Source organism: Candoia aspera, chromosome 3 (assembly GCF_035149785.1).
Source record: "Candoia aspera isolate rCanAsp1 chromosome 3, rCanAsp1.hap2, whole genome shotgun sequence".
In the NCBI taxonomy this organism is placed as follows: domain Eukaryota; kingdom Metazoa; phylum Chordata; class Lepidosauria; order Squamata; family Boidae; genus Candoia; species Candoia aspera.
Window position 1 is genome coordinate 79,441,872 of NC_086155.1, and position 130,063 is coordinate 79,571,934.

The following is a 130,063-nucleotide window of genomic DNA, read 5'->3' on the forward strand; positions in this document are numbered from 1 at the left end:
TATTTCTTGGTGCATCATGACTAAAATTGGCCTGGATTTCTTAATCCACCATGTCCAAATCCAGAAAGTGTGGTTACTAGGACAGGAACAAACTCTGAAGTAGAATTAAAATCATGATTCAAAGAATCCAAATACTTGTTTGCGCTAATTCAGAAGAGGTATATAAAGGTCAAGAGTGTGAAAGGTTTATACGAACTAGAGAAACCAGAATAGGAATACTAAAAAGTATAATCCTTAGGAGACAGAAAAATTCTATAACTCCAGAAATAAAGGACTGGATTTTAGAGATGTGTGATCTAGCATTTTTTGAGAAAATGATATATTCTGTCAATCAGAAAATGCCACGTTCTCTCTCCCTTTGGGAAAAAAAATGGACAGGTTTCATAAACATGTATAAAATAAGGTGAACTTGGAATATATCTGTATTTACGGTTTTTTTGTTTTTTCTATGTTTTCATTTGTTCTTTTTTTTCCTTTTTTCTTCATGTGTGGTAAGTTGTTCAGTATTTGTTCATTTTTATTTTATATATGCTTGTATGAAACATTTGAAGGAAAAAGTTAGTCAGGAGGCCAACATCCCAAGATGTTTGCTTCCCTCAGAGTCTAGTCTTAAGGGTAATTATATCCTGTATGTTGCCGAAAAACCTTACCTTTTGCCTCTAATTAGGCTTCCGTGACTTCCCCCTTTTGACTTTCTAGTCCTTTGCAACTGTTGGAAGCCAAGAAGGACCATTTGTCTTCTTGCTCCATTTAAAAATACAGGAGGAAATCAAGCCACAAAGCCCAGAAAAAAACAGCCCCCAAACCAGACCTACCCACCCACCCACCGCCATTAAAAGAAATACGTGAGGAGCAGCTACTGTTTCCACTCAGGGTGCAAGAGCTGTTTTTGTGCGAGACTGGACATTTCTTGCGTTGCTTGGTGGGTGCTGAGTGGGGCAGGCCCAGACTTGAAATGATTATATTCTTCCTGTGTGCCTTAATCACTTTGCTTCCTATTTCCTCCTTATTTGTTATGTTCTTTATGGTTCTTTTAAGCATGAGTTACAGGCAACGATGGTACAGGTAGCCCTTGTTTAGCAGCCACAACTGGGACTGGCAACTTGGTCGTTAAACGAAGCGGTTGCTAGGTGAAACTACGACTGTGCTTATGATCTTACTTCAGCTTTCCTTTGCTTTACAGACCTGTGAAGGTCATAAATGGATTAGTCACAAAGTTACTTTTTCATCACTGTGGTGACTGCAAATGGTTGCTAAATGAGGCAGTCACTAAATGAGGACTATTGTACTAGGGCTTCTGCAGGTTTTTATCCCAACTAACTCTGAACAAGAACAAATGGCCAATGAGAGGAGGCAGACCTGAGTTACAAGGCAGCCCATTGAGCAGCTTTGGAGAGAGTAAGGTGAAAAGAGTGGGAGATATGGAACATCAGTTCACATGACCAGGACAATGACCAGGTTAGAAATAAATGTAATATATAAGAAGCAGCTGCTGTCTCATGGTAGGGCATGAGAGCTGCATAAGCTCCTTCTTTGTTTACTGGCTGGCTGCTGAGGAGAAGAGAAAGGCCAGACTCCCCTCCCCCTGCCTGAGGGGCATCTGTGAAGTATGTGTGTGAAAAAAATCAAGATGGTGGCCTTGATCACACAATGCAGATGGCGGCCTTGACCACACAATGTAGCCCACCCAAAAGGGGGTAGAGCTTTGATCACCCAGTTGTGACTGCCATCTGTACTTTTTTCATATGCGGAGAGAGACGCACACTCTGCTGCAGTCACCCCTGGAAGGAGATATATCCCATAGAACAGTGTCTCTCAACCTGAGCAACTTTAAGATGTGTGGACTTCAACTCCCAGAATTCCCCAGCCTCCATGCTGGCTGGGGAATTCTGGGAACTGAAGTCTACACATCTTAAAGTTGCTCAGGTTGAGAAGCACTGCCATAGACCAATTGAAGCACATGACGAGGGCACAAGGGCAAACAAGAAGGCTTCTTGGGAATGGAATGACAGCTGCTGGGACTGAAGGGGGGGGCAATGAGAGCCCCTTGGGACTGCACCAATTGTCTTGGTAGTGCCTTGATATCCCCTTTATATTGTTTCAAATACCCTAAGAGGACCTTGGTGAAGCAGTGGAAGGCTACCCATTTTTCCAGAGAGAAAGATGAAAAACAGAGCTTTCTTTTTTGTATAACATGCCAGGTTCCACACTTGCAAAGAGGTTTCTATACTCTTTTACATGATCCTGGGGAGTGATCTGAAGACAACTTGGATGCCTTGATATTGCTACGGGTGATACTACCACAGAATATTATCAGTGGAGCAGAACAGGTATTCTCAGCTCTAAAATGGATTGAAAATTTTCTATGGAACATCATGCCAGAGGATGGGCTCAATGCCTTGGCAATGCATTATAAAATCAATCATTAGGCAAATTCCAGACTTTAGTTTTTGAATAATTGAACTGTTGGCCAGACAAAAGAAACAAGAAGCCATCTTCCTATACAAATCATGAACATGAAAGGTAACTGAAGGATTCCAGTGATTATGAGGGGATGGGGAAGGATATGCCTTCTGAACTAAGAAAATACATAATCCTTACGTTTAATTAAAAAATAAAGTCATTAAGATGTATGGCTTAAGTATCCTTCAAGCTTTACAAGAAAGAAGGATAAACATAAAACCAAAAGTATTTGCCTCCCCACCATCTCCCTGGCTCCACTTACAATTTGTCACCCCTCCGCCTCCTCAGTCCCATTAGGCACCAGTTGTCAGCGATTACCATAGGTTGAGGTCCAAATGAGATGAGGACAGAAAGGAGTGGTCAAAAGGATGGGGAACTGGGTCACAAAGTATATCAGCATTTACTTACAGGACCAAATGCCCTATGAGGAAGAGAAGCAGCAGCAGCAGGTGAAGAATTGCCCTTCTTCTGTTCTTACCAAGCCCATCAGAGCCAGCTATCCTGTAAGAAAGAGTAGTACAGCTAAATACACTGGGAGTGGGGGAGTTCCATCACAACTGGCACCCATAAATTATTTCCCTTTTTACCTGCCAAAATGTCTTTGCCTGATAGTGAGTTCTATATTCACAACAAAGATACCTTCAAATGCATTCTAGATGATATATCTGTGCAATATTCATATAACTGAATTGTTAATATGCATGTAACCAAGTTGATTGATATTCATGTAACTAAGCTGTTGATTAATAAAAGTTTGCAGAAACTGCCTGTGTAAATTTATCTGCCACCAGGCAAAAACTTTTTGGACATGAGATTTTATCACTAGTGGTGGGCAAAAAAGGAACAAGATCCCATTTCTATAATAAATACAGCACACTGAAACATAACCTTTGAGCTGCTACATTCTCTTTTCTCCATGCATAAGCAGTTACAGATAAACAAGACTAGAAAATGGAAGCAGAGTTGCATTGCATGAGGTTATTAAATCAGCAAAATTGTTTGATCTCTGAGTTACAGTCCCTTCAACCATCAGCGATCCAAAAGAAAGTCCTGGGGCACACACAGTATCAGGATCAGCTCGGTAGACTTCAATAATGCGCATTTTTCATATATGCTTCTAAAATGATGGCTGGTAATTACCTTCATATTCAATATACTGTAAGCTAGTCTACAAAATCTTAGAATGCTGTCCTGGTTCTTTCAACAAAGGCTTGCATGTTTTTAATTTCCATTAGCGGATTGTACTAAAGATGTAATTATTGTGGTTTGGCTCATTTGCTCTAGTCATGCTGATCAAGTAACAAACAACAAAAGTATGTAACTACTGACAAGCAACCTTTCTTTGTCCTTGGGAACAGATAATAAACCAAGACCTAATAACGGTGAAACCAAACAAGATGTTGGAGACTATCGGTTCAATAATTATGAAATCAGCTGCCACATTTTTTCTGGAATGCCACTATGGCTGCTTGAACTGAGTTCTAGAGAAATTGAGGTTCTCTTTGTTCTGTTATTCCATTGGAAACCATACTATTTCCATCCATACTGCATCCATAGATTAGCGACTTCTAGAGGATGTAGTTGGAGATGCACCTGATAACAAGATTATTAGCAAAGTTTTACGTTTGGGGAAAGTAATGCTAAAGTCAATAAGTATTCAGCTGTCTCTCATAAATTTACTTCAAATTCACAAAATTCACAAAACAAATAAGTAACATTACATAAATTTCGACTGTAAATTTCATTACAAAGATGGGAAATTTGCTTATTTTTTCTAAAACCTATAAACTGTTTCACCATTAAAAAGGTCCTTTCAGAAATCACCTTCTGGCCAAAATACACAAGGATCCTACATTACTTAATAACAAAATGGATAAACCTGCAGTGCCCAGCTACAGATGCTAAAGAGATTTCTGATTATAAGATGAATATAGAGAAAGAAAAACCATCCTGAATACCTTCTGGACAAAAAAACAGGAGATTCAAGATAAATAAATGAATTAAAAAATAAAACTAAGCCAATTGTGGGATTATAAGAATTAAACACTATAGCTCAGTGTTTTTCAAACTTGGCAACTTTAAGATGTGTGGACCCCAGGATGCTGGCTGGGGGATTCTGGTAGTTGAAGTCCACACATCTTAAAGTGCCAAGTTTGAAAAACACAAATCCCATGTAAACTTCCATTTCCTGTTTTTTTTTTTTTCTGTAGCAAACTCCGATATCTAATATCAAATAAGAAACTGCCTTATAACAGATCAATGTATCTGCTAATCCAGTCCAGTATTTACTATTCTGACACTATTTCCAGGATCTTAGGCACAGGTCTTCCAGTCATTTACTGCGTGGCTTGCAAATGCCAGGAATTGATTCTTCAACCATCTATACGCAAAGCATATGCTCTATCACTGAAGTATTGTCTCTCATCAACCTTTCCATGGATTTTCAAACTATTACACCAACATTCTCATAACCAGGATGACTCTAAAGCAGACAAACTTGTTTGATCCTTTGTCCCCACATCCCATGGAGGAAAACACAACAAAAATGATCCATTTTAATAGAACTTTTTTGATCCTGAGAACAGAATGTAGAAGATCTTCTTCCTGAAGGCAGAGAAATGATGAAGTTGATTAGAGGCTTGTTTCACCTTCAATACAATCCTGATGGCCAAGTAAACTGAGGAACAGCCCATTAGTGGCATCCAAACACTCCTTCTGATGAAGCAGTCACATTAAATGCTTTAATCTTCCCTTCCATATCATCAATATTGCCTTCACAATATTTAATTAAATATACTGTATCCATGCCCCTTTGTGGAATGACAGGCATTTTAGCAACACAAAGAGGAATCCTGGCAAATTCTGACCTTCAATTTATATACCAATTAACCCTGCACGCCTACATTGTATTTTGTGGAAAGTTATAATCAAACATATCTGATTGGTCTTAGATTCAGAAATATGGCTGTGCATGTAGTAAAGAAGAGAGTATGGACATGTCACACAGAAGTCATCACCACTAAGAATCTAAACTATAATGTAAAAAATCCTCTATAGATGAAGCACAATATGGAAGGCTTCAAGTGACTGGAATTGTATTACTGTCCTGAAGTGGTACAGGATGAAAGAGCTGATATTGAAGACACATAGACCACATTTGCTAGAAGTATCAAGAATTTGACCTGCTGATAATGAGTAGCACACCAGTATTACTCTACTCAATTGTTGCCAGAAGAAATGACTAAAGAAACCATGGATGTTCTGTGGTTTGTTAGTATAATGTATAAACTAGGAATTATAGCTTATTTCTTTTGCTGCAAACAAGCTCAAAAGCTGTATTCTATTCCTGAGAAGCCTAAAATCCTGATTCATATGTTATAGTAAACACACATTAAAAAGCTTGTTTAGACATTTCCCATAATCCCAGCATTGAGTTAAATACTCTTTACTACTATAATTATATTTGTCATGCCATATCTTAGGAAGAGACTGTTCTTTCCTTCTGTGACTGTGTTTATTATAATATAGGTCTCTGGAAAGAGCATCAACAAACACTATTTGCTTTTTAAAAATATGAGTAAATCTTAATGTCCATTCTTCATTAGTTTATGGTGGTATCCTATTCTGTTTGCAACTAAAATGTTTTGGAAAGAGAATATTTCATTCATTCCCTCTTTCCAAAGCATCTTAGCTGTGAGCAATATAGCATTCAGAGCATCAGTAACATGAAAACTGTCATGAGTACTGATGGGGAGCAAGAGGGGGCCCCTATCCAGGGGGGAAAACGCATGCGTAGTACTGTGGAGTTAAGCAGCCATTCAAAGAGACACAGATCAGACCCGCCTTAACTTTTGGGGTTTATCTGTCTGGGTTTTTCCCACGCTTCTTCAGTTTGTTAGGATTTTCTGTCTAATGTAGCAGTAATAAACACTAGAGACCTATTCCTTGTCTCAGCGTGGTTCCTGGCTGTTAGGACAAAAACTTTTACTAGAACACATTTTAGTCACAGTTTCCCCAATCCCTAATAGAGCATATACTCATTCTGAAGATAACTGGTGTTGAAAGCCACATGAACAGAGAGAAGTGACAGCCTAACAGGTCAGCTACTAGGGTCTGTGTCACGCAGGGCAAACATGGATTTGGCGCCCATTTTGGCGCCCCCCTCCCCAGTGTTCATTTTGGCGCCCCCCAGCACGGCACCCAGGGCACATGTCCCGCTTGCCCCCCCCCCCCCCAGTTGCGGCCCTGCAGCCTAAATTAGACTAAACAGAATTTTAGGACATGTACCACTATCCTGAAATCCATTTCCAGTTTTAACTATCCTGAAATCCATTTCCAGGTCTAGAGCAAGCTTTGAAGACATCGCTGTTGTTTTGCTGAAACTGCTGAACTTCCAAAAGATAATATAGAATGGAAATGAAGAAAAGAAACAACCTTGGACAAAGACTGCCACCAGATGGAGGGCTCCTACCACTATTGTTCAAGAAACACTGTGAAGCTATAGGCAAATGTTAAGACTTTTGAGGAAATGCATAGGGTTACAAAAAGAGAAGAAGGGTATCTAGACCCTTCCCTCTATTAAATTCAGGGAATGGGAAGCTGGATAATTGCATGATAAAAGCCTTGTCTGGATACACATGATAAGTACAGTAAGGAAAAAAATGGATCAATTAACTTCAGTTCATTTTCATGCCAACATAATCCTCAGTAATTAACAGTTAAAGAGCCAGTAACAATGACATGGATCTACACCAACAAGACACTCTAACAAAATCACACTGCTGTAAGGACAGATTCATCAAGATTCATCAACATTCATTAATCAACTACATGGACTTCTTTTTTCTTATTGAAGCATCAAAATCAATTAGCAGTTGAAATGGGGGGGAAAAAACACTGACTCAGGAATAGCATCCCTTCCCCCACATCTTTTAAGAAGTTTCTTACGTGGCAAAAGTCAAATGTACCATCACAGCAATCTCAGAGCATGGAACAAGGGAGAACAGACTGGCTTAAACAGAAAAGTAGCCTTTTGTTTCACAGCTATTTTGTAATGGAAAATAAAAACATTCAGCTTCTGAGAAAGCCTTCAACTGAAATTTATGGACTTAAGAAATTACACCTGGATTTGGTGCACCAGGGAGGTTTTCTCATCTATTTTCAGCTGAGTGCCTTTTCTTGCTATCTCCCCTGAGGAGCCCATGCCATTTTCTAGTTGGGAGAAGATACCTATTATGTACATGTTTTATTTAAAAAAAACAGGCTCCTGCCTCAAGGGCTTACAATCAAATACAAGCATATATGAAAACAACAAAGAAAGAAAATGAGAAAAATAGAAAAGAATACATAGCTGAATATCAAGGCTAGAGACAAACAAGAAAGAATACATAACTGTTTCAAATATAGTTTGCTTTAGTTATACCATTGGAACTGTAGATACAGGGCATTTTTCTCCCACAAGCCTTTTGTATATTGAACAGGTATTTGAAAGAATACCAGTCCTTAGATGGAAACATCAAAGCAAAATATTTTCTCTCTTCAGCACAAAGGGTAAGACCCTAGGAACTGAAGGAGGTATGTGCAACAGAACAATCACATCCATCATAAAGACAAAATAATTCAATAAAAATCAGTATTCACAAGATCTTACATCAGACTACACCAAATACTTCAACGAGTGTATGACAAGATAAACCCATGTATCTTCAGAGATCGCTGACAACTGGCAGTACATCCTACTGGGGCTATGCACACTGGGACTGTACATCCTACTGGGGCTAGCTATTCACACTGGGACTGCTGGATTTCAGAAACATTTGGGAGGTTAGAGATTCTCTACCTCTGCCCAATATGTGCTTTAAAGACAAATTATGACCAGGGAGACAAGAAATATCAAGGGAGTGATGACTTGGAAGACATGAAATCAATTTCAACCCAGTCTGCTACAATTATGTGTTCACAAAATCACAGCCTTGTTTCTTATATCTTTGTTTTTATCTTCTGTTCATAGCTACTGTAAGGATAAACAAAACTGAAAAAAATCTTCAAAAATTACACACTATATAGACTAAAGAACAACCAAGCAGTTCTTTTGTCCTTTCAAAGCACATCTTTATTCGAATTCAGCATGTTTCAAGACTATTAATTAGGACTAATAGATCTGGTCTGCAAAAATCCAAACAATCCCTAATTGGCAACAAGGAGATACAGAAATGTTTGGATTCTGATAGTCCAGATCTGGTAGCCCCATTATAAATTCAGTCCCAACATACTAAGGACTATTATACAGTGAATGTTGGAAAATAAATATCTTCCTCTTTGCCTATGAAGCTGAATACAGGCTCTAAAGCAACCGTTTCTGAGCAAAAAGGGGAGAAAAGGATATTAATTCTTTCTTTAAATATTCAATTTAATCTAGTACGTTTTCCCTAAGATGCTCTATAAAGCCTTCTCAAAATAACTTTATTTCACAGTGCTTTTAAAATAGCACATCTCTGCCATAAATTTCCCACCTCTTAAAATAACATCCTGCTACATAATCAGCTGACACCACCTCCACTGACAATGTAGAAATCATTTGCTGATTAAAAAAAAAACCATTTGTCCTCTAAAGAATTATTTCACTTGCTTCAATACACTAAAGAAGAACTCAGAGATGGAGGATGTTTTAACAACTTCTTTATCTGCACAGCTTTATACATCTAGTAATCTGACTAATATACTTCACATTTGCACAGCATTTCACATCCATTATCTAGCTGTAACCAAGGAGGGATACAACAGCACTCTTCAAGTACTGAAAGGGTATCATAAAGAAGTCAAGACCTGCTTTCTCTTGTCCTTGAATGCAGAACACAGAAAAATAGACAAGTTACAGAAAAGCAGATTCTGACCTAATGTTAGAAAAAAGTTCCTAACAATAGCAGCAATTTGATATTAGAACAAATTACTCAGAGAGGTGATGGACTCCCCTTTAATGGATGTATTCTTTTTTTCTTTCAAGTCAGTGCCTCTGGGGCATGTATTTATCTTGCATTATTTCTGTGAGTTTTGCATATGATTTATCTACCAAGCAGAAGAAGAGAAAGTGTACAATCAGTGAATGTTATCACTGTGACACCAAGTCATTTCTTGTACACATAAAATAAACATTTTATATTAACTTTCTATTACACAGGTGCCTATGTCAGAATGAAGCTTTACATTTTATATACTAAACTACTGCACTGAAGCTAAATGCCTCTAGTTATCCTTCATGCTGATCGTCTGTCTCTCTCTCTCTGATTCCAGAATCAAAACAAGTTTATTAATCTCATTACCATATCCAGGCCTAAATGTATTACTGTAGTTTTTATGCATGGTTCTTGTGGGCTCCCATTCCTGTAATTTGGTATCAAATGACTTTTGAGTGACAGGGAATGTTCCAAGATAAAGCCCTTCTTTTCATTTCATTTGAATACATGTTTATGTATTATTCCAGCATTGTCTTGGAGATGAGCTGGAACCAAAATCCCTTGAAAGTACAAAACAAAAACAGAGGTCGGAGGACCCAAGAGCATCTGGAAAGGGAGACCATGAACCCCTTCCTCCACAAAATTCCAGAAGAGACCACTGCCTCTGAGTTGAAGGTCCATCTCTTCACTGAAAGTCTTGAGATCAGCACTAGTATGGGCAACCAAAAGGAAGGCCTCTTCACTTCATCTCCTTCTCTTCGTCCTCCTGCTTTGCAAGGAACGATGCTGAATCATTAGCAGCAGCAGCTGCCACCATCGGCTCAGCTTCACATGACACCACCACCCCAGTGGTGCAGCACCAATTTCACCCCCGCCACCTCCTTTTTTTTTTTTGTTAAGCAAGAAAGCTGCGAAAGCATCTCTCTGCTTTACTGTAGAACAGGGGGCACTGGACAGCTGCCCCCAAGATTGGGGACAAGAGGGTAGGGAAGATCACGCTCAGAAATTTACCTGCAAGCAGCAAGTACCGCCCCCCATCCAAGGTTGTGGCTCTTTCAGGATCGTGATGTTCCAGCAGGCTCCTCTCAGCTACATTCCAGTCCAGTCCAGTGAACGACCCTCCTCCGCGGATCGCTTTCCAACCCGTCCCTCTACAGCTACGCCTTCCGTCGTGTACTCCGCCAGGAGCCACCGAAATACTGAACCAGAGGACGCTGCAGCAGAGCTGAGGCCGGAGCAATCCACTCTTAATCTGGGAGGGGGAGGCAAGCTGACTGAACGACGAAAGCAGTTACGGCAAAGACAGCTTTGGGCTTTCACGTACTCAGTGAAGTAACAGCAGATGAGAAGTCTGGCCGTGGACCAGCGTGCCATGCCATAGCCGGCAAGAACGGCCTAAGGGAAGAGGCTTCGCTTCTTACTACGTCCCCCTCTTCTGATGGGAAAATGGAAAGCCCCGCCTCGGCTCCCTCGAGCGGCTTTAGCAGGGGACAATGCAAACAAATTGAGTGCGATAACGGGAGAGGTCTGTTTGCAAAGGTGAGAGACTGAACCTCCTCGGTCAAAGTTGCCGTAACCCCATCTATATTTTGCGCACTCGTAGTACCTGATCCCCAGGCGGGAGTAAATCCCATCGATTTTAATAGCATTGACGCCCAGGCAAAACATTCCTTTCTTCCTCGCCATCTGGATTAAGTTCATAGGTACTACTCCTCACTTGTCGGTGAAAACTTATACCCAAGGACCAGGTGCTGATAGGTTAGGCAAGCATATGCCTTCTATATTGTAAATAACCCTCTCCCCCCCGCGAGTTTATAGAGAATTTTCCTCTGACTTATTACTGAAAGCAATTACTATGTGTTTTAATTTCCTGGTTTAAATGTACTTTATTAAACAGTAGTATTTACAATATTATTTTCTATGTTTATAACCCATTTTTGATTCAGGAACTCAAGGTGCTATACATAGCACTAGCTGCTCTATTTTTTCTCACAATAAGGTATGTTGGACTGAGAGAGAATGACTGGCCCAAAGTCATCAGGTGAGCTTCCATATCTGAGAATGGACTAGCATTTCAGTCTCCCCACTCCTACTCTAATCCCTTAAACACCAAATTAACCAGTGTAATATAAACATTAATTAAAAATCAAAAGGCCTAGAATTTGTATCATGAACAAAGTAACTCCAGAAAACTTGATTAGCCAGTCTTTTTACTTGTTTTCTTCCCCCCAAGCCCCCCAAAAAGACAAATTCAAATGTTGACATACCACATACCAGCAGGCTACTACTACTGATCTGATATAATATGTTTATATATTTCAATATTTTATTATTTTGACTATGTCACGTGTGAACCATGGATAATTCCTTGTATTGTGATACATTCAAAGTACTGATACCATATGCATACTGTACAAGTAGAGTCAATTTGGTGTAGCAGTTAAGGTGCTGGACTAACAGCAGAGAAACCCAGGTTCTAATCCTCAGTTAGAAAATGTCAACTGGGTAACCTTGTGCCAGTCATTTCCTCTTAACACTAATCACTGTAAGACTCTGCAACAAGTGCTAGGAACAAAGCAACAACTGATTTTACAGGCAAGAAGAAAATACAATTTTTTGATAAGTCACGATCAATACAATTGCTGACAATCTGGAACATTTCAATCCCAAATATGGTAATAACAGAGTAATTCCAAATCAGATGAGTTGACATTAAAATTTCTGAATTGTATCTCCATCAGTAAGTCTTAAATGTCCTTTATGGGTGGGGGAACATATATGAAACATTTAAATGCATTAACCACATTTAGACCAAAATAAACTAGTTTTTAAAAGAACCTTCTACTGGTTTGCAGGAGCAGGACATCCAATTTCATTATTCCAAAAGTTATATAATATTTCGTAATTTCATTTAGATCCTTCAGCTTCTTCTAAAAATAAGTTATTGCTTTGGCAATCTCATGATTTCTTCCAAGATTTTTACAAATGCAGAATTTCAGGTATAGTAGTAACTCCCTCTCAAAAATGTACCTACCTGGGTTTCAGGACTGGCACCAGTTGTGATTCCAGGGCACAGGTGGTGGAATGGTTATTGTCATTCAGGAGGTTCTTGTGGCTTTCAGAGATGCTGTTCTGCAGATAAGCAGATGTAAGACCCAGTTTGTAAAGTTGGTCCCTAGGGAACAGATGGATTACTGCTGCTATACTTGCCTCCTTGCTGTGTAACGGCTTCACTCTGCGGCTGGGTTGGTGGTGTAGTTTCCCACACATGGTGTATGGTACTGGGAGACTTCAAAGTGCTTTTCTTGGGTGCAAAATCTGAAGTGGTTTGGTAGCTCATGGCAACCGTAGACCTGACTCAGGTCTTCAGGGATCCAATACATATCAGGGTCATATGTTGGATCTCGTTTTTATCTTGGGGTAGTAGCTACATGATCTGGATTTGAAGGACATTAACATCTATCTCTTGTCATGGTCAGACTACTCTGATTGCTTTGGAATTCTCCACTGCTGCTCCCCACTACAAGAAGCTAGAACCTATTCGTTTGGTCCACTTCATGTGCCTAATCAGCCCCATTAGGTTTCATAGGGAGCTTGTGGAAAATCCTGTAGCTCTAATGCACAGTTTCTTTGAGGCGTTAGTCACAGTTTAAAATGAGAGGGTGGCAATGGCTTTGGACTGGATTGCACCTGTGTGGCCTCTCCCTGCTTGTGGATCCTAGGAGAACCCCCTGGTTCTCAGAGGAACCCTGGGAGATGACACAGAAGAAGAAATGCATAAAGTGCCACTGGAGAAAGATGAAGAGTGAGTCCAACAGAATATGGAAAAAGCCTTTATTAAGTAACTATTTTTCCACTCATTACATCTGCAGGTTGCCAGCTGGTGGCCGTTAAGGTGACTAATCCTTTTTAGGGGGGAAAGGATCAGAGAAACATCTGAAAGGCTACTGAAAAAATCAAGATATCTGATGGATAAAATTGCTCAGGTCTGCTCTGAGGTAAGCTCCAGTTTCGCACATCCTTCAGAGTTGACTGAGATATGGTCTGGCTTGATTATCAGGGAGACATTTGAGCCTGTTAGTTTTAAGGAAGTAGACAAGATCCTTGGGGCTGTGAGCATGACCAGCTGTTTATAAGCTCCATGTCCTTTCTGATTGGTTAAGATCTCCCAGGAAACAAGATGTGATTGAGTCCAAATGATGGTGAATTCATCCATGAGTGAGGGGCTAGTTCTACTTTCCCTTAAGGAAGCAGTGATCCATCCCTTCCTCAAGAAGCATAGCTGGACCCATTGGTGTTGGATAACTTCTGACCAGTCTCTAGCCTTCCATTTTTGGAAAAGATGATTGAAGATAGGCTACACCTTCAGAGGGTTCCTGAAGGAAGCAGATTATTTGGACCCCTTCTAGTCAGGTTTTAGGCATGGACATAGTACTGAGATAGCACTGATTGCACCTATGGATGACCAGAATGGGTTAATGCATACATCCTGTCCCTCCTTGATCTCTTGGAAGCCTTCAATACTATCAGTCATGGTATTATTCGGGACTGGCTTAGAGGGTTGGGAGTAGGGGGTATGGTGCTGCAGTGGTTCTCCTTCTTTCAGGGCCAGTTCTGATCAGCACTAGTGGGGTTGGGGAGGGGAGATCTAGCCCTAAACCCTTGCTTTGTGGAATGCCTCAGGGTTCCACTCTCTCTCTGTTCCTATTGAACAACTACATGAAGCTGTTGGGTAAGGTCATTTGTTAGCAAGGGGTTAGGTATCATCATTATGTTAGGCCAACAAAGCAATGCTGTTGGGGCTCTATCTCAGTATGTAGACACTGTGGAAGTCTTGATGGGGAGGAAGAGGTTCAGGTTCAACCACAGCAAGACCAAGTGGCTGTAGATTTTGAGTCCATCTAGAGACCTTCGATTGTTAGTTCTGGATGGGGTTACAGTTCCCCAGACAGAATTGGTATGTAATTTGGGGGTCCTCGTAGACTCTCAGCTCCTGCTCGAAGATAGCCGCCATGGCTTGGAGACAGGTCTTCCTACAAATTCCTCTTGTGTGCTAATTGCATCCATTCCAAAATCAGAAGACCCTGCTCACTGTCACTCATGTTTTAGTCACCGTGTAGTTGGATTGTTGCAGTGTGGTGTAGAATGCAGCAACACAAGTAATTACAGGTGAACCTTGGTATACCTTAGTAATACCGCTACTATGCAAGCTGCATAGGTTGGCCAGTGGCCTTCCAGGTGCAATTCAATGTGCTGGTGGTCACCTACAACACCCTCCATGACACAAGGTCTGGATATTTATAGGACCATCTCTGTCTAACTATCATACTCATCTGACAAGATCTGACATCCTCTCATCAATTAAATAGGCTGTCCTGTGGGACTCAGAATGCATGCTTTTTCTGTCACTGCACCTGCCAAAGGGAATAACATTTCCCCCCAAATTCATATGGCCCTGATCCTACCAGCCTTTAGAAAGACCTTGTTCTTCTCCCAGGCATTAGGCTAAGGTGTTATGTGAGCCTTTGAATGTTTTGAACTGATAGTTGCCTCCAACACAATATGTTGTTAATGATTTTTGTTTTAGTTTTTTAAAAACTTTTTAAAATCATCTGTTAACCACCTAGAGCTTCATGGTGAGCAGGCAGTCATACAAATTGAATGAATACATGCATGCTGAGCATAGGAACTGAAACTTACTCCAAAACAGACATGGATCCTAATGCCTTCCAAGAATTCAGTAGTCTCAAATAATAACATTCCAGGTGAACTAAAAAAGCTGAATAGTGAGTGTTTTATTCCAACCAATCACTGGGGCTTAAATTGATGACTACTCTAGTGAGAAAATCCCTGAAAATATATGGAATTAAATCTACCTTTACCATTAAATACGTGTAGTATGTAGAATGAGAATCTGGAAGGCTTACCCTGCCAATAGATATAGTTCAGCCAAAGAATATCTGTTGGCGGGGACTAGAATGCGTGCCTTCTCTGCCGTAGCACCTGCCCTCTGGAATATTCTCCCCTCAGAGATCAGAATGTCCCTGATCTTGTTGGCCTTCCGTAAGGCTGTGAAGGCCTGGTTATGTGCCCGGGCCTGGGGCCCTGAGTGTGGTAATGGTCCCGTTTCTTGGCTATATTAACATCTTGCATTGCTTACTTGGCAGCCATGTATATTTATTTTGTACTGTAACCATTTTAATTGTAATTGTTTAATTGTTTTATGGTTTTTATGGTTTTTATTGTTGTAAGCCACCCAGAGTCACTTGCTGAGATGGGCAGCTATAGAAATTGAATAAATAAATAAAAATAAAATAAGTGTGCTTGATGTAAAGGAATAAAAATAAATCAACCTTGGAGTTAAGTTCATTTTAATCTCATTTATGTTGCTCCAAATACTCAAATTAATTGTCTAAATCTTATTTCTAGATCCTAGACTAACACTGCAGTTAAATATAAATTTGTCGGTTAAGAACCCTTTCTAGAAATTATTACTCCAAGCTAAACAAGAGATCAAACCACAGCTGAACCCTAAGCCCTAAACATGTAAATGTTTATTACTGAGATCTAATAGTATCAGGTCTGGTTTATCCCAATTTATGGAATAGAACTAGACAAGATACAAAACTGTCTTATTAATGAAATAAGAACAATATTCTGGCATGTCTGTGAAGTATTTTGCATCATCCACATATGGTAGTATCTTAATTTCCATTTCACCTCGTATACCATCTTTAATATTTAGAATTTCTAAAATCACAAGCCAGCAGTTCTAAAATCAAATTAAAAATAAAATGAGCAATAGGGTATATTTGATGTAGATTTAAAAGAGGAAAATATATAGTATTTGTATTTATACATGATCAAGGAACTAAATAAACTACATCCAAAATAAAGAACTTTGGGGAAACACAATAAATCAAAACCCATGTCAAAAATGTCTAATTTACTGATTAATTTAAAAAATGCCAACACTTCAGCAGTACATAAATTATTTTGAGAAACCTGATGAGTTTTCTCTGGAAATGTCAATTCTGAATTTCCAAATTCTTCCTAATGAAGATCTCTGTTCTTCATCTCAACATGTCCATGGCATCTTAACTGCATGGCTTAAAGTATGAATGGCAAAACATCAATTTTTTATTTTTATGTTAATTGCTGAAGAAAATGAAAGACTATGTAAAGAGACTCTGAAGTCTTCCATATAAGTACTTCTCAGAAATCTACCCACTTGACAAAGCAATAAGGAACAACAGTTTCCTATGCTAAGAGATTTCTAATGTTTTCAGTTATTTCTATGATTATTGTTTTGTTTCTAGTACTATTTAGTAGAAATTACATAGCAATAAATTCACTATACTGTATATGGAATTGTCAGTTGATTACCAGGAAGTAAACTCCAAAAGTATGAAGTAAGTATATGAAAGGACCAAAACCTCACTACCTTCACATCTACATAAATACTCACAGTCTGATTCCAACTGCTCTGAAATGACCTAGCCTTTCCCATCAGATTCAGTTTCCAGCTTTTTCAAAGGCCACATGTAGGTTCACTGGTGTTTACAAAAGTTCTCCTAGGCAACGAAACAGAACGTAGAAATTTAAAGGGACACACTTCAAGGCTAAATACGATCTTCACCAAATATTGCTTGACTCCCACAGTCTTAAACAAGCATTATGGGAAGCAGCTGATGGGAAAATGAAGAAACAAACTGCAGTCCCTTTTCTTTTTCCCTCTCCCATTTAGGGGTAGGAAGAACATTTTCTGTGTGTATGTGGAATGATTTAATATGATTTGAATCTCTACTTTTCAAAATAACTGGCTAGGTTGTCACATCCTTTCTTCTTTGTATTTGGAAAATAAGATCAGCTCCCTCTAGTGACAAATGTATAATACATTTATTAGTTGGGGTGGGGGTGGGCAGAGGGTAAATCTGATTTTGGGGGGGGGGATATCTCAATGGATTGACTGGAAGAGTTCTCTTAATGGGTTAACAATACAGAAAATAAATCATTCCTTATCACAGATTATTCTGTTGAAATGACAAGATCTTGGAATAGCTAGTTTAGGACTTTTGTGCAGAAGAATAGTTAACTTGGTTCAGGTCTGGTACTTAGAATGATTTCCTGGTCTCAGAATTCATTTAGAGTATAGCTCTGCAGTCATGAAATGCTGAACCACAATCTAGCCAAGCACGGTATGTGAACATAATCCATGTGGCTAGTTTATGGTTCAGTGTGTTGTGCTAATATAGAAAATCAGAGGCACTGAATAAACCATGTTTAAGATAATCAATGGTAATCCTGTTGTAAGAACACAGCCTAATGTTTTGCACCAGCAACAGGTATAGGGCTCAGGGCTCTAATAAAAACCATATTAACAGCAAAATAAATTTTGCAAGCCTGAAGACTTGCATTAGTTCATATGAGGTCATATAAGGACAAAGGCCCTGTTCAACACAGCCTATGACATATTCTGTTTGTGAATACAATCCACCTGCTCAGAAGACTACTAAAGTTAACAAAGATTGCCAAGCAGAGTCATATGGGACTGAAGGCAAAAGTGCTTCTCTTCTTTAAATACTAAAGCTGCAACCTTGTATTTAACATTAAGCTCAGTGGGATTTACTTGTAAGTAAACATGTTTAGGATTGCATGATTGCAAAACAACCACTGGGCATAAGGTAGCCACAGGATAAACATGTAAATAAATAATTTAAAAGCTTGACCATATTTGCTTCCAGGTTGAATTGAAATTAACCGTTATTTTACTTACAGCGTTAATAAAATTGGGTCCTTGAAGGCAGTCAGGATCTGAAAGGTCAATAAAAGCTTAGTGTTTTTCTTTAATTTAAAAAAAACTATCATTCCCACCACTCAGATCTACTAGGCTTCACACTACCTTCATTTTTCTCCATGAGGTCTTGCCCTGTATCTGTTCTAAAGCAAGTTCTGCCCAGGAAGCAAACCATTTTTTCCTCCTGCAAAATCATAAGTTGGCAACCTTAGTCTCAGCTGCTGATGAATTGATAAATTTGATCTACCTGTTGCATTAAACAATGGTGTATTAAATAAGCCATAATTGAGTAGGTTCACATGACAGATTAAGTCAAAACTGAAAAAAAAATGCATGTGTGAACCTCTTTGTCTGTTTTTTTGGAAGGAGAATGTCAGGGCAGCCTTGCTCCAAATAAGACACGGACTCACTTAAAGGGTTTAAGAATTTCCGGGTTTATTGAAGCAGAATGCATGCAGAGAAAAAGACGGGAATGCGGGTGTGGTATCAGGGTCTCCCGTTTATACCCCGGTGGCAGACCTTGTTCTCCTCCACCCCCTATTGTCCCCCAAGCCAGGTCCGGATGGGTGATTAGTGTTGGTATGGGTCCGACGATGGGTGATTTGGGCGATCTCCGACGTTCCCCTTTGTCTCCTTGCCTTCGTCCGGTGCAGGTGCGTCCCCCGGGGTAATGGGTGGGAGTTCCCCCGATCTGTTAATGGTTTCCAGATCCTGTCCGAGGTGCGTTTCTATTGTCCTGTTGATTTATTTATGGGTTTGGGTGCTTAAGGGATGATGTGTGTGTTTAAAGGATAATGGTTATCCCTTCCTCTTTCCTGATGTGCATGTTCCCCGTTGTGATGCACTTATGCCTTGCAACAGGGAACATGACATGCTGCCCCCCTAAGAGAATTCTAAGGTGCCGGTTTGTCTGGGTATGCTTCGTGGAAGCTTTTGACCAGCCGTTTTGCTGAAACATTTTGCTCTTGGACCCACTCTGGGTGTGGAAAATGTCGCCATTTGACGAGGTACTGTAGGGTGCCCCTTAGTTTCCTGGAGTCTGGTACCTCCTTAATTTCAAAATGTTGTTGCCCATCTATCATGATGGGTGGAGGCAGGGGGGTTTCATTGTGCCATTTTGAAGGGGTGGCTGGTTTCAGTAGGGCACAGTGGAATACTGGGTGTATGCGCCGCAAATTGTGGGGTAGGTCCAGCTTGAAGGTCACTGGATTGATAATTTCTATGATTTGGAACGGTCCAATGAATTTGGGTGCCAATTTCTTTGAGGGCTGTGCGGACTTGATGAACTTAGTGGAGAGGTAGACCCTATCTCCCACTTTGTAGTTCGGTTGTGCCGCCCTGTGATTGTCTGCAAACTTTTTGTATGTAGCTTGTGCGTCTGCGAGGGCCAGCTGGATGACGGGCCAAACCGTGGCCAGTTGTGCCGCCCAGTCATCTGAGGAACAGGGCGGGGTGTCTGGTTGGGGCAGTTCTGGGATTGGCATGAAGTCTCTGCCATAAACCACTTTGAATGGGGTGTGACCTGTGCTCTGGTGCACTGCGTTGTTGTAGGCTACCTCTGCAAAAGGTAGCAGGTCCACCCAATTGTCGATAGTTACTGAATGATCGTAGGAATTGCTCCAGGGTGGAGTTAAGAATCTCCGTAGAGCCATCTGTGTGGGGGTGCCAGGCCGTGGACAGTGCCTGCTTGGTCCCAATAAGTTTTAAAAATTCTTTCCAGAACCTAGATGTAAATTGTGTGCCCCTATCAGTCACCAAATGGGAGGGGGCGCCATGGAGTTTATAGATGTGGGGAAGGAATAGGTGTGACAGCTGTTGCGCGGAGGGAATGGACGTGCAGGGTATGAAGTGTGCCTGCTTGGAAAAATAGTCTTTTACCACCCAGATGACTGTTTTTCTTTGGCTTGGTGGTAGGTCTACAATGAAGTCCATGGAAATTTCCTCCCAGGGACGGGAGGGGCTTGCTACTTGTTGCAGCAGTCCTTGGGGCTTCCTCACCTTTCGTTTTGATATGGCACATGTGGGGCAAGCAGCGACATATTCTTTAACGTCCTTTCTGAGAGTAGGCCACCAGAATTGTCGCCTGATTAAATGTAATGTTTTGACAAACCCAAAGTGCCCGGCCGTCTTGTCATCATGGGAGCCGTTTAAAACTTCTGCTCGCAATGTCTCTGGCACGTACAGGTTCTTCTGTCTCCAGGCTAGACCGTTCATAACAGATACATGGTGTTTGTTGGTTTGCAACCATGTATCTGTCTCGAGGGCTTGAACGAGTCATTGTTGCCAGTTCTGTGAAATTGACCTGCGGCTCCCTCCGTTCGCGGGTGTTTGTGCTGGGGTGCGTTGGGTTCTTGTTTGGCTGCGCGTGACAGCAGGGCAGCCCAGCTGTGTGTCGGTCCACACAGTACCCACAATGTCCGATGCTTGGCTGGCATCCTGAGGCCGTTGGGAAAGACATTTTCTCATACAGCAAGCATTTGGCTAAGATAGCAGTTCTGCAAACATCACAGTAATGTATCTTGAGACCCTTCTTAATTAACTAGTCCCAATCTGAAAAAAGAGGGGTTGTCCCAAACACACACACTGTCACACAGCCCCAACCTACTGTAGAAAGACCAACATAAACTTAGAAGCTGCCTTCTGATCTTAGGCCAACCTTTTTCAATCTAAATATTTTACTTGCTTCCATTTGCCAATTATCTGGATCCATCCATTTATTTGTTGAGTCTTTCCTTTCTCACTGCCATTTGCTAACGGTTGATTTATATGCCTAGGGTATGGCTAAACATGATTTGTGAGTGTCTCAGAACAAACTGAGCCCTTCTTGCTCTTTTTTCTAGCTGTGTTATGTTTGAGGGTTAGGTGAGGGTTACACTTGCTTGTTTGTATTGTGGAGTTGCTATTTCATTCACCTGCATTGATGATATTGTCTAAAATAAAGTATAATATGAGTGTTCTGTAAAGCAGCCATTATCCCACAGTATACCTTTTCTAATGTGAAGCATCAGAAAACAAGGAGAAATATTCCTGAGTAGCATAATATTTGCAAGTTGCTCAGATCATGACTTAAAGTGAAAATTGGTTATCTTTTCCCCTGTTAATTGAGACTAATTGGTAAAAAACATAGATCATTTACAAGCTTAATTCATAGATTTTGACACTGTCTCCAGTAGATTATCCTTTAGTGCATGCCAGGAAGAATGTATTTCCTTCCTTAGCAATATGCAGTGTGCAGTTTGTCCACTGCACAGTTTTTCTAAAAGGGAAATCACTGGATGTTATAATCATCCAGGCCAGTATCTAGTAGCCATGTCCATTCAGATTTTCGTTCTCCCTCATAGGATAGGTAAAACAGTGAACTTCCTAAACAATTCTGCTGATTTTAATGGCAAACCACTTCTGAAATCATGCCAAGAAAACTGCAGGGACTTATCCAGACAGTTGGCAGGAGTCAGCACTGGCTCAAAGGCACAAAATAATAATAATAATAATAATAATAATAATAATAATAATAATAATAATATTCCAACCCATAGTTTGGTGAATGAACATAATATAGCCATATTTCCCAGTCTAACTGGGTAATTAGCATAAACATTAGTAATTGTGATATTGTTTTCAGGCTGTAGAAAGAATACACGTAGGAACTGTGTACAGTGAGACTGATTGCAAGGATCAAATATCTCAATGTAGAAAAAGCAAATTCTAGATAAAGCTTGTGCTACATATAAATGTAATCTTTGCCATTTACTACAGTGGTTCCCAAACTATCTTGAGACAGAGTTGTATGCACTCACATAAAATGGCTGCAGTGGTGGGCATGGCTAGTCACAAAACATCAATTCATCACAAGACAAACTGTCTTGTGCCCCCCCCCCCACCCAACCATCATCAGAGGGACATTCCCTATTCCCTCTACTTTATTGTTTGGGGGCAGTTTGGTGTACTACCAAATAAAATACTAGTCTTTAGCCACCTGTCACTTTTATTTTCTAATAATATTTATGGAGTTCATTATTGGAAATAAAGATTCCGGCACTTAGTTTTTCAGCATAACAACTACCTGTTATTAATGTTTTTAATTACTTTTTTAAAGAAATTAAGTGGGGCAGAGAACAAAGCAAACACCACTAGAAAGTGTCCTTAAGCATAATGTTGGGGATTTTGAATAAATAAAAAAAAGTAGTAATAGTAGTGATAGTATTGTTTCTTCACCTTCATAGAGAAAATAGCACATCATACTGGGAATTGGAAGAAAAGTTATTGCTGTTGCTGAAGAGATCAAGCATTTAAAAATTCTCGAGATAAAATCATTAATTAAAGTTACTGAATTTGGGGTGGGGTAGGGGATGTAAATCAACGGCAATCAGAAGAAAGTGCAGAAAAAGAATATGTATTTTTGAAGAATATAGCTAAAAGGAAATTATCAATGTCCTTAATAGCATGACCAGGAGGATAGGAAAGCTGGGATGGCTGGGGGAAGAGTGTTGTAAAAGTTTGCAGAATATGGCATGCCAAAAACATGAGAAATTTGAGGGTCTAATTCCCATAGAAAAGTTCAGAGTATGAATATTTTGAAGAATTCCTCTCAGGTTTAATGGGACCACAGTATAATAGGAATCAGGAAAGTGTTGAAATAGTATACAACAGGAGTTCCCAAACTAAGAGGTGCGACCACTCTGAGGAAGGCATGAAGAATTTCTAATTGGGGCATGAATATATGATGTATTTAGAAACTTTATCAGGTTAAAAAAAATACAGTATTTTCCAATTGAAGAATCTAGGGATGGGTTGAAAGGAGGGAGGGAAGCTCTAGATTGGTCGCTGTCCAACTGAAAGATCATGATGGGCAGAATGATAGAAAGGAGGAAAAGAAGGCATTGTGAATATTGGTGACCATGTGGTAGAATCAGGGCTGGGTGAGCTGATAAAAAGGAGAGAGTGAGGTATTGTAAATATAGGTGGGCATTTAGTGGAAAGTTCATGACTGGTAGACTGATGAGAAGATTGATGGCAGATTGGCAGTATCAGTGGTATGCTATACCATGAATTGCTAATAAAAGTTTATTTTCATCATGTAAGTGCACTTGTTTGGTTAACAGAGAAGCCACAGTACACTATAGAAAGATATTCTTGATTTTTCTAGCGTGCTTATGAATATTGGAGTGAATGGGACTGTACAGAGTCAGTTTTGTGTGGTGACAATGTATACCTAACAGCAATATTAAATGGCAAAGCAGTGCCTGTAAACTATTAAATTTGTGTTATAAGAAAAATGTTTTAATATACTTTAATATAATATGGCTGCAGTTAAGAAACAGAAGTTCAGTGAAGGCTATGTGAAATATAGTTTCACTGCCATGGAAACAAAATATGACTGACAATCTTCAGTGCGTAGTATAATACTTAGTTCTTATTAATAATGAACAAGATAGTTGTTTTGAGCAACATGTTAATGATAAACCACAGTGAAAGGCAAGCCAAAGGAATTTTTGTTGCTAAACTTTAAAAGTGGAAATACATGGATTTGGATTCTACTGCAAAATTTCATAAAATGTTGGCTAAAGTGGGACAAGGATCTTAGGAAGTATCATTTCTAATTGCTATGCAAGAAAATGGATAATATAGGAGAAACTCTTTTGAAATCTTGCTTGCTGAAAGCAGCCAGTACTGAGCATGGTACTGAAAAAAAGAAAAACTTAGAATTTTCACTTTCAGTAATTATGTAAAATCATGTATTGATTACCTGACTATGCTTCTTTTTTCACAGTTCAAAAATATGTACCACAATATTGTCAATTGCCTGTCTACATTCTATTCACTAGCAATGGAGGTGTGAAAGAACTGCTTTTTCAAAGGAATTGAGAACCACCTCAAAGGCTTCTGATGTTATGAAAATGACTTTTTCCTTTCTTTTTTTTTTTTTGAAAATGTACGATTCCTTGAATTTTTACCTCTTCACAAAACTTACAATTTTGATGATAACATTTTTGTATGGATATTGTTGAGTAAACACTTCAGTTTAGGTATTATAAAGGTATTATGACTTTCCAAAGGGAATATCCTTTTGAGATTATTGAAGCTGAAAGATGAAATAGAATTTTTTTCAAAGAACAAAAGAAAGATAGTATGTTTCACATTCATTGGAATATTTGAGGACATTTTGTAATCTTTGAAGAACCTCAGCTTAAAACTGCAAGGAACAAAAATACTGCAAATGTATGTGCCACAAAAAATCCAGTTTCAGAAATTTTGAATGCAAGCTGAGATTCCTAACTTTGTTAAACTTATTAAACTTCATTCATTAAAATGTTTGCATTACTTTTTAATTATGTTACCATGAACATTGTAAAGGGGATGTGAAGAATAAATCTTTGGTTCACTGGGACTTCTTTACAGATGAATTAAACTGTTATTTTCCAGGTGTTTCTGATAATTCCATCCATAAATAAGTACACAATCTATTCAAAGCTGCTGTTTGTTCACTGTCAGATTTATTGCAAAAACAAGCACTTGTTTCAAGTGTGAAAGCTAATTTCAAACATTCAAACTTGGAGGAATATTGGATAAAACATTTTCCAATTACCCAAAAGTTGGAAAATGAGTGCCATATATTGTTCTTCCTTTTTCTTCCAGGTACCTCTGTAATCAAAACTTTTCAACTTTATTCACAATAAAAATGGAGAGAAGAAAGGAATAAGATTGGATGTCAAAAACAATTTACGCTGTGGACTTTTGTTTTTCAACCCTAGGATTACTTAACTCGTGAAGAAAATGCAACATCATCCTTCACATTTCATGATTTATGATGATTGTCATGACAGTTTTGTTACAAAAAGCACTTATTTTTAATTACAAGTTTTTAAAAAGTATATAAAGTTTTTATGTTTAATTTTAATGTTAATTATAAACTGAAAGTATTGGTAAAAGAAGGTTTGGCTTAAATGAGATGTAAGGAAGTATGAGGGTTTCTAAAAAATCTGAAAAAGGGCATGATACCAAAAGGTTAAGAAACCCCAGTGTACCTTAAGACTTGTTTTGTATATTTTATGTTAATGAGAGGTAGTTGAGACTAACTGCAAATAGAAATCTAAAGGCTTGGGGGAAAGCAAACCTTTTTTTGGAGGGGGAAGCCTACTGTTTTGTGTGTGTGTTTTGTTTTGTTTTTAAGAATTGGACAAATGGAAAATTTGGGATTATGAAATATTTTCTTTTAGAGTAATTAATGTTTAAGGCACATCTTATTCCCAAACTGCTGTCTAAAAATTACGCAGGCCCTTTGAGTCTGTCCTTAAAAACTGCAAAAAGAATTGAGCAAGAGAAAGGAGTCATGGAAAAAAGTATAGCATATTCATTTAACAAAAAATAAAAGTTCCAACTTCATATATTAAATCCTTTTTCGTTATATTCATACTTCTTCATAAGCTGTATAAATTATAACTGAATTTTTACAAATCTGATATTTGGGGCAAATTTACTCATACAGCTACACTTTTTAAAATTATGTTGTTGTTTATTCGTTTAGTTGCTTCCGACTCTTCGTGACTTCATGGACCAGCCCACGCCAGAGCTTCCTGTTGGTCGTCAACACCCCCAGCTCCCCCAGGGACGAGTCCGTCACCTCTAGAATTTAAAATATAGAAAACATAATTTATGAGAAAACCAAGTTATACATACAGCACAGTGAGTTTCTAAAATAAAAGACTTTTGATTGGTAAAGACTATTAATAGAATCTACAAGAGTCTAACCACTAAGTTGCATTCTGCAGAGACAGATGATGAATGACTCAGAATGTGGCTGTTTGCACCCAATGCATTCAAACATTGTAGTTTGTCTATCACATAACATGCTAAGCCAAAACAAATCATATTTATACCATAATCGTTTTACAGTACAGTATGTGGTTATAGTTTCTGGTTTAATGTGTTGTTTATACCCAACCATTCTCTCTCTCTCTCTCTTGTCCCGGATCAATGCTACATGGCATATTGGGCAGTAAGGGTTCTCCAACTCTTTCAGTCTTGGGCGAGTGCTTCGGCATGCTTCCATGTGATATTCAGTGCCTTCAGGTCTTGTATCAGTGTTCTTTGCCATGTTATTCGAGAGCGTCCTTGTTAAACATTGGGGGGTCCAACTCATTACCACTTTAGGGATCCGGTTGTTCCCCATGCGAAAGATGTGACCAGACAGTTGGAGTCTTCTACATGTGACAATGTTATGAAGTTTACACGAGCCACTCCTTCAGAGCACCTCCTCGTTGGTGATGTGGTCAAAATATTGGATCTTTAAGATTCGGCGGAGGCATCTCTGTTGGAAGACATCAAGCCTCTTGTTGATGCTTGCTGATGCCATCCAAGTCTCGCTGGCATAAGTAGCTGTCGGGATCACAGTAGAAGTAAACAGGTGGAGTTTAATCTTCAGTGATATGGACGGTGAGGACCAGAACTTGTTCATCCTCCGAAAAACGGCTATCACCTTCCCAGTGTGGCACTTAACGTCTGCCTCTGCATCACCATTCCAGGCGATCACACTACCTAGATAGGTGAACCTCTCTACTTCCTCTAACTACTGCAGTCCAAATACAATTTCTCGTACTGGAGCCGTGGAGCTCACGTGCATGATCTTCGATTTTTCAGCGCTTATTCTGAGGCCGATTTTGTTTGCCTCGCCATCCAAGACAGTCGTGGATACCCAGCCGTTACGTATTATTTATTCTAAGATTTTATTTTTTAGAAGTCTCTCATTAAAGCAATATTTGAAAATACATTTTCAGGTTTTTAAACATTGAGAATGAAATAATATCCAAAACTGCACGTTTATACTGTTTTTGGAAATAATATTCTCTAAGCTTTGTAGGGTAAGACGGGGAACCTTAGATTGCCACCAAATGGCTTTCATGAATAGACCTAGAGAAATTTGGGTTGTTGTATGATCACCCCAGCCCAAAACATTTGGAGAAAACCAGATAACCTGCCAAGTATGGGGCCTTGAAAAGACTTCTATACTATAGCTGAGACATCAGAAGAGATCAAAATATCAATAAATCCTTTTTCCAAATAAATGTAGTTAGTAAAGCTGTATCATTTCCAACAATTATCTTAAACCATCTTAAAAGCTATGTTTGCACAACATGAGGCTTAACTGAAATTATTTCTCAATTCCACATTGAGCCAAAAAAACTGGTCAATTCTGTGTTGGGGGGTAGTCTATCTCCAAAGTATTGTTAGCCAGTTAAGTCAATCGTTAGTCAAAGCACTTTCCTCTGGTCAGGAGTAATGGCTCATACAGGTAGTCCTTGCTTAGTGATCATAAACGGGACTGGCAACTCCATCGCAAAGTGACATGGTCATTCAGAAAAACATCATGTGACCATGACAGACTTATGATCTCACTTCTGCTGCAGTCATTAAGCAAATCAGCATGGGTCGTTAAATTAAACATCACAGCTTCTCCATTGCATTGACTCTGCTTGTCAGAAGCCAGTTGTGAATCATGCAAATGGTGACCACATAACCACAGGACACTGCAATGTTTGTAACTTTAATCACTAAACAGGGTAGTCGTTAAGCGAGGTCGACCTGTACATCCCCCAATGAAATGAAACAGAAGGCACTCCATTACAAAACATGCTGCCAAGGCCTGGCAGCCATAAAATGTAAGTCTGAAGCACTGGCTGCAGTGTCTAAACCATGACAACTACTGCCTGCCTGGTCAATCAGAAAGGGGACATTCATATTATGAAGCCTCACTGGTACTCATGGCACAGTAGTTAATGGCCTAGCTCAAGGAAGCAGGCATTGTATTTTCCTTCATTTTCTTTCATTCAGTTAGCATGACTCTGGGTTGCCAGATCCAATAGTACACTATAGTACACTACTGGATTAGTATCTGGGTTATACATCTTCTGTGGATGCAGTCCCAGTGACTCAGCAACTCTCATAAATTGAGTGTGGAGGCTGCCCTCAAGCTTAGAAGCAAAGTAACACATCCAGTTTGGAGCAGTCTTAACATTTTTTTCTCAATAGCAATTGGTTATCTTTGGCTTCTTGGCTGAGGCCAGAATGTACCACTCTTTAATTCTCCAAACAGAAAACAAACAGCAGGAGTTTAGCCTTGAATATGGTCAGGAAGGATGAGTCAAACTCTCAGCAGCTATTTTCTCTCTCTCTCTCTCAGATGGAAGGGACCAAGTTGGCCTTCTCTTAACCAGGGTAGTGGTTCTGATTCTGGCTACTAAATGGATACAGTAGTATCACACTGGAAAATAAGCCCCTAAGAGAGTGAATTATGCTATTTGGTCCTGTAAAAATATTGCCATGATTAGATATGGGAGTCCTTGTATAGGATAGGTGTAGATCACTGATTATTAGAATGTTTTAGCTGGAATTGACAAAAAGAATGGAACCTGCTACTTACCTCTATAAACTATTGCTTGAAAGCATCCTCCACATTTCAGTAGTCTACCTGAAAGTAAGGTGGCAAGTAAAAATGCCATCAGTGGTGCTCCAACCTAAATGGCAGCAATCCGATCTGAACTCCAGCAGAGTTCCCAAATGACTTTATCTTAAAGTGAGCGTCACCAGAGCAACTGTGGTGTAGTGATTAGGGTGTTGGGAGACCAAGGTTCAAGTCCATCCTCAATCACAAACACTCACTCTTTCTCACCCCAACCCACCTCACAGGGCTGTTGTGAAAAAAATGGAAGAAACTGATGCCTTGAATTCCAGAATAAAAGGCAAAATATAAATCAAATCAATACATGTTCTAGCTGGTTGAACATTTATTCTCACGTTGGCTGTATGTCTAGACAGTATGTACTTTTGTCTTCGTTCCGTTTAGGTCTCGATTTCCAAGTATAGACAGCGGTGCAGGATTGCAGCCACTCAACCCAAATCTATGTTTACTCAGAAAATAAGTTTCTCTGAAAATTATTTCTACACACGCAAATGGTGCATTGGATGGCGGCAGCCTGAACTTACTTATTCTGAAGTCACAGAACGCTTAAAGCTGTAATTTTCTCCTCAGTAGAGGATATATAGCGCTACGCTCCGATTTTTGCATATTAGCTCAGAGCTTCTGAGCCCAAGTCCACAGGGATTCATTCCCTAGTAAGCCTAAATACGACAGTAAACTAGCTACTTTATTCCCAAATACGCACAGTATAGTAGCTGGCGTGAGCTACTGAACCAATAGGTAGGTGGCGTTTATTTTCAGTTAACTCAGAGCAAAAACGGGGTCTGGTGCATAATGTGCGGAGAAGCGATAGGGGTTTCTCTGAAGGGACGGCACCTGCTTTCCACCTAATTCGGGGGGGAAACCAAAACAAAGCCATAATTATTCAGCTCCCAACGAGCAATCTAGGAAAGCGCCTCAGTCGCCTCCTGAGGCGGCCAGAAAGCTGAAGCATCCCAGGCCGAGGTGCCGAGGGGTTTTGCGGGCGTCGGGCACAGAGGTAAGGAGCCGACTCCGAAGAAGGAGGCGCTTCGGCGGCCGTCATTTCCGTCGTGTGTAAGCTGGGGAGGGAGCGAGGGAGGGACGGCGGCAAGCGGACAAACCAGCCAGTGCTCTCGCTGCTGCCTCCCTGCTCCTGAGGCCGCCCGGAGACCCCCAAGCAAAGAGGAGGAGGAGGAGGAGGAGGAGGAAGATAGCGGGAAAGGCCAAGTGCGGAGGGGAGGGGTGGGGAGGGAAGGGGCCGACCCGCGCCAAGCGAAGCGCCGCTCGACACGCACTCGGGATTCCCGCCCTTCCCTCTGGACGGACGGCGCAGCCCGACCTCTCTCCGCTCGTCCCGGTCCGGCCATGGGGAACGCCGCCACAGCCAAGAAGGGCAACGAGATTGAGAGCGGTGAGTGAGCCTGGAGGGAGCGCGAAGGCGAGCCTCTGGCTCCATGGAAAGCAGGCAGGCAGCTCTCTTTCTCCTCTCCTTTTCTCCCACTCTCCGCCCCGTCGCCGCTTCACCAAGGTGCGCCGGGACGACCAATGGCAGGCCCTGCGGCCTAGCCTGGCGGGTTGCGGCAGTGGCAGCCCCTCTTCTTTTCCCTGGGCAGCAGGCCTGGAGGTGGAGGCTGTGCCTCGGCGAGCGCCCTCCGTCCTCTCTTGGCCTGCGGGGCCTGCTTTGCGCAGGTTGCTGGGGGCTTGTAGGTGAGCGAGTTAACCCGTGCCCGCCAGGCTCTGGGCAGTGGCGGAGAGGGCACGAAGACAGCTCCTCGTCCCCGCAATCCGCGCCAAGTCTCCGGTGAGGCGGACACTTCCAGGCTCGCCCTACTCCGCTTTAATCAGGCTGTCCCGGCGGAGGAAGAACGAATTAGAACCGGTGCGGTTTCTCTCGCTCCCCCTTCGCTGTTTTTCCTTTTCTTTTTAGGAAATCTGGACTTTCCAGAGAAAGCTTTTATGTCACACAACCAGGATGGCGAGGGAAAGCTTTGGGTCCGCGCGATATATAATGATGTAAACTATGCACTGATTTGTTTGTTGGTTCCGGTGTGTTTCTTTTACTTCTCTGATACGGCCTCAGAGAACTCCCTATCCTTTTCCCATTATAGAGTCCTTTGCTACGATGAAAGGATTATTCTCAACATCTGCAACGTAAAGAAAGCTTTAAGCATGTTAATCGTGTAGAAGAGTTTAACATTTTTTATGTCTCAGCAGGAAAAAATGTTAATTTCTGCTTCGGGGCAGAGTGCTAATAATAAAGTTTTATCACCCAAAGTTTCAGTAGATTGAGGAAAAGTAGATATACCAATGATCCTTTATTTTATTAGATAAATATTTGGATTAGCTTTCAACCCAACAGAAAGAAGCATACAATATTTTTGTCTCACACTGTACTAATAGTAACCATATTGATTGCTTTTATTTATATACATGTTTTATTTTAACTTACCTGGAATCATTTTTAAATGATTATTTTGATTAGATATATAGTCTGGCAAATAATGTCCAGTTGGTTTTAACTGGAGGAAGCTGTGGGTCTTTCAAATAAAATAAAATCTTTGGCTGAATAATGAAATATTATACCAGTGTTGGCTTGCGTGTTGGTTCAAAAAATCCAGAATAAGTGAAACATGTTTAGCACAGTAATCCACTGCATATTTATGAATTCAATTGGATTTGCTCATGAATAAGTTTATATAATATTACATCCTTAGTCCTACTTTAGAGGAGCATCTCAAAGTTCAGGTACCAATGGTTAAGAAAGTTGTATTATAATAAATTATTGTGTTCCTGTTTAAATAATAGTATGGATAATAGTTTTCATGTCTTCTAGTGCATATCTAGTATGATGAATTGATGTGAGCCTGACATCTGAAAAACCCTCTCGTTTTGGATTTTGCAGTCTGCACCCTGAGAAAAGAATTTCCCTTAGGACTGTTACTGAAACTTTCCTGTCATGTTGTTACTTCTTGCGAGTGATACATTAATGATGTCCCAAATGAGCTGTGGTGCAGAGGGCTATTTGTTTAGACTAAGGACTTAATCTTGTTTCTGACAGTTTACTTTTTCCAGCTCTATTCTGCTTCTACTGAGTGTAATCTGTATGTTGGAGGGCTTAAAAGGGACAGACTGCTGGATTCTTACACTGAAATTCTCAATCTTGCACTTTTCAGATGTGTTATTTTACAGTTCTGTTGTCCCTAGCTAGCAATCCCAGTGGTTGAGGACTGCTTCTGTAAGATGAAGCCTGGCTTCTAAAGAATGACCTCCTACATCACAGTATGCTTTAGGTACAGAATAGCAGCTTTTGTGTATCCATTTCTATACAGTGATATATTCCTGTTTTCTTCACTCTGGAATCCATGCATTTAGTGTACAAGTTCGTGATTCCTTGAAGTGTTTTTAGCAAATTCTATAAGAGTGGTAGGCAGCAGTATTGCAGTCAACATTCTCCCCACAACCCAAGTTCAATCCCAGGGGAAGATGGATTCTCAGTCAGCCCGCTCAGGTCGACTCAGCCTTCCATCCTTCCGAGGTCGGTAAAATGAGTACCCAGCTTTCTGAGGAAGGTGACGACTGGGGAAGGCAATGGCAAACCACCCCGCTCTATAGTCTGCCAAGAAAATGTCGCAAAAGCGGCGTCCCCCCAAAGGGTCAAACGTGACTCAGTGCTTGCACAGGGGACCTTTCACCTTTCATAATCTTGTCTGGATTATCCCCTGAGCTCTTTTCCATCATCTTCAACTAAATAAACTGAAACTCTAGTTACCAATTTACAGTGCAAAAGTTAGGTTCCCAATTTTTTAAAGTCTGTAAATCTGTAATCTCTTTACACTGTAAGCATACAATTAAAAATAGTCGAATCTTTGGCTGTGTCCTAGATTTGCTATTATATTCAGTATTGATCATGGTGTTCAATAGCTATGTGCACTTACACTGTAAGCAATTTTGACAATTCCCTCAGAGCTGTTGATGGGTTTGCCTTTGGTGCATTTTTTCTGATCCTGTTGGAACTTTTGAATGCAAAATAAGGCAGTGAATTGTTTGAGAAGAAAATTCTAGTGAAGGCCTTTTTTAGGATTATACAATAAAAATTTTGGAATAGTAATAATCTTGCTTCTTTATGTGATTTATTTTTTGATTGAGGGTGGTTAGATTGATCTAATAAAGTTTTGGTCTAGGGTCTGTGATTTCTGTAATACAGCATTGGTGTGTCTTTTTTTTTTTTTTACCTAAATGTTTACTAAAGAGGTCCTTCCCGGTACAATGAAAAATTCTGGTTTAACAAACACTTGAAGTGTTTTATGATGGCATGACAGTGGGAGGAGGGAATGTTAGTGCAATAAGGCAACCTCTCCTCTGAATCAAGCTTAACTCCTGGTGACTTCATGGATGTGCACGATACTTCAATACTGTGAAGCCAACTGTAGCATAAAAATAATCTCCCAAGGACCAAACTTGGATGTTTTTTAAAGAAATGTGAAAGTGTAATATCTGCAGGCTGATAATGTTTTGTGCAAGCTAGTAATGTAAAATGATAGTAACTGAATACACTGTATGAAAATGAGATTTTAAAACTCTAAGCTGGCAAGAAACTATTTGTAAAAGTTTCAGTGACTTGACTAAAAAGCTACAACTTTTTGTGGTTGGAAAAGTGCATTTGCTTCTTTCTCATGCCTCAAATAAGAGATATTCAGAAATGTTAACCTAGAATATATTAATAAACTTTAATAAACTTAGAATATATTAATAAAATAAAGTGTAAAAACTTTTGTGATCTAGTAACTTTTGGCCAGGCAGCTCTCTTTCCAAAACTAAAACACATTTAGAGCTAAGAAGCAGAGTGTATATTTTCAAAGAAGTATAGAAACTTTTTAATTCAAGGTACAGTACCTTTCAACCAGTGGGGAACTGGGATTCCCTTTAAGATTTCAGTACTCAAGAGCATTAAGTAAAACATTTCCTGAAATATAAATCTTGGTGATTTCACTGAGATAGTTGCTATAGAAATACAGTTCGTGAAAATTAACAAGTCACCATTTCATATTGTAAATTAAAAAATGCATCCCTGTGGGAGAGTGTCAGAATTATATTCATCTTGATTGAAGTTCAGTCAGTGAGACTATGAACTCCACAAGATTGAAAAATCTAAGAATGAATGTTACTAGATAAATGAATTATTTCTAACCACTGGTAATTTACCTTTACATTGATGAACTGTGAACTAGCTACAGTAGTAACAAATGTACATTATTTGAGGAAATGAGGCAAAAGTTGTTACAGGTAGATTTCTGAAACATAAACCAGACTTCCCTAATCTGGTGCCTTTCTAGTCTGATTCCTTCCAGTTCTGGATGTTACAGTCCCAATGTTTTTACTGTTTATAATCTTGATCTTTTAATTCTCTGTATCCAGCAGAGTTGTAGGTGAGTGGGCAGCCTTAGAAATTAAAGAAATAAACATAATTTGAATTGCACTAGTTTGGGAAAGTTTTCCTTAATACTCCACCATTTGAAATTTCATTCACAGAAGGTATTCCATCTGATTTTGACATAATGTTGTAGCAGTGTCTTTAATTCAGATAATTTGAATAAAAAATTAATACGCCTTTTTATTTCAGTTGGCAGTCAGATCAAGAAATAGCTGGATTTGCAGATTGCACTAAGCCATAATACAGTTGGTTTGTTTTTGTTCTAGCATGTTTATTTATTTATTTATTTATCACCGCCCATCTCCCCCAACAGGGGACTCTGCGTGGTTTACAATAAAATATTGTGTGAAACCAGCTATAATATTTTATAAATCATAGTCTAAGGCTTACTGTATCATGCAAACTCAGTTGTGTTTTATTCAGAAATCACAAACAGTTAAGTAGCAAGGCAGGTGAACCAAGTTGTTTTTACCATGCAGAAGCCTTAAGTTAGAGGAGAAATCCTTGTTTCTGGCAGCAGGTATTTTGTTGTGTGTGTTCTGTTTTTATATTCTGTATATAGAATTTTAGCATTACAGTGAAATACTACTCTGGACTAAATATGTAGTCCATTAAATATCTAGAGGTGAAGGAATGAAAACAGTTTACAACTGAACCTTTTGTATAGCAGGATGTTGCTTCAGGTTATCTTTATCATCACAAAATTCTGCTACTAATATGTGTACATATAAAAACAGAAATACCAGTTTTCCAAAGGTAATTACACACATTGATAATGAGCAAATTTTAAGGATAATATAGCCAAATCTCTTTATGACAATATTGATCATATGTTACTGTGGCTTTCCCAAAATTTTGGGTGTTTATGTTTACAGTTTGCTCTACCTTTTTGACAACATGAGAGGTGACTTTCAATATAATTGAAATGTTAAAATAGAACATATATTAAATCTATTAAATTGAATGAGACTTTCAGACAAGTGCACTGTGCTTAAGATTATAATATATGATTACACAGACCCTTTCTTTCTTGCAGTTGGCCATCTGTTGGTCTGAGGCCAAGTTCTACAAAGTTAAAAACTTTTATCTCTTGAGGGTCAGATTTCCTCAGGGTATATGGGTAGAGCCAGAAACATACATGTAGGATCATCCCTTGTCTTTGTGGCACACTACTCTTCTTATATAGGCTGCCTCAAAAAGAATAGTTTGCTCTTGCTAGAAGTTCAAAGTGATCACTCATAGAAAACTTCCAAATTAGTTCAAGAACCACTTAAATCTCTGGGGCACAGACTAACAGTGTTCCCTAGTTAACCACAAAACCATTGTATACAGAAACTAATTTAAATATTTAGGAAGAGTTATGCAGAAACATACCTAGGAATATAATAAATAGTTTGCCTTTCAGTATCATAAAATGTATATAGACCAATTGGAGATATTTTTGCAAAGCTTGGATTATGTTTTACAGACTGGATTATGCATTCATAAAAATGCATAATCCAATCTGTGTTCAAAACATTTTTGAGAACACTATGGCATCATTCATAGCTAATGGCAGGTGTGCTCATCCTATGAATTGTAACTCATTCTTCATATTGGTTAGGTAACTTGCTCTAATCTACACATGCATACAAGTGGACCTCTTTTTTAGGGATGTCCCATTCTAGCCTAGCAACTGGATAATGAGACCTTGGTGAGGAGGAAGTTTGCACAAGCCCATTTGCCATGTTGTGCATGTTTAAAGTGATAAAAAAACCAGGGAACCACAGATACAGGAAATATTTACGGTGAATACTTTATAGTAACTGCCAATACTGGTATTACAGATAACAATGGCCACTTGTATGTTGCATGTTGGTGCCCAAGTAGTTAGATATGTTTTAATTTAAAAGTAAGTTCATACAATTAAGTTATTTTTTTTCTAGTTGAAGAAATGTTTTTGAGAATGTTGTTGCATGTTTTAAAGATAATTTTAAACAGAACAGCACCTCTTGAAGTGCTGTATTATTACTGATCTTGATTTTATACAGCTTTAATGCTCAGCATCCATGTAGTATCTGAGGCACATAGAAATAATTTGTCTCATAAGTTCTGGTATAGTATTCATGGTATTCAGAGTGGGTCAGGGTCTAAAAATAAGTAAAGAAATAGAGATTTCTTTCAGAAACTTTAGCAGATGCCTTTTGCTGACAATAGGTTAAATGTGATTGCAAGTACTTGTTTCAATGTTACCTTATTCTAACATAGAAGTGATTTAATCATAGATGAGTGGCGTCCATTTGTCTGGAATGTTAAAAATTGCTTCCAGTTTAGAAAATGGAAAACCACTATACCATCCCTGGAGTGGCAGAGTTTGTATGTTCCAAAGTAGGAGTGGAATATTCCAGAGTTCTCAGGACTATTCCATTCTGCAAATAACCTAGTGGGAATGATGTATATGAACTTTCTAGATACTGCTTAAATTGGGAGGAGAGCCACATTTAATCAGCATTGCATTTTTAAAGTTATAAATAGATTTACTTATAAATATTAGCAATTTCATCCAGTTGATTTTGGATGTCTTCTGAGTATGCCTAATTCATGTTTCATTATGGGGTTTTCTCATTGTTTGCCTATTTGCAAGAAACAGCCAAAGCAATTTTACTTTAAAATTCATGAATAATTTCTATCCCTCTCAATTGATTTTTCTATTTTTGGTTATTATAGAAAGATTCATAATAGCTGGATGTTTTAAAACCTTACTGCTGTAACATTCTGAATTTAAGTAGACAGACTCTTGTCCTAACATAGAACTTACTAAAATTATATGTTATAGCCCAAACACAAATATGATTTGTAATTTGTATACTGAAACTAATTGTGTATACTAATGGTGGTCATTCAGAATATTTTAATCTAGTTTTATTTCTTTAATTCATATTTGGGGTTCTAGCATGTCATCTTTTTAGGTTCTGGCATGTCATCTTTCTAATGTAACATGTAAAGGTGTATTATCTAAACTGCTTAGAAATGAGCAACACAGTATCCTAGGGTATCCTAATAAAATGTATATTTTATGAACATAGCTGAAAAAAAGCTTTTTATAAAAAGAATGATATATGTTGGCTAGTACAGAACAGGATCCTGATAGCTTAATACCTGATGGCTTAGAAGCATATCTCATCGGTATCATGCCAGATAACTAAAGCTCCCTATTTTTTAGAAATAGGGAGCTTTTCTCCCTATTTTTAGAAATATTTAGTTTTTAGAATAGAAATACTATTTTGCAATCTAAGGAAGTTGCATCCCATTATAATAGTGAAACTGCCTGCAAGTTACTAATAACTAAGTATGTACCTGGGTTATTGTTTTCCTCTGCTGTTAAATATGTAATCATCAAGCTATTTGAAATATTGATACATTAAGTTAAATTTTAATATCAGGTGGCTATTCTGGAACAGTTCAGCAAACATAGCAAATTCTCATTACACTTAATTTTTTAACCTCATTTTATTTACAGTATAAGTAGTGTTACATTAATTTTTTTTTAAAAAGTTATAGTTCCATGAATTGTGTTCTAATAAAATAGGCTGATTTTAAAATTGGTTTTATGTTACGTCACATATTTCACCATTGTAGTGTGAGAAGTAATTCGGAAATTCAGATATGAAGCAAACTTTGCAGTAAAATAATTAGTAATGCATTTTTGAAATGTTCAAAAATTGATAGAATGTGAAGCTGTGTATAAACTTGAAATACATAAGTTAACTGTCAAATTAGTATGGGATGGTATCAGCCATATTGTTTACAGTAATTTACATTCTCGTTTCTATTAGAAAGTAGTTTGGTACTTCATTATCAGCTTTGCGTGTATATAAAAATTCTCTTTTCACAGATATTAATGTTAATTGTTTTGGTATATTTACCAACATGAAAGAAAATTAGTTTTCATTGTTTTATTGTCTAATCAGACAAGCATCTCTTTTTACAAGTCTGCACAGTGCAATACCTATTTGTCTTTAGCAATTACTAATTCTCAGTGCATATTTTCCTGTGTCACTGCCATTTTCTAATTACAACTACTTTGTAAATTTTTATCTCTGATATAAGTAGGTTTCCCCTGTGTTTTAAGATAGAGTACTCCCAAAGACTTTATTCATTAATCATTCATCTGGCATATAATATTCTTGGACAAGATTCTATGTAATGGTATACGTCTTGTTTTGTTTTTTTTTAAACTAAGGGAAAGTTCTCTGTATTAAATATTTACTTCAAATTTCCTTTCTGGTAAAAGTCTTTCTATATTGAGTAAAAGGTTTTAAAGATATTAAACATTTTTCAAGATTATGGAAAAAACATTTATAATTTTGAATTTGAATTTTACAAGAATGCTAAACTGTGCTGCTTTTCTTCTAGGTTTAAGATAGTGTAATATTTGTTCTTAATTGTATTTTGTACTTCTGGTCTGAGATTATAATAGTTATAATAAAAAGTGGGTAATACATTTTATAAGTAAGTTTGCATATGTATATAAAAATGGGTGCTGAGCAACTAGAAATATGCTATAGAAGATAACACTAAAACACAATAAGCTTAATCTGATATTTCAGTGAGGTAATTCTGTGGACTAGATTTGTTATATGAATATGATATGCATGTTTGTAAAGTTAAATAGTCAACATATTGGTAGTGTAAATAGCTGTAGCTACATTAGTTATTGCAATGAGAAATTAATTTGTCAAGATGTTTTCCAGGGAACAGAGGAGTTTTATTCAGATTATTGAAGTGGACAATATAGAACTTGTCCATCCCCTCCTTGTAAAAGGAAGTGTTGCAGGGCTTATCATCCCTCTGCCCAAATAGAATATTCAGGCTTTGGCCTTAAAGTGCATTCATGTGCTACAGTCTCGCTACCCTATCTGGTACCATGGGGAGTGGATACAGAGGGAAGAAAGGAAGAAGTGCATCGTATAGCCCCCACCCCAGGAGTGTGTGGGGGGTATACCACATGTAATTTCTAGTCTTTTTCAGTGGAGGCTCCCAACTGACCCATTTCTTCACAAAATCTGAAATCCACAGGTTCTACCCTCAAACACCCCTCCCCCCCGCAAATGATCAGACTAGGTACACAAATAACAATCAGTAAGCAAAGGTACTCAGAATAAGTTCTGTGAAGCTGAAATGATACTAACTGCACAGAGTCCAGAGAGTCCCAAAATGTAAAAAGTGCTGCTTGCAACTTTGAGGATTTTGCCATCAAAACACCTATATTGTCTTGATCATTTTCCCAGCAAGGGATGTGTCCATCCTTTGAACTTCACACTTGGTAGTGATGTGGGTTATTAGGGTGGTAAGAGTATGTAGCAGCACCTGGAAGAATCTAGTCCCTCAGGGCACCAGGCAGATCTTTTCTGGGAGATTCATGAATGATGGAGGGCAGAGTCTTCAGGTTACAGGGAATGACATATTGCAGAGGCGGGCAACTGGAATACTTCCTTAGCCTGGGTAAAAATGGGGTAAAATTGTTGATTGAAGTTAATGTTACCCCAAGTTCAAGTTGGACGGTGGGTATACTATACCAGACAGGCAGTTTGTACTGAAATGGGATATAGTACAATTGTTTAATTGCCAAAATGGATTTGGCAATCCTCCCGTGCAAGTGGCTTGGGCCACAGGGAAATTTCTGGGGTACCAGCAAAGCTCAGAAGTGTCTAAAACAAAAAAGCAAACTGAACCAATATAACAAACTGATTTATCGGGCCAGGAACTTTATATTTTATTTGGTCAGCATGACATTTACATGGTGCTTATATGGCCAGGTTTTTTCTTGATGGCCGCCTCCCTTTGTCCAGAATTTTGATGCACACTTTAGTAGCTCTATGTTTATTGGCAGTTGCCAAAGTTTACAATACATCTGTTGGAGCTTCCTATAAATCATTCTCGTCCAGAATGATACCATGGTTGTCCAGAACAATACCATGGTTGATGGTATCCAAGGCTGCCAAGAAATCAAAGAGAGCCAGGATGGATGCACCATTCCCATCCTGAGCTGGCCACAGACCATCACTAAGTGCCACCAAAGCCATCTCAGTACTATACCTCACTACTATACCCTTTTCCGATCTCAATTGGAAAGGATAATCCATTTTTTCTGGGGCCCTCTGAAGCTGAAGGCTGTCTTCAGCATATCACTGATACGGATCCCATGCTGACAGATAAGATCTCCCAGCAGTTTCATGTAAATGTTAAAAAGAAGTATAGATAGTAGAGGGCTCTGAGGCACTCCACAAATTAAAGCAGATCTCTCCTCTCCCACTCACTAACTGAAACTGCCTTCTCGGAAAGGAAAACCACAGCAAAACAGTGCTCCCAAATCCATTTTTGCAGAAGCAGTTTAGAATGATACCGTGGATAATATTGAAAGTTGTTGAGAGATCAAGGAATACCAGGAAAGTTGCGCTCCCTCCATCCCAGTCTCTCTCCAGGAAAAAATTGAAGATAGATCAACAATTATCCAAGATAATAAGATTGAGTGACTTCCTGAGCAGAGTGTGCAGAACAGTGCACCACTATGGAGAGGCAATGGGAATACCCCCTCACTCAAGGAAGCACTGATTACTGCTTAAATCCAACCTCCTGCCACCTCAGGAGAGGCCTTAACCAACTATGAGAGGCAGGGATCCAGAGGTGGCAGAGCTAACATTACAAAGAGCCATATCCACTTTCTTAGGATTCACAGACTCAAATTGATTCCAGATTGCTACAAAGTTTGAAGCCCCAGTTATCTCCTTTAGCACTAGCTAAAGTCTAACTCCATTTAGATCTGAGCACTTTTATCTGCTAAATACTCTGAGAATTTTTCACAGCAGCTTTTATATTCTTGGCAATTGTTTTCCCTAAAAGAATATGAGTCCCCTTACAAAGGGCTGTTGGATGACATTCAGCAGATGCAATAAGGACAGCAAAATATTTCCTCCTTGCTAGTCTAATCGCTGCTGTGTAGGCTTGAGCATTAGCTCCTACTGGGCTCCAATCAGACTTGGAGCATTGAGTCAGAACTTGAGTCAGAACTTCCTCCAGTAATTGTCAAGGTGTCGCCTCTGCTACTTCATCTCTCTGAGCTCATAATTTTAATTCATGATAAAATCCTTTGCTGGTCCATTGTACTGATAAAGGATTACATCCCATATTACCCGCTAAAACTTGTAGCTTCATATGTTAGAGTTGATTTCAGTGTTTGTTTATTTGGTTTTGACTGGCCATTCAGTACATCATAAATCAAAGTTTGCACTTTGAAAAGAAAATGTGACAAGTACATACTTTCCAAACTGGAGCAGATATAATATTCCTCTAGCTTTAACTATAATACTTAAATCTATACGAGTGTGTATTCTGTTTTTGATAGTTTTGTGGATTATATGGGGAATTCTCAGTTAACAACTGCCCTGTTTAGCAACCATTCAAAGTTATGACAGCACTGAAAAAGTAACTTGATGACCAGTCCTCGAACTTGCAACCGTCGCAGCATTCTCGCAGCCACGTGATTACAATTCAGGTGCTTAGCGACCAGTGCACATTTACAGCTGTCACAGCATCTCACAGTCACATGTTCACCATTTGTGAGCTTCACAGCTGGCTTCTGACAAGCAAAGTCAATGGAGAAGCCAGCAGTAAAATTGCAGGTTGGGGTCATGTGGTGTCTCGGTTAACGACCGCAGGTGATTCATTTAACAACTGCAACAGAACTGACGTCAAGTCTAGTGCAGTCATGTGATGTTTTGCTTAACAGCTGCATTGCTTAGTGACTGAGTTGCCTGTCCCAGTTGTGGTTGTTAAGTGAGGACTACCTGTATATACAGTACATTCCCCCATCTTCCTTCTCTTCTGAATTATGTTTGAGGATTAGGTTAATGCAGAGCAGCTTTTGTGCTGGGTCTTGATTTCAAACGTAATTTGAAGCTGGTGACCAATACTAAACTTAATGGAAAACCTTGTTTGTGCTAACCAGAATTAATTTCCTTGCATGTGTTCACTGAACCATAGTTTCATAGATGTGACAAGAAAGGGGAGAGAATGAAATCTAAAGTCATACAAGTGCACTTCTGATCATTCAGTAGGGCTCTCTCCAATACCCATCTCATATGTTCTCAAAGTCTGACCTAGAGTGTTGGCTAGCTACTGTTTTCATGGGACGTGGAGACTGCAGTGGAGAATGAGAGTAAATCCACTTTTATGGTTTATGATTCCACCAAACCATTGTCAGTCCTCTTTTTAAAGCTAAAGAAAGGAAAGTCTTAACATTTGAAAAATATTATTGTTAAATTGTAGGCTAAATACATCCTGGACTTCATGTAAATGTAGGCTGTCATTGTATCAAATAATCTGTGATGAAACTTCTTAAATTGCTATATATATATACCTGATTTTTTTTCCTGCAAATACTTGTGAATAGGTGAGGTTCAACATTTATTGATAATAGAAGAGGTTGTTGAAAGCAAAGGTATGAGCAAGAGTAGAAATAGCAGCAATCATTTTTGCTGCAATGTATGAATGTTTATAGAGGTCAGGATGAAGAATAATTTTCCCTACCCTTCTCTTTCTTTTGCAGTGTGGCTACTTATTTTCATTTTTTATATTTCTTGGAAGGAAAAAGAGAAGTATGTCTCCATACATATGCATGTGCTTCTGTGTGTGAGAATTTTAATTAGTAATTATTAATAATGCCATTTTTATTGGAATGTGATAACTCTATATGTACATACAACTGCGACATGGTATACATTTGTTGGGTAGTTGTTGGAACCTAGGTAGGTAGAAAAGATGGGAAAGAATTTTTATCTTAGTTTACTTTTTTTTCCTGTTTATATTCTTCTTGTGCAGGTGTTATATTAAATTGATGTTCATTTTCCTTTTGGATAAACAATAGTTTTATACCTGGGAAAGACTTCCAGTTTTGTTTCACGGGAGAGTCAAGAGAAAAATAACAAAACTGAAAGTTACTTGTTTTTTGCTTTTAAGTTTGTAGTCAAGTTAAGACATAATAAGAAGTAATTGCTTTCCACTATGGCAAGTTTACATTCCCCCCTCTCTGGTTAAAACAGCTATTTTGCTGCTAATCATAATAAAATTAGAATTATGTTGTCCTCTTTTATTAGGGGAAGAAATGCAAGCCAGATAGCTTGCAGTTTACTTAGAGCAAAAGAGTTGAGAACTGTATTGTGAGGCTATTTGTCCTGTGTTCAAATAAGAAGATTGATGGGATTACGCTGCTCGCTGTTTACTTGTTTCTGATGTCAGTGATGATAACATTGACTATCTTTCAGGAAGACCAACATAAAATCTCTGTTTTCTAATAACAAGCATGTTGAGAAACTTCAGAAAAATATCTGTCCAGCAGGTTGTTCTCAAAAGGTCTGTGAGAAATTTTTGTAAATAGGAAGTTATATGATGTTAAGCCTAGAATATTCTGTAAGATACACCTATATAATAAAGTATAAAATAGCAGCTCTTTTCACTGGAACTGTTTTTTGAATGGGGTGAAAAATGCTGAAAACCCCCCACCTGGATAGCATAGGCTGTGGAGTGACTGTGCTCCTAAACCTGCATCCAACTGCTATCACAGCTTGGGTTGCAGCTTGTCAGTTTACCACTGGCACAGTGGCAGAGTCTGAACCAACCATTCATCCTTGCTCCTGCCACTTGGACAGGGACAGCATTCCACTCTCCTTTGTACTGGGAGGCATGCTCCCCTTCCAGCCAAACTTACCAGGGTTTCTGAGAAGACGTCACCATTGTTGCTTCCTTCCTGAAGCAGCCACTGTCTTGCACCATAACAACAGCAGAACATAAGGAGGCCCTGAGTGATGCTGCCCTTGCCTCGTCTGCCCTGCAGTCCCCCCTTTCTCTTGCTGTTGCAGGTGGAGAAAACCAACAGGATGGAGAAAGTCCCTGGTAACATGGAGATAGGTGGTGGATGGAGCAGTCATCTCCATTTGCCTACCAAAGAGGTGAGTTTAGACCAGCATCACTCAAGGCCTCCTTTGTTTAGTTTAAAGCAAATTAAATGTGCTTTAAATGATTTACATTATATATAAAAATAATGTTCAAGGGGTTCTAAATACTGTTGATATCCTAATTGATTTGAGGAAACCAAACAACTGTGCGTGACAGTGGACTATTAACTGTCTGTTTCAGGCTTCAACTGTTTAACTGAAATCATGTTGAGACCTGACTGAACATCACTTTCACTTCATCATATTCATCCAGGTAATGTTGATATCCAAAACGGCAACTTCAAAAGGTGCTTAAATTCTGTTCAGTCTTTTGCTGTGATGTTCCAGTTGGGACTGATAAACCAGAAAACAAAATATTATTAAATGAGAATTCTTTCACTGTAATTCCCATGCTTCATTTTATTGACGTTATCAGTTAAAGGGCTTAGACTCTAGAGGGGCTTACACTTTCAGCCTCCGTAGTTAATATATTGACTGGAAAAAGAAACTTCAGTTGCTTTCAAGAATATTTGTTCAGATATTGCAAAGGATAAAGGATTTCCTGTCTGTCTTCTCATCGTTCTGATTTTAGAGAGTGATTCTGCTTCACTAATTATTAAGGGAACAACGTTTGAACTCTGTCATATTCTCTAAGAGAGAATGTGATGTGATAATTTACAGAATGAGTGAATTTGCTTGTAATGTCCAATCCAGTATTGATTTTCAGTTGTGGAAAGATCCATACTACTTGTATATAACTTAAGTAAAGTTCTTCAGTTTTGTTTAATCTTTTTTTGACAAAGCATAACTGCCTTGAATATCTGCATTGATAGTGGATTACAGTATAGCAATTCCTACTGTTGCTGCTTCTTCCCCAGCCCATAGAGGCTCAAATTTTCATTTGCTGGATAATCTGCAGTTTCATGTGAGATACCATACTTTTCTGTAACAAGAAAGGAGAGGTTTTATTTTAGTCATTTTAGTCCATCCACGAATCAAAGAAGAGGAAAAAGTGGCAAGAAGTTTGCTTTTTTCCACTCTACTAGAATGAAGACTGTGTCGCTCCAATTGTCATTCCCTGTACTACTCCAGAGACAGAGGAAATTATAATCCAACAATAGCCATTCATCAGAGAGGATTACACAGCTGGGCTGAGACACGGAGCTATCAGTTATGTATTTTTTTAAAAAAAAAGACTGTTGACAATATTTACTGCAGTCATTATTGCCACCTATTTTAGAGACTTGAAGCAAACAGAAAAATAGGGTAGAAATTTTTCTAATAAATTTATAACCACTGAATTATTTGAAAATTGTATAACATTTTATTTCTATACTTTGCATTATTTTAGGTTATTATTTAACATTTTGTTTCCATACAAGTAGGCATGGGGGGAAAAATGAGGCTGCTTTCACCTTATACAGGCAATGTTTTGAATCATAACCCAGTACTAATATTTATTATTTATTATATTCTTTTGAAGTAGCATTTGTTCCTCTGCTATAAAAATGATGTACTAGTTTAATTTGTCTCCCTTTTGACTGCATTTTAACATTTCAACAATAGGTGCCAGTAGTTATCTTATGAATTTAAAATAGAAATGTGATCAGGGCTGCCATAGCAACAACTTCCTCTTAGCATTGTTATTTATAGAACTTCTGTTTCCTCTTTTTTGTTTTTTTAGATTGCCAAGCTAAAGAGAGACTTACTAAACAGCTTTTTAGAAAGTCTTAAGAAGATTAATAAACATCAGTCCGTGACTGATTTTAAACTTCATGCATTATATTTCAGCTGCTATAGTTGTTACAATAGATCAGGGACCAAGCATTTCAGCGTAGTTACTAAGATTTTGTACTGCTCTTCTTATAACCCTCCCCCTCCCCATGTAATACTGTAGGCAACTTTTGAAGTCTTCCTTGGTTTCAAAAGTTCTTTATTTTCAGTAGTTAGCATGGATAGATATGCATGGACAACTGCTGCGAAATAACAACTGAAGTATTTGTTTGGATCTCAACCACAGTAAAGTTGATGATTGGGCTTGATACCTGGAGCAGTGCCACTACAGTTAACATATAAGATGTGTGGTTATTACACAGTTTGATTATGTGCCATCAAGTCAGTGTCAACTCTTAGTGACCACATAGATAGATTTTCTCTATGACAATCTGTCCCCAGCCTGGGTCTTTTAGGTCTTCCAGCATTACACCTACCACTGTAGTTACTCAGCCACCTTTCTACTGATCCTCCTCTTCCTCTCTTTCCATCCCCCTTTCCCAGCATTACAGACTTCTCCAGAGAGCCAGGTCTTCATATAATGTGTCTGAAATATGTTAGTTTGAGTCTGGTCATTTGTGCCTCGAATGAGGACTCTGGATTGATTTGTTCAGTGATCCATTTGTTTGTTTTCTTGGCTCTCTCCATGGTATTCTTAAGAGTCATCTCCAACACCAAAGTTCACCAAGCATCAACACTATTTCTATCCTGCTTTTAAGTTTCGCTTCCATGAATTCCCATAATCATCCCTGTTATGGCAATTCAAATACAGTAATAGCAATAAGAGTTTTTGAGGCATGTTTTTTTAGATTAAGGAGATATTTATGGTGGTTTTAAATGTTCTTAAAGTCAAATCATTTTATTTTTTTCCATTTTAATATTTCTGGAACCATAGGCAATGAGCAAAAATAAAGAAGGAATGTAGACAAATAGGAATGCTCATGCTATTCTTCTTTCACACCAATAGCATGTATAGGGTGACTATGCAGTGTTTGCTTCAGTGTGCATGTAATACCCACTGACAACTCTTTAAACCAAATACGTTTTTTCCCTGGATCACACACTAATTGTGGAGGGCAGTCTTGTAGTTCTGGGAAAAGATAAAACAGCGTTAAGGACTTGCTGAGAGGTACTATATGAGTGGATAATAGTGTAATTTGGAAGAAGTGCTTCAGACATTGCGCGAGTACAGTACCTATTCATTAAAGTAGTCTGTTTTCAAGCCTCTGAAAAAGAATACCGCTACCTTAAGGAGTTGACTCATTAATGCATCTCTTAAGGCAGTTACATTTTTTTAGCCTGAAAAAAGATGAGGTTGACTTTCATGAATAGCAAAGAGGAGCTGTGCTTGCCTGTATGCTCAGTCTGAAGTGATTCTATTAATTTTTTTAGAGCAGGCACAGTCCTAATAGATATCTATAGCATTCCGAGGACCAATGTATGCATTACAGAGCAGTATAATATGTATTGTACCTGGTATACTATATGTATTTGCTGTATTCTCCTCAAATACGTGTTCTGTGTGGCAGAGCCTAATGTGCATGGAGTACTGTCTATTATTAAATACATAAATACCTTTGAAATGCATAACAGTATATTTAAAAGCTATGTGTGCTGAATATGTGAGATGTTGTTTTTTCATGGATTGTTGGTAATACTAAAATCTTACCAGTGTTGCAGATTCAAAGCTTTAAAAAACACATAAATGTATGAAATAAAAAATAATCTTTTAGGAGTTACGAACTCTCATGTGAAGAGTGCTTGTTCTTTCTCTGACTGCTGTCTGTTCATTGCTAATAATTGCAAAGCTCCTGGATAAATGTGAAGAGTGAGATAAATTATGAACCTCCAGCATCTCTGGTGCTGGATAGTGCAGAGCTCAGCAGCATAAATCTTTAAGAAGAAGGAAGGAGACCTCCTGCCAAGAGTTCTGTGCTATAACTACTCTGTGTGCATGCTCTGCAACATGTACATCGTTTTTAGAAAGATAGACATGGCTTGCAGTTGTGTTCAGATATTTCCCTTGATGTTGTCATACCATACAAATTACTTCTAAAATGTTATTTTTTGGAAATATTCTCCATTCTCAATAAACAGCACAGAATTTAGATTTTCTTGCTCACTGCTTGTGTATATAGTCATGCATGCTTTCATGTTCTAGTTTTCAGTGATGCTTTTACATTTAGCACTCTTGTGCTTGTTCTCATACTATTCTAATTTGGAAAGAGAAAGTTAACAAGCAAACAGGGCAACTATATTACTAGTCTTCATCCTCAGTTGATATGAAGTGGCTTTTGCTGAGAATAGCCCTTGAAGTTTGGTTTTATATTAACAGGAAACAGAAAACAGTTGTGGTTTAGCATACTGCATGCAGGAAGTGTGACACATTCATAGTCTTTGGCTTCTGTGTTCTTAAATTCAGAATTAGAATTTGCTTTTAACTTACATCTTACATGCATATAAATGGCAGCTCAAAGGGAGTCACAGGGTAACTCAAGCACTGGGACAGCTAATGCTTTGCAGAGGCTAGAAGGGTTTGCAAACAGACTTTTTCATAGACACTCCAAGGGTTCTGCAAATGAATTGAAAATAGCTGTGGAAAATGGATCTTCGGACATGTCTGAACTTACTGCACTGTGGGAAAGATCAAGTAAGTGTGTGGAGGTTCCTTGGTTTGAAATTGCAGACTTTCCAGTATTACTTGCTAAATAAAGGAAAATGCTGAGAACTAAACTGCTAAATTAAACTATTGGCAGGTAGATTCTGAGCTGTAGCTTTTTTTCTTGAGCAGTTGCAAGTGGCTTGCAAAGTACATACTATCAGCCAGCTTTCTTTTGTTGATTTATTGCCATGCAGACTATCCTGTCTACTTAAATATGCATTTTTCATTATTTAAAGTAGGTCTTTTAAAGCAAGAAATGCTAGTTTAAAATTATTGACTGTTCTCACAGCTACAGATGGAAGAGGAAAGTATGATGTGCCAGATATTACCTCCAGCCAAGTAAGGTTGATTCATGTATGAAACAGGCTTTTGATAAGGATCCTGTTACACAAAGGCTTCATACACATAGACTGATAGAATGTGGAGGAAGATGGCTAGTACATGAAGATATGCACTGTCTTTTATATTAGAGCTGAATATAGTATCTCTTCTAAAGGTACTAGAACTTCTTGGATGTGTGTGTTGTTGCTGCATGTTACATATATAATTTGCACTCATGGAGTCACCATGTTTGGGGAGTGTGGGGGTGTATGTACATTTACTGACTGATACTGGAAAATGGGTGGGGAAGTACCACAGCTTCATAAAACCAAACTGACAATGTAAGTTAATACTGATTTACTTTTTCAAATGATAGAATGTTGTACTATAATACATATTAAAAAATATTTTTCTGAACTCATTTGACTACATTTGTAGCTTCTCTTTTCTCAGGAAATCAGAGTAGCATTTAATTCTTACTGTGATGAAATTTATTGTGAATTGACAGTGAATTCCAAAGACAGTTTTGAAATTAGGTTTCCCATTTCAAAACTCTAAACATATACATATACACACACACAGTGTGTATGTGTTGTTTAATATTGACAAATATGCAGTCTGCTTATTTTAAAATATTTACCAGCTGGTTCAATATATCTACACAGTTTTCTTCTGTTAACTTGCATGGAACAATCAATAGTTCTCACATATTTCTAGACAAGGTCTTTTATACAAAAAAATCAGGATTTTTAAAAATTGCCTTCTGTCATACAAGACTGTTTAATCTGCTGTTCAAAGTAGTACTTATTTTAAGGGCACAGATATATAGTTGCTTTCATTTTTTAATCTGTTAAATTGAGCGTATTTTATATATACTCTATATATATATATATATATATATATATATATATATATATATAATTTATAATAATATATTGGTTATACACCAGTGTGCATCACTTTCTTGTCCTTGGTGCAGTTCTGTTTAGTAGACGTAAAAGGTATTAGGAAATGTAATTAGATCTAATTTTAATTGATTAGCGTATGAGCCAATTATATTTTGGACTATATTGTAGTGTACTCTACTTTCACGATTTTAAGTTACGCCATCTCCATATATGATTTAATTTAAAAAGTAATGCTGAAACAAATTGAATGAAGAGGAAAATCCGTAACATACATGTATGCCTGAAATGACTTTTTGTATAACAACATGAATAAGTATGTACATAGATACATAGATAAGTCATCCTTCTGGAGATTCTTAATTTATTGTTCACAAGCAGCATGGTCATGCACATTGTTCAGCTTTACCTGCCAATAGGGCTAGTTTATATGGGTAAATGGAATTATATGCAAAAATGTCCCTTTTAAAAATTTCTGTGCCTGGTTTATGATTGGAGAGGAAGGATTTATCACCAGCTTTTGATCAGTAAATAGGCAGTGATTATAGGCCATATATTTCCTGCCGATTGATTGATTGTGTGCCATCAATTTGTTGACTCTTAGCAACCATATAGATAGATTTCCTCCATGACGATTTGTCCCTAAGCTGATTTCAGGTCTTCTAACAGGGCACCCGTTGCCACTGTAACTGAATCCATCTACCATATTTTTGGTTGTCCTCTTCTCTTTCCTTCCATTTTTCCAGCATTAGAACTGCCCAGAGTCGTCATAACACAAGTTGGGCAGTAAAGAAATATGACAAATAATAAATAAATAAATAAACCTTCTCTAGAGAGCAAGGTTTTCATATAATGTGTCCAAACTAGGATAATTTGAGCCTGATTTCCTGCTAAAATTAAGATAGAGAGGAAATTGTTATTGTCAGATTAGAAACTGCATCACAATGTTATGCACATAAGAGTAAGACGGGAGTTCTCCTAGAAAGGATGTATATTAAGAGCGATATAAAACTGGATGATATCTTGACTCCATTTCCTTTTAATCCTGTATTGCCAATATGGTGATTTAAAAATTTTGTTAGTTTTATTTATTTTTTCTTCCATCTAGCCCCCAAAACTATTTTGCTATATGAAGAAAATAAGGTCCTTTATGCTTGAAACATAACAGTCTTAAGGGGATGTTGTTTAAGATGAGGGAGTTACATGGAATTACCACAAGCAGACACTTAAAATTTATTTTTATTTTTTACACATAGATAGACAAATGATTGTATCTGTACTTAAAATCTATCTGGGAAAGTTGCTACCCAAATGTTGATGGCTCAGAGATTTGGGGAACAGCTAATAACAGGATTCCCTGCATTCTGTAAAACAAATTTATCAGACAAATTCTGGCCTTCTATCAGGATTATAGCAGTAACTGCTTTATAATTTATAAAAGGGATATTTATTAAATCAATGTTATAATATTGAGGGAAGTTGCTTCAAATACCAAGAAACTGCTTGTTTTATGCTCTTAGGAACAGTTGCAATCATAAGGCTGGGTTCTTCTTTGTAAATCAAGCAAATCTATAATCCATTGTGTATGCTCTGAATGGAGAACACAGAACCAACCTAAAAACCGAGATCTATGATTATGAATCTGGGATTGACCTGCAAATCATTAGATAGTTGCATTTTTATTGGGGTTTTTATTTGTTCAGTTTGAATAACCATCTGTGTTACAGATTTTGAGTTGACATGTACAGTAAAAATGATTTTATTGCAGTCCTAGTTGATGCCTTCTCCTTTTCTACATAATGAATCTGTGACTGCTTCTGGTTGATAATGTCTGCCTTTCTGCAGTGTGAAAATGTTTGTGTCGTTTTGAGCCAATATGGTTTATACTTTGAACCAATTATTTTTTGTTTAAGAATTTTATGGTTGTGACTCAGCTGACCTGCTTTAACACAGTAGCTTGTTGGTGAAACAAGGAAATACGGGTTCAAGAAATGTTCTACATTCATAATATCAGACTTATTTCAGCTTTAAGTGGTAAAATGTTTTTAAAATGCTATAACATGCTGAGAACTATTCATTCACAAAGGGTTTTTGTTCTTGCAGTGGAACTAAAAGACTGCTTCACATCAATTTTCCAAATCTTGACCTTTTCCCCTGTATGCATTGCTTTAGTGTTCTTACTCTTTTGAAAAGGGGAAATGGGTAGAAATTTTAGAGCCATCAAAGTCTAGTTTATGACAACCAAGTATTGACTTGTGCTGTCAGGGTTGGTGATGACCCTGCCTTCTTTCCCACCTGTTTTAATGAGCATCAATTGTTGCTGTTCATGCCTGGCTCTTTCTGCCAACTTAAGTGGTTAAAGTAATGGAAACTAACCTGGAAATTTAAAACACAGTACTTTGTTAGAAGCAGTACTTCTCATTTGTCTATCTAGAATCTAAATCAAATGTTTGCTGTGGTTTCTAATTCATGAATTATTAGGAAGCAATTGTCAACCCTTCAAGGTAGACCAGACTAGGAAACCAAAGTCATGCAGGCTAATACTACTTTTATTGTAAGGCTATAGTAACAGAATCTTGCAAGTCTGAATGCACTTACCCCCTTTGTTTATCTTCATGAGACCTGGGGAGGATCTTGCCTGAGACACTTTCTCAGGTTACAGTTCTGGACAGACTCAGATTTCTTTTATCTGACCACTGCCTTGTCTTCCTCCTGTTCCTCAAGGTTATTCCTTCTACCCATTCCAGCAACAGACAGGGAGTCTTGAATTGCCTCTACTTTAGTTTCCAGTGACTTGAGTAATTAGGCAATTTGCATGATCTTTTCCTATCCCTCTGCTTCTATGATAGGGTGTGATAGACTGATGTGCCAGATTCTGCATGGCCCTAAATTGGGCCATAGGAGAAGATGACAGACCCTTTGGTTGTGGAGTGACTTCAGTCTCTGTCATGTAGGCAAGGTGTTGGAGGGCTCAAGAGTTCATGGCCTCCATAGCAACCATGAGCTTGTTTCAGGTAACTCCAGGCCTGATACACTCAAGTAGTCATGTGTTGGGTTTCATTTTTGCCTCAGAGTAGATACTCTTATCCAATATGAAGAGCGTTATACTTTGCCCTTTGCTGTGGTCGGATGATTTTCTAGTCTGGATGAGACTGACTGCCACTCAAGTCCTTCACAGGGCTACTGAGTCCATTAAGATAGCCTGTCCCAGGCATCTGGATGTATCTAAATGGATTGTGACAGGCACTTGGGGAATTTTACAGTGACCTGGTAGGCAATTCTATTCAGTATTTGGTTGTCCTTCATATGAGGAGAAAGCTCAGAGTCTTGACATGATTGCTCCTGAGCAACCTCTTTCAGTTGGCTGGTCCCAGGCAGCTTTTTGTTTTACTGAAGAGTGCTGGGAGATAAAGTAGCAGAAGGAACACTTGGAATACCAGTGGAGGAATACAAAAAGTGACCATTACCAAAAATGCATAAGAGCTCGAACTTGAGCCTACACCAAGGTTATAGGAGTGCTGAAACATTAATACTACTTCTCCTTTATTGCATCATCAAGCTATCCACAAAAGGCCTTGTTTAGGGTAGCCAGCTCCTGGGTGTGTGTGTGGTTAACAGATTGTTCTCTTTCATGACCTCTGATCACTCTGCACAGTATTTTGCCAATAAAGTCACTCAGAGCCAAAGTCACTGAAACCAAAAATGTGACTATTTATGAGCAGAATCTAATATGATGACTGTGGTGGCATCTTGTTAGTTGGAACTTGTTTTGGTTTGACTTCTGCCACTTGTGGGCTAGACCAATGCCCAGAGCTGAAAGGTGTCCCAGATCTAGAAGACAAGGAGCACTTCATTGGGGGAAAGAGGCTGTATTGTGTCCCATCCTTAAGAGGCTATCTCTGGTTCCAGCTAAACTTGACAGCTATTGTCTAGTCCCCAATCTTCCCTTCTTTGGGGAAAGTTATTAATATGGTTGGAAGTCAGTTGCAAAGTCCCTAGTTAGGGTTGGGTCTCACACATGTGACAGAAATGGTATTAGCCACTCTCCTGGATGATCTTTGTCAAAACTTGAGTGGGGGTAGTGGAACAACTGTAAGGATTGAGTACTGGAGGCACTTTCTTACAGTGGTTCCACTCCTTCCTTAGTGAATTATTCCAGTCAATGTTGGTTGGAGAAGAGAGTTCATCTTGCTGGCTGTACTCTTGTGGAGTGATGGAGGGCTCAGTCTTCTCCTCTTTAACATCTGCTTGAACCCACTGGATATTGTTGGTTCAGAGTTTACAATATCCAACTGTACATTGCCACCCTGGATCAGGCCAATGATTGTGTTGAAGTCCTGCTCCATTGTCTAGAAGCTGTTGAGGCCTAGATGGGATGAAACAGTCTAAAGTTGAACACAAGTAAGTTATAATTTCATTAAAGTTCTTAGTCAGCCCCAACATGGTATCTTAAAAATGAGGCAGTATCCCTGAAAATGGAGGTTTGTGATTTGGGGATCTCCTGGACTGATTGACTTATTTACTTACTTACTTTATTTATATTAATAAATGCATATGGCCACCCATCTTAATATCATGATTCCAGACAGCTAACACCAGTTAAAAACACACTATTAATACAGTATCACAATAAATACAAATTGGCAACCAAGCTAAAAACCATCACAACCATCCCACACGCTCTGCCATACACCCAAACTCCCATGCCCAGTGACAGAACCAGTCTTCAAGGCCTTATGAAAGGCCACCACAGTTGGAGCTAATATTCCAAAGAACAGAAAAAGCTCCCTTCCTGGATCCACCAGATGGCACTCTTTAATAGACAGGATCCATAGCACACCTGTGCTGCCAGATCTGCTGGAACAGGTAGACACAATCAGGGAGAGGCAGTCTCTCAAATAACTTGGCCTCATGCCATGAAGGACTTTATAGGTAATTACCCACACCTTGAGTTGAACCCAGAAGCACTCTGGCAGCCAGTGAATCTTGTGGAGCAGAGGTGTAATGTGCACTGACCGAGGAGTGTATGTAACTGGCTGGACCACTGCATTTGGAATCAGCTGCAGCTTCTGGATGTTCTTCACATGCAGCCTCATGTACAGCACATTGCAGTAGTCCATTTGAGAGGTGACTAAGGCATGAGTGATTGTGAGCAAAGCCTCTTGGTCCAGGAACAGGCACAATTAGTACACAACACAAAGCTGTGTGAAAGCCTTCCCAACCACAGCTGCCACCAGTTTCTCAAAGCAGGGGCTATGGGTCTGACCTCTCTCCCACTATCAACACCAACTGAAACCAGTCCTGAAGAAAGGAAGAGAATCAGCACAGCACAGTGCCACCCACTCCTAATTCCCAAAGTTGATCCAGAAGGATATGGTATTGAAGGCTGCTAAGAGTTCAGGAATGGCAAGGATGGATGCAGCACCCCAACCCCACTCCAAAGGTTATCCATAAGTGTAATCAATGCCCTTTCAGTTCTATACCCAGGCCTGAATCCCAACTGAAAGGAGTCCAGATAATAGACTTCTTCAGTGTTCTCTCAAGCTGCCACATAACTACCTTCAGAGCAACTTTTGTTAAAAAGGGAAGGTTAGAAACTAGATGAAAATTGTCCAGAATTGTTGGGTTTAGCAATGGCTTTTTGAGGAGCCAGCGGACTCTTTAAAAGGACAGCATAACTACCATCTCAAGGAAGAATTCACTGCCAAAACCCAATCACATGTCATCTCCTAGGAAGCCTTAGCCAATCAGGTGGAACATGGATCTAATATACAGATGGCCAAACTAGTAGTCCCAAGACCCCTGTCCACTTACTCAGGTCTAGCAGGATCAAACTCCTCCCAGATAACCAAGTCAGACTGAGCCTCAGTTCACCTCCAAAGGAACTGCTTTAAGACTAGAGTTGAATCCGAGCAACTTTATCTAACAGCTGCCTAGTGTATTCCTCACAGTGACCTTGCAGGTAACCCTCTGAACCATTTCTCCCAGGTTACTCTAAACAAGTTCACCAGGTGGCTATCCCCAGACTCGATAAAGGTGGAGAAATACTGATATTTTGCCACTCTTACTGTCAGGAGGTAGACCCTAAGAGCAGTTTTAACTTGTGCTTGATTGGGTTCACTCATCACCCTCCAGCAGCATTGTAGGCGTCTCTTCACCTGTTTCATCTCCTTCAACTCCACTGTAAACCAGGTGGAGTTTGGGGATCCACGGGATGAGAGGGGCTGCATGGGTGTGATCCAATCCAAAACTCCCACTACCCTCTCATTCCAGGCAGTGACAAGGGCTTTAGTCAAGCCATGCAGCAGACCCTTAGAAACAAGCTCTCTCTGAAACCTAGTAGAATCCATTAGTTGCCTGGATCAAATAGGTTCAGCCTCACTGTGGTGTTGGCACCACCAGAGAATTTCAGGATTACCAGAGAGTGATCTGACCATGATAGGGGAATAGTTATCACTATTTATTTGGGCTACTGCAAGTGCTCTCCATATGGGGCTGCTAGCTAGTGGATTTACTTGGGATAGTAGTAATAAAATAGCAGCCTCATGTCACTTTAATGAAAAAGGAAAGCTCTTCATAGTAAAAATGTTTTGTTGTTCTTCCTAAATTTATTATTGCTGTAATCTGGCAGTCCATCTGTACCTAATTTCTGACAGAACATACTGCTATCTTCGAACTGTAAAACTAGCCAATTATAAAATTACATTCCTATCTGTTGACCTCTGTAAAAGCATAATCTATTTTTAAATCTAAGATTAGTTGTGGTACAAAACATTATATGCTTTAAACATATCATATGCAAAATCTATTTTTCCAGTCACTGGGCAAGCAAGAGAGACCAGCCTTTTAATTGGTTAAGACTAGGATCATCCATAGAGGTTTACCAGTGCATCAGCAAAGCCCCTGCAACATTTTTTTTGTTGCAGCTCCTCCTCACTTTCTGTCATGTTTCCTCCAGGAAGAGGAGAAAATGGTCAAGTGGGCTTTTGTTTCTGTTTGGTTGTAGTGATGCTAAATGATGTAACCTCTGTGGCCCAGAGTAAGTAGACTCAGAAGGTTGGGGGTGGGGGTGGGGCACAAAACTCATGGTGTAAGCAATCCCTGAGATCTGCAACTTTCTTCTGGCCAGACAGCAGAGCAAAAACATGGAGGGGGGATGCACCTCAGATGTTTGATAGGCCAGAAAGTCAGCTGGGACTGAACTACTACTGTGCTGTCTCCCAGTTGGATCTCCACTGTAGTGTGCTGTTATTGCTGAAAAGTTTACCAGTGTTCCTACATGGCTACACTAGTAGTCACAGATTGCTACTGTTTTCATCATTGCCCTTTCTTGCTGCCTATACTGCTCTCCCTGCCCACCTATCTCCTAGATTAAACCCACCTGTTTTTCCATGGCTTTCTCCCCCATTTTCTAGGTAAAATACAGCTGCTGCTACCATGATTAGAATATATAAATGAAAAAGTAGCTTTCTACCCTCTTGGGGCATCTGTTCTTATGAGCCTGTTTAATAAATATTAAAAATGCGAAAGGTGATACGTGACTTCTGGCAAAGTGCAGTGTTAGTTTGTTTCTCTTTTCTTCCATGAATTGTTTAAAATAAGATTCTGGATTGTATGTAGAAACAACAGTAAGCAACAGCTAGTAAGCAGAAATACTAATTGAATTTATTTTCACTGCTTTTAGGAATTTTGAGAAGATAATATGCCTTGTCAGCACAAAAAGTAGCCATCTCTGCCTCCCCTGAACAGCTGGAGGCTGTAATGCTCTGGCTTCATGTGTGAATTTAAACACATGTCATTATGAGGAAGGACTTTGGCTGAAACACCATTAGATTATTAATCAGGAGATGTACAGAGAACAGTTTTGACTCCAGAACTGCCTTTTGATATCACACCAAGAAATGTAACAAATTTAGAACTGTTAGTTATGTTACAGGCTATTAGCAGATGGTTTCTCAATTGTTTCAAAAGTCAAAATAATAAAAAGAAAATATGCCAATATCCAGAAAAAGGTAAAAGAGTAAAAAAGAATTTAGTAAAGAATTAAATTATATGAAAATGCTGGTAGCCTACAAAGAAGAATTCGATTGAATTCAAGGACAACCATGCCATAAAAATACATCTTTTGAACTTGTCTTGTGTGGAGGATGAGCAATCCCTTGGGGTTGCTGTGGAGAAATGATATAGGAAACAATTGAACAGATTATGTGCATCTGTCTCTAACCTCTGCATCTGGGCACATGCATAGGCATTCCTGTTTGCAGATGTTTTACCTCCCCTTCATTACCTTCTAAAGTCAAATGTCAGATCTTGCTCATATGAATGCCCTTCCATGTCCACAATAGGGACCAGAAAATTCATTATTAAACAAGGTATCATGTGACTGCACCCAATGACATTTTTTGCTGCAGTCATTAAGCGAATCACTGTGGCCATTAAGTGAATCATGTGGTCATTAAGCGAATCACAGTCAAGTGAATCATGCTGTTCCCCATCAATTTTGCTTGTTGGAAGCTGGCTGAGAAGGTTGCAAATGGCAATCACATGACCTCGGGACACTGCAACAATCATAAATACATGCTGGTTGCCAAGCACCTGAATTTTAATCACACGACTGCCAGGATGCTGTGATGGTCATAAGTGTGAGGACAAGTTGTAAGTTGCTTTTTTCAGTGCCATCATAACTTCAAACGGTTGCTAAAGGAATGTTGTAAGTTGAAGACTACCTGTATAGTAAAAATGAATATAATTTCAAGATTGATACATTCTTTGAAAGTGTTGTTTTGTTGATTCCACTTAGCTATTTTTTAAAAACTGAGAAGTTATTTTTCATGGAATGGTCAAACATCAAGGGCCTCTTTTTCAAAGCTACATCTTTTAAATGATAATGGCAGTTTTAATTTTCCTGATTTTAAACTATATCATTGGGATAATGTGTTAATTTCAATAAAATGATGGAATGATACTGAATATATATTGTTGTGGGCCCAATAGAAGATTATTATTTGGAATTCCTGAAATACTGGCAAGTACTTGGCTTCAGTTATAGTAGGAGTTCTGTGATATTTCCATCCCTTAAGGCAGTTCGGTATATTTGGGCATTATTCTGCAGGAAATTAAGATTTGATTTAAACTCACATTAGGAGTTGATGGTATGAAATCATGCATATATTAAAATGGGATTTTTTAAGAAATAGGCAAAAAATAGGATACGAGTAGTCCTTGCTTAACTACTGCCCTGTTTAGTGACCATTCAAAGTTATGACGGCACTGAAAAAGTAACTTTACGGCCAGTCCTTGCACTTTTTAAATATAAAAATATAAAAGTTTTATTGAAAGTTTTAACAACAATAGTAAGAACTAATACAAACTAAAATAGAACCAAAAAATAAAGAGAAAGGAAGAAATAAAATAAGCTAAAAGTGCAAAAAGAAGAAAAGTAGAAGTAGCAAAAAAGAAAAAGCTATAAAGAAAGATATAAAGAAGTAGCTTATGATCTTCTTCACAGCAGTTATGAGTACAATTATATTTTAATCTCTTTCTAAAATTACATCATAACTCTCTTCTTTCTATAATCTGACCTGTCTTAATCATCAAAATCATAAATCACAAGTTCATTTTTTTCTTTTTTTTTATGCAAAAAGTCCATGACGGGTTTCCAGTCATCAAAAAATGTAGCTATTGTCTTTTCTCTAATGAAACGAGTCAGTCTATCCATTTTAGCAAGTTCTGTCACCTTCACCAACCATTCCACTGTCGTAGGCATTGCGAAATCTTCCAATCTTTGTGCATACAATAATCTTTCTGCAGTTACCATATATAAAAAGAGTATTCCATGGCTCTTTTCTAGCTTTTTATCCATCAGTCCCAGGAGGAAAAGTTCTGGATTCAATTGAATATTGATCTTTAAAATCCTCTGAATCACTGTATGTATTTCAGCCCAAAATTTTCTAGCTTTTTTACACGTCCACCAAGCACGATAAAATGACCCTTGTTGTTAACATTTCCAAATAAATTTATGTATTAATTTGCAGTACATTTATACATTCTAGAATTTTAGATGTACCAGCGGTACATCATGTACTAACAGTACATCATTTTATAAAAATTCTCTTGAAGATTATATTAATGTAAGTTTCAATCCTTTCAGCCACATATTTTCCCATTGTTCCATCTGTATATTATAACCAAATTTTTAGCCCACTTTATCATACATTCTTTGACCTGGTCTTCTTCTGTTCCAGATTTCAGTAAAGATACATTTTAGCAATGCCATGTTCATCATCTGTACACAATTCCATTTCAAATTCTTTCTTACATTGTTCAATACCATGAATTCTTTTATCTACTTTAAATCTTTCTGATAACTGTGATAAATCGTTCTGATAGCAATTGACAACTATGTCCCTCTGTCATCAGTTCTCTTGGTTTTATTTTATAATGTTCCTTGCACTTAAGACAATTGCAGCGTCCCTGTGATCGAAACTCAGACACTTTGCAACCAGCGGGCATTTACAACTGTTGTAGCATCCCACAGTCACATGATCACCATTTGCACACTTCATAGCCAGCTTCCAACAAGCAGAGTCAATGGAGAAGCCAGCAATAAAATCACAATCCACTGTCACGTGTTATATCGCTTAACAATTCTCACTTAACTGCAGCGGAAGTGAGGTCATAAGTCTGTCATTGTCACGTGATGTCTCAATGACCACATTGCTTAGCAACAGTATTGCCGGTCCTAATAGTTAAACAAGGACTACCTGTAGTCACCTTAATAAATTAAATAATACTTTGAAGGTTTCTATAAAAGGAATATAATTTAACTAAAATATCAGGATGGCAATATATATCAGTTAAAGCATCTCTTATATTCATTGGCTATATACCTTACTGGGTTCTGAAACTCCAGTAGCTTTGTAAGCAATGGGAAAGGTTTTTATAGAGGTTAAATCAACAATCCAATATTATCAGCTGTTTTAAAAAATCATAAAAATCAAGTTGGGATGATATACAACAAATTTGGAGTGGAGAATTAGAGTATTCTGTATTATAAAACCAGTGGTCTTTCATTTTAAGGAATACTAAATCGGTTTCTTATGATCTGGAAACTAGGTTAATTCAACAACAAAAATTATTTTGTGGGGTTAATTGGATTCCCCAATGGATTTTTAAAATACATTGATTACTATCCTTTCTGTGTAGGGAATGCAATATATTTGAAAGAAAATTAGTGTATATTTTATCATGTCCATTGGTAGTTTCTTCTTGGTTAGACATCTAGTACTTTGGTGAACCATATTCTTGGGACAAAGGTTGTTAAATTATATTTCCTAAATTTGGAACTTGCCTATTTATGAAGAGCATTGGATACACCATGACTGGACTATTATAATAAATATGATTATGCATTCCTGGAAGGACATTTGTACTCCAGACTAGGTTGGCTTGATGAAATAGGTCAACTCTCAGCCTTTTTATCCACAGAAAAGAAAGTTTAGATAATTTGATTCCATGTGGCCTAGTTTCAGTTTTTTTAAAAAATTGGTTCCAATTTGTATAAAGAGGAAACTACTGCTCTTGTAACACAGAAAAATAGTCTTAATTCTATTGAATTTAATTTTTTAATTTTCTTTTTCTACTTTCCTTCTTACTTTTTCATACTTACATTAGTTTTTAGTTTGTAATATTTTGTTGTTTTACATTCTGTTTGAATTACTGAAATTGTATTCATTGGTTTTATTGTAATTTGTACCTCCTGAGAAAATCAATAAAATTATTTGTAAAAATATAATAAATGTCTATGTTTTATTACTGACAATGCAACTTATGCATATCTGCTCAGAAGTAAGTCCTATTGATTTCAAAGGGCCATCAAGATAAAGAAGATAGCAGTTCAACTACATTTAAGCTGAGGCTGTAAAAGCAAAATTATTCTTTCCTCTACTTCTTTTTCTTTCCTTAATTTTGACTATTAAGTAATGAACCTGTAAAGCACCTTGCATTTTTAATGTAATAACCTCAGAAGAGACCAACACCTGGGTTACTTTGTTTGGGCTCAGGAGCTACTAACCAGTATCAGCCTGGTTACTGCCTGGATGGAAAATCTTCAGGGAATATCAGGGCTGAACTTGAAAATATATTCCAGAAGAAGGCAATAGCAAACTACTTCCTGTTACCAAGAAGATTGTGTGGATGCTTTCAGGAAGTCATCAGGGCTCAAGCTCAACTTGAAGGATACTTTACCTTTTACATCAATTAACTCTAATTTGCAATTCTTTGTTAAGAAAAGCTGCATTGGTTGAAATTTCTGCCTATGAAAATTGTTATTTGTTCTCATTATATCATGTTACATTTTAGGATTCTCTGGTACTGTTTTAATCTAAAGCATATAGCTGAGTAAATTACTGCAGATAAAAATCCCAATTGTCATGCATTAATAATACTTCGTTTTCTAAAAGCAGGATGGAGGCAGAAGTAGAATTGTTTATATGACTATAATTAAACTAGATTGCTCACAGCTGTTTGTTTCATCAGCTCCTGGATGCTAGATACCTAGAATTGCTTCAAAACTCTTGGTATCTTGATTTCACTTATTGTAGACTGCAGTTTTAACTACAGAGCTACTTTACCCAGGTAGATCCTAATAAATATATTTCACAGGTAGATGAAAATCTGTGCTTCACATGGATGGATCATGTGCTTTGGTAGAATCCCATTCAGAATCAGTTTGCTTTTTCTCACTACATAACTAACATATTTGAGCCTATCTTCCTTCCATTTTAATGAAATTTTTATTTTTTCCTTCTTAATTTCTTCACTCTTCTCCCAGCTCTTCAAAATTCCTTAGAGTTGTCCTTTTTGCCCAAATGAAGATCATACAATATGCACTTGTAAGCACTGCCAGGCATTTACTAAACAAGGTAATCACAGTTATTCTTATTTGCAGACCACTCTCTCTCAGGCTTTAACGGTCGGAGATACCAGGACTGTTGTAACCACTCATTTTCCTCTGAGCTTCCTAGCATATCCCCAGAATTGGCTAGTGATCCTTCATCTCTTGGACAGATTACTGAATCAATTACCACCCACAGAGATCCTGGGGTCTCTGTTGTGTCATCATCAGCAGTAAGGAGCTCGCCCATTAAGAGTTCACCTTTCCTAGTTCGGAAATTCTTTCAGCCTCTAAGATGACATGGCTGGGTAAAATACGGAGAAAATATAGTATAGCACAGGGACTTAGTAAACTAGAAACAAAGTAAATAAACAACTGAAAATGGTTTTTGAACAAGTTCACTTCATCACAATAAATAGACTTCTGTACTATCAACACCACAGTTAGAAGCTTTATCAAGTAAAAGAAAGGGGATACTATTTCTTACTACAGTGTCTGTCATCAACAGTGTTCTGCACTTATACAGAAAAAGGGCAAAGTATTAATAACTTGAGGCACAAGTTGTAGTCAGAATCTTTTAGCAGCATTAGCAGCTGTAGTTCTCCCTATTGTTCTGTTTTACCTATCAAGTCAACCCAACTTTCTCTCCATCTGTCTAGACAAGTCTTCCATTCTGACCTTGATTCTGTCAACCTTACAGCTTTGTGGATTTGATTCTACAAACACTCTGGGATGAAGTAAAGCAGGTTATGTTCACTCCTCATAAGCCTTCCACAAGGAAGCTAAATTAGCTACGTAGGTAAAGAGCTACACGTAGCTCTTTAGCTACATAGCTAAAGAGAAATGCTGTCAGGACTTCATCCGGAAATAACAATCCAATCTCATACAATATCAGATCCATCATGTGTTGGTCTTTCTCTTTCATTTGAAACAGTAAGGCTTGACTCTGTCTTCATTCTTGTGGCTAATTCCTCTTTTTTACTTCAGTGGTAGGACTTCTTTTTTTCTGGCTAGTGAAGCATTTCATAAAAGGACTGGCACATCTCTGTCTTCTTGCATCTGTAATGCTTCTGGCCTGGAGCCTCTCCCTTTCTCTTTATTTTAATGTCAAAGCCCTTTAAGCTGATGACTACCATGCTGATTCACCTTTTGCAGAAGGTGGCTTTACTAATAGCTGTGATTTTAGGTTGTTAAACTGAAGAACTATGTGATTTATTACATTATTTATTATTCCCCCAACCTCTTGGGTTGGGGGAAAACATAAATTTATTTCCTCCCCTCAGGATGTTTGTCCCCAGTGGGCACAATCACCACAAAAGGCAACAGTATTGCAGAACAACTGCATAAGTTTATTGAATCCAAGCTTGAATGCAATTGTCCCTTTAGTACATTTCTCAATTCCAGCTTAACTAAGTAGAGGTACATATCAACACAATTTTCCCAAGTAATATAAACCATGAGGCTATCTAAATTAGTAATCATATAGTTGTTGAGGTTTTCCTACTAACGATTAAGACTGCTATTGTACCTAATCATTTTGGCCCAGTGAAGAGGTTTTATTTGATTGTCTCCTCGCACGTGCTTCATGCAAATTGCCTGGGGGGAGGAAACCTGCCCGGACTTGTTTCTTACTTCCTCTTTTTTTTCTCTCTGCCGATATGTAGCAAGCCAGGCTTGCTCTCAATGAGAGCTAAGTCCTTTAAATATGTTTTGCTTTTGTTTTGCTTTCTGTAAATAAATTATTTTTATAGAAATGCTTGGTGTGTGACTTTTCTGATCTCTCCTGGGCTAAAGGCTTTCCCAGCATTCTGCCAACAATAGTTACTAAAATAGCAAGTTATATCATAGGAAAACTCTTCAACATTCTGCATGTGCACTCTTACATGCTTAACATACACACACTGCTCCTCCTATTTTATAACCTAAAAACGTTGGACACTGTCTGATCGGATAGTTTTCATCAACATCATTGTGGAATATTGATACATTAGAAGACAATTTAGCTATTTTTAGTCACGAAAGTTCATGACTTGACTCTTTGGATGTTCAGCATGCTCTTGCTATTTACATGGACCATTCAGCACCATTTTGCTGGGATCAGTGATTATTTTTGGCCTTCCAAGGCCCATCTAAAGGACATGATCTTCCCCCACAGCATCTTTCCAAGTGAAAGTGGTAGAAGCTACATCTAGTTATATGCATAATCCAAATCATTAATTTACTGATGACCTCTCAAAGAACTGCAGAGTAACCAGCTGTTCAAGATGAGCGCTTGCAGCAGATACTAATTGAAGAGCCAGATTAATTATATACTCACACATACCAGCACACCATCTACACAGCAAGTTGGATACCATCAGAGAGCAGGGCTTCAGGATGGATAGCTATCTTTGACCATCCCTCTTCCCATGGCATGAAGGCTGTGACTAGTCCTAGTTTCCCTCTGCATTCTTCTCCTTTTGTCTTGGGGAAACAATCATTCATTGTCTTCTCTAGAATTTGGAAAAAGCTGAGGGAGGAACCTTATTTAAGGCCTGGCAAACAGGATGTGGTCGTCTAGTAGACAGCACCCAGCCTTTAGATTGGAGTTTCCCAACCCCTTTTTGAGATTAAAATACATAATTTGTTTGAGAATACAGAACATAACTCAGAGCTTATATGCATACAGGTAGTCTTTGCTTAGCAACCACACTTGGGACTGGCAGATTCATTGCTAAGCACCACAGTTGCTAAGCAGAAAATCATGTGACCGCAACATGCTTACAGCATGGCTTCTCATTCAGTTGTTAAGCAAGTCACCATGGTTGTTAAGTGAAAAATCATGTGACTGTGAGTTATAATTTTACTTCTGTGTTCTCCATTAACTCTGCTTGTCGCAAGTTGGCTGGGAAGCATACAAATGGCGATCACGTGACCTCGGGACACTGTGACAGTCATAAATGCGAGGATTGGTTGCAAAGCTGTTTTTTTACACAGTCATAACTTCAAATGTTCGCTAAACGAAGCAGTCGGTAAGCAAGGAGTACCTGTATTGCAATCCTATAAGAGGATTTGAATGGTTGATTTCAGAATAATTTTCTTGGGATCTGTTCTTAAACTGTAATTTAAGGACTTAACTATTTTTATAGAAGTAGATGGAATTCAGTTTAGACTAGTTTTCAGCTGGATACAAGTACATCCAAAAGCTATTTCTAAGGTGTATATAATTCACATTTTAATTTTTGTTTGAAATCATTATTCATGAGCTTGAAAGGCACTCAGTGTTAACAAACTGTTCTTGGGAATATTCTACTGAATTATACATTGCTTCCTAGAAAGTCTACTCAAGCTTTTGGCTTGTGGGTAACTTAAAAATCTACAAGAATAGGCAACTCCTGTTCTAGTCTGAGAGGACTTTGATATCAGAAGTTTCAAAACATCCAATGCCCACCTGCAGCAGAACAACAAAAAGTTTATATCTGTTTACGCTAACCCTTCACCCCACCCCACCCACACCATTAGAAACAATGTCAAGAAAATACACAAGGGCTTTTCTTTGGATCAGAAATGCCTTTCTCTTTTCACCACCACTCCCTCATCCATACTCTTTCCCTATCTTTTGAGGTTAGAGCTCAGACATTCAGGTGGGAAAGGGCTATAGCTGTTTCTACAAAGGCTAAGTGTAATGGTTGCCTATTCTAAAACTCCATCAGACTCATGAGCGTTTGTGTTCCTCCTCGGTTTCAGTGTAAATGAGAACATCATCTAAATAAACCAGGACCCCTTTAAACAAATGATCATGTAATACTTCATTAATCAATTGCATGAAGACTCCTGGTGCCCCTGCTAACCCAAAAGGGAGGACTTTGTACTGAAACGATCCTAGTGGGCAATTAAAAGCAGTTTTCCACTCATCCCCAGCTTTTATGCGAATGTGGAAATAGGCTTCACGAAGATCGAGCTTGGAGAAAATCTTGTCCTTTGACAAATGAGCTAACATGTCCTTCATGAGGGGCAGAGAGTACTTGTTGACAATAGAGACGGAATTTATCCCTTGATAGTCCGTACAGAGTCAAAGCGTGCCATCTTTCTTTTCCCAGAATAACACAGGAGCCCCAACTGGGGAATTAGCAGGTTCAATAAACCCCCTTGACAGATTTTTGTCAATGAAGTCCCGTAATGCCTTGAGCTCCTTCTGAGCCATCGGATAGATTTTTGGCTTGGGCAATTGAGCATTGGGGACCAACTCTATTGCACAGTCAGTTTTCCGGTGGGGGAGTAACTGATCTGCTTCCATCTCCCCAAATACGTCTGCAAATTCGTGGTATTGAGCAGGCAAGCCTTCTAAATGTGGCAAGTCAGGGCGCGGCGTGGTGATCGCTGCCCTTCCAACCCCCGCACATGCAACTATCTCTGCTGTAGGAGCTTGGTAAAATCCATCTTTAAAAGTCAGTTCTGTGCTCCCAATTTATATAGGGGCTTCGATAGGTCAACCAGGGGATCCCCAGGATTACCAAGGGATTGCCAACAGATGCTACAATGAATTTCAAAGTCTCACGGTGGCTGCCCATTTGCATTGCCACAGTTCCAGTGAAATGGGTTGCCAGCCCCACCCCCACCGTTGAACCATCCAACTGTGTGAAGATCAAAGGATGTTGGAGGGGGAAACTAGGCAGTTCCAAAGCAGCAACCAGCTCAGGGTGAATTAAACACCTGGAACACCCAGAGTCAACTAAAGCCCATACCTCTGTAGTTTTTGTGCGGGAGCCCAATTTCACTTTTACTGCTAAAGTGGGACAGTCAGCACTCACCATAGCATCTTTGCACCCATCCTCTTCCAGCTGCCCGCTGGCGCCCTTCATGGCAGGTAGCTGGCATTTCCCACTGGCTCCTTAGAGTCGTCTTCAGCATCTCCTGAGAAGTAGATTACTTCTTCAGCGTCGGCTGTCCCTTTGGCTGCTGTCATTCGCCATGAAGGGGGGGGGGCGATTTGGCCGGCGGCTTCTCCACTCGATCTCCAGCCTTGGCTTTTGGGCAATCAGCTGCTCGATGGCCCTCCTTTCCGCATTGGAGGCACTGACCCCTTGTGTAGCCCGATCTCTCTCCTCTTCCCAGGCTCTATAGCTTGGCCAGGCAGCAGTCACAGCACTTCGGGGTCCTCTCATGGTGGCGGGTGGTTTTTCAGGTTTTCTAATTTGCATGAAGGTATGCTGAGCATGCTCAGCCTTTCCTGCCAGACAGATCCAGTCATACAATGACTCGGGGTCTTCTCTACACAACGCCCAACGCAGGACGTCCCACTTGAGTCCCTCTTTAAAACGCACTATTAGAGTTGACTCAGACCAGCCAGTGATTTTCCCAGCTAGAGCTTTAAACTCTAGGGCGTAATCTGCTACTGACATTTGGCCCTGGGTAAGATCCTTCAGCGCCTTCTTAGCTCTTGCCTTGGCCAGAGGATCTTCAAAATGCAGCTTTAACGCCCAGATGAAATCATCGAAATAATCAAGTGCAGGGGAGTCAGCATCACTTAATTGAACATACCAGTCAGACGCTCAACCCTTCAACTTGGTGGCAATGGCAGTTATTTTAGCCTCTTCGGAAGGGAAGCATACCCCAAACTGCCTCATATAACTTTTAGCATTAGTTAAAAAGAAAGATAACTTTATTGGATCCCCATCAAATTTGACAGAAAAGTCTCTCACTCCGCCTCCGGTTGGAGTGGAACCAGCAGTCACTTGAGTGGTTGGGCCCCAGGTTACAGTAGCTTTCCCTTTTCGGGGTGGGGATACTGATGATCGGGCCCTGCGGGGTGGAGATTCATCCCGGAGCCATCTCCGGCCCCGCTCCGCCGGCGGTCTAGATGGGAGGATGGGGGATGGTTGCGGGAAGCTAGGATCTCCTCCGCTGCCCCTCCAGTGACAAAGGTTTCTCAACATGTACTCCATCGATTCTATTTTGGCTTCCACCACTCTTAGTCTCTCAGGGGTTCGAGAGTTCCCTCTTCTTTGCGTACCCGGTTTCCTCTCAGTTGACACCGCAGTAGATTCTTTGTCTGCGGTTAGCAGGAACCGATACTTCCAGGACGTCCCTGACATCCCTGGTTGGGGTTCCCACACTTCATCCAAGGTGATCAACTCTGCGAGCAATTCACTGGGTGCCGGTTGTTTTGGCTCTTCCCCATTGTCAGATTCCTCCGTATCAGAATTGGAACTCGATTCATCCCTTGACAGGTCTTGGGATTCTGAAGGTTCTGGGGTGAGATTCAGTTCTCCGCTCTTGACCGTTGACTTGGGCATCAAGCTAGCCGTCGCCTCGAGTCCCCCGGTCATGGACTTTGACTCAGCCATCCTTAACTATTTTCCCTCGCAAGGGACTGATCTTGGTAGGAGCTAATGGTACAACTTTGGGATTGTTAGCTTTATGTAATGGTTGCCTATTCTAAAACACCATCAGACTTATGAGCAGGAATTCAAAGATATCTGATTTATTAAAGAATAGTATGCAGGATCACAGAGAAGGCTGAGAATGATGAAAGCGCGCCAAATTCAAACTAAAAACCCTCGGTGGAAATGAAATCCCTCCCCCCGCAGTCTTCTCAAGTTCACAATCCCAGGTGCTCCTAGCGGTTTCTGATGGTCTGCGGGAAAAGGCCTTGAACAGATAACATACCCCAAACACATTCCATTGTACTCATTTCACATACAGAGCTTGGTACAAGGTCTCACAGCAGCTCCCTCCCAAACAGAAACGTGCGTCAGTGCCATGGCATGTGAAACGTTATGATGTATAAACTACATTGAATCAGTGAACATGACATTAAGAGGAACAAATAATATCCAACTATTTACAGCTTACTTTCGTGAAGTAATGGCATAATAGCAAAAGTATTGGAGCTTGATTAGGAAAAAATGCTTGAATAAAACTTCAAAAACATAACCATTTTTGACAGGAAAAAGGAAAGGATGTATATTAAGCTGACATGGTAAACATTATTATTGCAAAATCTTTTAAGACATTGCTTTGACATACTCTCTTTGCAAAACTTCTTTTGCCGCCTCTATAGCTCTCTCAAAGAGGAAGTTGTTTTTTTTGGTTAACATATTGTGGTTAGTAATAAAAGCAGAAGTTGAAATAGTTCTCTCCACCCTAAGTTGACTTACACAAAATTTTGTACTTATTCTATGAGAGTTCTGACATTTGTCTCTTAGGAATCAGTATTGCCCCACTAATTCTCCTTCCAGAACATGTAATGTATACTGTAGTTGTTTGGTAACGTTTTCAGAGCTGCAGTTTTTGATTTAGAAAAAAAAATCAAAACACACAGTTTTTAATTTTGATACGGTGGAATGGCACATTACTTATCTAGATTTAGAAAAGTAGGTTTTTCATACAGTTTGCTTCATTTAGCAAAAGCATAGCAAAATACTTGTTACGCAGATGGTCAGTTTAAGTTTTCAGGACCATAGACATGCCTTCATACATAGTTTTCCTTACAGTTAAGCTTACTGGTTGATTTCATACTTCATGCTAAACAAATATTAGATAAAGCACATTATGGTTTAATGTGATGAATGACTCAGCCACTGCATACTGTGTCTGAGCCTTATAGTTCAGTTCTAATCAAGATTAACATAACAACACTATGGTATAAGTCAGAATGCTTAACTAATACTTTGGCCATCTCAAAGCCTAAACTATGAATTTCTTATAAACTGCTTCCGGAAAATTTTGGTTTTTTGTAGCTGCTACATTGGTATAGCATCAAATTTTATCCAGTTATTCAAGAGAATGGCAAAATATAAATCATGTTGTAAATCAGATTGAGTTTTGTTTGAACTAGCTGTCTCAATGTTCTAAAATGGGCAGTGCCAGTAACATGGGTAGTATTGTAATAGTTACATATGGAACAAGATCTAACGTGGAACCCAGCTATGTCAGGCCTATGGATACATTTCAGTATTTGAATGACTGTCATGTGTCCTGTCAGAATCCACAATCAAATGATTGATGAATTGTTTGACCATGTTCATCTGCCATGTTGAATCAACGTGTGTCAAGAACCAGTAGGGAGGGGAAAACATCAAGGAGTGTGAAAGTATGCTGTTTGGGCTAATTGGGAAAGTCAAGGTCGTACCATTAGAAGATGTCTGTGCTTGGCATGCGTGGCAGTTGGAACTAGGCAGGAAGAGTAGGAAGGGGGGGTGATTGCTTTTAATTAGGAAGTTTAGGCGGGAATCCTCAATCACAGCTTTTTCCCTTGATCTGTACACATTCTCAATAAATCTGAAATCTGCATATTGTACCTGTGCATGAGTCAGACTACTATTGGGATTAAATTCAGATTCTTGTCAGATTATTACATGTACTATCACAAAATATAAATAAATGTCTAGTTATAGAATATAAATAATTTCCTGGTATGCCAAGCCATACACTTGACTCAAAATTTCAGTTTCCAAAACCCCCCCTGATAATTGTAATAAATTTACCTTCTTGAAATCATACAAACACATACTTATAACAAATGGCAGTCAAAACTACTATGTTCATATGTGCCCCCAAAAAGGCAACGTTTCATACAAATCAGACCAAATACAGGAAAAAGCACTAAAAATTACAGCAAATGTCCTTCCAGCATGCCTCCTATACCAACAAATGGCAAAATACATTCCCATAATGCCATCCCCACATGGGGAAATGTAATCTATTCCCAACCCACAGGGAAATATGTTCCACACACAGCAAATGGACTCTCCTTCCCCTTCCTGCAAACTTAAATAAGGTTAACCAGAATGCACAGGCTCTCTGAGAACACACACACCACCCAGCAAACCCTGCCCTGGGTATAAAAGGTAAAACCCAAATCCTTGGGGAGGGCAGAAAACTCTTGAAGCATCATTTGTGGTATCTGAGTCGCAGATGTCCTGCAAACACTACTATATTGGAAAGTTCAGAAATATGCTGAAGATGGTCACGTTTGTATGATACAGAGGGCAATAAATTATAGTAGAATAAGTTGTTGTTTGGAGTATTTGATAAAATAGTATAGAGCTTCCACTAGAAAATTCTGAGCTGTTTGCCTCCAGAGAAATACTGAAGCTTTTTTTTTTTTTTAATGTATAAAACATATTTTCTGTGTGAATATATTAAGGCTTTGGAGAAAGCTACTGGTTGGATACAAGCAGACCGATAATTCTCCTCTAAGGTTGCTATGGAAACTAGCAGTGCTTGCTATAATTGAGAACATCTTAAAACATCCTGACATTTCCTTTTTTTCTCTCAGCCATGTTACATTATTTTTATGTTGTATAGGTAACATCGGTTCAAAAGAAAATAGTTAATGAACATTACTATTTGAATATCAATCTACTTTGCAATTATTTTTATTGGATAGTGTTCATTTTTAAACTGCCTGGATGAAAGCAAGCTCCCTGGATTTGTTTGTCTTCCAGTTCTAGTGACTGTATGTATGGGTTCCATTGCATCTACTCTAGAGACTAAAAACTCATTTAATGGATAAATATTACTAGCAATATGTTTCTAAAAACTAATCTTTCAATATGAATGGTAAGTCGTTTTTATTGTTACACTTCTGTTTAGATTATGAATTGATCTTCATTTTTTAAAAAAGAAATCTATAAAATTATCCTCTGTGCCATTACACATCTGTCATGAGCTTTTCTCCTTTGTACAATTTTGATAATAGAGTTGCTGCTTTGAGTCATTTGGTACCAAATTATTAAATATTGTATGAACTGTTGGAATGAAGCATTTCTTACTATGAGAGCATTAAACAGAATGTGAATGATAATGCAGTTAGCTTATTTTCTGTAGGTTTCTTTTTATATATGTAATTAAACTTTAGTAGTTTTAAATCAGAGCTTGTACAAATAATCTTTTATTTCAGTTTATTGGCATTTTAATAAGTCAGTTAACATACATTTCTAAATAGTATTTGAGTAAGAAATTGGTTTCATGATTGGCTAGGGTCTTTAGTTTTCTTAGGGTTTTTTTTTTCCCCTGAGGCTTTATTTATATGTGCCTGGGCATGCATACTCAAGGTATTGGTAATTGAAACTAATTTGTGGTCAGATGTACTGATTAGCTTGCCAGACTGATTTTTGTTAGCATTTCTGAGAAGTAAACTTGATTTTGAGATCATGTATGTATAGGCTGAAGGAGAGTATAGTTTGCCACAATTTAATGAAATAGAAAAATTAAGAATCAAATTACCTATGATGTATACAGTACTTTATTTTTAGTATGTAGATAGAAATTTATGTTTGACCTTATTTCAGCAGAGATCTCTATCAAAGGACATACTTTCAGGAAAATAACTTCTTCCAAAAGGTTTTATATAAAACTGTAAGTACCTCAGCAGTCTTAAAATATAGCTTGAACAGGAAAGCTATTTATATAAACATTTAAAATAATTCTTATTTTTCTTTGTAGCTATCTCAGTGGGGGTCAGTATAGAATGGAACTAAAAAATGTATGTGTTTCCAGGGTTGAATTTAAAAATATATTGACTAAATATATCATCTTGATGAGGCACATAGCAGACATGCAAAAAGGAGTTCTGACTTGTACAACTGTGTAAATTAGTCATGGTAACTGACTATGCAGCTGCCACACAGATTGCAAAAATGTGGCCCATAAGGAGTGTAGGCTATCTTCCCTTGATTCTTTCCCTCCCTAAATGGAGATTATACTAAAGGAATGTGGTACTTTTCCTGTATTCTCTTCCATTGTGGGTATTGTCTTGAATAGAGTTTGCCTCAACATAGTACATAACATTTAGAATCAGGAGTCCACATGATGATTCCTCTTCTGGATCAGTCACTATGTATATAATAGAATGTTATGCTGGATTTAAAATGCTTTTAGCATCTGAAGCTATCCATGAGTGTTCACAGTGGATGCTTGTAGAATCAGCTTTAGCAACAAGATCAGCTGAAATATTTGCCAGATTGTATGAGCATGTGTGCCTGTTCTGTCTCCAGTCAAAGCATTTACAGATGAGTATAGTGTACTGTATATATTAATACAGCATATATAGATAGAATCTAACACATGTATGTTTGAGCTTATGTTTGGTGATCACTCCTAGATTTTACCTAGGATACCAGTCTAAGACTATATTTGAGTATAATAGGGCTGTTTGTGTGTATACACACACATTATGTTGAGATATTATACCAATTCATGGAAATCAAGAATATTACAATAAGTTAGAGATAATTTTCCTGCCTTTTATTTGAAGAACAAGATCTGATGAAGACCCAATCTCATTTTGAAAAGAGGAAGTCTAAACTTATTTTCAACACTTTCAACCTAGTTGCTTACATTTATGGTCATCAGAAGATTCCGTTCTAAGGTCCATAAACCAGGGTTCTGATTAAGAATGGTATTGAGAATATCATGTAGATCAATCCCATTATGGTCCTATACTATTCTGTCTTTCTGTATCTAGCATTAAAGAAATATTTTCCATATTCATCTGAAGAATTTGATATATTTACTTCCTCTTGTACCTCCCGACAGACTTCATGAAGACAGATGTAGAGAGGTCAGAATAAAAGATCTGAAATTAACTAATGAGATATATACTTTTCCTATAATATTTATTCTCTTCTTTTCACTGTGGTCTGCATTCAGATGTTTCTTTCAGATGCAATATGCTCCCAAAGTAATCTGAATACGTTGGAGAAGGAAAGGTAGCATATAAACCCTGCTTGGGTATGGAGGATTAAAAGATAACATATTAATGAATATGTGTCAGGGTTCCACAACCTGAAAACTCAGAGCTACATGCTGCTCCCTGACATCCTTGGATGCAATCCCCAAAGCCTCTCTAAAAGTTGTCACTGTATTAGAATTTTTAATGTGATAAAAAATGAAATTATTGAACACTGGGGAATAATCATGCTAAGTGTGTTCATTAATTTAATATAATAGTAGTTAAATTTAACTGTAAAATAAATTCAGTTTGAATTAACTCTATCCCGTTCACCTGGCCAAAGACCCAAAAATGTAATCCATCTTTTGATCCATGGTGTACCTTCGGAGCAGAGCTGGAGGATGTCCAGCTGCTAGAACTATGAATCCAAACTGCAAGCAGAATGGCATTCAAAAGTTGAAATACAGCAATCCAAAAATTGAAAATTAATACAACTGCTTTGGATAATACAAGTTATTTATTTAATCTGAATAGTTATATATCAAAATTAATCCTTCTTTGTGGAAGACTGAACCAAGCTAGCTAAGCAGTGGAGATAAATAAGGCTAAATAAAAATTGCACTTCAAGAATTAAAATGTTCTAATCTTAACTGTGATTATATTGGGTGAATAAAAGGATCTGCTAAAACTTCATAAGCAATAATGTGATAGTTCTGTATTTCTGTTCCAAAGCAATTGAATTAAAGTCATTTTTATTCCTTTCATATTCACCTGGCATTATGACAGCTATATCTACCCAATGTGATTGTTGTTTTAAAAGTGACTAGATCTACTTCCATTTTCATCCAGCCCACCTACTCTTGCTCTTTTGGCTGGGAGGACTAAAGCCATCACCACTGCATGACTGACTAAGACATCTTAGATTGATTGTTACTGACACATAGAATTGAGGTAATTGGCTGGAAGAGGGGATGTCTCATAAAGCCATGTGGTAGGTACTCAGCCACTGATGTTTAATGCAGTTACATGGATTACCAATTTGTATGTATGTGCTCTTAAAGGAACAGATGATTATCCTATGACTGAGTATTAACCTTCAGGAGAGCTTTTGCAATAACAGTTAAGTTTAGGTTCCTGCAGAAAAAGTAGAGAAATCCTGCTACACAAATTTACTCTAATGCCTGCTAATTATTACCAAGCTCCAAGACTGAAAATAAATACCTGTAGCAGTCCATCTTTAAGTGGCGGTAACGATGTGTCTGTAAATCCTGGCGTGGCTGTTTTCTTTCATTCCCATGTTATAGAAACCAGTTCTGTTGTTATCATCTCTGTACATGCTGCAACCCGCACTGATGATGTACAGAAATAACTGAGCATTACCTCAGACATCCCTAAGACCACATGTAGCTCTGTCCCATTTTTATCTTAAAGGACCAAACTGGGACTATGAATTAAGTTTGCCAGGAACAAATTGCAGCTCCTCACTGAGGAAAATAAATAGTAGACTTACGGAAGGGCAAGAAAACCTAACAAGCAAGAAATTTGGCTTAGTTTAGATGTTCCAGAATTATGTAGACAGAATCTTAAAAATTAGCTGGTTTTATACAATATGTGCAAATGTAAGTTGGCTGATAGTTTCATAAGGGAATTTCGTGTTTAAGCATTTCAACTCTGAAGAGTTCCAGCCAGAAATAGCCACATACATATGTACGAACATAACCTGGATTGTTTGAATTTGACTATACGTTGACTGTTGTCTCCCATGTTTATATCCAAAGTGACTCTTACATGAAATTTTCTGAAATTTCCAGAGAGATTATTGATAGGCTAAACTACATTGCTAAACTGAAAGTGGTGATTTCTCTATCAGTTATGCTCAAGACAGACTTTCGTACAATTTTGCAGTCTCTACTGAGTAGATTTTTGTTAGATAGCTGTCAAAATGTGTGTGGTGTACAACTGGAAAGGAGAGTGGATAGTAAAGGTAAAGGTTTTCCATTAAATAAATACTTAAAAAAAAAAGACAGCTTGAAGAAGCAAACTGCCAGAATTAAATATGTCATAGAAACATAATTCTAGGTGTGTGTATCTACCACATCTATAATAAAATGCTGCTGCATTATGTATTATGTTCATATATAAATGAAACTCTACAGATATTCCTTGGGTTATGACAGCAATTGGAACTAGAATTTCCATCACTAAGCAATGCAGTGATAAAGTGCAATATCATATGACTGCATCGCTTAGTGATGGCAATCCTGCGGTCCTGGTTGCCTTCATAACCCCAGGATCACATGGCTTGTTAAGTGGGAAGAGGCGGGAGTCCCAGGCAATCAGGCTGGCAGGTGCCACAGGCAGGCTTTCTGGAATTCAGGCAGTTGCACAGGGGGTGGTGGGGTGCTGTGGGAAGGTACTCCAGATTGTGGGTGGTTGTGTGGGTGCCATGCGTGGGTGCCACGGGCAGGGGCCGTGGGCAGGCACTACGGGGGGTGGAGGGTGCTGCGGGCAGGTGGTACAGAGTGCTGGCAGGTGAAAAAGTGGCAGGAGCAACTTCCTACTTCCTGCCCACTTCCTCATTGACTTCGATTGTGGGAAGCCACCAGGGAATGTCAGAAATCGCAATCACATGACCGTGACTTGCTGCAATGTCATCGCAAGCCAGGCACCAAGCACCCAGATTGTGATCACGTGAGTGCAGCCACAACTTTGCAGACTAGTCATAAGTCCCACTTTAAACAAGTTTCGTGTAATTTTGAGTGGTCGCTGAATGAGTGGTTGTAACTCAAGGATTGCCTTTGGATAGGTTGCATGAGAGGACAACTGGGAGAGCAAAGCCATCTCTCACCAGCTGTCAAGTTTTTGATGTCCTGCTTATAAGCCCCTGTATGGAGAAGAGCCGATCCCTTTGAAAGGGGCACACTTATCTTGGAAAGATTTGCTTGCTGGGAGACGGGAGGTTTGAAGCTGGATGTGACAGCAGCTATGGAAGATGGAAAAGAAGAGAAGAATTGAAGAAACAAGGCTGAAGATGCTGTGGGAGAAGAAAATTAGCAGCCAGCAGCGTAGAGAACCCAGAAGAAGGAGAACAGGCAGCAGCAGCTCCAATGAGATAGCAAGTAAAATCCCAAAGAAGGTGACTAAGAGTGGAACACTGCAGGGTTTTAGGGAGAGAGGTGACTGAACGAGGTTTGGAGGTAGCAGAATTGAAGAGAGAAATCTGGAAGCTTGGGAGAATGGTCTGGCTTACCAGAAGAGGTGGTGGCAGAATTGAGAGTGGCAGACCTGGAATGCAGGCAGGCAAGTGGTAAGTAGAAAGGAACCCATAAACAAGATGTCAGAGTAGCCAGAAGGGAGTTGGCACAAGTTACTGCTAGAATAGCGCAACCCAGCAGGAAAAAACTTTGGGGCACCTGAAGCAATGTTACAGGCATAGAGGGGCTACAGTAAGTAAAGGGTGAGATGTAGCAGGTTGGGTGAGTCCTCTAAACCCCAGCAGCAGAGGTAATAGAGGCAAGCAGGCTAAATGAACAAGATGGACAAGCCTTGCAAGTTCTGAAAGATGAAGCCGTGATGGTAATGTCCAGTGATACTGAGCAACTGAGCCAGTTGACAGCAGCTAAGACATTCAGGGGAGAGGGAGTTGATGAGATTTCAGAACGAAGCCAGGATAGATACAAGTAGGATAGACCTGAGAGGTTAGAATGGAATGTTGTATAGCAACTGGAAGTTGAAGGGAAGTGAACTGAAGGAGGAAATACTAGAGAGCTATAGAAAGGAGTATTGAAATAGAATCTGTAAAGCATCTTGATAGTGTTATTTACAGATCTCCACAATTCCCCACAAGGCCATCCCCCCATCCTAGAATTTACTTCAGTGATTGCCAGCAGCTGACTGTAATCAAGAACTGTGAAAAAATGAAAGAAAGCAACTCTTTCTTTCATAGCAATCTAGGGTTAGGTATAGAAATTAATAATAAAAAATAGATTATAAGGTTGGAGTGGAAAAGTGGAATTGATCAGAACAGTGCACAGAATTGATAAATGGGATATAGGAATATAGTTAAATATAAGAGAAGCTATGGAAGTACTTTTTAAAAAAATCTTGTTTTTAAATATTTAATTCTTTTTACTGTTGTTTTTATTAAATTTTAAAGTACAAAAAAAAACAAATAGAAATACGTGAAAAAGAATAAAAAGCAACCAACTTAACAAAAAACAACAAAAAGGGGCAAACTGAGTATATATGCACACATACATATACACATACACATATAGTATATATTGCAAATATTTATGAAATGTCAAATCAGTTTCTAATTCTACATTTAAAAGAAAGATGTTCTCTAACATTACAAACAAAATCACATTTAATTTAATTTCCCCTCTCCTAGACTTCCATAAAAAACTGAAGACTTGGTTTTGCCAGCAAGCCTGGAGTGGGAAGGGGAATAGTTAATCTTGGGGATGGCTGGACCCCTACAATGGCCCTTTCATATTCACGGACTGGTGTAGAATGTTCTGCCATCTGGATTTTATTGCATTTTATATTTTTATCTTCTATTTATATTTATTTATAGTTTGTATTGAATTTTAAACTTTATTTCTATTGTAAATCACCCAGAGTCCCTCCTTAGCGGGGAGAGGGGTGGTGATAAAATTTTACAAATAAATAAATAAATATAATTTAATTGTTACTATACACAAACATCTATAGAACTTTATTTTGTAATAAACATCTTTTGAGAAAGGGAATTGATGTACATATGACTTCCCTGCATTTGTCACCCTCCCTGAACCTATATAGGTAATCCTCACTTACCAACTGCCTCATTCAGTGACTGTTCAAAGTTACGACGGTGTAAAAAAAAAAAGCTTTGCAACCAATCCTCACATTTATGACCATCGCAGCATCCCACAGTCAAGTGGTTGCCATTTGTGTGCTTCACAATCAGCTTCTGACAAGCAGAGTTTTTCCAGTCCTAGTTTTGGTCATTAGGTGAGGACTACCTATAACAGGGTGTTCCCCACTGTTTAAAAATAGCTTCTTTTTAGATAGGATTGCTGTAATTTTTGTTCCAAATTTGTTCAGCAATTTACTGGTTCCTTACAAGGAACCAGAATAGTAATAGGTATGTTCCTGCCTTGAGTTATTTATGAAAAATAATAAAGGCGGGATAGAAAATAAATAAATAAGCAAGCAAGCTTTGGAAAAATAGAATATTTGGTGTATTGTAAAAGCCACTAGAGATTAAGTATTTCTTGTGGATATTAAATAATTCTATAATTTTAACTGGATGCAGTAGGAGATGTTGATAACTTTGGTGATTTTGAAAGTGATGCTGGCAAGACTGTTAACTCCTGATGGGGTTATGCATGTTGGGAAGATCAAAAAACAATATATAAAGCTAAGTGTAATCTGCAACAGGGATAAGAGCAAGTGGGACTTGGCAGGAGTGAGACCAGGTAGCAGCCTATGAGAAGGAATGCTCAAACTCAGAAGGGGACATCAGCAAACCACTTTTGTATTGTTGTCTAGAAAACCATATGGTTATGGCTTTAACATTAGACAAGTTTGGATGCCAGATTATGAGATTCTCATGTGGGACAGTATTCTTCTTGCTATTAGGAAGAGGTGTAGTAGTTTCACAGGTAAATCTAGGTAATGATGTAGCCAGGTCAAAGTCCAAACATTGATGATGCCAGTATTGAAAGATGAGTTTTTGTTGCACAAGTCACATTCAGTCATAACATGGAATGTGAAAACCATGAGCTAAGTAAATATGAAATTATGAACATGAAATTATGAATTAGTGAACTTGGTGAATTGAAGTCCAATCCAGTCAACAAATACATTTCAGGGTACAGACAGCGGAGCAGACTATGAATTATTGGTGTCAAATACAGAAAATTAAAAAGAGTACATGTGCCAAGTTTTAACCTGGAAGACATACAAATCAGAAAAATCAGTATAAGGAAGAGGTTCAGTACACGTAGCATATGAAAGAGTATCTGAGAAGCTAACAAAAAAGATACATTGTAAAAAAAAAAAAGCTGAAACAATTTCCCAAAAATTCAGAGGAAGACATCCAAGTGGCTTTCAGAATAATTTAATACACACCAGAAAAACTAAAGATACTTTACAATGAACAAGAATCAACTTCAAGAACTGGGTTTGGAAGAACAGTGGTTCAGAATAGAGAAGAGAGTGAGGCAGGGATACATACTATCCCCATATCTGTTTTATTTACACAGAAAATTACTATAAAAATGGCAGGATTAGAAGAGATGAGATGTTAAATCAAAATTGGAGGTCAAAACTTTAAAAAATGTAAGTTATGCAGATATAATCACTTTTTTATCTGAAAGAAAAGAAGACTTAGAAGAACTTAGAAGTACAGCATGAGGTTGATGTTAAATATCAAACAAAGGTTACATAAACCAACATGCCTACTAAACCCATAGATGACAGTAAAGAAGTGAGGGGGCAGATGGGGTCCCCCCTTAGTCTCAAGAATTTGATAAAAATGGACAATCTGCATGAAAAGTAAAGAGAAGATTAATTCTAGAGGGGATTGCAGTTGCACTTTTAGACAAGATCAGAAAGGATAAGAATATTTCTTTGGCAACAAACAGAATATTTAAAAGAGTGGCTTTTCCACTTGTCTGGCTGGCTCCAACATTATTGATTTGGAGATGGTTATTATGGACTGCAAGAAGCACCAAATAGTGCATAATGGACCAAATAAATTCTGATTGTTCCCTGAGGCAGTTATCAGTAAGCAGAAACACACATATTTCAATCATGTGACATGAGTAGATGACAAACTAGAGAAAAAAATCAACCCTTGGGAAGATTGAGGGAAGTAAAAAAGTAAACCACAGATGGGAGTAAAGAGATCATGGAATGTTTTGAAACAGCAAGGGATTGTGAGAGACAGATGAAGATGATGGGCATTTTTCCATAGAGTGACCATGGATCAGGCCCAACTTGATAGCATTTAACTAACTGCATTAAGCGTAGATCCTTCTGTTCCAAGTGACATTTGTTAAAAGAAGATACTCATTATTCTCACCAACACAGTTTGATTCTTCTCTGCTGTATCAGTTCTAAAACCTTAAGTACCATTGTGGATTAACTTAGTGAATGTTTTGGAGTAGTAAGTCTCAAGATCTGGATTTGCGCTTCGTGCCTTGCACTTAAGAGATATTTGCAGATTATTGTCATTTGAGGCATATATGTAATTTTTCTCAGTATATCATCATAACTGGCAAAAACTTTTAAGTTCACATAGGTTTATCAAGGGTATAAAGTAAGCCTTTGCATGCTTCAAACAAGTACATATTGGAACATGTGCACAGCACTTAATTAAATAAATGGATTTTTTTTCAGGTGTCCATGCAAACCTGAAAACAGATACGGCTGCTTTAAGAAGTTGCCACTTTAAAGCAGCCTTGTTGTTTTTAGGCTTGTGTCATGATATCAGCAAGAAAATGCCATGATTTATATAGTTAAATCAGACATTTGGAAGCTAGTACATAATTGTGGCATTTACATGATGAGATCACTGTGCATATGTTGAAACTTTAAACAGTGTGGTGGTTTACAAAATCCCGAAAAAGACATGGCTGCTCTAAAGTGGTGCTGCAGTTCTATTCCAGCACATTCTGAAGCACCTCTTCTAGATTGTTTCTGAAGTTCACATTGCCTTAGTATGAAGCAGCGTTCAATTCCAGTATATGTCCTTTTGGATTATTTTTTAATTTCTGAAGCTAGGAGATCATAACTCTAGGTCCTTTATGTTATTTACAGAGTCGATTGTCATAGAAAGGGCATACCAAGGGAGTTAAAATAAGCAGAATAATAGTAGCAGTGCTTATGGTTCTAGTTCAGTGCAAAACTATCCACTAAACCAAAAGTGTGGGAATCCTGCATCTAATAGATTTAATTTTGACTAATCCTCAGATTTTGTTATATTATCTTGCTTAGGTCAAGATGCTTAAATATCCATGAGCTTAGATTTTCATTAAAGTAAATTTAAGTTTAATGAAGGTTCTTCCAACAAACTAGAAAGTGATACTTAAATCACAGAAAATGAGTTTTGCTTATTTTTCTTGCTTTCTGCATATGACTGTGTCCTGGGTAACAAAAGTGTTGATCAGGATTGCTGTGGTGCTTATTTTGTCCTTGAAAACTATTTCTGCGGGCACAATAGAGGCAAAAGAAAAGTCAAATAATTCATAACTCTTAGCCTAGACACAAGTAAATGATGATTTTGTTACGTTTTCGTTCATTTTTGGTTCTTCTCTCTGTTTTGGGTTATTTCATTGGCTTGTAAAACTGATACTTCAATACAAACTATATATGAGCTGTATTACAGATTCAGATGTCCAGTCTTTGCTTGTAACGCTGGTATGGCTGTTGATAGTATCAGTGCAGAATTTATTTTAAGTTCATAGATGAATTAGAGATTTATTTATTTATTTATTTAATGCTGTTTATAACTTGTCTCCATGCTGAAGGACTCTGGGTAGTATACAGAACTAGTACACAAGAAGAAAAAAGGGGGAAAATATCACAGTAAGAATTCCATTGGAAACAAAAGATAAAACCCAAGGTAGGCATCCATAATCCATCAGCTTGGGCCATAGGTTCATTGAAATAAAACTGGTTTATGTTGTTTCGGAAATGTAAAAATAAAAAGGGAGTCAAACTACCATATGCTTGCAAATAATTTTTATTTATTTGTTTGTTTATTTTTTATCCTGCCTTTATTATTTTTATAAATAACTCAAGCCAGTGAACATAGCTAATACTCCTTCCTCCTCCTATTTTCCCCACAACAGCAACTCTGTGAGGTGAGCTGGGCTGAGAGGGAGTGACTGGCCCAAGGTCACGTAGCCCGCTTCCATGCCTAAGGCGGGACTAGAACTCTCAGTCTCCTGGTTTCTAGCATGGTACCTTAACAACTAGACCAAACTGGTCTATTTTATATAAGTCTAATATTGCTAAAATTGCTTTAGATTCTATAACTGAAGAATATAATGTATGGCTGAAATAACATGACACTAACTCAGGAATTTTAATACTAAAACCACAAGAACCCACCTTTTCAACTGTTGTCCAAAATTTCATAAATACTTTATATGATAATCATAAAATGAGATGTAGACATTTGCTTTGATATTTACCCCAAACATTTGAAAGGGAGAAGAGCTGTCACCAATAATAGTGTGATATGCACTTGAAGTTATTTCTTTACATTTCCATTGTGTTTGATACAAACTACTGTATTCTGTTGAGATGCATGGCAAAACAAGTGATTTATTCAGATGAAACAACTTGATTTCATAAGCAAACTGCATAACCTTTCCTGCAGTGCTCCACCACCATTGCCTATCTTCATTTCTGCACAAAGCAAAGAAAGGTTGTATTTTTTACTAAACTATCTTTTCTTCTTACATATTAAATGGGGGTAAATTAATTTTATTCTGGTGATTTAGATGTATTTGCATCGCACCCAGGCCAATAACTTTATTTGCATTATTTTATTTACACATGTGCATATGGTAAATTGAGTTAAATAAATAAAGCATTGGAAGAGGAAATAGTAGTTTTGAAATCATCTGCTTAACTGTTTCAGCTAAGAGTACGGCATCATTTAATCACACAGAAATAGAAGACTGTATTTTTAGCAATTGCCTATATTAGTTTCCCTAGTATTCATGTATCATATGTTGAACCTCTCTTTTTACACATTCCAGTATACATCTTGTGATGGCATGTAGGGGTGATATTTTGAGACAGAGTGCAGCATAAGGGGGTGTGTGTGGGATGATCATGACCGCATATTACTTGAATGTTGTTTTAATTCCACCCACCCACTTGCACTGCTGAAAGGCAAGCTACTTTTCCATTTCAAAATATGAGTTGCCTGATCAGATATATGTGTAATTTTTGTGAATTCTGCACAGAATGTGAAGTTCTCTCCCACGCTCCCATGTTGCTTGGCAGCCATTTCATCTAGCATTTATTCCTACTTATGCAGTGGGCAAAGGGGTAATGTTAAGTCTATCCAGTCAGCACAGCCATTCGGTGAATGTCACTTTGTTTTCTTCTGAGATTTTTGTACAAGTAAATTTTGATATTAGTGTACTTGAATCTAATTGTTCAGATTCCTTATAAAGCTATTCTGGGATAATTTCTGTAGCAGTTCTTAGCATATAATATTGTACAGTTGCTGTCTGCACTTGATATAAAAATTGTTTATCTTTTTACAGAAGTTCTTTTGTTGTTGCCTAATCCAATCTGGCAACATATGGGAGGGTTGGTGTATTTTGATATCTATTCCTAGGAAAGAAAGGAATGGAGTAAGGAACATGATGAGAATTAATCTAATTTTTGTATATTATATGTGGAAGATGTGTAAATCCTTTTTCTCTTTCTTCTTTCTCTTCTTCACATCTGTGTGGGTGAATACTCCTGCAAATCCTTGGCGAAAACTTTAGAAATCTTTGGTATGGTCATTTTTTTCATTAGACCCCAGAGTCATTGACTATATTACAAAATTATTAAATGGGGAAATTACAGTTACCCTAATTTTTAGAACAATATTACAAAGTTTATAGTAAATTTTGGGAAAAAACATCACTGAATGTGCACTTCAGATAGAAAATTAATTGTGGAATTATCTTTACACTTGTGGATTTTACATAATCACCTTTTTAAATAAGCCAATACCAACTAATAAAATGACTCAGCTCTCTTCTGATTTTGGTTGAAGCACTTCAATAATTTGATGTTAGATTAGGTAGTTCCTAAATTCCTAACTTCAGTGAGTTAATTTTTTCCTTTCTACTCTGTTCAAATTAAGATACAAAAACTTAAAATGAAATCTAAAAATAATAGGCACAAATAAAAGAAACAAAACAAGCATAATTCAAAACTAGCAAAGACACACCTAAAACGTCATCTGTATTAAAATCATTGATTCTTACTGAGTTTATTTCTGTGTTGTTGCAAACTTAAAATCTTTTTTCAAAGGATTTAACTTACATACTTGAAAATTTCCATCTTAGATAATAGACCCATCACTGTAAAAAATTATTTAGGCCAGGAATCTGAAAACTGCACAACTCATTTAGTAAGCAGTGACAACACAGTAGATTGCCTTTCCTTTGCTGCTATTTCTCAAGAAAAACATTCAGTTTGCTGTGCAGGTTATGACACAACACAGATGTGTATAATGTTCAAAAGGAACATTGTTCCTGTTCAGTTTTTTAAATCTCACTGAACCAGACTGCTATTGACTAGATCAGTGTTTTTCAACCTTAGCAACTTTAAGACAAGTGGACTTTAACTCCCAGAATTCCAGCTGGGGAATTCTGGGAGTTGAAGGCCACACATCTTTAATTTGCTGAGGTTCAGAAATACTGGGCTAGATAGGTGAAAGTCATTCCTATGGTCTCAAGTTGATTCTCCCTTTTCATGTATGTACAGTAAATCAGCTATTTATAGGATCAAATAACACAAATAGTCTTAACACAGACTATTTAGCCTGTCCTTGTGGGAAGAGAAAGCAAGGACTTCTATTACTTTAAAGTAAATACTTGTATTAAGTAATGTTTAAAAACATTGGGAATACATACCTTTGAGAACTTGTTCCATAGAACAGCAAGTAAGATGGTGGTGAATTAAATATTTACCAATATAAATCAGTCCATGATCTTTGTGCAGAAGACATACAGATTTTGTGCCTGTGCACCATCATCAGAAACTACTAAAGCTGAGATTTTTGGCAAGTGTAGAGGTACAGTTCCTTCTTTTAATTCAATTCCTTTTTGACTGAGGCAGCTACTTTATTATCAGTCTTCCAACTGATTGATCTGAGCTACGGTTCTTAGTTTTCTTCTCAATGTTCTTCTCTCCCCCGTCTCTGTTTTTTTCTTTCCTTAATAACAAAAATCTATATATTTTTTCTTCATTTCTTAAAAAAGGTTGGTTGTAACAGCATTGCTGTTACATATTATTCTAACTCATACTCCATTGCATGTTTCACTAATCTCTAGACTACCTCATAGAGGATCTTTGTTCTCGATGATAGCTTTGCTCTGCAGATTCAGAAAATAACATCAAAGGAAGAAATCAGAAATCTCTACCTCTCTGTCACAAGAGAGTCTGTCACCATTTTCATAATAAGCCTTATGATTACTTACAGATGATTCAACCAGTGGCCCATCTTAACCCATTTTTGTGTGACTACTCGTGTCATAGCAGTACAGGAAAACAATGGAGTATCATTCCCAGGTCTCCAGATTTTCATCAAGACATGGGATTGCTATCCCTTTGATTGGAGAATGGAAAGAAACATCGTATTTTCTCCTTATTATGATGCCTGCCTTCACTATAAAGAGATCACATCCATTGAAACAGGCAAAGCAGAAGTTAGTTTTCACAGCGCTCCCATTTTGTCTGAGCAAGCCTATTCAGCTTTAAACAAATTTTGTGAACCCTTCCACTCTACATCGTTTATAGCCCCTGTGGGGTTGCAAACTAAAGCTTAAGAACTGCCGGTAAAGGTGTATCTCAAGTAACCTGGCTGGCCCATTTAGGCCAGTTAGCTTTTAGAGTGCATTGACCTCTTCCCAAAAGGTCAGCTCAGCTAAGGTACTGGAACTTCTAGTGGTATTCATTCATTACATTGCTACCCCAACTTTCCATTAATACAATATTTGAAGTGGCTTATGGCAGTTAAAAGTACAAATGCAAGAATAAAAAAGTATAGTTAAAGCAAAATCATAGTCCGTTTATTAAATCCCAGATTAATTCAACTAACAGTTAAAAGTTTGATGCAAGAGATGATCTTTTAACATATTCCTAAATACTGGGAGAGTTAAAGCCAAACACACGCCCTTGAAGAGTACATTTCATGGCTGGAAAGAGGGGGACCCACACAGGAGAAGGCAGTCTCCCACATACCAAATAGGCAATCTTCTTTAAAGGGGGGAGGGAGAAGAGACTTTAAAAGAGCCTCTCCTGTTGATCTTAGTATTCTGGCAGTCCCTAAACCATTTAGGACTCTAAAGTCCATATCAACATCTTATATTGTGCTGGCAGTAAATTGGCAGCCAGCTCAGAACTGCTGTATGTTGCATCAGTTGGGATTTCTAAACACTTTTCAAGGACCTATGAAAAATGTACTGCAAAAGTCAAGACAGGAGATAACCAAGATATGGATAACGATTGCTGTATCTCCTGGTTCAGAAAGAGTTGCATTAAGCACACCAGCTATAGTTGCAGCTGTAGTGAAGACCAGATTTGCCCCTTCCATTGTCTGTAAATCCAGTAACAATTGGGTGTCAGAAATTACTTCCAAACTGCACACTTGCTCTTTCTGGAGAACATAACTCACCTGTGATAGGCTTCACCTCAGTCCCTGAGTCTAGCTTTCTCTTTACCAACAGCACCTTCATCCTGTCTATATTTAAATTTTAGTTTGTTCTCCCTTGTGCAGATTAAGCAGTGTTCAAGGATGCTGATATTCTCCATGGAATCAGATAGCAAAAAGCAATCGAGCTGGATGTCATCAGCATACTGATGGCACTTTATTCGAAAAGTCCAAATGACCATACCCATCAGTTTTATGTAGGCATTGAATGGCATAAGAGTGCCTCTAATGATACAGAAAGTGACCAGGGAACTCCCTTCATCTGTTTTCCTGCATAGATCATCTACCAAGAAAACCAATGTAGTTTCAGTACCATGTCTTGGACAACTCCCCAGTTAAATGGATCCAGAAAATCAGTTTCATTCAGATGCATCTTGAGCTATAAGGCCACTCTCTGCTCTGTCATTTTACCAGAAATGGAAAATTAGAGATATTTGCAAAAATCTGGGTCCAGGGAGGCCCTTTTCAATATGGGTTGTATGACTTCCTCCTTTTAAGCAAATAGGAGTGCATCCCTGACTCAAGGAGACGTTAATCACCTTTTCTTATTATGGGGCCAATCAGCCAGGAGAGGCAAGGGCATAATAAACAGGTTGTGGCCCTCTCCTTTCCATATACACTCTGTCCACATTTTCAGGATGTACAAGCTGAAAAGAAAGCATATGAACAGACAAGCTGTTTCACAGTTTACCTCCCTATGACTTAACACAACACTGGAGTCCAAATCAAGATAAATCAAATTTAATCAATCTTGTTTACAGAGAAAAAAATAGAATTTACTATCAGTGAACCTCTGATTGTTCTGACTTTTCTATCCAGCATCTTGATGGAGGAGTAGATGCCTTTTAGTACAGAAAAGTGTAATGGCTCTTTTCTGTGCAGATACAATGGAGGCAGAGATATAGGTTCTCTTTGCTATATCCATTCCCATGGAAGAGGATCACAAATGGGTTTAAGACTGATTCATTCCAAGACTATTTCATCACTTTCATTTGCATTCCTGCCCACTTCATTACTTTTAAGTTCCCTGCTGAACCAGTCCACCAGTCGAATTTTGCTAGAAAAAGAGGGTATTTAGAAGTGATAAGTGAGCTATCTGGGCCATATCTGTGTTCCACTGTCATCATTTGTACCGATATTACAGGACATAGTAATGCTAATGGATTTGAACAATTCAATCCCAGTATATTACCACAGATGAGGGATGAAATTACAGTTCCTTCTCCACTTGAACTCTGAAACTTTGGAATGGAGCAGAAAATGCTAAATAACTTTGATAGTAATCCATCTTGCAGGATCAGCAGTAATTTGGCAGACATGCTAAGCCCTGACATCAGGAGCACTCAGATACAGGTGTTCCACTGAAAGATAACACTTTTCTTATTCAAATGCTGACAACTCTAGCATAGACCTATTCATATACTCCCATAAAATACACAGAGCAACTACCTCAACACAGTATGCCCACATGGAGGGGCACAGAGTGTTTTCCTGTCCTTTAAATGAAGAAATTCCTAAAGGGCTCATCTGACCTTATCTTCCAGATAAAGCTCCAGAGTAGAGCTTCCTAGCTGTTTTTCCAAACAGCATGTAAAATAGTTCATACCCAGTAGCCCTCATTGACTTCTGTTTGATCCATTTGCTTTCTGTCAAGGTTGCATTATTTTGTGTTGATCCTCCTTCTCCCTTTATACCCATAATGCTATTTCACAAAAATAATGCTATTTCACAAAAATCAGTTCCTTAGTTCTGCTTATTCTTCTCCCCTTGTTATCTGCACAATTGTAATGTTCTTGGATTTTCATACTGAACACAAATTGTTATTTAACCAACTATTTATATGTTACACAGACCCCAAAAAGGATATGGCTAACTAACTATAGGTTTTGCTAACTGAGTCAAAGAGACCATTATCTTAAGCTACCAGCTGGCAAAGCTCAATATTCTACCAACTTTTTGAAGACATTCCATGAGAATAGTACATCAGTAGTACTGTTCCAGAGAGTGATTCTGCTTGGCCTCTGTAAAGCAGCCACTTAGTTGCATACGTTTAAATGGATGCAGGCGGTGTGATGCACAGAGATCACAATGAAGAATAGGATACTTGGTTGTAAGTCTGGTTCTTCATGATCACCTGTGCATTCACGTAACCCACATATCTCTCCTTCTCCATGTGCTTATTCCAGTAGGTGGTCTGGCTCCAGGATTGCTGTGTCTCTTGGAGAAGTAGAGCCACATATCTAAGCATTAACAAAGGGCTAAGAATTAACAAAGAGTTTTGATTAGAGCATCAGCACAAACTGCAAAATCCACATGAGTAAATGCAGGGATGAGCACTCAGAACCACAGATACAAGTATGCAGCTTATTCTTCCAAATAGAATAATGGAATAATGTTCCATTTCATTGAAAATTTTATTAAAGATTATTTACCTCACCAACATTTTACCACAGTTTGTCTGCTTCCTACAAAAGTTAAAATGGAGTTGTCCCTATCCCTCCCACCCATTCTGATTAGCCCAGATCAGAAGAATCCATTGAGTGCTTTGCCTGGAGATGGCAAGTACTATATACTTAGAAATGCAAAATAGCCTATCTTAGTTTGGCTAATAATATTTAAATGCTTTAAAAAAAATAAAGAAGTCATACTGAATTACCAGATATCTGTGCACATTTTATACAGCCATGATCTTTCTTGAAATGCAAAATTGGTAGTTCAAGGTAGTCTCTGACTGTGGGCATCTCTAATGTACAGTTTTGTAACCTCCTAGTTTGCCTTTGCTTGCAATACTGTGATGCTGTGCACTTTACTCTTCAGCTTGCAAACAGCCATTAAGTGAAAGTGATGCACCGTAGCAAGAATTGCTTACGTTTGAAATTCCAACAGATTTTTAAAAAAACAAATTGCCTCATCTAGGAGGGTTCTGTATCACATTCAATTATGCTTGTGTGTTACGGTGGTGTGGCCTGTTAGATTTAAATTAGTTTAAGCAAATTGTGTTAAAATATATACTGCAATTCATAAGTTTTAGAGAGCTGTTAGAACTACTGTAGAAACCTTGCTTTTATTTTGTGGATTTTTCAGCATTTTTTAAAAGAGCTTTAAATAATTTCAAAGAGGTCTATTACTATAGTGAATTGAACCAAACGGTTTTGTTTTTGTTTTTTGATTTCAGTGAAAGAATTTCTAGCCAAAGCCAAAGAAGATTTTTTAAGAAAATGGGAAAGTCCTGCTCAGGTAAAAAAAAAAAACAATTTAAATGTCACCCATCGATTATTCTAACCCATGGTATTCAGGAATAGAGAATATCTGTTTCATGTGATTAATCTACCACGTTATAGTAATAAACTCCAAGAAGAACACTGGATATTGTGCTAAATGATAATGGTTTTCTTCATTTCATGTATGTGTTTTATATACATATCTCTGAAGCTGATACTTAGTTTTGTTCACAATCCACGTTTGCTGTAAAACATTTGGCCAAAGAAACATTTTTGTTGATTAATTTTTGCGCACACACTTTGTATGGCAACATTTCTGTTCTATTTCTGTAGCACACAGTGTTTCAGTGTATTTGTTCCAACTTAAACCTCTTGACTTTAGTGCTTTGTTGAGACAAGCCGATATATTTCAAACTCTTTCTACAAAATATCATCCAGTAGAGAGCAGTTTGGTGTAGTGGTTAAAGCATCAGGCTAGAAAGCAGGAGACCATGAGTTCTAGTCAATCAGAGCACCTCACATCCGGTTGTGAGCAGAATCCCTGAAAGCCTGTAACAACTCATGGATGACAGCAGCCACCCTTCCTCCCCTCCTCTGGGCTCTCAGCTGGTGCAGAACCCAAAACCCGGTTAGGCACATCTTTCTTTAAAAAAAATTATATACAGCTTTTAAGAATTTTTATTATGACAGTAAAACCTAATGCGAACTAAACTTAAAGAAAGAGAAGAGAAGAGGAAGAGGAAAAAGTGCAAGGAAAAAGAGAGAAGAAAGAGAAATGTAAGAATATAATAAAGAGAGAGAAAAGAAATATGTAAAGAAGTGACTTCCAACCTTCATCACAAGTACAAACAAATTTAGTTACTCTTCATCCCCTTTAAGGTTACAAACAACTAACTCTTCATCCCATATCCCATCCCTTATCTATAGGCAAATCCATAAAACCTTTTTTCAGTACTGGTGAAGAAAGTCCGTAAAGGGTTGCCAGAAGTAACAATATATCTTGTTTTAACCTTGATCAGATAAACCAACTTTATATTCCTTCCTTTTACTTCTAACAGTCTTAATCTAATAATTCAAATATTGTCATAAGATTTTATTTCATTTCTTCTTTATCCCATCACACAGAGTTCTTCAGGTCTTTAAGAAGCCTCTTTTGTAAATCCAATAAGAAAAGAAATATCCAGGTTTATCATTTGGTTTCTTGGTTTATCATTTGTATTTCCCTTTTGATTTTTAAAATATCAACCAGCTTCTTTTGTATATCCAGTGAGACATTCTTTTCCAAGTTATTTTTCTGGCCTGTCATTTGTAAATACATTTTCGGTGCCATCTCTTACCTTATCAGATAAAATTTGTTCCACATCTGTCATTTCTTCAGTAACATCTTTTGGTCATAGTCTTTTCCTAGAGGCAGACATCAAGACTGATACTGTTGATATTGTAGCTACTAATTTCTGGCTCCATTCTTCAAAAGTCTTCTTTAGTATTTTCAATGTTATAATGTTTTGCATCATTTTATAGGTCCCAGTTAATTAACACAAAAGATAGGCTTGTGTTTTTTTTCTTCTGCCTAGAATCTTTAGTCCCCTCTAGTGTCCAGTTTTTGAAATAATAAAATTACTTATCTTTGTTATGCCTTGCAAAAACAAAAACATCTATTTCCCACGAGAAGCTGTTTGTTCTTTATAATTAACTCCAAAATCTTACTGAAAAAGTTTCTATATTTCAAATTTCTCTGGACCCTTAGTCAATTTATAACTTTCTACAATCAAAATCTTACTTAGTTTTTTGCTGTTTATTTCGAATTCTTTAAATTTTTAAACTTATGTTAAATTATTATTTCATTCAGGATTGAAGGCAAACTCACCTGGTGTTCTCAAACTTGTCATTCCAAAGGTCTCTAATAGTTTAAAAGTAGTTAATATGCACCGAGCATAGAAACTGAGGGCTGGACAGCAGGACCACTTTCAAACAGCAGGCCTGGTGTCCCCGACTGTGGCTCACCCTTGGATTCCTGCCATATATCCTTCTGCCCATCATGGTTGAGATAGTATTGCCTACCCCCTCAACTTCCCCAAGTCCACTCCACCCTTTGCATCCATTCCCAGGCTAAAGGACACATAAATAATCCCTCCCTGCACTGCACACAAATTAAACTCAGAGCCTCAGCAGCACGCCCTGGCCCATAGGGAACTCAGCCACTCTCAGTCACACCTGCTGAAGCACTCAGTCTCAGGGGAGACAAGCCCCTTCAGGGGGAAAAAAAGAGCACTCAGGTCCCACTCTCCACCCCCCAAGTCTTGCTGTGCTGTCTCATTGTGACAGTGGCTGTTCTTGGGAGGGATGAGTGAAGAATGTCAGGAGTGTATGCCAAGAGTATATATTCCCAGTAGGGTCACCCAAGGCATGACGGTCATACTGCCCAGCTAAAGCAAGCAGGCACCTATATTGGGCAGTAGCAATATAGGAAGATGCTATCTTTGTGGCCACTAGGGGTCAAAAATGATGATGGCACATAATCAGGTCCCACTCACCTCCCCCACCCGATAAATGAAGCAAATCACCCCCTAAGTTTGAATCAACCTAAAAGCCAGCATTCACGGACCTCCACACTGACCAACACAATCCAGGAGGCCCATCAGCCATGCCTCCGTAGGCCGAATGTCCAGGGGTGGGAGTGCTCCACAACCTCAGTGCTCAGAACCAAAGCAAACGTCTCTGTCTTCATTTTCACGCTTAAGATATATATTACCTAAACAGAGATAGGTAGAAACTGAGCTGGTCCATGTGTTCAATATACATAAGTATATTATTCTATGCAACTTGTCCCTGACTCTTTCTGAATGAGTAGTAAGGTTATCAGAGCTCCTGCATTTTACGAAATATGTCATCATTTAACCAATACCTTTTGGATACATGAAATAGAAACATTAACTATTTCTGATTACTTTTCCCATTTTGGAACACAAGAGCTGCTTTTTAGTTCATTGATCTATGTAGCTGAGTAGTATTGGCACTGAGAAACAGTCATTCACAATTTCATGTATGAGACTTTCTGCTCTACTCAGAAATTATAGGGATTGATCTAGGATCTTCTACAGGCATACCAGGTGTTCTGTCTCCCAAGTTCCCTCTTCTCTCTGGTAGACATACTGTAGGTGCTACCCTCTTTGATAAATAATATGTATTTAATTGAAATAATAACAATATAATAAAAATCTGTTGAACTTTGAATATTTTATCTGTCTCTTGCTAATGTAGAATACTGCTGGATTAGATGACTTCGAGAGGCTTAAAACACTTGGAACTGGATCATTTGGCAGAGTCATGCTGGTGAAACACAAATCTACAGAACAGTATTATGCCATGAAGATACTGGATAAACAAAAAGTTGGTACTTTTATAACAATGTACTCAGTTCAGTATTCACCAATATTTATGTACAGTTCCCTGCAAAGCTGTGATTCAGGTGGGGTACAAACTTCATTGTTTCCAATTTGTTCACATGCCCCTTGAATGCTATTTTCTGCACTAGTTCAGCTAGCTTGCTTTGTGGTGGAAGAATGGTGCACCAACAGCTCTAGAGATATATAAAACACCTGCTGAGTGTTCTCCATTGATTCTGTTTTACAGAGAGCATGGTCAAGTGCCTTGTTCATTTGTGGCTCAGATTGCTGTTTGAAAAATGACTTCTGAGAAGGGTTGACATAAATCTGAACAAGCAATAAGTACACAGTGTGAATGGAAAATAATATGGTACTTTTTATAATAAATCTTGAGGTTGTGGTTATTACCGTACACGCCTCTTGTGAACAGGCCTTACAGTTACAAGTATATGCAAAATTTTGTAGTATTGTTAAATTATGACTTAACGGAAGAAACAGTACTATTCTGCCACATTTTTTTCCTCTAAAACATGTAATAGTTATAGCCATTGAGATAGTCTTTTTCCATTTTGTAATACTTAATGCTTTTGTTTTTTTAAGTTGGTACGAGGAGTATGAAAGAGGATTTTTTTGCTTAGGTTCAATACTAACCATGATATAAATTTTAATAGGCTGCAATGTTATGGATCCTGAAAAGAGAATGAGGGAAATCCAACTGCAGATACCTTTTGTAGCCAATGTGAAAACTCAGTTTTACCCCAGTGTCTGGGGAGATATGCTAGGCAGGGATGCCAGAAGAAGCCATTGATCTGGACATTACAGTTCCTAACAATGCTCAAGCTAGCATGTTGGTTGCAGTAGAATAAAAATTTGTATTTTGGACTGAAAGGGTAGAAAGAAATCAGTGTAGAAAGGTACAAAAGAAAAGAAAATGCTTTTCCTCTTCTGGCACCAGCCCAGCACAGGCTTGAATAAGGTATTTGATCTGTCTTCGAACCCTAGTGGGAGATACCATTTTTTAAAATAACTATATCAGAAGTAATGAATATTCAGGAAAAAAAATTGTAACATTTAAGAGTAAAATCTTGGGTAATATCACATCGTTTTTAAAGGACCTGTGCTTCAACTGAATAATATTCGTGTAAGTTTACCTAGTAGTATTCTTTTTGTAACAAATGAAGAATTCTTGGTGTAAGCATTTGAAAAGAAGTGAGCCATTTGTTAACTGACTATTGTCAGATTGTGTAGCCAAAAGTGCATTTTTAGTTTGGTCTTTAGTATAATAGAGTTTAATATAGTTGGCAGCTACCAGTTTGAAGAAGAGCTGGCACATGGCAGCAACACTTCTACAAGCTGGTTTCATTATGTTAATGTATGGAAACAATGTAACCAAATGTTTGAATATTTGTAATGTTTATGTCTTCAATTGCAGCATTTAATCTTACTGTATTTTTGTATTTCAAAAATAGCTATGTTTTTAAACTTAATTTTACATTAATCCTTCTTGAAAATTAAAATTTTTAACCAGCAGTAATCAGCCACATTGATGCCAGAGTGGTGCCAGACAATGGTGTGGTTATGTCATGACAGTGGATGCAAGTACATGTCACATGATTTTCACCCTAACATAATGACATACGTGTTGTCTTGTTTAACTGGCTTTCACATTTCATATGCCACAGAATAATTTTCTCTATTTTTCAAAGGTATCCCTTTGTAATGAGAGTCAGTTTGGTGTGGTGGTTAGTGGCATCAGGCTTGAAACCGGGAGACTGTATGTTGTACTCCTGCCTTAGGCCGGAAGCCAGCTGGGTGACCTTGGGTCAGTCGCTTTCTCTCAGCCCTGGGAAGGAGGCAGTGGCAAACCTCTTCTGAAATCTTGCCAAGAAAACTGCAGGGACTTCTCCAGGCAGTTGCCAGGAGTCAACACTGACTTGAAGGCACCAAAAAAAAAAATCCCTTTGTAGTCTATGTTATAGAAATGTGGTGGAAAATAAGTGTGACAGCTTTACACTATTAACTTAAAGGTAAACTTCGGCAAAGGAGTTATTGTAAAGCTATTACAAAATCAAGATGTCATTCAGCATTCTTGGGACATAGAGCTTCCAGACACTGCTTTATCTCGTCTAGCCTGAACCAGGCCTTCCTACTCCCTCTTTCAGCTGCTGTTTGCTCATGCAAGTAGCATTAGGGTTAGGGTTATTCTTTAGGTGGGTATTTTCCAGTGATTCAGATTCTAACCAAGAACCTAGGAATTATTGTTATCATCATCATCATCATCATCATCATCATACACTCTTTCTCCTCAAAGAGACTCCCAAAATCATATTACAGTTTAACCAAGAGAGTGATGTGAAATATATCACTTTTTAAGTTTTTTGTGGGTATGGGTTTTTTTTTTTTTTTACTTTAGTTGATATGCATGAAATGAACTATCTAAACTCTCACTTCGTTGCAAGCATTCACAAACTTTCTTTGTTCAGATTACTTGTGATACTACTTTGGCAATATCATCAAAGAAGCCAAAGATGAAATAGATATGGAGAGTATATAATTCTTTTATTCATTAAGCCTCTTCTAAAACTCAAACTGAATAATCATTTTCACCTGAAAACAGCATTATTTGCAATTAGAACTGAATTCATCATAACCTCTTAGAACTGATCATATTTTTTTCTTTTTTTTCACTAAATGCTTTGTTTTGAATTCTTTCTTAAATGCACTTTGTTCTTAGGTGGTTAAACTGAAGCAAATAGAACACACATTGAATGAAAAAAGAATATTACAAGCAGTGAACTTTCCTTTTCTTGTAAGACTGGAGTATTCTTTTAAGGTAATAATTTGATTAGAAAGTAACACCAGTTACTTTTTTCTTGTATAACTTGTCTTTTACTACCCAGTGTGCTGCCCTTTTTTATAAAAGTTTATTTCCCAAATCAGACTAGAAGAAAGATGATTTAAGACACTCATTTGTTAAAATTAGAGGTTAAATGCTTCACTGATTTAATCACATATAATTATATTGCAAATTTTACAAGTTGAACAAGTTATTGAACCATTTTCATCATTAAACAATGCAGTCATAAAGCGCAACATCACATGACTGTGCCGCTTAGCAACAGCAGTTCCAGCACTTCAAGTTGCCATTGTTAAGCGAATCCTGCACTGTTGTTAAGCGCAACCCCACATGGTCACCATTTGCAACCTCCTGCCAGCTTCCCCCTTGACTTGACTTCAGAAGCCGGCAGTGAAGGTCGCAAATGCCAATCGAGTGACCACGGGATGCTGCGACATCGTAATTGCAAGATGGTCACCTGGATCACAATCATGTGACCACAGGGACACTGTGACTGCTGCAACTACGAGGACCAGTTGTAAGTAACTGCTCATTCAGCACCACTGTAAGTTCAAATGGTTGCTGAATGAGTGGTCATTAGGCAAGGACTACCTGTATTAGCAGTAATTGTGTACAAAAACTCTGTGTGTTAGGGAACGTTGTTATAAGAGAAAATGGATGCAGATTTTATATTTATTTTTCCCCCAAAATCTGTAGAATCTTTCACACACACACACTATTGCCACTGTCCTATTTCGGCAGCCAGGAAAACAGACTAGGTTTATATTGATCCTTATATTGCTAGCCGTGTCCTTCTGCTGAAAACAGTGGAGTAAGGCTGGGCAACTTTAATTCAGCAAAGTATTCTCTGTTTCACCCTGCTGTTTTTTTTCCCCACACTCATTGTTCAAGAACATGAGTGCTTAAATAACCTTTTTGTTTTCGTTTTGCCAGAAATATATTTAGATTTTTTAAAATATAACTACCTTTTCAATTGACTGTGTTTCTCTATATTTTAGGACAATTCTAATTTATATATGGTTATGGAATATGTTCCTGGAGGGGAAATGTTCTCACATTTAAGAAGAATTGGAAGGTTCAGGTAAGAATGAACAAATACGTTATTTTCAAAATCGCTCGCTGTCATTCCATAGTGATTCCTACAGGGGAAAAGATGTAGTTCACTTAGCATAAATTTGAAAGCTTTTGGGAATTGCTTTGAAAAACAAGTTTTACTTCGGTATGTATATACTTACATACTTTCATATATTGAAATAGTTACAGGTAGTCCTCGCTTACCGACCACTCATTCCGTGACTGTTCAAAGTTACGACAGTGCTGAAAAAAATAACTTTACAACCATTTACAACATTTGTAGCCTCCATCAGTCACATGATCACCATTACAGCCAGTACCCATTGTCCTGGGTCCAGCATGCTGTTTTTCCCCCCTTGCAGAGTGGAGAGATTGGAGAAGAGATTAGAAGAGAGTAAGCAGACACACAATGGGGAAATACACATCAAAAGCAATGTGCTGGTGCTGGCAGCTGCTTGGCAAACAGCCAGTGTATTCCCCATTGTGTGCCTGCTTATTCTCTTCTAATCCTGGGCTTCCTCCCAGTACAGTGACCTGTTGTGAGATTGATTGATGGCCATCCCCCAAAGCTGGACAGCACTGTGCAAAGCAAGAGGCAGTTCCGCAGCTGCTGGCCAAGTCCTGGCCCCTTCGCAGTCCCCTCCTTTCAGTTAGTCAAACTTTTCCTCGCAGCAAAGCAGCAACCACCATGAGGGCTCCATCTTCTCACCAAGGCAAGTTAACTTTCCCCTGCAGCTCCTGCCCCACCAAATCTGAAAAGGCCAGCCAGGGTCCCGAGCTGGCATAACCTAAGCCAGCTGGCCAACCACCCACAGGCGTCTTCTCTTTGCGAGTGCGCCAGGGCAAAGACTCAAGACGTACAACGTGGAACATCAAACAGCTGGGAAGGTGTACCTTTAGGTCCCTTCAGATCTGGGCCCAGCCAGGAGGAGATGTGCAGGAGCTGATGGGTGTCTTTCTGAGGCAGATGCCCAGTCTCCACCGTGGCCAAGCAGGTCCCAAACAGGAGCAGGAGATGAGGAAGCTGCCTCACCACTTTACTCCAGTAGGGGGCTGCGTGCAACAGGGCCCTTAGCGAAGCCCCATCTTTCACCAGTTCCCCCTCCCCACTTTCTAGCACCCATATTGGGCTAGGGATAACCCCCCACAATATGCACAGTTGGAACCTCCCTTCTCCCCTCACCAATCTCCTCCCATCCAAATGCATCACCCCTGCCCAAGTCTGCAAACAAGAGAGAATGAACACCCACCTGCCTCTTTCTCCCCCGTCCATCAATGCCAGGTCTCTCTGGCATTACCCTACCCTCTTCCCCCTCCCACATGCCAACCACAGCCCTCTTCTCTCCTCACCCCCCCAGAAAATAAAGGCCTCGCCAAACCATTTCTGTAGGCAATCTCTCCTCTGCCCCACCCCCCAGAGCAGAGAGATTGGAGGTGAAGGGATTAGAAGAGTACAGTAAGCAGGCACAACGGGGAACACACCAGCTGGCAGCACCAGCACATTGCTTTCGATGTGATTACTCTCTTTTAATCCCTTTCTCTCTAATTAATGTACATGCAAATAATTCCCTTCTTGTTAATATCCAGCACTGGGGTGAGCAATCCAAAGGGCGGTGGAGTGGTTAGGAGGCAAAGCAGAAAGTGGGAAACTGATAATTGTCAGTTTCAAGCTGGAAAGCACAGTCACTTGATTTCCAACTTAGTGACTGCTTCGCTTAGCGACCAAGTTGCCAGTCCCAGTTGTAGTTACTAAATGAAGACTACCTGTATTATATTTGTATTTTTGACTCATTTTGCAATCCTTGTAAAATAGAACATATTTTTTGTGACATATTCATCCCAGTTCACAGATTTTTGTATATGGATAACATCCACTATATTAGAAAGATAATGACTGCACTTCTAAGTGAGAGTACCTGTTTTAAAAACTTAACATTTTCATTGATTACAGTGAACCACATGCACGATTTTATGCAGCTCAGATAGTACTAACATTTGAGTACCTCCATTCATTAGACCTCATCTACAGAGATCTAAAACCCGAAAATCTTTTAATTGATCAACAAGGATATATTCAGGTATGATGCAAAGATTTATAGACATGAAAACTTTGTTCTGTATAACAAGATGTAGTAAATGCTTAAACAGTGTTTGTAAGGAAATCAGTTCTTTACAAAACAGTTTTATAAATTAAGTTGTAGATTGGAGAAAACTGGAGAAAGTAGATGCTAACCCAAATTGGTTTATATCAGGGATGGGCAACTTTTTCCAATTGGGGCAACACTTCCATTTTTATTATTTCAGCATCCAAGTGATGCAGGAGGCACAACAGCTTATGTGGTTGAAAAACTACAGCTTATGTTTGCTGCTGCTGCTGCTGTTCAGGGCTAGGGGAAAAGGTACAAATAGGTGTGTCAACTACCTTTTTCACTTTTTAATAACAACTCCCCCCATGCCCCAGAAAAAAATTACCCAGCCAAAACTATATACTGGGGGCTCCAAAACTGATTGCCCAAGCCTTGGTTTTTACTTTCTGCTTTTTAAAATCAAAAGCTTAATGTTATTAAAGACATTGCCTAGTGTTGAGTATAGCATATCTGGGGTTTATACTTTTGGGTTAATTCTTATTTTTTAATGCTTCTAAGAAAGGACTGATTGTCTGTCATGCCTTGCTTGATTGAAAAGATATACCTAAAACTAAAATTCTTTTGTTTCCATCATGACATACAAAAACCTAATTCTGTGATTGAATACCTTCTGATACCTATCTATACTATTAACATTATTTTGGATTTGTTTTAATTTATAAATAAACCTTGAGAAATATAGTAATTCTTTCTGTTCTCCTAGGTCACAGATTTTGGGTTTGCAAAAAGAGTAAAAGGAAGAACCTGGACGTTATGTGGGACTCCGGAATATTTGGCACCTGAAATAATTCTTAGCAAGGTATTTGAAAATGCTTCACAGGTTAAATAAACATTGCTGAAAGGAAAATACTGTTCTAAATATGCTTAGGAAGAAGTTTCATGTGAAATTTCAAATAAACGCATGCCTTACTTAGGTAATAATTGTCAGATATTGTCATATTTTCTCATATAGAATCTGACATCCTTGTCAATTTCTGCAAGCCAAAACATTGCTTGGTATTCTAGAATACTGTATACAGTGTTAAAGTCTTATCTACATTTAGATTCAGGAAATGGTAGAGTCTTTACTGAGGGTGCTTTTAGCACTATATAGTAAAGTGCTTTTATGACTCTGAAATTTCCTTTTGATTAACTATTGGACTGATCAATTTGATAGAAAATCTGACTAGCTCTCTTCAGGGATTCTGAGTTTTACTTATTGCTGAACACAAGAAGAGAGAGGCAAGCATCACGGTCAACTTCTATATACAGTGTAAATGTGTGATGTTTCATACTTATACACTGTGTGAATTACTGGGGATAGGCACAAAAATTCACCTCACAAAGGGAATGATTAGACAGTGTGATGGAATGTAGCTAACATCCTTATGTTCGTGTGCTATTCTTTTGTGTTAATTACAAGATTCATCTATAAAATACTAAGCATAGTTCTTTTAAGCTTGTGGAGTGCTTCAGCAAGAGTGTACAGTTGAGGTCCTATGCATATTAATTCAATAGCAAATGGAACTATTGCAGATATGGTTTATATAAACAGTTTTCAAAGATCTTATGTTTATGTTGAGCTAGAACAGCTAGTACCTGACAGCAGAATATTGTATAGTAAGTTTATTTTCACTGGTTGATTCTGTTTTACACTTCATCGGTGAAACTGCAAATCTTACATGCAAGTGAACTAGCTGTATAATTTAGAAACATAAAGGTCATTGTAGAAACAACATTTGAGTCCTTTGTTGTGTTGCAGAGTCTGTTCCATTTGCTTTTCATGATATAATTGTGATATAGAAGGAATTATAATTTAATCATTTATTTTTATCCTGGACATTATCCTCGAAGCATCTATTTATTGAATAATATGAGAATAAAACTTTGAAAATTTTGTATATCTATCTAAAAGTGAAGCATTTATATACTATGTGATTATTTAATGCTAAAGTTTGATGACGTATTATCATTAGATCTAATAATAATATTTTTCATCAGGGCTACAACAAAGCAGTGGATTGGTGGGCCTTAGGAGTATTAATTTATGAAATGGCAGCTGGATATCCTCCATTCTTTGCAGATCAACCAATCCAAATTTATGAAAAAATTGTTTCTGGAAAGGTAAGCATTTTCATGAAAATAGCATGCATAACATTTGTGCTACTTCATTATAACTATTTTTGCTGTTTGATTTCAACCTTAGGGACATAATCGAACATTTTTCTCTCTTAATTTATAAATTAGAGAAAAACATTAATAAATTAGAGAAAAAGAGAAATTAGAGAATTTCAGTTATGTCCCTGAAATTGAAAATTGTCCTTTAATTAATTTGTCCCTTAATTAAAGTTGTCTTTAATTGATTAACCTGGCTAAACTGTTGACTATCAACATCTTTTGGCAATTTTGAATCATCTTTAAATAGCTCTAAAGAACAGGATTTACAGAAGCCAGGTAGAAGACACGGCTGCTTTAAATGGGTGCAGACAAGGGCTAAATTTGTGCATCTGCATGCTCCAAAGTACCTTTTTGAAATCATATCCAAAGCACTCTACTGTCATAGTAAACAAAAGTATGAAAGGAAAAGAAAAAGCTTTCTTAAAATATATCTATAATCCATACAGTCAAAAGTTAAGAAGGAACTGTGTTACAGTTATGGGAGTAGAGTAGTAACTTCTGAAGCCAAAAATAATTCTTACAATTTAGATAATTTGATCAAATTCCCTCCTGTTTGGTTGGAGGTCTGCCTGCTAAACCAACAGCTTCAGATAATACAGAGCAGAAAGAAAAATTAAAAAATAGAGTCTTGGCCTAAAGCAACTACTTTATGCATTCAAGTGACTGAAAATTGATTATGAAATGGGAATAGAATTAACCTTACTTAACGTTATACGAAACAGAACAGAACAAAATGCTGTTCGGTCTTGCACCATATGCCTGACTGTTCCAATGTTTGCATCCATTGTTGCTGTAATTGTATCAATCCATTGTATGTCGTAAATGACTTGACAGCAACTAACAACAACAACAACATCCTTATACAAAATACATTTAAAGATCCTATCTTTCATGGTTTGTTTTTTGTTTTATGAAACCAATATATCAACAACTGTCTGTAGCAAAGTTAATGTTCCATGCATTATCGTGTAAAAGGACGTTGTTATTTTATTGTTGTATTTATATCATATATTCCATAAAACGTAAGACAACATCCATAGGATTCCCAGGTAATCTCTTATTCTGGTAGTGTCCAGACATTATGGTTGCTGCGTCATGTGACCTTCAGACCATTATAATAGAAATGTCTGCTTTGTCTGTGTCTGGCAATCATTCCAGTTGATGAATTCAATGGCTTTAATGCTTTCATTAAATTACAGTGCTTGGAATAGTGTCCTTCCTTTCTAGATTGTCACATAGCTGGTAACTGGTAACCTATAGCAACAGTTCTATAATATAAGCAAAGTTTAACTTCTAATTCAATTCTGGTCTTTGGGAAATACATATGCTTGATCAGTTTGAAACATGCCTTGTCTACCAGCTGAATGATTGTCAATTGAACTGTTGCATTCAATCACCTGAATTCAGGTGGTGGGAAGAACTCTGTCTTCTATTCCCTTCCTCTCTGTGTCTTTTTTTATGTCTCTGCTCTATATCTGCCTCTTTGTCTTGCTCTGTGTTTGAAAGAAAATAAGAGAGAGTATGTTTGTATGTGAAGGTGCCAAGGAGTAGAAGGGAAATGAGAATGTGTGAGTTTAAGGCTGTCCTAGTCTAGCTCAGGTAATACTAAACAGTAGTTTAGAATGGGGCCCTTCTGTAAATAGCTCATGGATTTAGCAAAAATGTAACTGAAGTGAAAATACTGAATAAGAAAATAAATGACATAAGGTACACATTATTAAAGGTTAATATTATATTCCAAGTTTTAGTTAGAAATAATTTCTGTTGAATAATAATTTCAAGAGTTTAGTTGCATTATTATTTAAATTTTAAAAAATAATGCATTATTTAAATGTAAAGAAAAGGAGAACAGTGAAAACCATTACTTCATAGGTGTTCATTTGGAGAGGACTTGGAAGTCACAGCTAAGCCTCAGGGATAAAAATGAATACAAGCTGTAGGTTGCTTTCTCCATCATATGAATTCAGCATTTAGAGAGTGGTGGGATTGCCATCACTGGCCACATTTCCAGCCTTCATGTGTCTGCTGGATTTGCCCACAGTTCCTATGTTTTCAGTGGAACATAAGAATAGATTAGTGCATTGAGGTTGTGGACAGCATCATCACCCTTCATGTTATTTTAAATTAATGGATAGAGTATGGAAAGAAGCTATAATTGTCTGAAAAGGTAAGTTAAAAATCTGAAACTGCCCAGTTCTATCTATCTATCTATCTATCTATCTATCTATCTATCTATCTATCTATCTATCTATCTATCTATCTGTTTTGAGAATGAATTAATATTGCAATGAATAATGCATTTTAAGAACTCAAAAACTGTCCATTAAAAAACAAGTACAAATAATTTCTCCTGTATCACTGGTCATAAACAATTAACTTTATTTTCAAATAAAAATTGTACAAATTCAGCAGAGTATTAATGTCATCAAATATATCACAGAGAGATGGCACTTTTGGATAGTCACACAGTTACATTATTTTGTTGTAGTCGCTGAATGTCATTAGGTGAAATTTATCAGATACAACTGTGAGAGAAAATCTTTATAAAATCATTGTTCTAATAAATATCTGAAACATAACTTGTGAACATCTACATTTCAGAAATATATGGAAATGTATCTGCTAGAGATCTTGGTATTGTAAAATAAACATTTATACTGGAAAAGCATTGTTGCAGGAAAATCAAAGATTATTCGCTACTAAATATGATTACCAGCCCTTATAAGTTGAGTGGGTCATTTAAAGGTTTGGTGTTAGAAGAATTTATATAATCTTGATCAGAAATCAGTTGGACACAGATGAGAGTTAAATAAGAGAACTATATTTTATAGATATGGACAAATCATTGTCCAAACTACAATGTGTATTTGCTTTGGAATATCTCGGGATTCAATGAAAGAATACAACAGAGACCTCTGATATTTAAAACGTTGTATTTTTATATAATCTCAAAAAATTTGAGGAGACAATTATGTTTTACTGGATATTTAATGTAGTAAAATATGGGTGATACTCTAAAATAGATATGCAACACACATGTGACCCTTGCTGGAAAAAATAGCTCCTCTTTCAGTCATCTTCAGTACTATAAAACATGTCATGATGAAGAATTTTCCATCTTCATTCTGAAGGGTTATGTATCAGATTTGACTGACCTCAAAGCCAAATTCAGTGGCTTAAGAAAAATTTGTGACTCAGAGAGCAAAATGAGATTCCCTCTGAAGCATCCAGAATCATAGAGCTACACAAGAACAGATAGATCACACACATGCACGCACACACACACCAAAGAACATTAGTGTGCTTTTGATTTTTCCATACATGGAAAAAGCCAGGCAGGGAGAGGGAAGAAGTAACTAGCAGTCTGTTGATCCCGGAATTTGCTGCCTTTGCATTCATACTATGTTGGGGAAGGGATGTTGTTGTCTCATATTTTGCTGCACCTGTTTTTTGCTATTGGATAGTTTTGACAAGGACAATACATTCTGTGCAAATGATGGGGAAGAAGAACTTCTGACTCACACAAGGGTAACCACAGCACTTCTCTGCTATTCCTTAAATTAGCCTGATTTTTTGCCAGTGAGTTTGGGAAAAAAAGAAGTGCTACTGCTTTAAAAGTAGATTTCCTTAAAACAGTTGCACCTTTTTTCTGGCTCACACAGCATGTATAGTATACTGCATATATTTGCAATGTTCTGCTCCACTTTTGTGTGGGACAGAGTACTTCATACTTAATGTGGCTATGATTGGCTTGAACACAAACCAGACATTTGAAGAGTTCTAGTGCCATCAGTGAGAGTGTTGTTTTTGTTGCTTGTCTATATTCTTGATATCTGACATTTCCTTCCTTTTTCTCTGACAATCAGACTTTTATCCATTTTCTAGAAATTAAGTTTCATTTATTGTTATTAGTCTCTCTCGTGTTTCTTTCAGAATGTAGTTGTATGACTATACTTTCAGAATATTGTTGTATTATTATCATTTCTACCCCACCTCACTTCTCCATCACAACCCTAAATTAGGTTTAATTTAGACTTAAGTTCTGTCTTCATTCTTCTGTTCAGTTACTAGTTGGTGTTAGTAATTTATTATAATTACGTCTGTAATGATCTGTTTCACTATGCTCCTTTTGTGACGGTGAGTTTATATTGTGTATAAATTTTATGTGACACATAGAAGCACTCCTATGAGTGATGTAATGTGCATAACTTTACTATGAATAAAAGGTACTAAACTTTAACACATGATTCTTTACATGAAATCAGTTCATGCAGGTGGCAAAGCACATAGTAAAATGTGTAAAGGCATCTATTGTTACATATTGGCAGTGCCTCTAGACTTCCTCTGACAAACAGTAGGCTATTTGCAAGCAAAAGAATTTTCAGATTGGAAATAAAGTTGAATTCTTCCTCCAGGCTCCCCCACAAAAGAGGAAGCTCAATTTGGAGGAAGCAGTAGCAGAACTAAATCCCTGGGAAAAGGAAATATGAATCTATTAAAGTTCTCTCACTGTCCCCCCCAAAATCAGCTCTGATGGAACTTAACACAAATATCTGTCTCTAGAGTAGCAGATCTCTAACTAAAAGACAATTCTCTCACATCTGGTACTCAGAAATTGCCCATGCAACCATTGGTAGTTTAGGAACACTTATATTACCCAAAATCTGTAAAGACTCCCTCTGAAATAAAAATAGCATCTTTCTTAATTTTTATAGGCTTTATCTCCACTGAAGGGACAGCTTTGCCTGGAAATATTCAATATTATAAAAAAATGATATAAATTATCTGTAGATTGCTAATAATAATGAATGCTGAAGAGGTGTGTATGAAGCTTTCAATTCTCAAATCTTGTTTTATACTCAGCTTTGAAATAGGCTTCTCTCTCTGTGTGTGTGTCTCTTTTTAACAATATGCAATTTGGGTTTGGACTCACATCATACATCTAAAACTCAGATGTCTCATCTGTCATCCTTTTCAAAGAACAGCACATGTATTGCTACAGTAAATGTATTGGATATATTTTGTAGGTACGCTTCCCATCGCATTTCAGTTCAGATCTTAAGGATCTATTAAGAAATTTACTCCAGGTAGATTTGACCAAGCGGTATGGAAATCTGAAGAATGGAGTAAATGACATTAAAAACCACAAATGGTTTGCCACTACAGATTGGATTGCCATTTATCAGAGAAAGGTAAGTTTGTGTTTCTTTAGGAGGAATTTAGGGATAGCAAATTTCAGCAAATGGAAAGTTCCCCGTTTTTCCTTATTTAAGGTTAGTATATTTGCTTTTACCTTTAAAATACAGAGAATATTTCCGAAGTATTTTGGGCCTTAGAATCTTGAAATCAGAATCAGCAAGTTCCTGAATCAGTCCATCTTGATTGTATTCAGAAGGAGGATGCTTTCCCTTCCTCTTTAATCGTTAGAAATCTCCACCTGCCTCTTAACATCAAATAATTTCCAGTGCAGATGTATTCTCCTTTTATTAGCTTCTCTGAAATACTGCTCCACATATATAACAACTGTGTATCCTTCCTCACATAAGTAACAGAGAGACAGAGATGATTCCTAATCTAACTCCCACTAAAGCAGTGATGAAATATTTACTAGTATTTTCTATGAGTAAAAATTATCATTCTTTCTCTAAAATATTTCTGGAATCAGTTACTTTCTTAACCTATAATTCTTTTTTTAAAAATTACCTTGAGAAATTACACTTCTTGGGCTGAGCCAATCTTTTGCATGCTAAGTGTTTCTAATAGTCATATGATAGTTTCAAGGTCCATAGGCATGCTATTTTACAAAATGTTATTTAAAAGCCAAATCTGAAACATAATGATAGTTTATCAAAAGAAGCTAGTTACAGAGCTATGCAGTGTGACACTACAGTATAGTTATAATAAATAATGTATTAATTATTTCAAGACAGGCTACAATTAACACTTGGAGTTTTATTTTATTCTGAAGGGAAATTTCTTAAATATAACTTTCATCAAAGAATGGAAATACTCTTATCTCTACTCTAAATTCTCTTTGTTTCAATGGAGAGTTTTTGTTATTTGTCATATTCTTCTCAGAAGAGAAGAATATCAAAATGTTTTTCATTAGTCTTCTACCATAAATCATACTTTTAAATTTTTTATATTACATATTAAAATATTTCATAATTGTGTTTATGCCTGTCAGGACCCTCAAATAAATACAAAATTTTTAAAAGTTAACATTGGCTTTTGAAATTAGCCAGTGTCAAAATATGGCTTATGGAGTTGGCTTGTTTATTTTTAATTTTTTGGAACTGCACTGTAAGAGAATTGGACTACACAGCTAATCCTTTAACACTAGATCAAGGGTACACATTTTTTCTTAGTCTCAGGGCAGCCCTTGGCCTTTGAATGAGGTATAGAGAGCCACAATCCCCAAATAAGCAGGACTAGAACAAAACGATTTATTTTGAATTTAGTTCAGTAACAACATATATTTATTCCTGAATTAAGTAAAATTCCCCTTCTGTTACAGCAACATTTGGCAGCTTTGGTGGGGCTCTGGGGCTTGCACCCAAAGCTTTGAAGGGTCATGGACCCCTAGGGCCAACAGTTGAGCATACCTGTACTAAACCGTAGCTTGCATTGGGGAGATGGGGGAAGACCCATATATGGCAATACTTAAATCAGCCTCTCTTATTTATCTTACTGCCAGAATCCATTTTGTGCAGATATAAGTTTGAAGAGGTAGTGTTCACCTGTGAGATTTTATATTTCTGTAGTTACCTGAAATGTCTCTGCATTCATAAGAGGACTGAGTTTCTAATAATTGTCTTAAATTAATAAATTCTAAGCTAAATATCTCAGCTTTCTTAAATTTATGCCTGGAATATATAGAAGAAACGTATTTTTTATTCTTTTTTCCACAAAGAAGTCTTTGCTGCAGATCTTATTTGAATCTGCTTTGTTGGCCATTTTAGTCTCACAAGAATCACTTTTGGTGTATAACACAGTTGTAAATAATGTACAAGAATGCAGGGCTTCAACAATAAACCAGTTGTTATCAGGCCAGTGCAAACAGTGATTAAGTATAAACGGGCATTCTTTATCCTTCTAAGTTCAGTGTTCTTTTCTCCAAAGTTTTTTGGCCAGTTATCTCTATTTTGTTTGCTTCCTGAATCTTCCTTTTGCATTTGTTGGCTTCAAAGGCTATGATTTTCATGTTTTCCTAATGTGATACGTAGCAACACTTTGTGCAGTGTTCAGCTATTCTGCCCTTTTAGTGCATTCCGCTGTCCTGCTAACCTGGTCTTTAATACCCAACCTGTTTCTTCTGCATATGCTTTCTTGAAGGATGATAGGGTGGTCTGATAAATGGCACTTTGATGTAGTTCTTTCAATCTTTTGAACCCTATTTTGTTCAAGCATTTTGTACTGCATTTTGACTTAATTTTACTACAGGAATTTTGTAGTTTTGGCAGTTTCCTGATCTAGCCCCTTGATTCATATAGTGGGTATCAGAATCTATTGTTTGTTCCTTTGGGCATTTTCATTCTCTGTCAAATAGTCCTTGAAGAGTAGTTATTTTTCCTGAAGGTTTCTTTTCTTTTTTTTAATTTCCTCAGTGTTAGTATTTAATTCTTTCAGATTAGCAGTTAACAACCTTTCATATTTCTTTTCATTATACAGGTAGAAGCTCCATTCATACCAAAATGTCGAGGCCCAGGAGATACCAGCAACTTTGATGACTATGAGGAAGAAGATATCCGTGTTTCTCTAACAGAGAAATGTGCAAAGGAATTTGCTGATTTTTAGTATTTGTTAGAGGATAAGAGGACATCAGGGCTCATATTGGGGTCTTTGCACTCTGTTAACTCATGAAATGGAGCTGAGACCATCATATGTCAAAACAATTACCTAGTTACTTCATTCCACAAAGCTGACTGAGGTCTTTATTGCCATCTTCCATGTGTGCAGGTTGCACCAACCCTTATAACTAGGCACAATTAAGCAAGCACAGTTTGTGCTGTTACACAGAATATAGACCACTTTTCCTATTTACCTTTTGGTTTCTGTTGTTTCCTTTGTTTTCTGTGTATTGTTAATTTCTCCTCTTTTCTCTGACCCTCTTTTTTAAAACGAAGTAGCCTTTTACTCAAGAATGCTCCATTTTATTTTGAATAATGTATTTGTATGAATGAAACTGAAGGTGTTCTGGCTAATACGAGTTAGATTGAAGTGGAAGATAAATGTTGCTTCTAGTTTGTGCTGGCCAATCCTTCTGTGTCCATCTTTTTGTCTGAGGCTACAGTTCATAGGGGTTTCTTTTACTGGTGGGGTGTTTTTGTTTGTTGGGTTGTTTGGTTGGTTTGTTCGTTTTGGTAACACAAGCTAAACCTAGCCAACTTCATTAGCATTTTGAAAGTAGTATTTATCACCATATGAGTGTATGCTAATTGACTTAAGGATCTCTTCCTGGAGACTGACCAAACCTATTTTCAAAATTGGAAAATTTGTGTAGGATACAGTAGCTAGCCCTGTGCCTTGGTTTTCTACATTGCTGGCAGTTCTCCCTGCCTCATAGTCTGTGTTATTTTCCTAGGCAGTAGGTAAATATGCCATAAGCGTACTGTGCCATAAGAAGCACAGTCTCTGTAAGGAGGAACAATTCTATCCAGTCTAGGCTTTGGACCATATTTAATCATGTTTAGTAACTTGCATCTAAAGAATTGACTATTTAAATGGGTTTTAAACACCTTAAAGCCTGGAACTTGTAAAACATTTGGTCAGTATTGTCAAGAGACTAGGACTGATTTTAGTAATGTCAGTGGGGCTCCTGAAGTATTTCACATTTCAACCCTTTTTTTATTGAAGGGGGGGAAAGCATCTTTTTTATCTCTAGCTATGAGAATAAATGGTTTAGCAAATTGAAAATTTAGTATTAAAATATTGATAAGTTGCTAGATAAACCTGGTATTTCTGTTAGCTGTGAAGAATAAAAGAAATAAATGCCAAGTTTTTATTCTGGTATACTATATTAGTAAATTCAAGGATGGAATGCTGCTTCAATCATAGTTTCTATCAGCAGCGCTTCATTCATATAGAAAAGAGACAACGTTTGAAACTGCCACCATGTGTATGTGGTGTCTTCATTTCTAACATACTTTTCTTTTGGTGAAATGAAATTTATGGTTGCACAAAGAATTGATTGGGTTGAACTAAGTTTCATATAATCTCATCAACTGACCTATATGGATATTGCTGCCATGTGCTTGCTTCCAGCACTTTTTCAGACATCTATTTCATTGTTTAACAATCAATGGCTCAGCACATGTCCTTGTGCTTTTAAATTTATCCATATAGTTTTTAGTTAGGCACTTAGTTTCTGATTTATCTCAAGATGGCATGTCTTAAGATGGCACATCAGTACATTTAAACTAGGCTCATGTTTTATGGTCAATTTACACATCTACAAGGATGAAGGGTTATTTTATCCAACTGATCTACATTGCTAGGTAATCATTGTGTTCTGTAGAATGCCAATACATGTAAGATCATTGGCATTATTTTCTTTTAATCTCTGTGACACTCCTTTAACAAAAACCTCTGCAGACATTTTTCAGTCTAGAACAAGATGGATCATACAACGTTCTGCACGTCTTTTAAGTTGTCAGGCAGTTTTGCTAATCATTGTTAGGTGTTTGCCATCTTTGTCCACCCTGTCTCTATGTGCAAAACAAGCATATGAAAATCTGCAATAGCAAATTTTATGTAATATATTGTCACATTAATAAATTAAATAATTATTTGTATGAAAAAAGGTTACAATCTTTTGTATTTCATCTAGGCAGAGGACATGCTGTTGTATGCTAGCTCTATCCAATAAATTCAACATTAATTTGTTTATGGATTTTAATAAATGCTGCAGATCATTTTTTTAAATTCTGGTATGAATTTTAGCCAGTAGTTTAATTGGGTAATTTATAAGTATGTGTAAATGTGAGGCTTCATTCTGGATGTCCACAGGATGGATTCTAGCATGCCTGAGTTCTCAACTTTAGATGGGCAGTTTTGAAACACCCTTTTGATTCTTTTGATTTATGCGTCTTTTAAATATTTTATGTGTCAGAAATAAACATAAACCATAATAATGGAGTAATAGATTGAAATAGAAAGGGATTGGGCAAAATATAAGGAAGTTGATATTTACAATGCATGAAAACATATTTTCCAGCATGCTGTCTTCCGGATATGTCAACAATCACTCCCTGCCAGCGTTAGATATGCTGGAAAAATAAGGGAATTTCTGTCCAACACATCTGGAGGGCAGCAAGTTAGAGGGCTGTGTTGAAGTACACACTTGGCAGTGTGCTAGATGGTCCTATCATTTAAATACACAAAAGCCACAAGAATATAAAGATGCCTCTGTCTAATTTCAAAAACCTTTTCCATCGTATGAAATACTGTATATTTGACAGTAGAGACTTGTTAATTTTACACAATTTGAGGAATTAAGTGTTGGACTGTATGGTATCTTTTAACTGTACTCTAGTTGTATGTAACTCTCATTTTCAACATAAAAAATCATATCTCATTAAGTAAATTGCTTCTCTTATTTTTTGTCAGCTGCATTAAAACCCTTATTTTTAAAATCCTTTAAGTATTTACTGATTTCTTTGAAAATACTTAGTTTGTTACAATAGTGTGCAATACAGTAAAAGTTTATAAACAGAACTGCAAATTAAATTATGTACAACACTGCATAAAGACTGTGCTGCTTTTTTCTGAGGTAGTATATCCTGTTATACATTCTCCTTTGCTGTGGAAGCCAAGCTCATGTGCTCTCTGTAAAACAGTTCTATTTTGAGGCATACCCTGCATGTGACTTACAATGTTAGGCCTAATGGATGATCACTTCTTTTAACATTTCTGAGAACTATGCCTACTACAGTAGTACAGGATTCCTTTGCTACAAGATTCCTTTTCAAGAGAAAGGAATTAGGTTGGTTTATAATCTTCCAAACTGGTACTGGACTTGTATAAACATAGTACTTAGAATAAATAAAATTTAAAATGCAAAGAGACATTATTTGTTACAAAAATTGCTGTATGGTTCACATATCTTCCAATAGGAGAAAGGAACTCAGATTTCCCTGTCCCGTCCATCTGCCCCCCCCCCACCTCGAATGCAAAGTAGTCTCCTGGTAAAGGAAAGACAATGAGGAAGCCCAGCATTTACACTGTGACATCACAACATGCATTTCAGTTTTGTGTCATCTTGGTCTATAGCGGAAGCAAATACCCACTTTATTTTGGGAGAAAAAACACTAGAATATGCTTGTTGGGAGCATCCTATTAAATCATCCTAGTGTGGGATGAAAGGATCCAAGAGGGATGTTGATACATTGTGACAATATAAAGAAGCTTGCAAAAACAACTTGGATCAAACTTTTCCCCATGTAGTAGCTTTTCAAAGAATCTGGCAAGACAAGTTCCATAATCTCTCCCAGTCAGATGAGAACTAACCAGCAATTAAGGTCAAGATGGTTTGGTGTTGCCTTGGCTTTTTTTGACCCCGATTCCTTTCCAGGAGGTGTTCTTAACAACTGTCATGAGTAAGGATGGCGAGCAGGGGGCTCCCACCCAGACTGTCAAGCGCATGCGTAGCACTGAGGAACTGTTCAGCCATTCAAAGAGACACAGATCGGGACCGCCTTAACCCTTGGGGGTTATATGTCTGGGTTTTTCCCACGCTTCTTCAGTTTGTTAGGATTCTTGTTAAGTACTAGTAATAAATATTAGAGACCAGTTCATTGTCTCAGTGTGTTTCCTGGTAGTTAGGACATCAACACCTGCAAACAATATGACAAGGCATCAAAAATTATGTCTGCGACTGGCCAGAGCCTTGCTGCTAGCATCTTAGATTTGGTAGAGGGTAAGATAGAGTTTGGAACAAAGTAGACAGCTGGCATTTAAGCACAGCAAGGTACCCAGTCTAGAACTGCCATTGGAGGGGGACTGGAGAGCGAACTGGAGAGAGTGTGCTGCAAAGGATCACTGGACTGCTGCTGCTGCTGCTGCTGGAGTGGTGGTAACTGATGGTACTGAAAATATATGCTTGTCTGCTTTTAGCCAACCTTCACAGCCACAGTCCCATTTCATTTTAGTTTATCTTGGGTTAAGCTTTGACCCAGCGTAGTGGGAAGAGTGGTGGTTTTAGTTAAATGGAAAGCAAGAGAGATTCTTCCACCCCTCTCATTCTCTGCCTTTTCAAATAGATCTCTTTTGAGTTTATGGTGTGTGTGGAGACAGAAATAGTCAAAACCTGAATTTATGAGTTCTCCCAAATAGCCTAGAAGCTGTAAATTAATAATTATTGGTTTAAGTTTGCTTATAGTCCATTTTTATTTGGACACACACAAAGCCACAATCCTATGGCTTAGTGCCATAGTATGGTTAAATTGAATACAGGTTGAAATTGTATTGCTTGAAGTAGTAGTTAAGATGATACAGAATGTCCAATTTGAGCACCTCAGTCTACAAAGGACATCAACAAATCAGAACAAGTTCTAAGGAAGGCTACCAATATGGGGAGAATACTGGAACCCAAGTCTTAAGAGACAGTTAAAGGAACTGAATATGTGTAATGTGAAAAAGAGAAGACCAGGGGAGATATAATAATAGTCTTGAGATATCTAAAGGGTTCTCAGAGAGAGGGTAAATTTGCTCTCTCTTATCCCAGAGGGCAGGGCCAGAACCAGTGGGTTGAAACTACAGAGAAGAAGTTTCAGGTTAGATACTTGGAGGATTTTTTTTTTATGGTAAAACCCATTCAGCAGCCAAATTGTGGCTTTAAGTGTGTCCAGATAAAAATGTTAAGCTTGCCTCATAAAGTGGTATGTTACTCTTCATTGAAAGTCTTCAAAGAGCTGTTGGATAGACCCCAAGAAGCCAGTGAAAGATCCTAGAAATTGCTTTATTTTCTTCTTCTACTAATCCAGTCTTTGTGTTACCTTCAAGCCCTGAAGCTGTTGTAATAAAGGGGTTCATGAAGAATAAGACTAGAGAGATTCAACACAAAAAATGTCTCTGAATCTTTGGCTTTTTTAACCAGATAAGGTAAAATTTTGAGCAATTCCATCCTGAACTTGGGAAACAAAACATTAGTTCTTTCACTGGAAATTTGCCTTGGCATAAATCAGTCATGAACTGAGGTTCTTGTAACTTTCCTGAGACATACTTCACAAACAAGAGCCTTCAGGAATGGGTGGCATACAAATTAAGTAAAGGGAAAAAAACAAAGATATATTGGTATTGATCTTAGGCAGAGCACAATCTTTTTCAGAATATCTGGGATTTTTAGAATATATTGGGGCCTACATGTCAAGGGGTCAACAGGCCAAAAAACAAAAATGTCTAAAAAACCACATTTTTCTTATATCTCATTCACTTTAATTAATCCCATCCCACCCCAATCCATCTTCTTTTACCTAGTTTTCAAACTAGGAGGTTCTGGTGAGTTTGTTTAAAGAATAAACCTTAGCAAAGTCACCAAGGTGTATCCTAAGATAATCACAAGACACAGACTGTGTAATAAGTAGAAGCATTAAAATGAGGCATCTACTCACCATTTAGATCTTTCGTTTCTTCCCACTTCTTCTCAACATATTTATAGATAAGCTTAGAGAAGAACAGAACCATTGCTTTGACCGGATTCTGTGCACAGGTTTGGAAGAGGGAAGGTGGCTTGTACACAAGGTTAACTCTGCTTTTTCCTTAACTATAATTCAGTGGGAATGGGGATAAAATGCACATTAAAAAAAACACCTGCCAGGGAACTATATAAAACTCAGTGAATTCCCAATATTTGTCTGGAGCTTGCATTCAAATAATGAAGGTTCCACAAGCCTTGTTTAAGTTCTGGTAAGAAGGCCTAGTGTCAACCTCAGGTGCCATTGTTTGATCAGACTGATCTAGGGCAGGGTGGGCAGAAGAACCTGGGGGTATTCAAATTGGAATTAGGACTGGAGAGAACCAGGTTCAATCTCACCTCACACAAAGCTCAAGAGGGCTGGCATGAATCACCTCTCATAGGGTTGTTATGAGATGAAAATAAGTGATGCATGTACAAAGAAATCCATAATGGTCATAAACAGTAGTAGTAGATCTTTTGTTGAATACTGATTTGTATTTCAAGGAGAACTGAATCCCACACATATTGTCATAGCAACAAAAGTACAGCTTTTTATCTCTCCCCCCTACCGCCCCCCAAATTAAGATAAACGAAAGGAACTAAGATAGAGAAAGAGAACCAGGTGAGTAGATCAGTATGTGAAGGAAGTGAGAGTCTCATTCTGTTAGAAAGCACCAGGCTGTAATCTTCACTCATTAGTAGCATCCACAGGGGGAGTCAAAAAAGTCAAGATGACAGATGGAACCACACAGTCAAAACCCTGCTCCTTTTCTATGTGTACAGAGCTTACATGCTTGTATGAAAGGTAGGGCTTCAACTGCATAGTTGTGACTACCATCTTGAGTTTTATAACCCCCCCTGCAGATATCCCTACTGCTAACTATAGGAAACTAATTTTAGAACTTGAATAATTAAATAGTTAAACATAAATTGCAACTATTATACTTAACAAAAAAAAGCCTTTGCTTATCCCCAGAAGATATGAACGAGGACTGAGCTAATAAGAAATGAAACAAACACTGTTGGTTAGAATAAAAATAATGCCATGTACCATCTAGCAATAAATAATTCTTATAGGAGCTTACATGTGAGCAGAGCAATATATAAAATATATACATTTTATTTTTGCTCAGAATGAAATTCTGGACAATCGTTCTATTGTAAATGACAACCAGGAAACGTCCAATGCAGATAGTGTCCAGCATCTACTTATACATATTCAGTGAAGGAGTGCTAACATTTGCTTTCACTGGAGAGCTTGTACTATTTGCTGTGTAAGGCTACTCTTACGTAGGACTAGATCCTTCCAAAGCAGGGTTTCTCCACCAGGGTTCCATGGAACCCTAGGGTTTGGCGAGAGGTCTCTAGAGGTTCCCTGGAAGATCACGATTTGTTTTAAAAAATCATTTCAAATTCGGGCAACTTCACATTAAAGAGGCAAGTTTCATTCTTTATTTTCAGTTTAAGAACACTGTTAATGCATACATACAGGCCTACACATAAAACAAATAGAATAATTTTGTAACCTCTGGCCTATATTTGAGCCTGAATGTGCAGGGGTTCCCTGAGGCCTGAAAAATATTTCAAGGGTTCCTCCAGGGTCAAAAGGTTGAGAAAGGCTGTTCTAAAGGAACATGCAGAGAAACCGCCCAGAGTCCCTCTTTTGGGGTAGATGGGCGGTAATTAAATTTGAATAAAAAAATAAAAAAAATCAAGCAGTTAAACCACTACTACTCTACACTAAAGTACTTTTTCCCTCAAAGAAACATGATTTAAAAGAAATGTACAATAAAATGAATATTTATTTAAAGGTCATGTTTTTACTTCTGTGTAAGTGAGGCTAGGATTTGAATTAATTTAGTCCTTTGTATATTTTGGAGGGAACTCATATTGTTTAGGGCAAAATAGCTTAATGCAGTGTTTTTCAAACTGTGTTCCACAGAATGTTGGGGTTCTGGATGTCCTGTTCAGACTATGCAGCCAGACAAGGTCTTAAAAACACACACTTTATTAAATAACTATTTACAATAATTAAGTCCTTGGATGCAAAGACTCAACTCAAAAGCCCAACTGGCACAACAGGCAGCAAAACAGGACTCTCTCACTGGACGGGAAGGCTGGATACAACTGGAACGTGGTGCTCTGGGAGCAAAATATCTCGAACTGGAACGGAGTACTGGAGCTATTCTGACGCTGAATCGCTGACAATCTGGAACCGGATTGGGACTAGACACAGCAACTGGAGCTTGGGAGCAGGACTTGAACTCAGAGCAAGGCTGTGAGCTGGATGCAAGGCTGGACTTGGCTGGAAGCCCGGACTAGGCTGAATTCTCTGGGCTGGGAACTTGGAGCAAGGCTGGAGACTGGAAGCAAGGCTGGACTCAGCTGGAACCCCTGTAGTGGCCAGGAACGCAGATCCTGAACAAGATAGTCATGAAAGATCCAAGCACGGCTGAGTCTGTGAGGCGCGGTTGCACCGGACTGAAGACAAGTGGCGACGCGGGAACCTCTTGGCTTGACTACGCTGCTGAGGAGATCATGGAGTTTCAAGGCTAGATGCGAGGTGAAGATTGCTGGGCACAGCTGACACTGGTTCCTTGGTTGCAGCAGATGCACGATTCAATTCCTCTTCGGAGTGGAGCTCAAGTGCTGATTCCTTCCTCCTCTGAATGAAGAAGTTTCACTTTCCGAGTCAGAGGCAGGCTTGGTTCTGACACTGCAAGGATTTGATGGGATTCTATAAGAGACTAAAGGTTTTTTTAAAAAATTGAATAGCAAATCTTCTAAGGTAGAGTGGAAATGGTGGGTCTTGTCAGATAACATTCAGAAGACTCAACCCCCAGGAGGCATTTGTGCTCATGGAGACTCATTGCTTTGCTTCTTTATCAGGGGTCCTGGAATTTTTTTAAGTCTACAGATTCCATGGCCTGAAAAGGTTTGGAAAAAAAAATCCTGGCTTAATGTATAGGTTTAATACATAGCTAGAGGACATAAGGCTGCTACTTTGGTGAAGCCAGTTCAAAAAGGTGTTTTATTTCGCTGACCATTTTCTCCAAACATAATAAGGAATTGTTAATTATATCATCATGGAAATTTTGTTCTGAATTTTTTTCACTGAATCTCACATTTTTCTTCCAACTCAAATTTGTTCTATCATGTGTTTACAGTTCCTGTCATTACTAGTTGAACACCTAATGAGTGGAAGGAACTCAGGCCTGTAGTTCCACCTTGTGGCTGTTGTACAATATTAGCACATTTGCTCATGACGGTTCTGCTCCAAAGTTTTTGTTAGGAATATTTTTATTCCACTTCATTATGACGTAAGTTTGAAAAACACAGTCACTCAATGCTGTGCCAATATATTACTTTCAATTATCTTCCTCTTCTTCTTCAAATCATACATTAAAGGATTATTTTAAAATCTACAATCTTCCCACATTAGCTTTTTGAAGAACAGGGGAGGCTACACTATCACAGCTTGGAAGTCTTAATCAGAAGCATATAAGTTCTTTATGTAGGGTAGATCTTCAGATCCTGGGCAAGGAGAAAGCTTACACTTGATATCAAAGACCTATGATCACCCAACAAATACAAGTCATAGGGTTATCTAGATTTTTTTTTTCTTGCTTGGTCTCAGAATTTCCAGTAGGATTAATAAGCATGATTTAGAAAGAAACATCCACATGAAAGATGAGACTTTCTTCCAAACCTCGCTTGTATATGTTTGAACTTTGTAACCTTCAATATTAAGATTTCCTATATAAAAATCGTAACAATTCTATACTTACATAGTCATGGTTTAACAACATACTTTAGGGCATTCTTATACCACTGTTTCTACTCCCCAATTCCTTAAGAGTGATTTGAAGATCATTAATAATTGTCTTTACATATGCCAATCTCAAAGCACAGAGAACAAGAGGCCAAGAACATTTATTCACTGTCCTGCATCAGATTTAAAGGTTTTATAACTTGCCTTATCTATGAATGCTATCAGTAACAGTGAGGGTATTTTCAAACCACCCCCATTCTCATTCCCCAATTCCTACATAATAGCTCAAAATCAACGTATGATCATTTCCACTTTGGCAGACTTTAAATGCTGAGAACATGCAGAGATCATGAAGCAATCAGTAACCCAGCTAACCAGTGGAAGATTGCAAAGAATGTCATTCAACCAGGGCCCCACCTGCTAAGCTGTTACCAGTCCTGAAGTAACAAAAATCTTATCATGGTCACTCCATTCAAAAGAAAAATAAATGAAATTTCTTCATGATGTGTACATTTGTCTGGCCCTATGAATCAGAACAGTTCCTGAAAAGTTGTCAAGCTGCCTTTTCTTTTGAAAGACTTGGTGGGGCAGGAGGCAGGAAATGGAGTAAATTCCCACAAATGGGGAAAGAGACCATTCACAAACCAGTCACAAACCACATAAAATTGCAGCATTTCAAAGAAAATAGTTTTATTAAAAATTCCAATATAATTAGCCTGAAAAGGTATAAATCAACTCATCCCCTATATGTACCAAAGTGGTAGTGGTGAGATTACACAATTCAGAAGCAGTGCAAAGGCCCTTGTGGAAATGTTCTTAATCATAGTATGGGTTGTCTGATTTGGGCTTTGTATGCTCAGTAATCCTTGCTGTTATGAGTTGTAGGATTGGTCAAAACAAATTCAGACTAAATCCCCACAAGATATAGTTGCTGTTTATACGTGATTGGTCAGGCTTGAATGCAATACCTAAATTGTCTCTGGATGGGAAGCAATCCTTCTGAAAGAGCAAGTCCATGACTTGGGGATCATCCTGGATTGAAAGCTCCACCTCAAGCAATAGGTAGAAGCCACAGCTCAGAGGATTTGTGCTTAGGTTTAGTGGTATGACAGTTACAGACTCCTTTGGATTAAGATGTCTTTGCAAACTTGCCATTAGATTACTTCCACATATTATATAGGGGGCTGCCCTTGAAAATGGCTTGGAAACCGCAATTGGTTCAAAATGTAGCAACTTGACCATTGACTGGAAGAAGCAGTTTCATTGGTGTAGGTTGTGGCCACTGCATTGGTTAGCAAGAGGTTCCCAGGCCCAGTCAAAGTGCTGGTTTAAGCCATATTCCTACAGATTCAGCCTATAATTACATTTACCTTCTGGTAGCTACATCACATAGTTGATTCATATTCAGCTTGTAACTGATTACGATTCCAAGATCATGTCCACAGATATTATTACCATGCCATGAACTTAGACCCCATGCTCACTGGGCAGTCTTCTGCTGCAGGAGTTACAGTGACTACTAGTGAGTTTCCAAGTGCAATTCAAGATGCTAGTTATCACCCGTAAAGCCCAGTATGGCTCAGGGCGTTGGTATCCACTACACCACTGATCTCAGATAGATTCTACCTGCCCAGTCCAAGGGAACAGACAACATAATTCTGTGCTCAAATCTGGGGCCCCAGGTGTGTGACGGAGCCCATTTCCTGGCTGAATTGAGGTTTTTTTTTTATGGCTGATGTACGTAGTTTATTTCTTGTTTATTTTATATTTGTACTGATGTGTGTGTGTGAATGTTGTGAGCCGCCAAGAGCCATGTACTGAGATTGATGACTATATAAATTGATTAAATAAATGAGTACCTGCTGAAGGTCCACCTACTGAGAGGTGAGATAGGAAGGCCCCAAAAGCAGGCATTCTCAGTATTCTCCTCCGGAATACTTTGCCCCCTGAAGCAAGTGACTTCTACTTTGATGGCCTTCCAGAAAACTTGGCTGTTCCGAAAGGTCTGTAGGATCTAATTGTTGTGAAACTGCTGGTACCAGATATGTAATGCTTAATTAATATAATGTTTATGGTGTTTATAGTTTCCACTGGCTTATTCTGCTGATGAACTTTGTACACTACTTAGCATCTTCTAAGGTTGAAACCAACTAAACATTTTTTAAAGAAATAAAGAAATCTCCCACACCTATGCATGTGATTTTTGTTTCCTAAAAGTATTTTTCTCTGTTAAATTTCATTCTTTTACTTATGGCCCATTTCTCTAATCTCTTAATATCATTTTGAATTTTATTTCTAACTTCTAGGGTATTAAATAGGGGCATCTGCAAGATTAAAATGGATGGCACAAACAAGCAATTGAAACTCCACCTCTTCTTGTGTTTGATGTGTGTGCCATACTTTAAAAGGAGATGAGGTGTCAATCATCCTGTAGCACCCACCATTTTGATGTGGTTGACTCCCTGCAATGCCACAGTATTAAATACACCACCAAGTATATCTTCTGCAGATTTATTCCATTTATCTCTTTATCTAATAATTAGTAACAATCTGAAGAATAGAGGGTCAAGGATTTATCTTTGCAGCACCTCAACTCTCTCCAGTTTGATGGAGAATTGTCAATGAGTGTTTTGAATATAGTTTTTGAGTCAGTTGTGAAACTGTGCAATCCAGCCCACGCTTAGCTTGCTATATCACGATGTCATGCGGTAATTCACCATATGCTTTGCTGAAATCAAGGTATATTATTTCTACATTCCCACAATTTACTAACAAAGCTACCTGAGCAAAAATGAGGTTAATTTGGTGGATTTGTTTGACAATTGCTGTACTGCTTTCAGGTGGATACAGAGTGACCTCTTAATGGCTTGCTCTAGAATCTTTCAGGTATCAATGTCAGCCTCCTTTTTCAAGACAGGAACAATATTTGCCCTACTCCAAGCATCAGGCACTTTACAAGTTCTCCAGAAGTTCTCAGAAATAATACTTAAAAGTTTAGCCAGTGTCATGTTCGCCGTTTCAATGTCTTTGATACATCGTAACGTTTCGCATGTCATTAGCAGGATGCGTGTTTCATCTTTCTCGGGAGGATGGGAGTACTTATCTTTTGGCTTTGCTCTGGAATGTATTTGCATTATCTACTGCGCTCAAGGTTACTTTCCCAGGCTAGCAACTCTGACGATTGCTTGCACCTGTGCCGGGCGGGGCTGTTACGAGGGAGGCGGGATACGTTTGCACCAAGGGTTTAAGTTTGTATTTGGCGCGCTTTTGCTCATTCTCAGCTTTCTCTGTATTTGCCTTTAGTTCCTTAATAAATCAGATTTCATATAGCAGCCTCTTGTGAGTCTGAGTATTTGGGCTAGGGCAATCATTACATAAAGCTGAGAATCTAAGATCCTAACTCCGCTGGCCCCTGTCCAGGAAAAGACAAGTTGTCTAACCCTGTGAGGGAGAGCGCCAGCGATGACCGAACCCGACATCGTGATGATGGAAGAAGGGGAACCGGACTCGACCGTGAGGCGGCCCGACCGACCGTCCCAGGGGGGGGAGCTGTCAGCCATCCTAGAAGAGGCGAGCTCCGAGTCGGAGGGTGAAGCCGAGGGTCTGAAAACCGCCCCGGAGACTACCGTAAATTCTCCGGGCGAGCTGGTCACCTGGGATGAGACCCAAGGGGATGTCACGGTGGCAGGGGGCCCATCCTGGAGGCAGAGATACCCATTATCCCCCACCGTGGTGCAGGTGCAGCCAACGGAGGGCTCCCCCACCCCGGATCGTATCCGAGTACTGGAGTCAAAAATGGACTCGTTAGAAACTATACTGAAGCAGCTGAGCCTAGATGTGACCTCGTTGAGAGAAACCCGGGAAGGATCAAGCCAGTGGCATTCAACTCCTTCGTCCCATGGGCGGTCCCCGGAGCAACGGTGGCCGGCGCGGAGGCGTGAGGGGGACCAGTCGGTCCAGATGGAAATCGCAGCATCGCCGGCGCGGCCGTCCCCGGGCCCCGCGCCGCCGCGAGCCCGGGAGGTACCAACCCCTGCAGCCCCGGTGGCGGGGCGCAGCCCGGCGGGGGGCGGGATGAGAGACTTCCCTGTCAAGTTTGATGGGGACCCAACCAAACTCTCATTTTTCCTGACGAATGCTAAAGCCTACATGGAGGAATGGGGGTCGCTTTTTCAATCGGAAAAGACAAAGATCATCACCATTGCCACCAAGCTGAAAGGGAGGGCGGCAGACTGGTATGTCCAGATGTGCCAGTCGGAAGCGCCTGAACTGGAGAAATTCGATGAGTTCCTCTGGGCATTGAGACAACACTTCGAGGATCCCTTGGCGAAAGAGAGGGCAAAGCGAGCTCTGAAGGAACTTAAGCAGGGGTCAAGATCCGTGGCTGATTATGCACTGGAGTTTAAAGCACTTGCTGGGAAGGTGGATGATTGGTCCCAAGCCACCATTATCAAGCTATTCAAGGATGGCCTGAATACAGAGGTGCTGCGCTGGTCCTTGGGGAGGGACGACCCATATACGCTCTACGAATGGATCCAACTGGCGGGGAGGGCTGAGCATGCCCATGAGATCTTCGCCCATCGAAAGACCGCCAAATCGGGGCGGGAGGTGAAGCCCAGCCGCCCATCGAGCACCGGGGGGAGACCAGGACAACGACCCTGGGATGAGGAGCGAGAGAAGCGGTATGCAAAAGGCCTGTGTCTGAGATGTGGTAAAGAGGGGCATCGAGTGGCGGCGTGCCCGAAGGCAAAGGGAGAGGAACGGCTCGGCAAGTCGCCGACGAAGTCCCCTGCCCTGCCGAGGAAGCAGAAAGCTGCGGTGGCTGAAACCGTGGGAGACGATGCGATGTTCTATGAGGAGGAGGGTGAGCCCGAAATCCTGCAGCCGGCGGGAAACGCCAGCCACCTGCTTTAAAGGGCGCCGCAGGGCAGGTGGTGGAAGAAGGGCGCGAGCCTTCATCGGTGAGTGGCAGTTACCGCATTCTCACGGTGAAGTTGAAGTTGGGCTCCCAATCCAAGACTGTAGAAGTATGGGCCATGATTGATTCGGGGTGTTCCCGGTGTCTAATGCACCCTGATGTGGTAGCGGCTCTGGAGCTACCCACTTTCCCTTTACAGCGACCCATCGCCTTTACACAGCTGGATGGGTCCATGGCAGGGGGCAAACCGGTCACCCATTTCACAGGGCGGGTATCCTTGCAGCTGGGCAGCCATCAGGAAGGTTTGTCTTTTGTCGTGGCTCCAGTAGGGGGTCCCTTGGTGGTGTTGGGGGTGCCTTGGTTGGTTCAGCAAAATCCCCAAATAAACTGGGTTTACCGGACTATCACGTTTAGGGATGGGTTCTACCAAGCGACTGAGGGGAAGGGTGCCCCAGAGGAGATGGTGGGGGTTGCGGCAGCTGCGACTCCGCATGTCCCGGCCCCTCCTCTGGAAGGCTTGCCGGCAGAGTACAGGACGTTTGCTGATGTGTTTGGCGAAAAGGAAGCCGACCAATTACCCCCCCATAGAAAGACGGACTGTGCCATTGAACTGGTGCCCAACACCCAATTGCCCAAGCCAAAGATTTATTCCATGACACAAAAGGAACTGACTCTGTTACGAGACTTTGTGGACAAAAATTTGGCGCGCGGATTCATCGAGCCGGCGAATTCACCGGTGGGGGCGCCGGTTCTCTTTTGCCCAAAAAAGGATGGGACATTGAGACTTTGTACCGATTTCCGCGGATTAAATGCCGTCTCAATTTCCAATAAATATCCCTTGCCATTGATCAAGGACATGTTGTCACATCTGGCTAAGGGGAAGGTCTTCTCTAAACTTGATTTAAGAGAAGCCTACTATCGTGTACGCATCAAGGAGGGCGATGAGTGGAAAACTGCATTCAATTGCCCGTTGGGAGCTTTCCAGTATAAGGTGTTACCTTTTGGTTTGGCTGGGGCCCCTGGGGTATTTATGCAACTGATCAATGAAGTACTGCATGAACATCTGTTTAAAGGGGTATTGGTGTATTTGGATGATGTATTGATTTATACTGAAACCATGGAAGAGCATGTGTCTCTGGTAAAAAAAGTGCTGAGTAAACTCAGATCAGCAGAATTGTATGCCAAACTGTCTAAATATGCATTTCACCAGACACAAATTGACTATTTGGGGTATAGAATTTCAGATAAAGGCATAGAAATGGACCCTGCCAAGGTGCAGGCTATCATAGACTGGGAAAGCCCCCGCACCCGCAGGCAACTTCAAAGTTTCCTGGGGTTCAGCAACTACTACAGATTATTCATAAGGGGATTTGCTGAAATTGCCTTGCCACTAACAGAACTGCTCCGAACCAAGGGTGTGGGAGATACTCGGAGAGTAAAGAATCCAGGGGCGCTGTTGCGCTGGACGCCTGCTTGTCAAACGGCGTTTGAGCGGCTGAAAGCAGCTTTTATAAAAGAGCCCATTTTGCAACATCCTGATCCCTCCAAACCATTTGTGGTGCAGGCGGATGCCTCCGATTATTCCATTGGGGCATTGTTGATGCAACAAGACGGGACAGGATGCCTCAAGCCATGTGCCTACTTGTCCCGCAAGTTCTCTGAGACTGAGCGACGTTGGCATGTATGGGAAAAGGAGGCATTCGCAGTAAAAGCCGCGTTGGAAGCTTGGTGGCATCTGTTAGAAGGGGCGAATCACCCCTTTGAGGTGTGGACTGACCATAAAAATTTGGAGGCTCTTAGCACCCCTCGAAAACTGAGCCCGAAACAAGTCCGTTGGGCTCAATTTTTTAATCGGTTCAATTTTCATTTGAAGTTTATTCCGGGGAAAAAGAATTTCCTGGCTGATGCGTTGTCAAGGCAACCTCAGGACTCGGGGGCAGCGCCAGAAGTGGTTAGCACCCTGTGGACAACGCCCCAATTGGGTATGCAGGCTGTGACGCGTAGCCAAACGCGCGCGCAGCAGCCACCCGCTGCGGACGCCGCCCAGCCGAGCGCTTTGTCAATTCCTTCCCAGTTGCAACAAAAGTTTCTAAAAGAACTGAAAACAGATACTTGGTTGCTGGCAAATAAAAACAATGTTACTTTTGACCGAGGCTTCGCTTGGAAATCCGACCGCCTCTACGTCCCTGAAAGCCTCAGAAAAGAGGTGTTACTACGTTCACACGATGACAAGCTGGCAGGTCACTTCGGTTTTATAAAAACCTTGCACCTTGTTAGGAGGCAGTTCTGGTGGCCCACATTACGTAAGGATGTCAAAGACTATATTGCCTCCTGCACTGTTTGTGCGATGTCTAAGCGCAAGGTGGGGAAGCCCCAAGGACTGCTGCAGCCGGTGGCTGCCCCTTCTTGCCCCTGGGATGAGATCTCCATGGACTTTATTGTTGAATTACCACCCAGTCAACGCAAAACTGTCATTTGGGTGGTCAAAGACTATTTCTCAAAACAAGCCCACTTCATCCCTTGCGTGTCCATCCCGTCGGCACGTCAATTGGCCCGCCTGTTTCTAGTACACGTGTACAGGCTACACGGATGTCCTTCCCACTTAATTTTGGACAGGGGCACACAATTTACCTCACAATTTTGGCGGGCGTTCCTCAAATTGTTGGGAACGAAGCAAGCCCTGTCCACGGCTTGGCACCCCCAGACGGATGGGGCCACAGAGGCTTTAAATTCTACTCTGGAGCAATACCTTCGAGCTTTTGTGAATTACCAGCAGGACAATTGGGTAGACCTCCTCCCTTTTGCCGAAGTGGCTTACAACAATGCAGTGCATCAAAGCACCGGCCAAACCCCATTTCGGGTGGCCCAAGGCAAAGACTTTGTACCTATCCCTGATCTACCGCAGCCTTCGGGCGGATCGGCCACTCCGGGTGATTGGGCGTCGCAACTGGCAGACTCCTGGCCAATGATTCAAAAGGCACTAGCTGAGGCACAATTGGATTACAAACAGTATGCTGATCGGAAGCGTGCTCCTCAGCCGGCGTTTCAAGTAGGGGACTCGGTTTACCTTTCCACCAAGTTCATAAAGTCCTCACAACCTTCCAAGAAGCTGGCTCCTAAATTTGTGGGTCCTTTCCCAATTACCGCTCAAATTAACCCTGTGACTTTTAAACTTGACTTGCCTCATAACCTCAAACGTTTACACCCTGTTTTTCATTGCAGTTTGCTCAAACCGACTATTCCTTCTGACCGCTGGCATCGCCAACCTCCACCTCCAACCCCCATCATGATTGACGGTCAGCAACACTTTGAAGTTAAAGAAATTTTGGACTCTAGACGCCTTCGCAATACTCTGCAATACCTAGTTCGTTGGAAACATTTCCCTCATCCAGAGTGGGTCGCTGCACCAGATGTGGCTTCCCCTATCCTAGTTGCCCGTTTCCACTCTGCTTATCCCGCTAAGCCGGGTCCCCACTAAGCCGGGTCCCTAGGGATATTTTTAGGGGGGCGGTATGTCATGTTCGCCGTTTCAATGTCTTTGATACATCGTAACGTTTCGCATGTCATTAGCAGGATGCGTGTTTCATCTTTCTCGGGAGGATGGGAGTACTTATCTTTTGGCTTTGCTCTGGAATGTATTTGCATTATCTACTGCGCTCAAGGTTACTTTCCCAGGCTAGCAACTCTGACAATTGCTTGCACCTGTGCCGGGCGGGGCTGTTACGAGGGAGGCGGGATACGTTTGCACCAAGGGTTTAAGTTTGTATTTGGCGCGCTTTTGCTCATTCTCAGCTTTCTCTGTATTTGCCTTTAGTTCCTTAATAAATCAGATTTCATATAGCAGCCTCTTGTGAGTCTGAGTATTTGGGCTAGGGCAATCATTACAGCCAGGCATTCATTCATTCATTCATTCATTCATTCATTCATTCATTCATTCATTCATTCATTCGATTTCTATAGCTGCCCATCTCAGCAAGTGACTCTGGGTGGCTTAGAACAATAAAACTATAAAACAGTAAAAACAATTACAATTAAAACAATTAAAATACAAAATAATATACATGGCTGCCAAGTAAGCAATGTGTGGAAGTTAGTTCTGTTACTCAAATATGCAACACTAGCCCTAGAGATTTAAATGTATGAACAGCAAATAAATGTTTTCTGTCCATGTCAAGCTTCAACTTTGCCCTTCATCTTGCTCTTCACTGTTGCATAGTAGAACACATTGAACAGGATTCAAGGAGCTGCCTCTTCTTTTTGCTACCTGTTTTGTTTTGTTTTTTGGTGCCTTCGAGTCACTGTCAACTCCTGGCGACTGCCTGGACAAGTTCCTGCAGTTTTGGCAAGGTTTTTTGGAAGTGGGTTGCCATTGCCTCCTTCCTAGGGCTGAGAGAGAGTGACTGGCCTAAGGTCACCCAGTTGGCTTTCTGCCTAAGGCAGGACCAGAACTCATGGTCTCCCAGTTTCTAGTCCGGTGCCTTAACCACTACACCAAACTGTTGGCATTCAACCACTTTCAGCAGTTTTCTTTCACTTCATTTCTTTTTAAATATATGTAAAGAAGCCCTCTTTATTATTTCTAGCATTTTTACCATCTTGCTCTGAGCTTCAGCTTTCCTGACTCCTCCTCTGCAGTTCCAGCTTACTCACACACAGTTTTCCTTGATGACCTGGTATTCTTTCCATCTCCTATTTGTATTCTTTTTTTGTTCTTCCATCTTCTAGGTTTGTTGTTTTGAGCTTCACTTAATGTTTTGTGGAGTCACATTGGCTTCTGCAGCTATCCATCAATTAACTTCTCACTTCAATCTCATTATTTTTATCTTCTCCTTTGGAAGGAAATCCTGCCATCATGAATGTTACCCATTAGCCTTCTGACATGGAATCCAACTGATCACTGCTTTGAGTTTATTAAAATCTGCTTTCCTGAAGTCTAAAACATGTGCTTGTTCACACACAGTTCTGATTTTCCTTTAAATCAAGAACTCCAGCATTACTCTGGAGTTACCATTTCCCCTTAATGTTCTTGCTATTTCAATTTCTTAAGTCTTCTCTATTGGTTAATACCAAGTCAGGGATAGTCCGTCCTCTTGTGCATTCTTCCTCATTCTGAAAGAGGAAGTTACCATAAAAATAAGTCAGGA

At 38.6% G+C, this 130,063-nt stretch overlaps 1 protein-coding gene across 2 annotated transcripts; it reads left to right on the top strand.

Moving 5' to 3' along the window:
* Positions 1–29,732: 29,732 nt before the first annotated feature.
* Positions 29,733–113,191, top strand: PRKACB (protein kinase cAMP-activated catalytic subunit beta). 2 transcript variants are annotated; one of them, XM_063298187.1, is made up of 10 exons: positions 29,733–30,059; positions 90,888–90,949; positions 94,195–94,323; positions 97,054–97,152; positions 98,175–98,257; positions 100,202–100,328; positions 101,101–101,196; positions 102,378–102,500; positions 107,582–107,746; positions 110,226–113,191. In XM_063298187.1, exons 1-10 carry the CDS (start codon positions 30,014–30,016, stop codon positions 110,349–110,351), a joined length of 1,056 nt encoding a protein of 351 aa, XP_063154257.1. In that variant the 5' UTR covers positions 29,733–30,013; the 3' UTR covers positions 110,352–113,191. The 2 variants fall into 2 exon arrangements, with proteins under 2 accessions (XP_063154257.1, XP_063154256.1); XM_063298186.1 differs by lacking the exon at positions 29,733–30,059 and adding an exon at positions 48,231–48,473.
* The last annotated feature ends 16,872 nt before the right edge of the window (positions 113,192–130,063 follow it).

Excerpts from the sequence above, each read along its gene's own strand:
- PRKACB (XM_063298186.1), top strand. The coding sequence starts at position 48,287 with ATGGCAGCTCAAAGGGAGTCACAGGGTAACTCAAGCACTGGGACAGCT. Across the intron at positions 100,329-101,100 it reads ATCAACAAGGATATATTCAG|GTCACAGATTTTGGGTTTGC; the intron begins GTATGATGCAAA and ends CTGTTCTCCTAG. Across the intron at positions 102,501-107,581 it reads AAAAAATTGTTTCTGGAAAG|GTACGCTTCCCATCGCATTT; the intron begins GTAAGCATTTTC and ends TATATTTTGTAG.